This window comes from Orcinus orca, chromosome X (assembly GCF_937001465.1).
Source record: "Orcinus orca chromosome X, mOrcOrc1.1, whole genome shotgun sequence".
Lineage (NCBI taxonomy): Eukaryota > Metazoa > Chordata > Mammalia > Artiodactyla > Delphinidae > Orcinus > Orcinus orca.
In genome coordinates this window covers 93,080,223-93,202,118 of record NC_064580.1, presented here as the reverse complement: position 1 = coordinate 93,202,118, position 121,896 = coordinate 93,080,223, and the positions used below count along the sequence as shown (strand labels likewise).

Below are 121,896 nucleotides of genomic sequence, written 5' to 3'. Positions count from 1 at the left end.
TGCATTTTGCCACTGTGTAACCTTGGGCCCATCCACCCTCCTCTAGGCTTCAGTCCCCACCCCTCCCCGCCCATATACAATTCAGATGCTTGGACAAACGGATCTGAAATGGCCTTTTCATTTTTGACAAGCAAGTATTGTCTCTACGAGGATGCCTTAGTGACCAGAGACAAGGGGTGCAGGACTAAGAGCAGTAGGGCTGAGCTCACCTGACCCACTGCTGTTGTGATGGTTAGTTATAGAGGGATCCCCCACGTAAGGAAGTGGGTTAGTTCCATGCGGATCCGCCACGTAAGTGAGAAGAAAGCACTTAGTGTAATAGAAGGAAAAAGAGGGGGAAAGGAGAGGGGAAACGAGGGTGTGAAGATGCTCTGCTGGTGAAGAGAAGGAAGGAAAATAAGAGACATTTTAAAAATGTGTGATTCTAAAATGGTAAAAAAAAACAAAAGAAAAAGAAAGGGGGTGCTGGAGAAGGGGTCAAGGTGGGGTAAAGAGTTAAGTTTTTAGCTGTACAAAACACTCAGCCACCCCAGGAAGTTCCATGCAACTAATGCTTTGCAACATGCTGGGCACAAGCAGTCCCAACTCTTTTCACCAAATACTGAAGGAAAGGCGAAGGGGGAGAATGTTTGTTTGAATATTCTAGTTGACCAAGAGTGAACCTGAAATCCATTTTGATTTCAACACTTTTACATGGCATGCCTCACGAGGTCCAGCGCTGGTGAATATGACTGAGGTTTATCTGCTCATTGCCCATCTGGCTTATGTGCTCTGAAGAAGCCTCTTTCTGACCTTGCTTCAGCAAGTTACCTGAGATGGGAAGGACGAAGGGTAGTGAATGAGTGGAAGCATTTCCTCTTTCTCTGAGATATTTCTATTCTACGTGGCAATGTTCAGGGTAGCGGAAAGAATAGAAAACCTCTAGCAAAAATGTAAGGCTTTTTTCCCCCCCATGCTGGGCCAGAATGCTGGAGCGTTAGAGTGACCTGCTCTCCAGGGACTCACTGCCTTGAAGATCCGATACACTGACCGTTGCCTTCTTTTCCCCTTCAATGCTGTCAGCCAAGAACCCTCACTTCAACTGTGCATCCCTTAGCTATGGGAGGGGGGCTCCTGGAGCCCAATTTCTGTCCTGATGATGGGCCAGAGCCGTGTCACAAAACGCACTGGTTGCACCTCCTCTATGCCTTCCAGAGGACAGGCACTCTGGTTCACTGGAGGCCCGAGGGTCTGGGAATGACCACCAGTCCACTATGTCCTGATTCCTCAAAGGTGTCCAGTACTTTGAAACTGCAGATTGAGCCTGGGTGGTCAAATTACTTCTTTCACCACAAAAAGAAAACTCTTGGGCATACGCTGTTTCAAGTGAAAAGCACATTTTGCGTTCTTGCAGAAGGGAGGCGCAGGGCGGGGTGCCGCACGCCGCCGACCCCCGGCCCAGCTCTCCAGCTGCCAAGGAGCTGGAGCTGCTGCTGACCGAGGAATGACTGCAGACGCCACAAGGAGCACAGGGCTGGGCGGCACACAGCCTGTGCTAGGAGGTGGGAACGCGCATCTATTTGAAAAGCTCCTGGCGCCTGCCGGATTGGCTAAGCTCGCTTGCCATCGGAGTGGGCGGAACCAGTTGTGTGCCGGGCCTCGGGCCCGCCCAGCGGCAGCCGGAAGTGCTTCAGACCCCGCGCTGTCCGCAGTGGCCGGGTGAGTAGTCGGGTTGGTACGTGGAGTGAAGCTGCTGGGCTGCTGCTCTTCTTGCCGCTGCCAGGCTCAGGGCCGCTGGTCGACCCCCACCCTCCGCGCTCCCCTTGGCCTCGATGTTCTCACCGTACGGGCGGCTCTTTGCAGAAGCACGAGCTCCTCGCCCCGCTCCTCTTGGTTATCCCGCGCCCCCCCTCGTTTGTCTTCCTCCCGGTCCGCAGCAGTCTCCAGGGTTCTTGGACGGTCGGAGCTATGGCGTCCCGACATGCGGCGGGCCGCTGTTTGCCTACTCCTCATCAGGACCCTGCCGTTGGAGGGCGACGACCCCCATCCCAGCTGGAAATTCCACTTTGGCTTCTAACCTCTCCTCGCCTGATGTTCCTGACGTCGTTCTGGACTTCTTTGATTGGTAAGCGTGGTCGCCAGGCTGCCATGAGCTGGGAGGGCGGTGGGTGAGTGGGCGACCTCTTAGAAGGAGACGGCTGGAGCAGACGTGGGCCTGGGCTTTTGATCGGCTGCCCACGCGCGCTGCCTGCTAGCCAGTCCCTAGAGGAGTTGGTGGTGGGGCTGGGCACGTCCAGCTGCGATGGAGCCCCCTTGTTTCAGGCCCTGTGTTGCCGTGGTACCTAATAGCTCTGAAATGGCGGGGGTCGGGGAGCTACCGCCCCAGGGTCCACCCCTCCATCTCCAGGGACTGAGTTCTCCTCAGCCAGGTATACTGACCCCTGTGTGTGAGTGCGCGGGGAGGGGGTGATGGTGCGGTGAGGGCCCAAGTTAGTATTCCGCCGTGCTGAGTAGACGGCTAGTGAAACTGGGAGGGCCTCGAGCGGCCTAATCCCAGATTCTGCTGCCCACTCTGCTCCGCCAGATAGGGTCCTCTAGCAACAACCCTTGTTATTAAATGCACCGGATGCATTCCTGCTTATTATCCCTGAATAGTGTTTCCTTGTCAGCCAGCAGAAGGATTCAAACAAGCCAGTCACATCCTTGCTTAGGCACCCGGGTGTACCTCACCCTCTTAGTACTGCAAAGCCCGCTTCCCACAGACCCTTCTGGTTCACGCTGTTCCAGAATGCAACCCCCACGTGTCCTGCATGGCCTGCGATGTCCTCCTCTCCTGGGCTGCCCAAGAGGTGGGTCAGTGGGCCTCCGAACCTGTCCCCATAACCACCCAGAAGGTCTGGACCACTCATGATTAGATGGAGATAAAACCCACAGCTGTAAATTTGCACTGCTAGAAATCTAAACTATTCTGACAGAATTTGTACAGAGAGTAAAGACAAAATAATGATAATAATAATTCCATGCAGCACAAGTGGCAGCACCATAGCAGAAGATGGCTTCAGTCCACCCACCTCTGGCTTGGGGGCCCAGTAATCTGCTGTGCCATTCTATTGCATATGCTTCTGTTGCAGTAGAAATCCTGATCATCCTAATGATAGGGAAAAGCAACCATGGCACTTTTGGGACGCAGTGATGAAATTAAACGCAACTTAAGCCAGAGTCCTTAAAACTTATTAAGCAACCATTGCCATAGGGGAGGCCCCTAACCCTAATGAAACTGATCTGATGCTCTCTGAAGGAAGAAATCTATAAATATGAGCAGATTAGAGAGGACACTTCACACACACACACACACACACACACACACACACACACACACACACACACAAAGTATATCCAGTGACAAACAAACAAGCAAAAAGAATCAGAGAGAAAGCAATCAGAAAACTTGTACGCAGAGGGAGGAAACAATTTAAGTTGATACAAAGGTCCACAATTTAATCCAGTTGGAAATCTAGAATTTGCTAAAAGAATTTATAGCCTGGTGAGACCTTTGTCCTTGGCAGACAGCTGTCTTCTCACTGTGTCTTCATATGGCCTTTTCTTTGTTCAGTGTGGGGAGAGAGAGAGCTCTGTGGCTTCTGTTCGTCTTCTTATAAGGATACCCCCCTATTGGATTAGAGCTCCAAGCTCATGACCTTGTTTAACCTTGAAGGTCATATCTCCAACTATAGTCACATTGGGGATTAGGGGTTCAACATAGCAATTTGAGGGGAACAGAGTTCAGTGCATAACATCTTTTTTTTTTTTTTTTTACTTTTGGCTGTGTTGGGTCTTCGTTGCTGCGCGTGGGCTTTCTCTAGTTGCGGTGAATGGGGGCTCCTCTTCGTTGAGGTACACGGGCTTCTCACCGCGGTGGCTTCTCTTGTTGTGGGTGCACAGGCTTCAGTAGTTTTGGCCCGCGGGCTCAGTAGTCGTGGTTCGCGGGCTCTAGAACTCAGGCTCAGTAGTTGTGGCACACAGGCTTAGTTGCTCCGCGGCATGTGGCATCTTCCCGGACCAGGGCTCGAACCCGTGTCCCCTGCATTGGCAGACGGGTTCTTAACCACTGCGCCACCAGGGAAGCCCCATTCCATAACATCTTTTTTTTCTTTTTTTAATAACATGTTTATGGGAGTTCAATTGCTTTACACTGGTGTGTTACTTTCTGCTTTATAACAAAGTGAATCAGCTATACATATACATATATCCCCATATCTCTTCCCTCTTGTGTCTCCCTCCCTCCCACCCTCCCTATCCCACCCCTCCAGGTGGTCACAAAGCACCAAGCTGATCTCCCTGTGCTCTGCGGCTCCTTCCCAGTAGCTTTCGGTTTTACATTTGGTAGTGTATATAAGTCCATGCCACTGTCTCATTTTGTCCCAGCTTACCCTTCCCCCTCCCCGTGTCCTCAAGTCCATTCTCTGTTAGGTGTGCGTCGTTATTCCCGTCCTGCCCCTAGGTTCTTTATGACCATTTTGGGTTTTTTCTGTTTTTGAGATTCCATATATATGTGTTAGCATTACGGTATTTGTTTTTCTCTTTCTGACTTACTTCACTCTCTGTGACAGACTCTAGGTCCACCCACCTGACTAGAAATAAGTCAATTTCGTTTCTTTTTATGGCTGAGTAATATTCCATTGTATATATGCCACATCTTCTTTATCTATTCATCTGTCGATGGACGCTTAGGTTTCTTCCATGTCCTGGCTATTGTAAATAGAGCTGCAGTGAACATTGTGGTACATGACTCTTTTTGAATTATGGGTTTCTCAGGGTATATGCCCAGTAGTGGGATTGCTGGGTCGTTTGGTAGTTCTATTTTTGGCTCCTTAAGGAACCTCCATACTGTTCTCCATAGTGGCTGTATCAATTTACATTCCCACCAACAGTGCAGGAGGCTTCCCTTTTCTCCACACCCTCTCCAGCATTTATTGTTTGTAGACTTTTTGATGATGGCCATTCTGTCAGTCCCTAACATCTTGATCTATATTTTGGGTATCTGTGAGGCAAGTGATTCCCAGAGTTCTTTACGTCAAAGGGGACAACATTTAGGCAATGACCCAAGAGTTTATAAAAATGTGAAGATGGGCCCATTTGTTAGCCGGGGCATCGAGTACTAAAATGACTGAAGTTTGGTCAATTGTGCTGACTCTTTGGTCCTGTCCTTTATCATAGGCATCTTGGTTAAGGGGTCGAAAGCAGTAATATGGATGATGGTGACCATACCATAGGTAGTGTACAATGCCCAATATTGCCCACTCAGTTGATTCCAAGGGGCTCCGCAGGTAGCCAAGAAGTCTGGGAGAGGGGTGTCTCCTTCTACCACTATCTCATCTGGCAAGGGACTAAGGACAGCTGAGGCCATGCCCTCTTGCGAGAAAGATATGCCAGAAAGCTATCTGGTATCAAGGAGGCCTCAGTAACCATGCTGAGGTTTTGGGGTGCTGGTTCCATGATCTAAGGCATCCTGGGCACCTGGGTACAGAGGGTCACAGGCCCAGGGTCTGTGAGAACCTCTATTTTGAGGATGGCCCGGTATGTGGCTGACAGTTGCCACTCTAATGGTTTATAATACAGGGCCAAGAAGGGCAGTTTCTTGCCTCAGTACCCCGTGGGCACCTTACAGCCATCATGTGTGGTCCAGAGATGCCATGGGGCATGAACAGAGGTTACTAAAGCCTCAACAATGAAGGAGCCTCTGGAGACACTACTGGGAGTGTCCAGTGATTTAGACTTGGACAGATTCTAGAGTTTTTTGTTGGAAGACGCTTTTAGCGTTTTGTTAATATACATTCTTTTAGTAAATTCTTGATTTCTAATTGGATTAAATTATAAATTGAAACAGAAACAGACATAAAACGAGTTTATATATTGATTGGTTGATGAAAGTGTTGTAACCAGAGGCTCGCAGGAACCTAACCCTGTATTTCCCCTAGGAGCAGTGGTTTAGTAGTCACTGATTCATTACTTGTGGTGACTTTGTAGGACATATAGTGAACACACACACACATTGCAGGAACTGATGTTCCTTGGTCAACGTGTGGGAGTACATTAGGATGACAGTGATGCTCAGGGCCTGGTTCCCATTCCCATGCCCTCTGGGAGGAAAGAGCCCTGCTGAAGGTCTCAGGTGTGTTGGGTGAGCACATCAGAGAGCTTTGGAAAGCCCAGCTGTCTGCAGGGCTCTGGCTGGCTACTTGCGTATACTCAGCCAAGACACCTCCAGGCTGGAAATACATGATTAGTGAGAGAAACGCCAGCTCCCAGAATGAATGTCTTTGAGAAGACAGCCTTGAGGCCTAAGAGTGTGAAATGACTTTGTTGGGCGAGGGCCAGAAGGTTGTCTCTCTGTGTCAAGCCGTATGCCCAGTTCTAAAATCAGAGGTGTACAAGAGCAAGGTTGACATGGGTATGACAAGAAAATGCCCAGATGGGGAAATGTGACTTTGTGCTAGAGGCCGTAGACTTGTTAGCTCAGCTCAGGAGGGCACTGAGGGTGGAAGAGTACTTTTCCTGGGGCAATCAGCTGCCCCTGGAAGGACAGCCACCGACCTGGAGAGCTGTGTCCATTGCTGATTACAAACTGGGGCTCTTTAGGGGGTTGAGGTAATGCATTTTTCTGAGGGCTGCCCCCTGCCTGCTTCCTCTCCTCTCCACTTCCCAGAATGCCTGCCCCCGCTCCCGCAGCCCCTCATCCTGCTTGGTAACGTGGACCCAGTCTTTGTGCCCCATCCTCTGGATAAAAGCTGGGGCGGGGGAGGAGGAGTCTGCCTCACTGCGTGCTTCTGGCTGACTCACCGTGGGGAGAGAAGGGGGTGGGGAGAGAAGGGGGTGGGGGAGAGAACGTGTACCCATACGACTATACATGTCTACATGTGTGCAGGAGAAGGGAAAGCCCTGGAAAGGTGACAGCTGCGCTCTTCTCTGCTGCTTGTCCTCTGGAAAACAATGTGGCCTTTACTGATGACCAGTGACTTCTCTGTTTCAGCAAAAACTATGCAAATGAAAGTGGTCCAGAAGGTTTTGGACAGGATGCTGATGGGATATGGTATCCATCTGACTCCACATATTGGAGGTAAACCGCTTATAGATGTTGAGGGCTTTTTGGTTTTTTTGGTGAAGTATAGTTGATTTACAGTGTTGTGTTAATTTTGGGCACACAGCAAAGTGATTCATATATATATATATATATATATATATATATATACACACACACACACACATATATATATATATATATGTGTGTATATATATCTCCTTTTTCATATTGTTTTCCATGATGGTTTATCACAGGATATTGAATATAGTTCCCTGTTCTATACAGTAGCACTTTGTTGTTTATCCATTGTATATATAACAGTTTGCATGTGCTAGTCCCCAACTCCCAATCCTTCCCTCCCCTACACCACACCCCCCACCACCTTGGCAACCCCAAGTCTGTTCTCTATGTGTGTAAGTCTGTTCCTGTTTTGTAGGTAAATTCATGTGTAGACACCTGGGGTTTTTCTGTTGAGGAGAGCTGAAACACAGGAAGGCAGCCCACCACGTAAGCATACCAGTGGCCCTCTCCCAGGCTCTACACCTTTGCCTCTCGAGATCCCACCTTCCTGACTTGCAGAGACCTGCAGTCGGGGTGCTCCTGGGCTCCCAACCTCCAGGCCTTTTGCTCTGACCCTGGAATTTCTCCCACTTCTCTGGCTTCACATGCACGAGGCCTTCTGCTCGCTCCACACTCCCTTGAGAAGGTCCCACACGTGAAGTACACTCCCTGGTGTGAGTGGAGGAGCACTACCCACAGAATGGGCGTGCAGGCCAGAGGGCGCTATGGTGCTCAAGGTAGAATTTTCTGCTCCATCTGTCAGGCTCTGTGGGGAGGGCAGTTGAGCACACCTTCTGTGCACCCTGGGTACTCACCATATAGAGTTTCTTCAAAACTGAGCATGTGATCTCTGTCTAGTCTACGTCACCTACCCGGGACCCAGGTGCTTGCCCCTCTGTCCCGCAAGCCTTCAACTCCCACCAGGTTGGTTGTATTGGTTCTACCTCTGGAAAACATCCCAAGTCTCTTCTTATCTCTCTGTTGATCATGAGCCACCCCCAGATCAGGCCTTGGGCATCTTCCTACTGAATTTCTGCAACAACTTCCCAGCCTCTCGTCGCCCTAATATTAGTGTTGGTCCCTCTAATCCATTCAGCACACTGCAGTCAGCATGGTCTTTATAAATCAAGCCTGATTATGTCAGGAACATCTGATGACTTCAGCTGTCCAATAAAACCCAAACCCTTTAGACTAGCATTCAGATTTCTAGAGCAGAGGTGAGAACTGGCAAAGAAAGAGAAATAGAAACCACCACGAAGCCAATGAGTCAGTTTCTTTCTGTATTCCCTCCTAGCCTTCCCCTTAGAAAGGGCAGCTAGCCTGGGCCACACAGCTTGAAGTGACAGGAAACCTGCCCTAAGCCCACAGAACAGGAGTAGTATTCTTTGGCCCAGGGGACACCCAGGAACCCTAAGCCAATGACAGAGAAAAGGAAGGGTACATTAATTAGAGGTTCTATGGGAGGTTGAACTAGATACCAACTCTGAGGAGCTAATGAACGCTCATAGTTCATATTTGTGGAAATGAATACAAGCCTTCTGAATATGCGGTGCCTCCACCCTAGAGAGCACACGGCTGTGAGGATTTGGCACTTGGGGGTAGACCAGTGAGGGCACCATTTGCCCTGGGAGCTACCTGGAAAACCAAGGCCATTGCCCTGGGTCCTGAGCTTTGGAGGTGGGTCCCCTGACTGTTGCTTTCCCTTTGCTGCATTGTTCCCTCCAGCGTGTGAGGGGATAAGGTGTAGCGCGCATGTTCCAAGGTGAGTGTGTGTGTACCTAGGGGCTGGGGGGCTGGGGTGGAGAAGGCAGAAAGCAAGCTCCTTCAGTAGCCTTGCGTTAGAAGGACAGCAGTGGCTCTAGGTGGGGACCTTAGGGAGGAGAGCGAGGGCTAGAGGACTGGGTATAGGGGAATTCAGGTGTTAGAGCACAGCCCCTGCCCCTTGTATGATATCGTTTGGGGCAGTGGGCCCAAACACTGGTCGGTGTCAGGGAGTAGCTGCCTCCTTTCCTCCTTTCCATGTTCTCCTATATCTCAGCAGAGACTTAACAACCACAATTTAAAAACACCAAGCACATTCTCCCATTGTTTTAAGCAAGATAGCATCTCAGCAGGCAGCCAGGGCCAGAAGGAGGGAACAGGGCCGAGGGCCAAGCTCTGGGGATTGTCAGGTGTGGAGAATCTGCATTATCTCTGAGGCACCTCATCACCATCTTTCAGACTCTGATCTGTTTACACCTGCTGCCTAAGGTGGGAGGGGGTGGGTTACATTACTTTTTTGGAATGCAAACCTGGGACATATGAGACAAACGAGGTCCCTGGATAGATTTGGCCAAATATTCGATGAAGAGGGGAGTGCAAGAACAACTTTAGACTTTCTTTATACAGAAGGGGGCACCGCAGGTGCTAAGTCTGGGGATGTCGTGTGTGTGTGTATGTCTGTGCACGTGTGTGCACGCACGCGTGTGAGTGTGTGTACTTGGGGAGCAAGGAGGACAGTAGGTGGGGTAGTTGCTCTCTGAATGGAGTGCGTGGCAGGGCTGGGGGAAGCGGAGAACAAAGCCGAACACTTTGGGGCAAGGTGTGTGTCCTAGGAGGTAACTTCCCTGCCTGGCCTGCAACTGCAGCATGCTCTGGAGAGGAAGGAAACTCAGCCCAGGGGGGCAGGAGAAGAGGAAGGTGAGCATCTGCCAGGGGCCCATAGGTACCACGGGAGCAAGGTTAAAGTTGCTGGGGGGTGTCTCGCTGGGAGAAAAGAGCACCTGGATAGAGATTTGCAACTTGATTCTGGAAGAGAGTGAGACTCTAGCAATCAAGGAGTGAACATACCGGCTTACATTTTGAATTGCTTTAATTGAAGGAAGAAAGAGGCAGCAGGAGAATGAGAGCTGACACTGGACAGAGTTGAGTAGAGACGTCAGGACAGAGAGGATGAGGGATGAGGGTCAAGAACAGTGAGGACAGGAAGGAGAACACTGCCTAGAGATAAGTGGTAGTCTCAAGAGCACTCAAAACCCATTCGAACCATTGCCTGCTCCACGGGCAAGTTGAGCCGAGCCCATCCCCAGGTCTGTGAGGTTATCAGCGGCAAGCAGGATCCAGGAGGTGGCACCTACCCTGGGAGAGTCACCTGCCATCACACCTGTTCCTCTTCTCAAGCAGGGCTTCAGGGAGAATGGGCCAAGGGCTTCAGAGTTTAGGGACCCCTAGATCTCCCTGTGAGGCCTCCCACTAGATTGAGTCGAACCTCTCTTTGTGTGTGAGGTGGAGGAGAGCCTCAGGGTTTAACCCGTTCTTCCTCTTCCCCCACAAGTTCGCAAGCAGAAGCCTTGGGAACTTTGTCCTGTTCAGGTTCAAAGAGGAGCTTTATTTTCCCTCAAGAAGGAAGGGGCAGTGAGAAGAGGAGGAGGAGGAGCGAGGGAAAGCTAGCAAAGCAGCTTCCCTCTGGGCAAGAGAACTGGAAGCCACAGTGTTGTGAAAAGCAGCTGCCTGAGGGCGTCGCCCAGCCCAGCACCTCCTATGACACAGGCACTCCCATATCGTGGAGTGAAGGAATAAATGAGACATTTTTTATTCTTCCTCCCTTCGCCTTTCCTTTGAACCCTGAACCTGTGATAGACACTAGGGAGAGAGAGACGTTGGAGCAGTGAAGTTCAAAGAGGAAGGGAAGTGGTTACCCGCACAACTTTTCTTGCCTTCCTGAGCTCATCAGAGAGGACAGTGGTAGGTTATGGAGCTGAGGTCATCACTGCAAAGATGGGATTTAGGCACCTTATCTGGAGGCTTCTTGTCTTAGTTCTGGCCACTATAGCAAATATCCCATAGACTGAGTGGCAACAACAGAAATTTATTTCTTATCTTCTGGAGGCTGGGAAGTCCAAAACCAAGGTGCTGGGCATTTTGGTTTCCGGTGAGAGCGCTCTTCCTGGCTTGCTGATGACTGCCTTCTGGCTGTGTGCTCACACTGTGGAAAGAGAGAGAGTTCTGGCATCTCTTCCTCTTCTTGTAAGGGCACTAATCCCATCATGGGGAGCCCCCCCCCATGACCTCACCTGAGCCTAATTACCTCCCAGATACCATCACACTGTTAGGCTTTCAACATGGATTTTGGAGGGTACACAAACATGCAGTCCGTAACACATGTTTTTTTAATTTATTTTAGTTTTTGGCTGTGTTTGGTCTTCGTTTCCTGCGCGTGGGCTGTCTGCGGTTGTGGCGAACGGGGGCTACTCTCCATTGAGGTGCGCGGGCTTCTCACTGCAGTGGCTTCTCTTGTTGCGGAGCCCGGGCTCTAGGCGCATGGGCTCCGGTAGTTGTGGCACACGGATTCAGTCGTTGTGGCTCGCGGGCTCTAGATCACAGGCTCAGTAGTTGTGGTGCACGGGCTTAGTTGCTCCACGGCATGTGGGACCTTCCCGGACCAGGGCTCAAACCCGTGTCCCCTGCATTGGCAGGCGGATTCGTAACCACTGCACCACCAGGGAAGCCCAGTCCGTAACACTTGGAATTTTCCTGTTAGAGATGTATGGATACTTTAGCTAAGTTTGCACACTGATCACTGCTAGCATATAAGGCGGCCCCTCTGGGCAGATAAGTAGAACAAGTTTCCCTTCTTCTGGGCTGCATTTCTGTGCCAGGACACATGGCTTGATGAGGGGAATGTGGACTGCATTTCAGCTCCCGTTTGCTCTTTTAGCTGGGAGCCCTTGGACAGGGCTCTGTGCTGGCCCTTTAGGGTCCTCAGGATTCCACCGAAAGGGATGGAATTGCCTGAGTGGCACTGAATGGTCTAGAATGAGAAGTACGACCCTGGGATTGGTGGGGTCCCTGGCTCCCCGGCCCTGCTGGGTTTTGTTAACTGTCTTACACAGCTTCCATTCTCTAAAGGCATGTGAGGGGTGCAAAAGGTTGTAATAAAGGACTGTGTTTATAGGAACCCCTGTCCCTACATAGCACATTGCTGGGGCTTGTTCAGAGTAACCCTAAATGCTGGAGTCTGGGATTTGCCCTAACACAGAGACCCATTTACTTCTCAGTTGTCATTCAGACAATTATTCCCAGTAGAACTTTGCTTTCTGAAGCATTAGGCTTGGAGTAACACATTTCTGTCTTTGCAGCTCAGCTTCTGGGCAGTTATCCTTCAGGGAAGCCAGCAGGTTGAATCACAAGAGTCACACAGGTTTCTATAGCAGCAGTGTGATGTAATACACAGAGAATAATATGGCCTAGCTGTAGAGCTGGTTAAAGACAGCTTTGAGCCAATAGAAAATAAAAACTTCTTTGTGCACGGTGCCTTACAGTTCACTATATGGACCTGGGGTTCTGAGAAAAAAGGAACACACTCAAACGCATGCTCACACATTCACTCACACTTACACATTAAATCTGTAACGCATATAAGCATTCTCACACATTCACTTACACAAACACTCACATGCTGACCCATTCACGCACAAATATAGTTACACATGCTCTTAACATTTTCACATCAACATGTTCACACACGTGGACATGCTCACCCATTTTTCACACAGGAACATGCTGGTGCATTCACACGTAGACTCCTACACTCGCATTCACTCACACGTGAACATGCTCGCACACGGACGTACCTGCATAGCTACTGAAACAAATGTGCTAAAACGCATACACACTCACAGATCACTGACACGTGAACAGGTTCACACGTTCACACAAATGAACATGCTCACACGTACGTGCATATTAACTCAGTCACACACAGGAATGTGCTCACACCCTGACAGACACAATGTCATCCACTCACAAACTGATAGTCACTCGCACACAGACATGCTCACGTACACTCATACTCACACATCCACTCACACACATAAAATCATACGTTCATTCACACTTGCACATGAACATACACCTATCGACTCACAGTCATTCCCACACGAACACACACATTCAGTCACCCATAGGAGCACATTCTCACACTCCTTCACACGAATGAGCACAGTCACATTAACATGCGTATATGCGCAAACATGCTCACACATTAACTCACACGTAGATGCACTCATGTCCAATCACAGGACACTCACACTTTCATGCAAACTAAGATGTTAACATTGTCACCAACATGAACGTGTTCTCACACACAAAACTGCTCCTCCATTTACTCACACACGAAAATGTTCATATGTTAATCCACACATGAATACAGTCACACAGTCACATTCTGAATGTACACATATTAACACACATTTCAGTACAATTACACATATACTAACATGTTCATTCCACAGATACCCATATTCACACATTCACTGAATGAACATATTCACACTTTAACATACTCAAACACAGAAAACCTTACACACTTATTGACACAAAGGAAAATGTTCACATAAATGCACATCCTTATATTCGATCACACACACAAAGCTGCTCAGACACTCATGAGCACAAGCAGACATTAACATGATCAAACAAACATATTGACATATTCACTCACATGAACTTGCTCAGAGATTAATTCGCATATACAGACACACCCCACATACACTTACAACTTCACTTAAAATTATACATCGTGCTCACATACATAAACTTGCTTACACATTCAGTTGCACACAGGAAAAATAATTATACATCAATACCTTCACACACACCAGCTTTTTCATACCTTAATTAGTTCATGTGAATATGCTCCCTTACATGCACATGCTCACACACCTAGATATGAATGAGCACACAAATTCATTTAAACACACACAAAAACTTTCACACTTGCACATTAACATGCCCAAAACACAAACGTGTTCAGACTTTCATTTACATATGTTCATGCTCAAACACACAAGTATATTCAGACATTCACCCACACATAAACATACCTAAACATTAACATTCCCAGACACACAAACGTGCTCACGTTATCTCACTAACAAGTGGACACTCCCACTTTCACTCACATTCGCACATAAACACACACACACATTCTCATGGACTTACATACGGACATGACTGCACACTCACACACAGTCACTCCCTACGGGCACTCACACACATTCACACATGGACATGCTTTCACCTTTATTTAAAAAATAACATTCACACATACACATCACTCATGCATGAACAAGTTCACACACATGAACACGTTCACATATTCACACAGCTACGTGCTCATAAACACACATGCTCTCATGTTTATTTAAAAAACAGCATTCACGCACACCCCAAAAACACTCATGCACAGACATGGACATGATCAGACTTTCACATATAGACAGGATCATATTCACACACACAATCTCTCACATTCAAACTCACATACACTCACATACTCACAGTTGCACATAGACATGCTCACATTATCACTTCCACACAAATGAATGCACTTTTAATCACAAACATAATCACATTGACTCACAGAAAAGAATACACACATTAACATGCCCCTACACAAAAGTATGTTTACATATTCATTAACACACACATGTTCCTGTATTCACTTAAACTTGCATTTAATAATATGCCCCATATATATGTGTGTGTGTGTGTGTGTGTGTGTGTGTATATATATATATATATATGCTCATGCATTTACTGACATAAACATTTTTGTACATTTACTCCGACACAAATGTACAAAAAGACAAATACAAAGCATGCATTCACTCACATTCCTGAACATACCTGATATGCTTCTACATTCATTCAAACACGGGAACATGATCACATGTATATACTTACACAGTCATTTGCACACAAACATGAACATGTTCACATATGCACACAGTGAACCTGCTCATAAACTCACAGGTACCCTCATTAACACAGTCATGTACATGCATCTGATCAACATTCTCACATACACATACACTCATGCATTGACTCAGAAATAGATGCACACATTAACAAGCTCACAAAAATGAATACGGTTACACATTCACTCACAGATGAACATGCTACCATCATGCACATGCTTACAAATTCACTCATACACGTGAACACACAGAAACACACATTACCACACTGACATGTGAACAGGCTCCATTCACTCTTAAACACAGACATGATCACATACATCCACAAGTTACACATTCACTCATATGAACGTGCTCACAGACTTACTCCCATTCCTAGATAGACTGACATATGCACACATTCGTTCCAATACAAATATACTCAATTTAACGTGGTTATGCATTCACTCACCCACCTGAATATGCCTCACGTATATGGTGTCACTCATACATTTACTTACGTGCATCAGCCTACTCATCCTTAACATGTTCACACCCTCACATGCACAAACACTAACCTGTTAAAATGTCCAAATTCTTTTTTTCTCTCTCTACTGGTAGGTTTTTTACTATTGCTGACATATTAACTATACAGTTTTTAATGACTCTGCCCCTATTGGCACCAGCCACCTCCAGATGGAAATCAGGGAACAATTCACCCTGTGCAGCAGAGTGCCTCTATATGGGGACATTTTAGTTTTGCTGGCAGTGGTAAAATTAAAAGTATCGGATATGCTTGGACTTAAAGGGTAATTGGGGACTCCAACGTCCTGGAAGGAAAGGGGGGAAGGTCTCAAACTCTAGAAGCTGGGTCTTGAAACTTCATTGAATCGCAGGCATGTCAATCCTCGCCTTTCAGCCAATGAGTTTAGAGCTCCCTATGCGGGGTGGGGGGAGGGATGGGGGGGAAGCAGTTCTCTGTTTACCCTTCGAAGTTGTGGCTCCCGTCAACTGCCTATCAGATTCTTTCCCGCCTTGTCCAACGGCCTCCCAGGCACAGTTATGGTTGGCTGCTCCTCGGGCCCCTCCCCCCGACCCTTCCTGTCACGAGTCCTCCAAAGGCCACCATCACAGACTGTTCCGCTGTCTGCCGCCATCTTCTCTCCTCCCACCACCCCCACCCCCTTCACCCGCCCCGTCCCAGCAGGCTCTGCTGCCAGCAGCGACGCTTAGCTCGGCAGCAGCCATTTTTGCCAACTAGGTCTAGCAGCCGGATCGCTTCTCTGGTTGAGGCACGGACTGGTGCATCTTTCCTGCCATCTCTGCCACAGAAATGCAGGGCTCAGCCACAGGTGGTCAGAACAGAGCAGGCAGTGGCATGGCCAGCATCCCTGGCCCAGTCCCAGGAGGAGCGGTGCGGGAAGAACGGCGTGGCAGGGGTCGCAGTGTCGCCGCCCATAGGGATTTACAGGCGGTAGTGCGAGCCCTTTGGGAAGAGCAGGGCGCCCAGCCCATAGTCCAGGAGGACTGGGGTGTAAAGCTGGTAGAAGAGCAGGAAGAGGCAGAAGAGGAGGAGGAGGAAGTGGAGGAGGCTGAAGAGGACGAGGAGAAGAAAGAAGAGGCGGAGGAGGGAGACAGAGACAAGGAAGAGGACAAGAATTATGTGGACAAAGAGGAGGAGGAGGAGGACGGTGAGGAGGGCGCAGAAGTGGTCGCGGGTATCTGTGAGTTCCCCACCGCGCGGTTTCGGTCCCTTCCCTTCTAGACCCCGTATTCGTTATAAAGGCCGTATCCTGGCCCGGCCGCTCGCCGGCCACGCGGTGGTCAGGCGCTGCACTTGGGAGCCCAGGGAGCCGGGAGAGAGAGGGGACCAGATGCTGGAAGGCGAGTGCCAGGCAGAGGGCAACCCGCCCTGGGAGCCGCGGGAACCTGCAGAGGGGGCGGCATCCTAGAAGGCAGAGGAACCAGCGGCGGCAGCAGTGGAGGCCGAGTTCTGGTTGGGCGAGGTCCTGGCTGATAACTCCGAGTCCTGGGAGGCTGGGGCCTGAGGACCCGACGACGGGGCCGAAGCGGGCGAGGGGCGGCCCAGACCTCAGGCCCTTGCAGCCCCTGCTGGGGCATCGGCCTCAAAGGCAGGCCGTGCTCAGCGTTGGCCTCTGGCGGTTAGGCAGCGGGTCAAAGCTCTCAAAAACCTTCAGGCAAGATATGCACAAGTAGAAGCCCAATTCTCTAAAGACCTTTAGGATCTTGAGAAAAAGTATGCTGCCTTCTACCACCCGAGGGGCAAACAAATGGCATACCTCACTTTTGGCTGACAGGCTTCTAAAAACGTAAAGATTCTCAGTAGGATGACCTGAGAAAATGATGAAATGGCACAGGGGCACTTTTCAGTGGTTGAGGAATCAATGAGCTTCGCCGTAGAATTTGTCTTTAAATCGGGTGAACGTTTTCCAGTGACGTTCTGGCAGAAACATACAAACATGCTCTCAGGATCAGATGATTTCGATCCCTTCTCCAAAGGGCCAGAAGTAATCAGCAGCACAGTGTGTGAGATCTACTGGAAAGAGGGGGAAAATGTTGTGAAAACTGTCAAGCAGCAGAAGTGTGAGGGCCATGGAAGTGTTGTATCAACCAGTAGGAGCATGGCCAGCTATTCTTTTCATTTCTTTATTTATTTTCTGACATATTTGTCTTCTCCAGATCCTCCCGAGGGCAGAGAACTAGATTCTGCTGCTGATGTTAAATCGGGAAATGTTGTCCACCACCTTGTGATGCCAAAGTCCGTATCATTCGACACTAAAGAAGAGAGTGAACATCGGTATGAAAATGCTGATGAAGAGGAAGAGGATGGAAATGAGAAACCAGAAGAAGGACCCAAGCTGGATATGGTCTCAGCAGAGGGCAGCTCTGGAGAATACAGGTATTATTGTATAGTGCAAGCATTCCTGACATATACCTGTTAATAACAGCTTTATGTTTTGTTTTGTTTACATCCTTAATCTACTTTTTGTTTATCTTTTTAACATCTTTACTGGAGTATAATTGCCTTACAGTGGTGTGTTAGTTTCTGCTTTATAACAAAGTGAATCAGCTCTAGTATACCTATATCCCCATTTCTCTTCCCTCTTGCATCTCCCTCCCACCCTCCCTATCCCACCACTCTAGGTGGTCACAGAGGTCCGAGCTGATCTCCCTGTGCTATGCAGCTGCTTCCCACTAGCTATCTATCATGTTTTTAATAATTTTTGTAAAGTAAATAAGAAAAAATTAATGAAATTTAGTTTTGGAAGAACAGTTTAATGTTAATAATGTACTTGTATTCTAGATGGTATAGAAGGAAGTGTGTTCTGAAATGTATTTCATTTACAGCCACAAGTCGTTTGTCCTGTAGCTTTAAGACTACTACAGATGGGAAATTTATCAGACCTGGAAATAGAGACCTATATTTTTTTAGAGGTCTAAAATATAGAGACCTATATTTTTAGAGAGTGGCCACGAGGAGAAGCAGCTAAAGCGAGCAAGCTGTGCACTAGCTGTACCTTCATCACCTGGCCACAGAAATGGAGTCTCTTGGAATAACAATGCCTTTGAGAAGGTGACTGCTTACAAAGTACTAAAAAGTTAAGGATTTCAAATAAGACTGCATTTGATGAGTAATTCACAAATATTACTTCAATTTAGATTTTTTATTCAAAAGAAAAATTAGCCATAGTAAGATTATTGGCTATTACTGAGTTGGTAATTCAGTCTTAGTTTCTCTTTCCTCTACCCATTCATCTTTTCCTTTCTCTCTCTCACCTCTCTCGCTCTCTCGCAATATCACACTCTTTCTTTCTCCCTTTCTTAATTTTTACACCTGCGGATGTTTGATAATAGCCTCCTTCTCACTTTACAGTTACGGATACCAGAGGTCTGGGAATATAAGGGATTTATGATTTGTGTAAGGAGCATAGGCTCTTAAGGTGGAAAGACATTTAAATCACAGAGTGGCCTTTCAAGAACAAAAGCTAGCATTTATAGTGGTGGGCAAGAGAGAGATGAGGTTGGTGTGATGAAATGATGTGCACCCTGACAACCAAGGGGCTGGGTTACAAGAAGAAAACGTTTTGTTTTCTCCTTGGAGAGCCAACAGATGTTCATAGTATTGACTCCTATTTAGAAAGTCCCTGGTGCATGTTATTGGTGTACAATTGTTAATTGACTCTTCTCCCACCCTACAGTTGGAAGGCATAAAAAGAAGTGGACAGCGAAAGAAAAGAAGAATTTGTTCTTCACGGATATTCTAGTTTTCATTAGCCCACAATACAAATGTTGTTTCAAAATTCAACATCCCAAAATGATATTAACTGACATCTGACTTTATTCTTACCGTTGACAGATAAATTTGACAGTATTGTTCACATTGAAAATAAAAGCTTGTTTGACATGAATAAGCTGCAGAGTTGGGTTTTTTTTACATAAATAATACTGACTCCAGTGTATCTTGGTTCTATTTATTTCGGCCCACCTAACTTTCATATAAAGGGATTTCTTTCAACTAGTTGATAAGCCTGTTTGACATCCCTTTATAGCAGCCTCAAATAAATTGAAATATTAGATTATAAACAAGTTGTGTGGCAATAGAGATGGTGGCCCAGCCTCTAGTATATGTTACTGAAAGAAACTGATGGATGACCTAGCTTGCCTGGAGACCAGATGGTGCTAGTGGCCTGCCATGGAGCAGCAGCATCAGCGTCTGCTGGGAACGTGTTTGAAATGCAACTTCTCAGACCCTGCTCCAGACCTGCTGAATTGGATATTCTGAAGGTAGGCTGCTAGCCATCAGGTTTTTACAAGTCCTCCAAGTGCTACTGAAGCACACTAAAGTTTCAGAACTGCTGCTTTAGAGCAATGGGGGAAACGTTTAACTACACCCACAGTAGGACCAGCCTTAATTCACTGACTTGGTACTATTGCAGGTAAACTGAACAGGATGGTAAGATCTGGACTGAGGAAGACACTAGAATTCTCAGGGGCCTGAGACACAAAGACCTCCCGGAGGGATGTGTTAGTTTCCTAGGGTTACCGTAACAAACTACCACAAAGCAGGTGGCTTAAAACAACCGAAATTTATTCTCTCACCGTTCTGGAGGCCAGAAGTCTTATGTCAAGGTGTCGGCAGGGTTGGTTCCTTCTGGAGGCTCAGAGGAAGGATCTGTTCCATGCCTCTCTCCTAGTTGCTGGTGGTAGCTGTCAATCCTTGGCCTCATTTGGCTTGTATATGCACGATTCCACTCTCTTTCTTCATCTTTACATAGTGTTTTCCCCTGTGTCTCTGTTTCTGTGTTCTTTCTCTTCTTATAAGGACACCAGTCATATTGGATTAAGGGCCCACCCTAATCCAGTATGACCTCATCTGATCTTTTATTACACCTGCAAATACCCTCTTTCCAAATAAGGTCACATTTACAGGTTGCGGGGGTCAAGACCTCAACATGTCTTTTGCGGGGACACAATTCAGCTTATAACAAGGGGCAAAGATTCAGTAGTGGAAGGGACGAATTGGTAACGGAGAAACCTAATTCTAAAATGATAAAAGCATTATGATACCATGCACATATGAAGTTTAAAGACATGCAAAATTACTAGGTTGTTTATAGATACATCTATTTGTAGTAAAAGGCATACATAGGAGTAATGCATACATATGTAGTATGCAGAAAGGTGTGTATGAGAACAATAAACTTATTTAAGACACTGGTTAAATCTATAGAAAAAGACGGAGAATTCAGTTGGGGAGAGGTACACTGGGTTTCAATTTTATTTGTAAGCTTATGTTTCTTAAGACGGCTGATGGTTGCATGGGTGTTGCATTTTCAGACCTTTGTCGAGATCTGAAATATGTCCTAATTTAAAGAAAATTAAAAGAGGAAATGGGCCTAGTATCTGGAACCTCTTTAAGGGAAAAATGTGAAGTGGTACTTGAGCAGAGCAGAGGATCAGAGAAGGGGAGGACCAGGGGTTTGAGGGTAGAAGGCCTTATTTCTATAATGTTAAGGCTGCTTGAGAGCTTGCTAGTTAGCATCAATACCGCTTTCTGTTTTCTATGCTAGTTCCTCGCGTATGGAGAGTAGATTAACATTATTTATTTATGCGTGTATCTCCCCAGCTCCCTAAAGTGTGAGCTTCTGACTTGTTCGGAACGTAAAGGCTTTTATTGATTTCTCTCTCCTAAAGCACTGTGTTTTCTTCTTCGTAGATGCTTGATAAAGGTCTGTTAAAGTGAAGTGAGTGTAAGGTATCCACAACCCTTTCCCCTGTCACTGGTGTTGACATTTAAAAATGCGTTATCATGTAGTAACACAGAGTATTCCTCATGGCTAGAACAACAACAACAAAAGGCACAAGGCCTTTTGTCACCATTGTTTAATGAAAGAACAGTCCAAGTAGAAATTTATCCATGTAGGGTCCCTGGAAAGTCGTCAAATTGGTTTGGTTCCTTATGGTTCATGCCATGCCGGCAGGGAGTGTGTGTGTGTATTTCTGTGTTAATATAGTTAGCGTATTAACTATAGTTAATAGTTAATATTAAAGGCCTTTACCTGGGCTGAAGAATTTTCGGAGGCTCACTTTATTTATTTATTATTATTTTTTGGCCACGTCGTGTGGCATGCAGGGTATTAGATCCCCGAACACGGTTGGAACCCATGTCCCCTGCATTGGGAGCAGAGTGTTAACCACTGGACTGCCAGGGAAGTCCCGGGAGGTTCACTTTAGACAAACGCATGCACACCTCTTTTTGAGATAAGCCTGTTTTGGTGCATGCTCGGAGTCCATGTCCCTGGCCCTTACCGAGCTCCAGTTACCTAGGGCCCTGAATTTACTCCCCAGGTGGCCCCATGTCCCAAGCCCCAAGAGACATGTGTGTTCCTCTTCACTGCATCTGTGCTTCTGAGGGCTGAGTGGCACTGTCAGTGTTATACTCTCAGGGCTGAGAGGTATCTACGAGGTGAAGGCTGCGTATCCAGGTAACAGGACAAGTGGGCTACGTTATCCACATGGATGCACCTGAAGCCTCTCATGTTGAGGGAGGAAGCTCAGGCTTGCTGCTCTGAGGGTTTGCTGTAGCTCTAACATATCAGGCTTCTTTGAGTCTCTGACAGACGGTCCCTAAATCAATCAGGGACAAATCCTGCATTTCCTGCTTCTCTGGGTGTCTGTGGGTTTTTCTGTATCCTCATATGTAAAATATGTTTTCAGTGAGTCCTTCTGCCTTGAAAACTTTGTGCTTCTTCTAGGAAAAGACCTGTCTTGTCCCTCTCTGCCTCGTCCAGGAAAGCTTAGGGTATTCTGATATTTTCCTTGGTTATGGCCCCATCTTCTGAAAGGATTTGATCCAAAAACTCTCCTTTTATTCCACTACCTGAGAGGTGACCATTGGGAGAAAAACAGAGGGGTAGGGTGGGTGCCGGAGTTGGAAACAGTGTTCTGTCCCAGTTAGGGATATGCTAATGACACTAAAGTTAGTGATGAAGAATCACTTTTACTCTAAGCCGCCTAGTTTCAGATGCTTATAACTCCAAGGAATACAAATGAGAACCCGTTTACAAGTCTAACAGGGCAGGATTCTCAGACAATGGTGTTTTGTGAAATGTGGTATTATCCAGTCCCGTGAATCACATCATATAGTAGGATCGGCTTTGAGGCATAAAATGTACATTTCTTAGAAGTCTGAGCAATGAATTATGTGTGTTTATAGATAAGGAATTGATTTCATCCCCAAATCTATGAAGAAAATGAGTTTAAAACGTTTCGAAGAGGTACCTAAAAGTTGACTCTTCCCTCTCTCTCCCTGTCTTTCTCTTTCTCTCATCCAATTATTTACTCTGCTGCCTTTCTCTCCGTTTTCTTGCCTTATTTTAGACCTCATCACTTTCTGACAAATTATGAACTCTTTCATGTATACAGAAGATAATTCAGCATGTATGTAAGGTATATCATAATAATATAGAAACCTGTGTACCCAGCACCAAGCTTGCGAACTAGAACACGGCTAATGCCTTGGAAGTCCACCTGTGCCCTTCCAGATTCCTCCCCTCATTCCTTCCCAGAGGTAACCACGATCCTGAACTTTGTTAATAATTCACATTTTTATACATTCACTGCAGAGGAATGTTCCTTTAAATAATGTTATTTCTTGTCCATTTTGGACTTCATGTAGATCTAGTTTTACTAGATGTATTACTTGTCTTACTCTTTCTCTATCCCCCCAATTTTGTGTTTGTGATCTTTATCCATGTTGATGTGTGCAACTGTAGTAATCACTTTTCATTGCTGTATACTTATCCACCATATGAAAATTCCACAGTGTGTCTCTTTCCTGTTGATGGACATGTGGCTTGTTTCCAGGTTTATGCTTTTGCAAATTATTTTGCAACGAACTTTCTCATTATATCCCCGTATGCCCACATACAAGAGTTTCTCTGCTTTCTCAGTTGAGGACAATTTTACGCACTACCCCTCCGCCTCAACCAGGGAGACATTTGATAACCTCTGGAAACCTTTTGGTTGTCGTAACTGAGGGTGTGCTACTGACATATAGTGGGTGGAGGACAAGGATACTGCTAAACATCCTACAATGCACAGGACAGTTCTCTACAACCCAGAATTATCTTTTCCAAAATGTCAACCGTTGAGAAACCCTGATCTACAGTATAGGCCTAAACATGAAATTCCTGGGTCATAGGGTCTGCCCATGTTCAACCTTACTAGGTAACACCAATTATCTTTCAAACCGGTTGTACTAGTTCATATTCCCCACAGCAGAGGATGAGATTTCTATTTGTTCCACATTCTTGCCAACTCTTAGTATCATTACCTTCATTACTTCTTGCCTGAACTTTGCCCTAGTCTCCTAACCTTCTCCTACCTCCATATTTTTCCCCACAGATACATGCTTCATGTACTTGCTAAGTCAACCTTCCTGAAACCCAACTCTGGCCATGCCAAATTCCTGTAAGAAAATTTTTATGTCTCTACTGCTTACACAGTAAACTTGGTATTTAAGACGCACACAAAAGGGCCCACTAGCTCTGTAGACCTAGTAATACCAACTTATTAGGTGGTATTCAAATAAGCCCTGCCCTTTCTCTGCTCTCTGCAGCATGTCTGTTGTTGAAGACTTACCCTTTCTTAAGTCTCTTCTACATTCATTTCTATGTCCATTAATTCAGCCAGTTATTAATTCTTTTTAATTTACTGAGTGTTTGTCTCTCTCTGTCTCACTTAGTTCCCTTAACATAATACCCTCCAAGTCCATCCATGTTGCTGCCAATGGCAAAATTCCTTTTTTATGGCTGATTAGTATTCTATATATACATCACATCTTCTTTCTCCATTCATCTGTTGATGGACACAGATTGCTTCCATACACTGGCAACTATAAACGACACAGCTATGAACATTGGGGTGCATGCATCTTTTTGAATTCGTGTTTTTGTTTTCTACAGATAGATGCCCAGGAGTGGAATTGTTGGGTCGTATGGTAGTTCTAACAACTACAAACTAAAACTATTTTTAGTTTCCTGAGAAATATCCATACTGTTTTCCACAGTGGCTGCAACTCTTTACACTCCTGCGAATCTGTGTGGGATGGTTCCCTTTTCTACACATCCTTGCCAAAATTTGTTACGTGTGTCCTTTTGTGAGGTGATGTCTCATTGTGATTTTGATTTGCATTTCCCTGATGATTAGTGATGTTGAACATGTTTGCATGTGTCTATTGGCCATTTGCATTTCCCCAGAGACTGCAGTGGAGACTTCATTCTTAAGGCTACAAGAAGCCATCAAGGGGCTCTAATTTGGGAAGTAATTTGTGTTTTAGACATGTCACTCTGAAAGCAATGTGAAGAAAGGATCAGAGAGGAGCAAGAATGGAGTGCTCATTAAAGCAGTGATTTATGTGAGAGATGCTGAAGTCCTAGACTAAGGTAGGGGTATTGGAAACACATGAAGAAGTGTATAGAACTGAAAGTCAACAGTTGATTGGCTATGGGTGATAAATGGATGTGGAGATACAGAAGTTGTTATAAGCGTAGATGAATAAGCGGTGGTTGATGTACTGACAACTTAATATGCCTGAGTGTGAGCAGGAAAAGAGGAGAAACCCCAGGGAATTCCCTGGCAGTCCAGTTGTTAGGACTCTGTGCTTTCATTGCCAGGGGTGTGGGTTCAATCCGTGATCAGGGAACTAAGATCCCACCAGCCACGCGCCGTGGCTTGGAAAAAAAAAAAGTTGAGAATTGTTCCCACCTCTTCTTTTGCCCCAGGAATAGCTTATGTAGAATGACTATTGAACTTCCTTCTGTGTCCACATATGATGGAGGAACAAGGACCTATTAGCGTCCTGTTGCTGCTATAAAACACAAGCACAAATTCAGTGGTTTAAAACCACACACATTTATTGTCTCACAGTTCCGGAGGTCACAAGTGTGAAATGGGTTTCTCTGGGATGAAACCAAGGTGTCAGTGGTGGCCATGCCCTTACAGAGGCTCTAGGAAGAATCTGTTTCCTTGTCTTTTCTAGCTCCTAGCGCTACATGTTTTACCTTCCTTTGCTTAGAGCCTCTTCTTCCATCTTTAAAGCCAGCCAGGAAGCATCTTCAAATCTCTATTTCAATCTTCACATCGCCTTCTCTCTTACAAGGACACTTCTGATTACACTGGGCCAACCCAGATATTGCGTGATATCTGCAATATGCCGCAAAATCTCCCCACTCAAGACCCTTAACTTAATCACATCTTTAAAGTCCTTTTCGCATTATAAGGTAATATATTCCCAGATTCTGAGGGTTAGGATGTGGAGATCTTTTGGTGTCTGTAATTCAGCCTACCACAAGTTCCTGTGAAACACCAAAATAATCAGAAAAAAGACTATGAAACAATGATTTTCAACACACTGGACAAAAAGCTACAAAGGACAATGATAAATGAGAGATTGGAATCAAGTCAAAGCTAGCATCATACTTACTACTGAAAGACTGAAAGCTTTCCTCTTAAAAATCGAAAGCAGACAAGGATGCCTGCTCTTTCCACTTCTATTTGATAATGTACTGGGGGTTTTAGTCAGGACAATTAGCCAAGAAAAAGAAATAAAAGGCATGCATATTGAAAAGGAAGAAATAAAACTATTTGTATTTTCACAAGACATGGTCTTACATATATATCTATATCTATACGTATATATCTATATATATAGATACGTGTAGATATATACGTATCTCTCTATATATAGATATATATGAAACACATTTTGCTAAGTAAAACAAGCTAGTGAAAAAGGCCATGTATTGTTTGCTTCATATGATATGAAATAGCCAGAGAAGGAGAATCCATAGAAATGGAATGTAGATTAGTGTTTGCCTGGGTCTGAAGTAGGAAGCAGGGATGGACTGCAAATGGGCCCGGAGGATCTTTTTGAGGTGTTGGAAATTTTCTGAAATTGAATAGAAGTTATAGATTGTGGTGATGGTTGCATAACGTTGTAACTTTAATACAAAAATCACTGAACTTTCCAACTAAAGTATGTAAATTTTATGTTAATTGCATCTCAATAAACATGTTATTTTGTCATTGGTGGTTTTTATCTATCAATGCCTACATTGAGATTAATTTAGAGAGAGTAAGAGAGAATTTTTTTCTTTCACGTTGGTACAAAATATAAAATCAACAATGTTTACAAGAATTTGTACAACGTACATAAAGATGATACCTTGGGGGGCTTCCCTGGTGGCGCAGTGGTTGAGAGTCTGCCTGCCGATACAGGGGACACGGGTTCATGCTTCAGTCCGGGAAGATTCCACATGCCGCGGAGCAGCTGGGCCCATGAGCCATGGCTGCTGGGCCTCTGCGTCTGGAGCCTGTGCTCCACAACGGGAGAGGCCACAACAGTGAGAGGCCCGTGTACCGCAAAGAAAAAAAAAAAGACGATACCTTGGGCTGGGTATAAAGTGAAGAGACCTGATAATTTAAAATTCTCATTTTACACATTTCCCTGCTTTCCTATCTTCAGAGCAGATTCCAAGTACATGAGGTAGTCTATTAAATGAGACTCAAATTATGGTGAATCTATAAAATAGAGAGTTAAGCTTAAAAGAATAACAATTTTTCCTTTCAAAATTGAAATTTGGAAGTTTATAGATCCAAATATTATCTTGTGTGATCACTGATGATGTGTATTTTCTTAAGTTTTAACATCTTTTAAAATTATTTATTGATCAATGGTTTTTTTTATAAATTTATTTTATTTTTATTTAATTTTGGCTGCATTGGGTCTTTATTGCTGTGCGCAGGCTTTCTCTAGTTGTGGCGAGCAGGGGCTATTCTTTGTTGTGGCACGTGGGCTTCTCATTGCGGTGGCTTCTCTTGCTGTGGAACACGGGCTCTAGGCACCTGGGCTTCAGTAGCTGTGGCACACGGGCTCAGTAGTTGTGGCTTGTGGGCTCTAGAGCACAGGCTCAGTATTTGTGGCACACGGGCTTAGTTGCTCCATGGAATGTGGGATCTTTCTGGACCAGGGGTCGAACCCGTGTCCCCTGCATGGGCAGGCCGATTCTTAACCACTGCACCACCAGGGAAGTCCTGATCAATGTTTTTTTAACTAAAATGGATCTGAAAATAGCCAATCCTATTTTATTACACACACACACACACACACACACACGTTTAGGTGAGGATGGAACTTTCCATAGGCTGGAGAGTGCTGCCTCTATATGGGCATGCGTAGTTGTCTGTCTTTCATTTTATTCCTCTTCTATTTGCTTCCTTTGCATATGTCAGTAACCATTTAGAACATGAGTGTTCAGGTGAGCATTTTAGTCCGGATTCAGCTGGGCAGTTTTCCTGATTTTGGCTAGGCTTACTTGCATGCATGTGTGTTGTTTGGCTGTTGACTGATTGGACAGGCCTCACTTCAGAAACTGAGGGTTACTTAACTCTGGTCCACTTGCCTTTTATACTCCATGTTGTCTTGGCATATACTTATGATGATGCCCAAGTACAAGAACCTAAGGCTGAAATGCAAAAGTGCTTTTTCATGCCTCTGATTGTGCCGCCCCCACTAATATTTCATTGGCCCATGCAATCAAATGGACAAACTCAAAGTCAGTGAATGAGAAAATATAGTCCCTCTCTCAGTGGGAACGTCTACTGAGTCCTTAGGCAAAGGGTGTAGATACAGGATCTATACTGAGGGAACCTGCAGCAAGAGGAAGCTATCTCGAACCCCATGAAATGCATAAGAAAAGGTCCAGGATAGACTAGAATTAAACCTGTAGCCAAACTGAATTCATAAAGGGAGCAGTAGCAATCAGACCTCAGACCTCCACGCTCTAGCTACTTCTGTTTTCCAGGGATGCAATATAGTGAGGTGCTTGCACATTTGAGCTTTCCATTAGGATTTAATTACGCAGTATTAATCATACACAGCTTAGCTACTAATTGGGATTGGGACTTTTCACAGGGATTGGAAGTTTCACTATCATAAAGATGTTTGGTTTCCCCAAACTGGTCTGGCGATCGAAACCAAACCAGATCCCAATCCCAGTAGGTTCTGTGTGTGAGTGTGTGTGGAAAGTGATAAACTGATCTGAGTAGTAGCATTATACAATACCAATTTCTGTGATAATGAAAATGTTCTGTATCTGTGCTGCCCAATACAGTAGTCACTATGTGGCTACTGAGCACTTGAAATGTGGCTACAGTGACTGAGAAACTAAATTTTTAATTATTTTAAATTTCAAATTAAGTAGCTACTTGTGATACATGCACCTTACGTTCACAGCAGCACTATTCACAAGAGCCAAGACATTGAAACAGCCTAAATGTCCGTCGACAGATGAATGGATAAAGAAGGTATGGTACATATATACAATGGAATACTACTCAGCCATAAAATAGAACGAAATGATGCCATTTGCAGCAACATGGAAGCAACCAGAGATTATCATACTAAGTGAAGTAAGTCAGACACAGAAAGACAAATAGCATATGATATGACTTGTATGTGGAATCTAAAATATGACACAAATGAACCTATCTGAGAAACTGAAACAGAATCACGGACATAGAGAACAGATTGGTGGTTACCAAGGGGGTGGGGATTGGGAGAGGGATGGCGTGGGAGGTTGGGGTGAGCAGATGTGAGCTTTTATATATAGAATGGATACACAACAAGGTCCTACTCTACAGCATAGAGAACTATATTCAGTATCCTGTGATAAACCATAATGGAAAAGAATATATAAAAAAGAATGCATATATATGTATAACGGTATCACTTTGCAGTACAGCAGTAATTAACACAATATTGTAAATCAACTATACTGCAATAAAAAAAGAAAAAAACCCAAAATACCAACCAAGCAAATAAACAAATAAATAGCTACTCGTGGCAGGTCACCACCGTACTGGACAGTGCAGGTATAGGAAATGCAGAATGGCAAGAATACAAAAGTAATCTTGAAAAAGGAAGACATAGGTTACCACACTTCGAACTTATTATGAAATTCTAGGAATTAAGCCATGGGGTACTGGTCAAGGAGAGACTAATTAACCAATGGAATATTACAGAGAATATAGAATCTATCTATGTATCTATCTATCAATCTATACACATACTGGTTCATCACACAGGGCAAAAAATGTGTGTGTGTGCATATACATATATGATAAGTCACCTGATTTATGACAAATGTGACACTTAAGTACAGTGAGGAGACAATGGTCTTTTTTTGTCAGTTGGATATCCACTTGAAAAAAATGAATCGACCTTTTTTCAAACTAGGAACAAAAATCAATTGAATATGGTTTGCAGATATAAATGTGAAAGGTAAAAAATAATTTAAAGCAAACATAGGGAATGTCTTCATGATTTTGAAGTAGGCAACATTTTCTTTTTAACAGGTCACACCAGAAATAAAATACTAACAATAAAGAAAAAAGACTATGTAAAACTTAAGAGCATTTGTTCATCAAAAGGCACCATTAAGAAAGAGAAAAGGCAGTCCACAGATTGGGACTATTTGTTTGCCATACATGTATCCAACAAAGGAATTGTATCCAGAATACATTAAAAATTCCTACAAATCAAGAAGTAAAGGCAAACAACCCAACAGAAAAAATGGGAAAAGACAAACAGGTACTTCAGAAAAACTGGCTAATACCAATGACTAATAAACAAATGAAGGGGTCTCAACCTCGTAATTCATGAAGGTCAGGGAAATGAACATTGAAGCCATATTGTGATGCTTTTACTTTCACACCTGAATAGGTAAAATGAAAACTGATAGAAACATCATGTCTTTGTGAGGACGTGGAGCAACTGATGCAAGTGAAAACTGGTACATCCACTTTGGAAATTTATTTGCCAACTTCAATATATGTGAATTTATGCATAACCTATGATGCAACAATTTCACTCCTAGCTATTTACCCAAGAGAATTATACACATATGTGCACCAGAACACTTGTATAAGAGTGTTCACAGCAGCACTCTTCACAGTAGGCAAAATGTTTTTTAACTCCCCAAACGCATATGAAAACTAGAGTTGCTAGATAAATGGTGGTATATTCATATCAGAGAATAACATGGAGCAATGAAAATGAACAATCTACAACCACTCACACAAAAAATTAGATGAGTCTTTCAAAAGCAAAAGAAGTCAGTCCCAAAAGAGTGTATAGTAAAAGCCCTTTTGTGTAAAGCTCAAAAACAGGGAAAACTAATCTGTGAGGATAGAAGTCAGATTAGTGTTCACTCTCGGGACATGTAGTGACTTGAAGCAGACACGAGGGGATTTTAGGATGTGGCAATGCGCTGCTTCCTATTCTGAGGGCTATTATATGGGTGTGTTCACGTTGTGAGTGCTCATAAGACTCAAAAGAGACTCTCCCAATTGTGAAGAGCCCTTTGTAGAGTTGTAACAGTAGGAAGATGACACCAAAACCACCCACAGACTTCCAGTTTTTCCCCATATTATACTGCAGAAGCAATATATAATTCCAGGGGGAAAAGTAATCAAAACCTTGATGAGGGACTTAAGGGTAGTAGGGGTCTGAGAGCATCTGTATCTCAAGACTACAGTATTGAGTATCCAGGGGGAAAGGCTAATGAGATCTGGAGACTTATGGTGTAATTATTATTGCCAACTGAATTTAGCTGTTGACACTGTAGCTCTGGCTATTCCAGACCTTGGGCTTAAATGCACAATTACCATGTTGCACCTGGGGGACTCAGATTTTCCTGCTACTTGCCACCAGTGGGTAGGCTGACATATGGAACAAGTCATATGGGCTTAAATGCACAATTACCATGTTGCACCTGGGGGACTCAGATTTTCCTGCTACTTGCCACCAGTGGGTAGGCTGACATATGGAACAAGTCACTCCGTTGATCCTATCATAATGGTAGGCCCCAATAAAGAAGAGTTGGCAATGGTTGTTTGCTCACTTGCATGAAAGCCAAGGGGTGACTCCTTAATCCTGATAAGATATAGAGACCAGCCACTCAAGTCAAATTCTTGAGATCCACGTGGGCTGACCAATCTCCAAGATAGGAAAGGAAGTGTCATTCACTCTATGGCTCACTACTCCCTAAAAAGAAGTCCAGCGCTTAATTTGAGTGTTTGACTATTAAGAGACAATATGTCTCACCTAGACAGTTTGTTGTACCCTACGTCTATGTTGAAGAGAAAATCTAGCAAATGTAGCTTGGTACAGGAGTAGCAGGCAGCTGGGATAGTGCAACAGGCTATCTCAGCAGCCCTACGTTTGATGCCTGTAAAACCCCAAGGGTCCCCTGGAATTGTAGGTGTCTGCTACTGATAACTAGGCTATTTTGAGCTTCTAGCAAGGGAGACCACCTCCACCTGGCAGTGCCTCTTGGAGTCCTGAACTTGATGCCTCCCTGAGAGGGCCATCCACTGCACCCTTTCTGAGCAACAGCTGCTAGCCTGCTACTGGACATTTGTGGAGAATGAGAGCCTTAGTCAGGACTGCCAGGGAACAGCACGTCCAGACATCCCTACCTTGAGTTTGTTCCACTCAGATCCTCACAACAAGGTTGGAAAGGTACAACAATCTTTTCTTATTAAATGAAATGTTGTATTTGAGAGAGGGGCAGGTCTGGTCCTATAGCTGTGTCTTGCTTATTTGAAAAGGCTGTGGCTACCTATTTAGGGGCCATTTCACCTCTGTTTGCTCAACTACAAGGGAAGTCTTTTGCTACCTGGTGACCACACTTCCAAGAAGTCCCCAAGGATGCTTGGTGTTGGCTTACTGGTGTCTTGGCCACAATAAAAGCTTATAGTGTCCCCGGGCTTCAGCACTCCTTTAGCCTCAATGACAATCATAAAGGACCCACTGCAGTGAGGACCAGTCAGCACCATGGGCTGAATTAAAAGCTGCCCTCCTTGCCCTAGACAATGCTCCTAAGGGGCAGGCATGCTGTATTTTCACTGGCTCTTGGGCTCTAGCTAACAGCCTAGTTGTCTCTTGGAGTTCATGGGGGATGATTGATTGTCGGACTGGGCAAGTGGCCCTGCTACCAGAATCGAATGAGCTCAAAAGGCCTCCATCTGGGTTACCTGCCAGCAGGTGACAGGACTTTGAGCTCTGCCATCCGGTGTCTACTTCTGGTGTCAAATAACCTTTGAAACCTATTCTGGCTACGAAGTTGCCATTCCTGTGTGAGCAGCAGATTCTGGCAGCACCAGGGCGACATTTGAATCTAAGTTCCGCCACGCTTTTGGCCACTTGTAATCTTTCAGTGCGAGCCATTCATGATGAAGGAGACTCAAGCAAGACCGCCAGAGCACCCCGGAAGTGCCGTGGTGTGTGCCAATGAAGAATACCTTTCTGGTTCTCACTCCAAACAGAGTACAGCTCTTTTTGACCAACCCGTTATTCTCCGTAATGACTTGAGAGAAGCTGATTCCATGGAGAGAACCAGCAGCCAGACAGAACTGGAGGAGCACAGTTAGAGAGACAAGAGCTGTTCACGATTTACAGCCTTGGTCAACATTCTCAAGAGCATATTGGATGGAAGCAAAACCTCTAGGATAAATCAAATAATAACGGCTGAAATTTCAAGGACTGAAAAAACAGGCAGAGATGGGCATGACACTCATAGGTATTCCACGCCCCTTTTCATGCTCTGGTGGCTGGCATGATCAAGAAGTCGAGTGGATTTTCAAAGCTTTGACTATAAAAGATTGCTGGACAGGCCGTGCTGCCAGAATAATCACTGCCAGACTAGACATCACAGTGAGACTATAGGGTCACTATATGAGGCTGTTCCCAGCAAGGGAATATTGCCTTTCGTTCGTTCTTTCTTCCTTTCTTTTTGTATTTTGGCTGCGCCTTGACGCTTGTGCGATCTTAGTTCCCCAACCAGGGATGGAACCCAGGCCTGGGCAGTGAAAGCGCTGAGTCCTAACCACTGGACTGCCAGGGAATTCCCCAGGAATATTCCCTTTCTAAAGGGAATGGTTGCTTGGGGGATGTCAGGACAGGGAGATCACTTCACTCTATCAGTGATTCCACACCGACAATCCCCAACCATTCCTCTTTCTTTCTTTTTTCTTCCTTCACTGACCTTAGTCAGAGAACGAGGTGAAAGTGACTCCAGCTTATTGCTTCTACTATTACCTGGCTCCAGTCATTGGACATTGTGGGTCACAGATCACAGGGATAGTGATCCACTGGTGGAATCTGTGAAACCTAGATTACCCTTGTGGTGGCTCCCTCAGGCAGCAGTAGGTGATGGTCAATAGACCATTGAAAGTTCTACCATTGTGCCACAGCCTATGTCACTCCTGGAACATCCAGATAGGTCTGGATGCACGTGGGAAATGGCTGGGTCAACGGGAGAAGTACTGACTACTGAATTAGGACAAGCAGACTATGGGGCCATGGAAGGAAAACAACAATCTCAGTATCTGGAGTGGAACTCCTTGTAAGCTGGCAGGTGCAGAGATGGGAATCGGGTTTGTGTCCCCTAAATCCAGCACCACGGCTTGGCAAATATCCCCACGGCCCACTTGAGTCAAGTGGCGGTAGCAGCTGACTGAATTGTCTGAGGTTTGTCCTTCCATCCACATAGATGGGAACAGAAAATCTTCCATGGCCATGGCTATTAAATTCGAACCCCCTCATAGAAACACTCTGACCAGGACAACCTGGTTTCATTATTACTGATACAAGTCCACATGGTTCTCCTGATGCATCCATGGCACCAGAGGCATGTATGGATATTGAAGCTGCATTTATTCAGCAACACTGCCCATGTGGCTTTACCAAACCAATATAAAGGTGATCCAAATCAAGTGTAAGAAGACCCTTTAGGTTATATGCTTGTCTGTGTTGGAGAGTGGGCCACAGAACGTCTTTCCATTGGGAGGAGGGGTAATGTTTTAAATCCTGCACTGTCCCCTGTAGTTATTGGAAGTGACGCAACCCTTTGGAGCACCTTTAGAGACACCAGGCAAAGAGGGCTGTTCTACCTGGGGAGATACCTGGTTCCATAGCCCTGGCATCAGCGTCCAGGCCCTGGAGACAATGGCAGAAACATACCTGTAACTTTAGCTCTCATAGCCAATGAGGTGGCACAAGGTCTGGAAGATAAGAGAATCAGTCTAAACTTCCTTGTACTCTTGTAATGGATGACAGACTGGCCTTCGGGTACATTCAGGCTCAAGGGGGAGGAGTATATCCGATCAACAACATCTCCTTTCTGGTTGGCTTAATTCCACCAGGTGGAGCAGCTCAGCTATTGCAGCAGTGCAGGTACGACACTCTGCATAGTTGGGACACATTCCTCAAGGATCTGGTATATGCACTGAATCAAAAACTGATATTTGACACTATGTCGCCAAATCTACTGTATATGAATCTGGGAACCAAGGAGTGAAAATCAGATTGGCTCACGTAAAAATGAGTCTGATTCCTTTATGATGTTTGAGTGCTGAGGACTTTTAGGACTCAGCCTTCCCTCTACCCCTCCACCCCACAGCTGGGTAAGCTGACACGAAATCCCAGGTAATCTCTTCTTGGAAGCCAGCAGGAGGTTCAAGCCATGCAAGCCCCTACCTCTGCACCAGAACACTCACCCTGGCCCCACCCCTAACTGAAACAAAAACCTGAAATCAGTCTCCTTTCCCACTCTTTCAAGCAGTTTTCAGAGCAGTCTGGGAAGGCTTCCCTGCTCTTCCCTGAAAGCCTTATTATGTAAAGAATAAACCTTGTCCTACCGTCTTAGTATGTGTTATGTTTGGTGTCAGCACTCTTGACATCTGAAGCAAATTTTAGCTGGGAGGATGGGGTCCATCCTTTCTTTCTGGAGTGTCTACAACAGTTCTTCTCACCATCATTCCCTGTAGCACACTTGCAGAATGTGTGCTTCCCATCCCTGAAACTTTAGGGTCTGCCGTATTCAATGTTCTGGATCTCAAGACAGACTGTTTCTGGTAAGGCATACAGGTTGGATTCTACTGAACTTGAAGCTACAGCGACCATCTGGTCACTTCAGTCTCCTCGTGGCAGTGGATCAGCAGGCAAATAAAGCAGATTTCTATATTGGAGGGGGCAAGTTGACCCTGATTACCATGAAGAGATATGAGTTGTTCCTACATAATGGGGACAGGGAGGAGTATGTCTGAACCGAGAGGATTCATCAGGAATTGTTTTGGTGCTTGCCCAGTAACAACAGGAAATGGAATCAGTATAAAAGACCTAATGACTCCTTCATAATTTTAAGAATGGTGTACACTTGAGATCTTGGCTAAGTGGGGCTGAATGCAGCAAAAAGTCTTGGACTGTTGACTCAGAAATCATTCTAGAAAGCCTGCCTTTCCACGGCTATCATGCTTATCTTGGTCCTTTAAAATAAGTCTCACTTTCTTTGTTCATTCTTTGGAGCGTTGAAGTGAATATGTTACTGAACCAAACTTGGGTCTGCTCACCCAACGTGCAGCAAAGCTAATCTGACAGCCAGTTGTGGTTAAGGAATGTACAGCACTTTCTGCAAGGTGCCAAGCAAGGAGTGTGGGCAACTTATGCTCAAAAGTCCCAAACTCCCAAATGGCTTTCAGGGAAGGATTTTTAAAGGCAGGGTGAGGGAGAGGGTAGTGATGATATCCTACATGATATCCTTGTCATTAGTTTGTGATGAGGTAACAGGGTGGTATTTGGGGAATTAACATCATCAATCTGATTTCAACCTGTCTGGGATCTACTCGCTTGTGCTCAGCACACAGTTAACTTCTTCCACCCGGTGGAGGTTTTAGTATCTGCAAAACAATTCAAGGATATGGCTCAGATTATTATCTATAGCCCTTGAGAAGGAACTATGGGTCCATGACTTTGTCATATGGCCAAACTATTATTATTTTGTCTTGCTTGACTGTTTTCCTTTTTTTCTGCATTTTCTCAATTCTCTGATTAAATTTGCTCTTTGGAACTCAGGGAAGGCTTGGGAGGCTATAGCTCTTCTACAAACAAGAGGTGGGGTGGGGAGTGGAAGGGTGTCTGTAACTACAGGGTCCTGTTCCTTTCTAATTTAGCAGCAGTTCATTAAATTCTTTCCAGCTCCTGTTGTTAACACTTCTGCAACTTTCTGTTCTGAGTGCATCCATTTCACCTCACCTTTTTCCTAACTAGCTTTAATAATGTTAAAATGTCCAAATTCTTTTTTTCTCTTTCTTCTGGTAGGTTTTTTACTATTGCTGACATATTAACTATACAGTTTTTAATGACTCTGCCCCTATTGGCACCAGCCATCTCCAGATGGAAATCAGGGAACAATTCACCCTGTGCAGCAGAGTGCCTCTATATGGGGACATTTTAGTTTTGCTGGCAGTGGTAAAATTAAAAGGACCAGATATGCATGGGCTTAAAGGGTAATTGGGGACTCCAAGGTCCTGGAAGGAAAGGGAGGAAGGTCTCAAACTCTAGAAGCTGGGTCTTGAAACTTCATTGAATCGCAGACATGTCAATCCTCGCCTTTCAGCCAATGAGTTTAGAGCTCCCTACGGAGGGGGGGGAGATGGGGGGGTGGGGTGGAAGCAGTTCTCTGTTGACCCTTTGAAGTTCTGGCTCCTGTCAACTGCCTATCAGATTCTTTCCCGCCTTGTCCAACGGCCTCCCAGGCACAGTTATGGTTGGCTGCTCCTCGGGCCCCACCCCCCCACCCTTCCTTTCACAAGTCCTCCAAAGGCCACCATCACAGACTGTTCCGCTGTCTGCCGCCATCTTCGATGCCTCCCACCACCCCCGCCCCCCTCACCCACCCCGTCCCAGCAGGCTCTGCTGCCAGCAGCGAGACTTAGCTCGGCAGCAGCCATTTTTGCCAACTAGGTCTAGCAGCCGGATCGCTTCTCGGGTTGAGGCACTGACTGGTGCGTCTTTCCTGCCATCTCTGCCACAGAAAAGCGGGGCTCAGCCACACGTGGTCAGAACAGAGCAGGCAGTGGGATGGCCAGCATCCCTGGATCAGTCCCAGGAGGAGCGGTGCCGGCAGAACGGGGTCGCAGGGTAGCCGCCCGTAGGGTTCTACTGGCGGAAGTGCGAGCCCTTTGGGAAGAACAGGGCGCCCAGCCCATAGTCCAGGAGGACTGGGGTGTAAAGCTGGTAGAAGAGCAGGAAGAGGCAGAAGAAGAGAAGGAGAAAGTGGAGGAGGCGGAGGAGGCTGAAGAAGACGAGGAGAAGAACGAAGAGGCGGAGGAGGGAGACAGAGACAAGGAAGAGGACGAGAATTATGTGGACAAAGAGGAGGAGGAGGACGGTGAGGAGGGCGCAGAAGTGGTCGCGGTATCTGTGAGTTCCCCACCGCGCGGTTTCGGTCCCTTCCCTTCTAGACCCCGTATTCGTTATAACGACCGAGTCCTGGCCGGCCGCACGCCGGCCACGCGGTGGTTAGGCGCTGCTCTTGGGAGCCCAGGGAGCCGGGAGAGAGAGGGGACCAGATGGTGGAAGGCGAGTACCAGGCAGAGGGCACCCCGCCCTGGAAGCTGCGGGAGCCTGCAGAGGGGGTGGCATCCTAGAAGGCAGAGGAACCAGCGGCGGCAGCGGAGGCCGAGTTCTGGGCGGGCGAGGTCCTGGCTGATGCCTCCGAGTCCCGGGAGGCTGGGGCATGTGGACCCGACGACGGGGCCGAAGCGGGCGAGGGGCGGCCCAGACCTCAGGCCCTTGCAGCCCCTGCTGGGGCATCGGCCTCAAAGGCAGGCCGCGCTCAGCGCTGGCCTCTGGCGGTTAGGCAGCGGGTCAAAGCTCTCAAAAACCTTCAGGCAAGATATGCACAAGTAGAAGCCCAATTCTCTAAAGACCTTTAGGATCTTGAGAAAAAGTATGCTGCCTTCTACCACCCGAGGGGCAAACAAATGGCATACCTCACTTTTGGCTGACAGGCTTCTAAAAACGTAAAGATTCTCAGTAGGATGACCTGAGAAAATGATGAAACGGCACAGGGGCACTTTTCAGTGGTTGAGGAATCAATGAGCTTCGCCGTAGAATTTGTCTTTAAATCGGGCGAACATTTTCCAGTGACGTTCTGGCAGAAACATACAAAAAAGCTCTCAGGATCAGATGATTTCGATCCCTTCTCCAAAGGGCCAGAAGTAATCAGCAGCACAGTGTGTGAGATCTACTGGAAAGAGGGGGAAAATGTTGTGAAAACTGTCAAGCAGCAGAAGTATGAGGGCCATGAAGTGTTGTATCAACCAGTAGAAACATGACCAGCTATTCTTTTTACTTCTTTATTTATTTTCTGACATATTTGTCTTCTCCAGATCCTCCCGAGGGCAGAGAACTAGATTCTGCTGCTGATTTTAAATCGGGAAATGTTGTCCACCACCTTGTGATGCCAAAGTCTGTATCATTCGACACTAAAGAAGAGAGTGAACATCAGTATGAAAACGCTGATGAAGAGAAAGAGGATGGAAATGAGAAACCAGAAGAAGGACCCAAACTGGATATGGTCTCAGCAGAGGGCAGCTCTGGAGAATACAGGTATTATTGTATAGTGCAAGCATTCCTGACATATACCTGTTAATAACAGCTTTATGTTTTGTTTTGTTTACATCCTTAATCTACTTTTTATCTTTTTAACATCTTTATTGGAGTATAATTGCTTTACAGTGGTGTGTTAGTTTCTGCTTTATAACAAAGTGAATCAGCTCTAGTATACCTATATCCCCATTTCTCTTCCCTCTTGCATCTCCCTCCCACCCTCCCTATCCCACCACTCTAGGTGGTCACAGAGGTCCGAGCTGATCTCCCTGTGCTATGCACCTGCTTCTCACTAGCTATCTATCATGTTTTTAATAATTTTTGTAAAGTAAATAAGAAAAAATTGGTGAAGTTTAATTTTGGAAATACAGTTTAATGTACTTGTATTCTTGATGGTATAGAAGGAAGTGTGTTCTGAAATGTGTTTCATTTACAGCCACAAGTCCTTTGTCCTGTAGCCTTAAGACTACTACAGATGGGAAATTTATCAGACCTGGAAATAGAGACCTATATTTTTTTAGAGGTCTAAAATATAGAGACCTATATTTTTAGAGAGTGGCCACGAGGAGAAGCAGCTAAAGCGACCAAGCTGTGCTCTAGCTGTACCTTCATCACGTGGCCACAGAAATGGAGTCTCTTGGAATAACAATGCCTTTGAGAAGGTGAAAGTAAAAAGTCAAGGATTTGACTTACAAAGTAGTAAAAATTTAAGGATTTCAAATAAGACTGCATTTCATGAGTAATTCACAAATATTACTTGAATTTAGATTTTTTATTCAAAAGAAAAGAAAATTAGCCATAGTAAGATTATTGGCTATCACTGAGTTGGTAATTCAATCTAAATTTCTTTTTCCTCTACCCATTCATCTTTTCCTTTCTCTCTCTCATCTCTCTCTCTCTCTCACAGTATCACACTCTTTCTTTCTCCCTTTCTTAATTTTTACACCTGCGGATGTTTGATAACAGCCTCTTTCTCATTTTACAGATACGGAAACCAGAGGTCTGGGAATATAAGGGATTTATGATTTGTGTAAGGAGCATAGGCCCTTAAGGGGAAAGACATTTAAATCACAGAGTGGCCTTTCAAGAACAAAAGCTAGCATTTATAGTGGTGGGCAAGAGAGAGATGAGGTTGGTGTGATGAAATGATGTGCACCCTGACAACCAAGGGTCTGGGTTACAAGAAGAAAACGTTTTGTTTTCTCCTTGGAGAGCCAATAGATGTTCATAGTATTGACTCCTATTTAGAAAGTCCCTGGTGCATGTTATTGGTGTACAGTTGTTAATTGACTCTTCTCCCACCCTACAGTTGGAAGGCATAAAAAGAAGTGGACAGCGAAAGAAAAGAAGAATTTGTTCTTCACGGATATTCTAGTTTTCATTAGCCCACAATACAAATGTTGTTTCAAAGTTCAACATCCCAAAATGATATTAACTGACATCTGACTTTATTCTTACCTTTGACAGATAAATTTGACAGTATTGTTCACATTGAAAATAAAAGCTTGTTTGACATGAATAAGGTGCAGAGTTGGGTTTTTTTTACATAAATAATACAGACTCCAGTGTATCTTGGTTCTATTTATTTCGACCCACCTTACTGTCATTGAAAGGGATTTCTTTCAACTATTTGGTAAGCCTGTTTGACATCCCTTTATAGCAGCCTCAAATAAATTGAAATATTAGATTATAAACAAGTTGTGTGGCAATAGAGATGGTGGCCCAGCCTCTAGTATATGTTACTGAAAGAAACTGATGGATGACCTAGCTTGCCTGGAGACCAGATGGTGCTAGTGGCCTGCCATGGAGCAGCAGCATCAGCGTCTGCTGGGAACGTGTTTGAAATGCAACTTCTCAGACCCTGCTCCAGACCTGCTGAATTGGATATTCTGAAGGTAGGCTGCTAGCCATCAGGTTTTTACAAGTCCTCCAAGTGCTACTGAAGCACACTAAAGTTTCAGAACTGCTGCTTTAGAGCAATGGGGGAAACGTTTAACTACACCCACAGTAGGACCAGCCTTAATTCACTGACTTGGTACTATTGCAGGTAAACTGAACAGGATGGTAAGATCTGGACTGAGGAAGACACTAGAATTCTCAGGGGCCTGAGACACAAAGGCCTCCGGGAGGGATGTGTTAGTTTCCTAGGGTTACCGTAACAAACTACCACAAAGCAGGTGGCTTAAAACAACCGAAATTTATTCTCTCACCGTTCTGGAGGCCAGAAGTCTGAGGTCAAGGTATCGGCAGGGTTGGTTCCTTCTGGAGGCTCGGAGGAAGGATCTGTTCCATGCCTCTCTCCTAGTTGCTGGTGGTTGCTGTCAATCCTTGGCCTCATTTGGCTTGTATATGCACGATTCCACTCTCTTTCTTCATCTTTACATAGTGTTTTCCCCTGTGTCTCTGTTTCTGTGTTCTTTCTCTTCTTATAAGGACACCAGTCATATTGGATTAAGGGCCCACCCTAATCCAGTATGACCTCATCTGATCTTTATTACACCTGCAAATATCCTCTTTCCAAATAAGGTCACATTTACAGGTTGCGGGGGTCAACACCTCAACATGTCTTTTGCGGGGACACAATTCAGCTTATAACAAGGGGCAAAGATTCAGTAGTGGAAGGGATGAATAGATAAAGGAGAAACCTAGTTCCAAAACGATAAAAGCATTATGATACCATGCACATATGAAGTTTAAAGACATGCAAAATTACTAGGTTGATTATAGATACATCTATTTGTAGTAAAAGGCATACATAGGAGTAATGCATACATATGTAGTATGCAGAAAGGTGTGTATGAGAACAATAAACTTATTTAAGACAGTGGTTAAATCTATAGAAAAAGACGGAGAATTCAGTTGGGGAGAGGTACACTGGGTTTCAATTTTATTTGTAAGCTTATGTTTCTTAAGACGGCTGATGGTTGCATGGGTGTAGCATTTTCAGACCTTTGTCGAGATCTGAAATATGTCCTAATTTAAAGAAAATTAAAAGAGGAAATGGGCCTAGTATCTGGAACCTCTTTAAGGGAAAAATGTGAAGTGGTACTTGAGCAGAGCAGAGGATCAGAGAAGGGGAGGACCAGGGGTTTGAGGGTAGAAGGCCTTATTTCTACATTCAGTTAAGGCTGCTTGAGAGCTTGCTAGTTAGCATCAATACCGCTTTCTGTTTTCTATGCTAGTTCCTCGCGTATGGAGAGTAGATTAACATTATTTATTTATGCGTGTATCTCCCCAGCTCCCTAAAGTGTGAGCTTCTGACTTGTTCGGAATGTAAAGGCTTTTATTGATTTCTCTCTCCTAAAGCACTGTGTTTTCTTCTTCGTAGATGCTTGATAAAGGTCTGTTAAAGTGAAGTGAGTGTAAGGTATCCACAACCCTTTCCCCTGTCACTGGTGTTGACATTTAAAAATGCGTTATCATGTAGTAACACAGAGTATTCCTCATGGCTAGAACAACAACAACAAAAGGCACAAGGCCTTTTGTCACCATTGTTTAATGAAAGAACAGTCCAAGTAGAAATTTATCCATGTAGGGTCCCTGGAAAGTCGTCAAATTGGTTTGGTTCCTTATGGTTCATGCCATGCCGGCAGGGAGTGTGTGTGTGTATTTCTGTGTTAATATAGTTAGCGTATTAACTATAGTTAATAGTGAATATTAAAGGCCTTTACCTGGGCTGAAGAATTTTCGGAGGCTCACGTTATTTATTTATTATTATTTTTTGGCCACGTCGTGTGGCATGCAGGGTATTAGATCCCCGAACACGGTTGGAACCCGTGTCCCCTGCATTGGGAGCAGAGTGTTAACCACTGGACTGCCAGGGAAGTCCCGGGAGGTTCACTTTAGACAAACGCATGCACACCTCTTTTTGAGATAAGCCTGTTTTGGTGCATGCTCGGAGTCCATGTCCCTGGCCCTTACCGAGCTCCAGTTACCTAGGGCCCTGAATTTACTCCCCAGGTGGCCCCATGTCCCAAGCCCCAAGAGACATGTGTGTTCCTCTTCACTGCGTCTGTGCTTCTGAGGGCTGAGTGGCACTGTCAGTGTTATACTCTCAGGGCTGAGAGGTATCTACGAGGTGAAGGCTGCGTATCCAGGTAACAGGACAAGTGGGCTACGTTATCCACATGGATGCACCTGAAGCCTCTCATGTTGAGGGAGGAAGCTCAGGCTTGCTGCTCTGAGGGTTTGCTGTAGCTCTAACATATCAGGCTTCTTTGAGTCTCTGACAGACGGTCCCTAAATCAATCAGGACAAATCCTGCATTTCCTGCTTCTCTGGGTGTCTGTGGGTTTTTCTGTATCCTCATATGTAAAATATGTTTTCAGTGAGTCCTTCTGCCTTGAAAACTTTGTGCTTCTTCTAGGAAAAGACCTGTCTTGTCCCTCTCTGCCTCGTCCAGGAAAGCTTAGGGTATTCTGATATTTTCCTTGGTTATGGCCCCATCTTCTGAAAGGATTTGATCCAAAAACTCTCCTTTTATTCCACTACCTGAGAGGTGACCATTGGGAGAAAAACAGAGGGGTAGGGTGGGTGCCGGAGTTGGAAACAGTGTTCTGTCCCAGTTAGGGATATGCTAATGACACTAAAGTTAGTGATGAAGAATCACTTTTACTCTAAGCCGCCTAGTTTCAGATGCTTATAACTCCAAGGAATACAAATGAGAACCCGTTTACAAGTCTAACAGGGCAGGATTCTCAGACAATGGTGTTTTGTGAAATGTGGTATTATCCAGTCCCGTGAATCACATCATATAGTAGGATCGGCTTTGAGGCATAAAATGTACATTTCTTAGAAGTCTGAGCAATGAATTATGTGTGTTTATAGATAAGGAATTGATTTCATCCCCAAATCTATGAAGAAAATGAGTTTAAAACGTTTCGAAGAGGTACCTAAAAGTTGACTCTTCCCTCTCTCTCCCTGTCTTTCTCTTTCTCTCATCCAATTATTTACTCTGCTGCCTTTCTCTCCGTTTTCCTGCCTTATTTTAGACCTCATCACTTTCTGACAAATTATGAACTGTTTCATGTATACAGAAGATAATACAGCATATATGTAAGGTATATCATAATAATATAGAAACCTGTGTACCCAGCACCAAGCTTGCGAACTAGAACACGGCTAATGCCTTGGAAGTCCACCTGTGCCCTTCCAGATTCCTCCCCTCATTCCTTCCCAGAGGTAACCACGATCCTGAACTTTGTTAATAATTCACATTTTTATACATTCACTGCAGAGGAATGTTCCTTTAAATAATGTTATTTCTTGTCCATTTTGGACTTTATGTAGATCTAATTATACTAGATGTATTAGTTGTCTTGCTCTTTCTCTACCTCCCCAGTTTTGTGTTTGTGATCTTTATCCATGTTGATGTGTGCAGCTGTAGTAATCACTTTTCATTGCTGTATACTTATCCACCATATGAAAATTCCACAGTGTGTCTCCTTCCTGTTGATGGACATGTGGCTTGTTTCCATGTTTATGCTTTTGCAAATTATTTTGCGACAAACTTTCTCATTATATCCCCGTATGCCCACATACAAGAGTTTCTCTACTTTCTCAGTTGAGGGCAATTTTACGCACTACCCCTCCGCCCCAACCAGGGAGACATTTGATAACCTCTGGAAACCTTTTGGTTGTCATAACTGAGGGTGTGCTACTGGCATATAGTGGGTGGAGGACAAGGATACTGCTAAACATCCTACAATGCACAGGACAGTTCTCTACAGCCCAGAAGTATCTTTTCCAAAATGTCAACAGTTGAGAAACCCTGATCTACAGTATAGGCCTAAACATGAAATTCCTGGGTCGTAGGGTCTGCCCACGTTCAACCTTACTAGGTAACACCAATTATCTTTCAAAACGGTTGTACTAGTTCATATTCCCCACAGCAGAGGATGAGATTTCTATTTGTTCCACATTCTTGCCAACTCTTAGTATCATTACCTTCATTACTTCTTGCCTGGACTTTGCGCTAGTCTCCTAACCTTCTCCTACCTCCATATTTTTCCCCACAGATACATGCTTCATGTACTTGCTAAGTCAACCTTCCTAAAACCCAACTCTGGCCATGCCAGATTCCTGTAAGAAAATTTTGATGACTCTACTGCATACACAATAAACTTGGCATTTAAGACGCACACAAAAGGGCCCACTAGCTCTGTAGACCTAGTAATACCAACTTATTAGGTGGTATTCAAATAAGCCCTGCCCTTTCTCTGCTCTCTGCAGCATGTCTGTTGTTGAAGACTTACCCTTTCTTAAGTCTCTTCTACATTCATTTCTATGTCCATTAATTCAGCCAGTTATTAATTCTTTTTAATTTACTGAGTATTTGTCTCTCTCTGTCTCACTTAGTTCCCTTAACATAATACCCTCCAAGTCCATCCATGTTGCTGCCAATGGCAAAATTCCTTTTTTATGGCTGATTAGTATTCTATATATACATCACATCTTCTTTCTCCATTCATCTGCTGATGGACACAGATTGCTTCCATACACTGGCAACTGTAAACGGCACAGCTATGAACATTGGGGTGCATGCATCTTTTTGAATTCGTGTTTTTGTTTTCTACAGATAGATGCCCAGGAGTGGAATTGTTGGGTCGTATGGTAGTTCTAACAACTACAAACTAAAACTATTTTTAGTTTCCTGAGAAATATCCATACTGTTTTCCACAGTGGCTGCAACTCTTTACACTCCTGCGAATCTGTGTGGGATGGTTCCCTTTGCTACACATCCTTGCCAAAATTTGTTACGTGTGTCCTTTTGTGAGGTGATGTCTCATTGTGATTTTGATTTGCATTTCCCTGATGATTAGTGATGTTGAACATGTTTGCATGTGTCTATTGGCCATTTGCATTTCCCCAGAGACTGCAGTGGAGACTTCATTCTTAAGGCTACAAGAAGCCATCAAGGGGCTCTAATTTGGGAAGTAATTTGTGTTTTAGACATGTCACTCTGAAAGCAATGTGAAGAAAGGATCAGAGAGGAGCAAGAATGGAGTGCTCATTAAAGCAGTGATTTATGTGAGAGATGCTGAAGTCCTAGACTAAGGTAGGGGTATTGGAAACACATGAAGAAGTGTATAGAACTGAAAGTCAACAGTTGATTGGCTATGGGTGATAACTGGATGTGGAGATACAGAAGGTGTTATAAGCGTAGAAGAATAAGCGGTGGTTGATGTATTGACAACTTAATATGCCTGAGTGTGAGCAGGGAAAGAGGAGAAACCCCAGGGAATTCCCTGGCGGTCCAGTTGTTAGGACTCGGCAGTGGCCGGGAGCCCGGGTTCCATCCCGGGTCGGGGAACTAAGATCCCAGCAAGCTGCGTGGCACGGCCATAAAAAAAAAAAATAGGGAGAAACCCCAAACCAAGTCAATGGTGACAGGAGGGAGAGACAGAAGAGGGAGAGTGCAGATGTGCAGAAAATAGGCCAAGGAATAGGAGGGCTCAGTGAGATAAAAGAGCACATGTAGAGAGTGTAGAAGAATGAGAGAGCAGCATGTCTAGGGGCTTGCAGTCCAACACTGGGATATTTTCATTTTAGATGTGAGAGGTAGAGTAGTTTAGGGAAGAATAAACCAGAGTGTGTCTGTGAGAGAGTTTGGCTAGTATGTTGTACAGATGTTCACTGGAAATGAGAACGTCCAATTGTTGAGTGATTGACATGGAAGTTGGAGTCCTCTGGACGGTGGTAGGTTGGGGCAGAGAGCAGTCGATGGCTAGGGTCAGTGGATGATAGCGTGAGGGAGTTACAGAAGGTGGCGTAGCAGGATAGCTTAAACCTCAAGGATAAATGTTATGACTGTAGGGACTGATAGATACGTTAACAATGAGAGCTGGAGATTTTAACCCACCACTCTCAGAACATGTCCAAGCAAACAGAAATAAGCAGTGATATCAAAGGCCTAAACAGAATAATAAATTTGAGCTATTAGATAATATAAAACTTCATACCCAACAAACAGAGAACATAAATTCTTTTGAGCTATTGACCGTTTACAGAAATAGACCTTAAGAAGAAAAAGGAAGCCTCAATAAACTGCAAAGGATCACTAGTGTGAAATCTAGGCTCTCTGCTCATAATGCTTAACGCAGAGGTTAATAACACAGAGATAGCTTTAAAACACCCAAATGTTTGGAAACAAAATAGCATACTACTAACTAATCCTTGGATTGAAGGAAATCAAGAAATATTTAGAACTGAATAACGGGAATATTCAGTATCCCTCAAAGTTTAAGATATATTTACCCTAGACCCAGTAATACTACCACTAGGCGCTTCGCCTAGAGAACCCCATGCCCATGCAAACCAGATGACAAGGCCAAGGATGCCCAGAGCTGCATTGTTTGTAATAGTCCAAAAGTGGACACAACCCAAGTTCAGAAACTAGTTGGGTAGGTATATGCAGTGATATGTCCATCAGTGGAATGTCATACAGCAAAGGAAACGAACTAACTTGGCTACATACAAGTTGGATGAATCTTATGAATCAAGGTATCAAGCCAAAAAAATAGAAAAGAACAGACACACACAAGAATATATTCTATAGGAGGCCACTTTTACAAAGCACAAAAACAGGCATGCATAAATAAATTACAAGAGCCTACAAAATACCTGGGTGTATGAGGGAAAAGCACGAGAGACTTTTGCACGGGGGGGTGGTCGTGTTTGGTTTAACTCAAGTAGTAGTTATAATTTCCAAAACTGTTTTCCTGAATAATACCACAGAACTGGTACAATCAGGAGGGTGGAACGTGAGGAAGCCATTGGACCACTCTGTTTCTGCTGAGAGCATCACAAATTTTGGCTTTGAGGCTACATTGCCTCCTTCCTCCGTCTATACAAAGTTGATGTCCCATGCCTTGCCTTTTGATACCCACAAAACTAGGAACTGTACCCTGGGACCTCTATTGTTACTGCTGCAGGAGATGCGAAAGTTTCTGAGCCCATGCTCACTGAGAGAAACCAGAAACCCCAGAAGCAGCATAGACTCCACCTTCCTGCTCCTACCAACTCTCATGGGAGTTTATTATCTGCTTGGCAGAGGCTAAGTTATGTGTGCAATCCAGGCCATAAGGGCAGGAGTTCAGGAAATGTAGACTTGGCTTGCAACGTTGATCAAGCCTTACCTGCTGTGATTGGGATTGTAATGGAGTCAAGTGAGCTAATCTATGATATTTGCCACAGGATATAAAACTGGAAGTGGGGAAGCCAATTAGGAGGCTATTGGGTGGTCCACCTGAGAGACGATGGGGACTTGGACCAGAGTGACAAAAGCAAAGGTGTTAGAAAGTGGTTGGATTTATATTTTACTCAGAAAATAGGACTTGTCTATAAATTATGGCCGGGTTGAGGGAAAGACATAAAAGTGTGAAGATTAATACTTCCTTTCACTCCTGCCCCAGACATCCAGTTTTCTTTGCAAACCCTCCAGCCTGGTTCAGGAGCCCCTCTTATGTATATCATGTGTTTTGGAATTCCTTGGCTCATCATCTATATTTCTACTAAAGAGTCGTTTCCCTAGGGGCAGACCGTGTGTGTGGCTCTGCATGGCACAGGACCTGGCATATGGTGCTTTCTCAATAAATACTGTTATCATGAGGACTGGAGGAATACCGCATCACCTTGAGTTCACCAGCTCAGTGACCAGGGGAATATTTCTGTATTAAGGGGCCCTATGACTCCTTGCTTATTTCCAGTGTTGCCAGATGGGGCTACATCTCCCAGTGTGCATTGTGAACACATTTGGGTAGTCAGAAACTGGAATCCAACCCCAAGGGAGGGGCACGGGACTGAGGCTTACTCAAGTCAACACACATTATGTTCCGCTAAACTTCCACTTTGCTCTCCATGGGAGTGATTGCCCTAAGCACACTTATCCCTCATTATAGTAAATCAGAAACACAAAGACATTCTGCATTTTGCCCTGTGCTCCACTGTGAACAAGGCTGTATCCACATGAATATCTGAGACAAAGCTGCTGACGGAAAGGTATAAATGCTGAAGCTGCTCTAGGAGCTACTTGAGAGTCTTAACTGAAAAGTAAAGGGGAAACATTAGTTGGTTTGAAATGGACTAAGAGCTTTGAACAAAGTTATAGTTGAAACCACTTACATTCTGTGATGACAACGGAACACAAAGTCCAGCCATTAGAAGTGATAAGGTAAGGTGATACGGTGGTTCCATGTCACTCAGGGGTTTGACACCCCTACTGGGTGAGCCAGAAACTGCTTCAGGTCTCCCAAAGAAAAACTATGATGAACAGTCAGATGCTTCATCCCTTGCCACTTGTAAATTAAGAGGGTAAAGTAGTACTTTTAAAGTGAATTTATTGTGACTCATTGAGCTTAGTAATTTGTATATTCTTTGGGGTTCTAAACGCTTCCTGGAGCCTGTGTGGGAAAGGGCCTTTTCTCATCTCCGGGATTCCAGGAGCTTCTAGCTGGGGCAGACTCATTTGGGACATATCTTAGGCACTGGCTCCCCCTGGAGTGCAAGGGTTGGAGAACCCTTGTAGACACCTCTCCCTGCCCCTAGTCAGGGTCACACAGCTCATCTCAGGAGCTATGGATAATAAGGCCAGGCTGCGCCCATGACCCATGTTTCTTCTTCTAGTCGGCTTCAGTGATCCATATTTTTCCTTCTCGTTCATCGTATTAAGTGGCCAGAAAATAAATGGCCACGTAACTCTAGAAGAAGAAGAGTTTCCATGTTTTGAGCACTGATTGTATGATTGGCCATAATAATTTAGGTGCTTTCCATGAATTAACTCATTGTAGCCTCTAAAGAAGTCCTATTATTATCTTACTCTAGAGATGAAGAAAGTGAGGCACAGAGCAGCTATGTAAGTTGCTTAAGATTCCACGGCTAGTGAGTGACACAGGTGAAATTCAAACCCAGGCAGTCTGGCTTCAGAGTCTAAGCTCTGACTTCTACTATATCATCTCCCCTCCTGGCTGGAAAACGGGAAGAATAATACCTACCTTACAGAGCTGAAGTGAGGATTAAATTATTATTATTAGTCCTCTGGAGGAGGTTGGCCATTTTCTGATCAGTGGGATGGGGTAGAGAGTACATTTTGTCAATTAAGATCCACACATAATCCTCAAGGTGAAATAAGCGTTTCCATTTATTTTTAGTAAATTCAAAGTGAAGTTGTGTATAAGCAAGGTGCCATAACAGTGCATTTCAGTGGAAAGAAGCTCTCTTCATGTTTGCATTAAATGGAACACAAGAAGGGTCACTCTGACTTCATTTCCATAGCTGACTCCTAAATAGGATCTGCAGGTCCACAGAGAAGCTTTTCCAGACCTAATAGCTCCTGGAATAGGTTCATGCACTTGAAATTCTTCCTTAGCCCAGTCAAGGTGACACATAAAGTTAACCTTCATAATTCCTATGGAGAATACTCACCCCTGTCATAGCCCATGAGATGACATACTTATAGGGTGACGACCTTCCATGTATGACTAAGACAATTTGAACAGCTCCTAGGTGTCAGGGTGCTCTAAGAAATAGATTTGGTAGCAAATGTTTTTTATTAATGAAGGATGGAATGGATAATGTTTATAAAATAGTCTTTCATGCTAAGTCTGAGAAAAAGGTATTCTAAAGACCAGCGTCCAGAGGCCCATGCCCTTGTCTTTATTTCTTCTGCTCCTGCCCAAGGTCAAGATTCATTATCTCTCACTTGGATCCTTAACATAGCCTTCATTCTTTCTGATGTCCTGCACTCTCATGATGATGCGTCTAGAAGTGAATTTCTGTTTTCTATGCTGATGAGAATTCAATGAGCTTCTAGTATCTGTGGATTGGTGCATTTCATCTGCTTGGGAAAATGTTTGGCCATCATCTTCTTTCCCATTTCTCACTCGTGTCCTTCTAGGATTTAAATTAAATGTATATTAGGCTTCTTCACTCTATTCATTGTGTCTCTTATCCTACATTTCTTTTCATAAAATTCACTTCTCCAGGCAGAATTCTGGATGATTTCTTTTGATCTGTCTCCTAATTCAATAATTCTCTCTTAGGTTTATTTCTCTTCATCGCATTTATCATCACCTAATGATTATGTTTAGCGTTGTGTTGAACGCATCCATTGAACCCTCAGTCGTTATATTTTTTTAGTCCTAGATGTCCTATTTGATTCTTTTTCAAATTGGCTATGCCACATTTTAGGATTTTCTGTTCCCTGAAAATATTTTAAAGCTTATTTCTTAATTTTTTGAACTATAGTAGGCCATAGTGATTATAGTCTGGGTCTCATAATTCTGATATCTGAAATATCTGTGAATTTGTTTTCATTGTCTATTTTTTCTTTGGGCTGTCACTTACAATGTATTGTTTTTGCTTATGTGTCCACTTATCTTTGATATCTTTCTCCACTAATCTATGTGCCAATATATTATTGAAAAATTGTTTATCAGACTGATTTCAGGCATGGGAAGACAGAACCTTCCTGCAGAGAGCATTTTCACCTGCTTCTGCTAAATGCCTGGGGTCACTACCTGTCCAAGACCACTTTAATCCAAGATCAGGGCTTGAAGTTCCTCGGATCACTCTGGTGATGGATACCTAGACTGCAAGTCCATGCCAGGGCTTGTTGCTTCTGGTTCACCATTATCCCAAAGGGGTAGCCACTTCTTTGCAGCTTAGAGTGGCTGGAGGGCTTATCAGATCTACTCAATGGGGGTGAGGACTTCAACTTTTGGTCTCTTTTCCCATCAGGCCGCCAAAACCACAGCTCAGTGTCACAATTCTTTCTTCTGGATCCACCTAATGACCTCAGGCAAAAGTGGCTTTGAGTGCTGGGCTTTCCTATTTGGGTTTTTGCTTTCTTCTAGATTTTAGCCTCAGAGTTTCTTAGCACTTAATGAAGATAATTTCTTTTCACATTTCACCCAGTATTTTTTAGTTGTCCTCTTTGCGATGGTGAGTGCAAATGACTTAGCCTGCCATTACTCGGAGCAGAAGTGTGCACCACCCTCCTAACTTCTCTCCTTGTCCCCAGTCTCTCTTTCCTCCAGTTCTTCCTCCAGAAAGTAACTGAAAGTTTCTTCCTGATGGTGTCATTTTCCTGCACAAAGCCTCCAAAAGCTTACTGTTGAATGTAAGATAGAAATCAAATTCCTTACTTTGGACAATCAGATCTAAAACTCTCTTTCTGAGAAACTACTGTATAGCACAGGGAACTCTACTCAGTACTCCGTGGTGACCTAAATGCAAAGGAAATCTAAAAAAGATGGGATATGTGTATACATATAACCGATTCATGTTGCTGTAAAGCAGAAACTAAGACAACATTGTAAAGCAGCTATACTTCAATAAAAATTAACTTAAAAAAAAGAAGAGATGGAAATGAAAAATGGAGTATGTGGAATAGGTTATGGAGAGAAAGGTTGAAGATGAAAAGTTCTCTGCCAGTCAATCAGAAAACTTTGAACTTTTTAAAGTAAGAAAATGATGTGATTTTATTTGGGTTTACACATGGCACATTTTTGGGCAGTATGGAAATTGGGTAGGTGTCCTAAAGAGAATGTTTGCATTCCCCCCAAATCTATGTGTTGAAATCCTAATCCCCAAGATAACGGGATTAGAAGGTGGGGTCTCTGGGAGGTGCCAAGGTCAAAAGGGTGGAACCCTCATGAATGAGATTAGTGCCTTATTTAAGAGGGTCCAGAGAGATACTTTGCCCCTTCCACCATGTGAGGACATCTTGACAAGTTGCCATCTATGATCCAGGAAGTGGCCTTCACCAGACACCAAAGCTGCTGGTGCCTTGATCTTGGACTAACCAGCGTCTAGGACTGTGAAAAATAAATGTTTGCTGTTTATAAGTAAAAAAAAAAATACAGTGAAACTCTCCTTCTTAGCTTCAGTTATTCACCGAGGAGGTATTTTCTGTGCACTGAATGTGTGGCCCACATTAGGCCAGGTGCCACCTATTCTTTTGCTTCTTACCTATTTGGCCTCTTGCCTTACCTCCCAATCCACCTCATACTCTAGACAAACTGGAATATTCGCAGTCATGTGTCAGAGCTGGGTCAGAACACAGATGGGCTAACTCCTAGGTCAGTGACCTGTCCTCTACACCCTGATCCCATATTCATGTTTAATTCCATTCAATGTGGATATTTATGTACATTCTAATAAATGAACTAGACAAAAACTCAACAACTACAAATTGTACTGGCTTTTTCATATTCCTTGCTGCCTTTGGGGCTCTTTGTCATGTGAGTGTGGGACGTAAGCTTTGGAAATAAATTCATTTTTTTTTTTTTTTTTTTTTTTTATCTTCATGTAATATTTTATTTACTGATCTCTCTGAAACATGCCAAAATTCATATGGCTAATGGAACTTTCCATGTTAAAACGGTGGTCAACACAACAAATCCCTAACAAAAAATATTTTAATGTAAGAATCAACATGTGAACATTATATTCAGGTGGTAAAACTCAGGTTACAAATATAAGATAAATATCAAATAATATCATACTTCTGATTTAATGGAGAACAGTTGTGAGAGTCATGCTTAACACCTTGGTTAAGTAATGAGAGAAATGGGTTGGGGTGTCAGAGAGGTATGCAAAAATTTAACAGTTCAAATAATCCTTAGCCCTTCTGAGAAAATATAGATGGCAAATATGTGGCAAATATTCCTGTAATATGGTGGTTTCGATCCATTAGTGAGCATTCTGTTCATGCATTTAAAGTAACAGCAGACGTTTCTAGGCATGAAAATTAGATTCAAAGTTAGTCTTTGCTCAACAAGTTAATGATACTATGAATCCCTTATATTTAAAAATATAGTTTAAATTTGTAAAGTTTAAGGTAAAGCATACTTGTTTTCATAGTTATCTTTAGATATAATTGAGACTACACTACCATATATAATCAGCTATACTGCTGTGCACAGTTAATTCCAGTTACCGTATTTTATATTTGCTGGTCATCAACAGCACAAAATTTATGCTCCAAAAGAAATACATCAATCCAGCAAAATGGTTCCATTTAATTTTTCTTTTAAAGACAGATTAACTAAATTTAAGGAAGAACTGGCTTTTCTTGATATCTCATTTTCAAATTACTGATACAAACTTACCAGAGAGTAATTATTTATTTTGCCTAACATCAAACAATCTGCAAAAAGTTTCCAAGATAGAGCCATTCCTTGTTCCATTTCCAAAAATAAATAAAAGTTTTTTAACCGAAAGCATTTACAGTCCTAGCTCTCTAAAGTAAACATTAAAAAATAAAGTACAAAAAATGATCTCTTGGCTTCTGAATAGCCCACTTAGTTACATAAAGTATTTTCTGTCCCAACACTTTCTCAAATTCAAAAGATATTTACTTCCTAGGAACAAGACAGTCTTCATTTCAAACCATTCAGTCTGTTTCCATGGCAACACTGCGGGATTCCTTGGCCACCATAAGTCGCATTAGTTGACTGTGGAATTTCTCAATCTTCTTTACATCTTGAGCTTGGTCTGTTCTATACACCAAACAAACTAAATCATCTGTTACTTTAATACACAAACTCCCATCAGAATGCCTATATTTGAGAACCACACGTGCCTTCATAGGGTCTGCGAGGTAGAGCTTCTCCGCTGCGCGACTGAACTCCTCCCAGGTCTGGTACTGTGGCATCGTGGGCCCGCGGCAGAACAGGAGAGGGAGGCAAAGCTACGGACCTGAGGCGACGCGACGCGGCCCACCGACCTCCCTACCTCTCGCAGCCACCTACTGCGGCAAAGTCCCAGCCGCTCAACGATGGTGGCCTAAATTCATTTTTGCCATCAAGTTTTTGGCCATCTCCATAGTCACAAGGACGCCTAGGAAAAAAAGAAAAAAACAGAGGCTTCCTTTTCCTGTCAGTTGAGACACTGATTGCAGAATTTGATTCCACGAGTAGGAATAACCTGCTTCCAAACAAAACCATTCCCACATGCCGGTGGCTGCCTGAAATAACAGTCAAAGCTGACTTTCACTGGAAAAACACACTTATCTGGAAGTAGGCCAACCTGGAAATACAGTTCTAGTTTTGCATTTTGCCACTGTGTAACCTTGGGCCCATCCACCCTCCTCTAGGCTTCAGTCCCCACCCCTCCCCGCCCATATACAATTCAGATGCTTGGACAAACGGATCTGAAATGGCCTTTTCATTTTTGACAAGCAAGTATTGTCTCTACGAGGATGCCTTAGTGACCAGAGACAAGGGGTGCAGGACTAAGAGCAGTAGGGCTGAGCTCACCTGACCCACTGCTGTTGTGATGGTTAGTTATAGAGGGATCCCCCACGTAAGGAAGTGGGTTAGTTCCATGCGGATCCGCCACGTAAGTGAGAAGAAAGCACTTAGTGTAATAGAAGGAAAAAGAGGGGGAAAGGAGAGGGGAAACGAGGGTGTGAAGATGCTCTGCTGGTGAAGAGAAGGAAGGAAAATAAGAGACATTTTAAAAATGTGTGATTCTAAAATGGTAAAAAAAAACAAAAGAAAAAGAAAGGGGGTGCTGGAGAAGGGGTCAAGGTGGGGTAAAGAGTTAAGTTTTTAGCTGTACAAAACACTCAGCCACCCCAGGAAGTTCCATGCAACTAATGCTTTGCAACATGCTGGGCACAAGCAGTCCCAACTCTTTTCACCAAATACTGAAGGAAAGGCGAAGGGGGAGAATGTTTGTTTGAATATTCTAGTTGACCAAGAGTGAACCTGAAATCCATTTTGATTTCAACACTTTTACATGGCATGCCTCACGAGGTCCAGCGCTGGTGAATATGACTGAGGTTTATCTGCTCATTGCCCATCTGGCTTATGTGCTCTGAAGAAGCCTCTTTCTGACCTTGCTTCAGCAAGTTACCTGAGATGGGAAGGACGAAGGGTAGTGAATGAGTGGAAGCATTTCCTCTTTCTCTGAGATATTTCTATTCTACGTGGCAATGTTCAGGGTAGCGGAAAGAATAGAAAACCTCTAGCAAAAATGTAAGGCTTTTTTCCCCCCCATGCTGGGCCAGAATGCTGGAGCGTTAGAGTGACCTGCTCTCCAGGGACTCACTGCCTTGAAGATCCGATACACTGACCGTTGCCTTCTTTTCCCCTTCAATGCTGTCAGCCAAGAACCCTCACTTCAACTGTGCATCCCTTAGCTATGGGAGGGGGGCTCCTGGAGCCCAATTTCTGTCCTGATGATGGGCCAGAGCCGTGTCACAAAACGCACTGGTTGCACCTCCTCTATGCCTTCCAGAGGACAGGCACTCTGGTTCACTGGAGGCCCGAGGGTCTGGGAATGACCACCAGTCCACTATGTCCTGATTCCTCAAAGGTGTCCAGTACTTTGAAACTGCAGATTGAGCCTGGGTGGTCAAATTACTTCTTTCACCACAAAAAGAAAACTCTTGGGCATACGCTGTTTCAAGTGAAAAGCACATTTTGCGTTCTTGCAGAAGGGAGGCGCAGGGCGGGGTGCCGCACGCCGCCGACCCCCGGCCCAGCTCTCCAGCTGCCAAGGAGCTGGAGCTGCTGCTGACCGAGGAATGACTGCAGACGCCACAAGGAGCACAGGGCTGGGCGGCACACAGCCTGTGCTAGGAGGTGGGAACGCGCATCTATTTGAAAAGCTCCTGGCGCCTGCCGGATTGGCTAAGCTCGCTTGCCATCGGAGTGGGCGGAACCAGTTGTGTGCCGGGCCTCGGGCCCGCCCAGCGGCAGCCGGAAGTGCTTCAGACCCCGCGCTGTCCGCAGTGGCCGGGTGAGTAGTCGGGTTGGTACGTGGAGTGAAGCTGCTGGGCTGCTGCTCTTCTTGCCGCTGCCAGGCTCAGGGCCGCTGGTCGACCCCCACCCTCCGCGCTCCCCTTGGCCTCGATGTTCTCACCGTACGGGCGGCTCTTTGCAGAAGCACGAGCTCCTCGCCCCGCTCCTCTTGGTTATCCCGCGCCCCCCCTCGTTTGTCTTCCTCCCGGTCCGCAGCAGTCTCCAGGGTTCTTGGACGGTCGGAGCTATGGCGTCCCGACATGCGGCGGGCCGCTGTTTGCCTACTCCTCATCAGGACCCTGCCGTTGGAGGGCGACGACCCCCATCCCAGCTGGAAATTCCACTTTGGCTTCTAACCTCTCCTCGCCTGATGTTCCTGACGTCGTTCTGGACTTCTTTGATTGGTAAGCGTGGTCGCCAGGCTGCCATGAGCTGGGAGGGCGGTGGGTGAGTGGGCGACCTCTTAGAAGGAGACGGCTGGAGCAGACGTGGGCCTGGGCTTTTGATCGGCTGCCCACGCGCGCTGCCTGCTAGCCAGTCCCTAGAGGAGTTGGTGGTGGGGCTGGGCACGTCCAGCTGCGATGGAGCCCCCTTGTTTCAGGCCCTGTGTTGCCGTGGTACCTAATAGCTCTGAAATGGCGGGGGTCGGGGAGCTACCGCCCCAGGGTCCACCCCTCCATCTCCAGGGACTGAGTTCTCCTCAGCCAGGTATACTGACCCCTGTGTGTGAGTGCGCGGGGAGGGGGTGATGGTGCGGTGAGGGCCCAAGTTAGTATTCCGCCGTGCTGAGTAGACGGCTAGTGAAACTGGGAGGGCCTCGAGCGGCCTAATCCCAGATTCTGCTGCCCACTCTGCTCCGCCAGATAGGGTCCTCTAGCAACAACCCTTGTTATTAAATGCACCGGATGCATTCCTGCTTATTATCCCTGAATAGTGTTTCCTTGTCAGCCAGCAGAAGGATTCAAACAAGCCAGTCACATCCTTGCTTAGGCACCCGGGTGTACCTCACCCTCTTAGTACTGCAAAGCCCGCTTCCCACAGACCCTTCTGGTTCACGCTGTTCCAGAATGCAACCCCCACGTGTCCTGCATGGCCTGCGATGTCCTCCTCTCCTGGGCTGCCCAAGAGGTGGGTCAGTGGGCCTCCGAACCTGTCCCCATAACCACCCAGAAGGTCTGGACCACTCATGATTAGATGGAGATAAAACCCACAGCTGTAAATTTGCACTGCTAGAAATCTAAACTATTCTGACAGAATTTGTACAGAGAGTAAAGACAAAATAATGATAATAATAATTCCATGCAGCACAAGTGGCAGCACCATAGCAGAAGATGGCTTCAGTCCACCCACCTCTGGCTTGGGGGCCCAGTAATCTGCTGTGCCATTCTATTGCATATGCTTCTGTTGCAGTAGAAATCCTGATCATCCTAATGATAGGGAAAAGCAACCATGGCACTTTTGGGACGCAGTGATGAAATTAAACGCAACTTAAGCCAGAGTCCTTAAAACTTATTAAGCAACCATTGCCATAGGGGAGGCCCCTAACCCTAATGAAACTGATCTGATGCTCTCTGAAGGAAGAAATCTATAAATATGAGCAGATTAGAGAGGACACTTCACACACACACACACACACACACACACACACACACACACACACACACAAGTATATCCAGTGACAAACAAACAAGCAAAAAGAATCAGAGAGAAAGCAATCAGAAAACTTGTACGCAGAGGGAGGAAACAATTTAAGTTGATACAAAGGTCCACAATTTAATCCAGTTGGAAATCTAGAATTTGCTAAAAGAATTTATAGCCTGGTGAGACCTTTGTCCTTGGCAGACAGCTGTCTTCTCACTGTGTCTTCATATGGCCTTTTCTTTGTTCAGTGTGGGGAGAGAGAGAGCTCTGTGGCTTCTGTTCGTCTTCTTATAAGGATACCCCCCTATTGGATTAGAGCTCCAAGCTCATGACCTTGTTTAACCTTGAAGGTCATATCTCCAACTATAGTCACATTGGGGATTAGGGGTTCAACATAGCAATTTGAGGGGAACAGAGTTCAGTGCATAACATCTTTTTTTTTTTTTTTTTACTTTTGGCTGTGTTGGGTCTTCGTTGCTGCGCGTGGGCTTTCTCTAGTTGCGGTGAATGGGGGCTCCTCTTCGTTGAGGTACACGGGCTTCTCACCGCGGTGGCTTCTCTTGTTGTGGGTGCACAGGCTTCAGTAGTTTTGGCCCGCGGGCTCAGTAGTCGTGGTTCGCGGGCTCTAGAACTCAGGCTCAGTAGTTGTGGCACACAGGCTTAGTTGCTCCGCGGCATGTGGCATCTTCCCGGACCAGGGCTCGAACCCGTGTCCCCTGCATTGGCAGACGGGTTCTTAACCACTGCGCCACCAGGGAAGCCCCATTCCATAACATCTTTTTTTTCTTTTTTTAATAACATGTTTATGGGAGTTCAATTGCTTTACACTGGTGTGTTACTTTCTGCTTTATAACAAAGTGAATCAGCTATACATATACATATATCCCCATATCTCTTCCCTCTTGTGTCTCCCTCCCTCCCACCCTCCCTATCCCACCCCTCCAGGTGGTCACAAAGCACCAAGCTGATCTCCCTGTGCTCTGCGGCTCCTTCCCAGTAGCTTTCGGTTTTACATTTGGTAGTGTATATAAGTCCATGCCACTGTCTCATTTTGTCCCAGCTTACCCTTCCCCCTCCCCGTGTCCTCAAGTCCATTCTCTGTTAGGTGTGCGTCGTTATTCCCGTCCTGCCCCTAGGTTCTTTATGACCATTTTGGGTTTTTTCTGTTTTTGAGATTCCATATATATGTGTTAGCATTACGGTATTTGTTTTTCTCTTTCTGACTTACTTCACTCTCTGTGACAGACTCTAGGTCCACCCACCTGACTAGAAATAAGTCAATTTCGTTTCTTTTTATGGCTGAGTAATATTCCATTGTATATATGCCACATCTTCTTTATCTATTCATCTGTCGATGGACGCTTAGGTTTCTTCCATGTCCTGGCTATTGTAAATAGAGCTGCAGTGAACATTGTGGTACATGACTCTTTTTGAATTATGGGTTTCTCAGGGTATATGCCCAGTAGTGGGATTGCTGGGTCGTTTGGTAGTTCTATTTTTGGCTCCTTAAGGAACCTCCATACTGTTCTCCATAGTGGCTGTATCAATTTACATTCCCACCAACAGTGCAGGAGGCTTCCCTTTTCTCCACACCCTCTCCAGCATTTATTGTTTGTAGACTTTTTGATGATGGCCATTCTGTCAGTCCCTAACATCTTGATCTATATTTTGGGTATCTGTGAGGCAAGTGATTCCCAGAGTTCTTTACGTCAAAGGGGACAACATTTAGGCAATGACCCAAGAGTTTATAAAAATGTGAAGATGGGCCCATTTGTTAGCCGGGGCATCGAGTACTAAAATGACTGAAGTTTGGTCAATTGTGCTGACTCTTTGGTCCTGTCCTTTATCATAGGCATCTTGGTTAAGGGGTCGAAAGCAGTAATATGGATGATGGTGACCATACCATAGGTAGTGTACAATGCCCAATATTGCCCACTCAGTTGATTCCAAGGGGCTCCGCAGGTAGCCAAGAAGTCTGGGAGAGGGGTGTCTCCTTCTACCACTATCTCATCTGGCAAGGGACTAAGGACAGCTGAGGCCATGCCCTCTTGCGAGAAAGATATGCCAGAAAGCTATCTGGTATCAAGGAGGCCTCAGTAACCATGCTGAGGTTTTGGGGTGCTGGTTCCATGATCTAAGGCATCCTGGGCACCTGGGTACAGAGGGTCACAGGCCCAGGGTCTGTGAGAACCTCTATTTTGAGGATGGCCCGGTATGTGGCTGACAGTTGCCACTCTAATGGTTTATAATACAAGGCCAAGAAGGGCAGTTTCTTGCCTCAGTACCCCGTGGGCACCTTACAGCCATCATGTGTGGTCCAGAGATGCCATGGGGCATGAACAGAGGTTACTAAAGCCTCAACAATGAAGGAGCCTCTGGAGACACTACTGGGAGTGTCCAGTGATTTAGACTTGGACAGATTCTAGAGTTTTTTGTTGGAAGACGCTTTTAGCGTTTTGTTAATATACATTCTTTTAGTAAATTCTTGATTTCTAATTGGAATAAATTATAAATTGAAACAGAAACAGACATAAAACGAGTTTATATATTGATTGGTTGATGAAAGTGTTGTAACCAGAGGCTCGCAGGAACCTAACCCTGTATTTCCCCTAGGAGCAGTGGTTTAGTAGTCACTGATTCATTACTTGTGGTGACTTTGTAGGACATATAGTGAACACACACACACATTGCAGGAACTGATGTTCCTTGGTCAACGTGTGGGAGTACATTAGGATGACAGTGATGCTCAGGGCCTGGTTCCCATTCCCATGCCCTCTGGGAGGAAAGAGCCCTGCTGAAGGTCTCAGGTGTGTTGGGTGAGCACATCAGAGAGCTTTGGAAAGCCCAGCTGTCTGCAGGGCTCTGGCTGGCTACTTGCGTATACTCAGCCAAGACACCTCCAGGCTGGAAATACATGATTAGTGAGAGAAACGCCAGCTCCCAGAATGAATGTCTTTGAGAAGACAGCCTTGAGGCCTAAGAGTGTGAAATGACTTTGTTGGGCGAGGGCCAGAAGGTTGTCTCTCTGTGTCAAGCCGTATGCCCAGTTCTAAAATCAGAGGTGTACAAGAGCAAGGTTGACATGGGTATGACAAGAAAATGCCCAGATGGGGAAATGTGACTTTGTGCTAGAGGCCGTAGACTTGTTAGCTCAGCTCAGGAGGGCACTGAGGGTGGAAGAGTACTTTTCCTGGGGCAATCAGCTGCCCCTGGAAGGACAGCCACCGACCTGGAGAGCTGTGTCCATTGCTGATTACAAACTGGGGCTCTTTAGGGGGTTGAGGTAATGCATTTTTCTGAGGGCTGCCCCCTGCCTGCTTCCTCTCCTCTCCACTTCCCAGAATGCCTGCCCCCGCTCCCGCAGCCCCTCATCCTGCTTGGTAACGTGGACCCAGTCTTTGTGCCCCATCCTCTGGATAAAAGCTGGGGCGGGGGAGGAGGAGTCTGCCTCACTGCGTGCTTCTGGCTGACTCACCGTGGGGAGAGAAGGGGGTGGGGAGAGAAGGGGGTGGGGGAGAGAACGTGTACCCATACGACTATACATGTCTACATGTGTGCAGGAGAAGGGAAAGCCCTGGAAAGGTGACAGCTGCGCTCTTCTCTGCTGCTTGTCCTCTGGAAAACAATGTGGCCTTTACTGATGACCAGTGACTTCTCTGTTTCAGCAAAAACTATGCAAATGAAAGTGGTCCAGAAGGTTTTGGACAGGATGCTGATGGGATATGGTATCCATCTGACTCCACATATTGGAGGTAAACCGCTTATAGATGTTGAGGGCTTTTTGGTTTTTTTGGTGAAGTATAGTTGATTTACAGTGTTGTGTTAATTTTGGGCACACAGCAAAGTGATTCATATATATATATATATATATATACACACACACACACACATATATATATATATATATATATGTGTATATATATCTCCTTTTTCATATTGTTTTCCATGATGGTTTATCACAGGATATTGAATATAGTTCCCTGTTCTATACAGTAGCACCTTGTTGTTTATCCATTGTATATATAACAGTTTGCATGTGCTAGTCCCCAACTCCCAATCCTTCCCTCCCCTACACCACACCCCCCACCGCCTTGGCAACCCCAAGTCTGTTCTCTATGTGTGTAAGTCTGTTCCTGTTTTGTAGGTAAATTCATGTGTAGACACCTGGGGTTTTTCTGTTGAGGAGAGCTGAAACACAGGAAGGCAGCCCACCACGTAAGCATACCAGTGGCCCTCTCCCAGGCTCTACACCTTTGCCTCTCGAGATCCCACCTTCCTGACTTGCAGAGACCTGCAGTCGGGGTGCTCCTGGGCTCCCAACCTCCAGGCCTTTTGCTCTGACCCTGGAATTTCTCCCACTTCTCTGGCTTCACATGCACGAGGCCTTCTGCTCGCTCCACACTCCCTTGAGAAGGTCCCACACGTGAAGTACACTCCCTGGTGTGAGTGGAGGAGCACTACCCACAGAATGGGCGTGCAGGCCAGAGGGCGCTATGGTGCTCAAGGTAGAATTTTCTGCTCCATCTGTCAGGCTCTGTGGGGAGAGCAGTTGAGCACACCTTCTGTGCACCCTGGGTACTCACCATATAGAGTTTCTTCAAAACTGAGCATGTGATCTCTGTCTAGTCTACGTCACCTACCCGGGACCCAGGTGCTTGCCCCTCTGTCCCGCAAGCCTTCAACTCCCACCAGGTTGGTTGTATTGGTTCTACCTCCGGAAAACATCCCAAGTCTCTTCTTATCTCTCTGTTGATCATGAGCCACCCCCAGATCAGGCCTTGGGCATCTTCCTACTGAATTTCTGCAACAACTTCCCAGCCTCTCGTCGCCCTAATATTAGTGTTGGTCCCTCTAATCCATTCAGCACACTGCAGTCAGCATGGTCTTTATAAATCAAGCCTGATTATGTCAGGAACATCTGATGACTTCAGCTGTCCAATAAAACCCAAACCCTTTAGACTAGCATTCAGATTTCTAGAGCAGAGGTGAGAACTGGCAAAGAAAGAGAAATAGAAACCACCACGAAGCCAATGAGTCAGTTTCTTTCTGTATTCCCTCCTAGCCTTCCCCTTAGAAAGGGCAGCTAGCCTGGGCCACACAGCTTGAAGTGACAGGAAACCTGCCCTAAGCCCACAGAACAGGAGTAGTATTCTTTGGCCCAGGGGACACCCAGGAACCCTAAGCCAATGACAGAGAAAAGGAAGGGTACATTAATTAGAGGTTCTATGGGAGGTTGAACTAGATACCAACTCTGAGGAGCTAATGAACGCTCATAGTTCATATTTGTGGAAATGAATACAAGCCTTCTGAATATGCGGTGCCTCCACCCTAGAGAGCACACGGCTGTGAGGATTTGGCACTTGGGGGTAGACCAGTGAGGGCACCATTTGCCCTGGGAGCTACCTGGAAAACCAAGGCCATTGCCCTGGGCCCTGAGCTTTGGAGGTGGGTCCCCTGACTGTTGCTTTCCCTTTGCTGCATTGTTCCCTCCAGCGTGTGAGGGGATAAGGTGTAGCGCGCATGTTCCAAGGTGAGTGTGTGTGTACCTAGGGGCTGGGAGGCTGGGGTGGAGAAGGCAGAAAGCAAGCTCCTTCAGTAGCCTTGCGTTAGAAGGACAGCAGTGGCTCTAGGTGGGGACCTTAGGGAGGAGAGCGAGGGCTAGAGGGCTGGGTATAGGGGAATTCAGGTGTTAGAGCACAGCCCCTGCCCCTTGTATGATATCGTTTGGGGCAGTGGGCCCAAACACTGGTCGGTGTCAGGGAGTAGCTGCCTCCTTTCCTCCTTTCCATGTTCTCCTATATCTCAGCAGAGACTTAACAACCACAATTTAAAAACACCGAGCCCATTCTCCCATTGTTTTAAGCAAGATAGCATCTCAGCAGGCAGCCAGGGCCAGAAGGAGGGAACAGGGCCGAGGGCCAAGCTCTGGGGATTGTCAGGTGTGGAGAATCTGCATTATCTCTGAGGCACCTCATCACCATCTTTCAGACTCTGATCTGTTTACACCTGCTGCCTAAGGTGGGAGGGGGTGGGTTACATTACTTTTTTGGAATGCAAACCTGGGACATATGAGACAAACGAGGTCCCTGGATAGATTTGGCCAAATATTCGATGAAGAGGGGAGTGCAAGAACAACTTTAGACTTTCTTTATACAGAAGGGGGCACCGCAGGTGCTAAGTCTGGGGATGTCGTGTGTGTGTGTATGTGTGTGCACGTGTGTGCACGCACGCGTGTGAGTGTGTGTACTTGGGGAGCAAGGAGGACAGTAGGTGGGGTAGTTGCTCTCTGAATGGAGTGCGTGGCAGGGCTGGGGGAAGCGGAGAACAAAGCCGAACACTTTGGGGCAAGGTGTGTGTCCTAGGAGGTAACTTCCCTGCCTGGCCTGCAACTGCAGCATGCTCTGGAGAGGAAGGAAGCTCAGCCCAGGGGGGCAGGAGAAGAGGAAGGTGAGCATCTGCCAGGGGCCCATAGGTACCACGGGAGCAAGGTTAAAGTTGCTGGGGGGTGTCTCGCTGGGAGAAAAGAGCACCTGGATAGAGATTTGCAACTTGATTCTGGAAGAGAGTGAGACTCTAGCAATCAAGGAGTGAACATACCGGCTTACATTTTGAATTGCTTTAATTGAAGGAAGAAAGAGGCAGCAGGAGAATGAGAGCTGACACTGGACAGAGTTGAGTAGAGACGTCAGGACAGAGAGGATGAGGGATGAGGGTCAAGAACAGTGAGGACAGGAAGGAGAACACTGCCTAGAGATAAGTGGTAGTCTCAAGAGCACTCAAAACCCATTCGAACCATTGCCTGCTCCACGGGCAAGTTGAGCCGAGCCCATCCCCAGGTCTGTGAGGTTATCAGCGGCAAGCAGGATCCAGGCGGTGGCACCTACCCTGGGAGAGTCACCTGCCATCACACCTGTTCCTCTTCTCAAGCAGGGCTTCAGGGAGAATGGGCCAAGGGCTTCAGAGTTTAGGGACCCCTAGATCTCCCTGTGAGGCCTCCCACTAGATTGAGTCGAACCTCTCTTTGTGTGTGAGGTGGAGGAGAGCCTCAGGGTTTAACCCGTTCTTCCTCTTCCCCCACAAGTTCGCAAGCAGAAGCCTTGGGAACTTTGTCCTGTTCAGGTTCAAAGAGGAGCTTTATTTTCCCTCAAGAAGGAAGGGGCAGTGAGAAGAGGAGGAGGAGGAGCGAGGGAAAGCTAGCAAAGCAGCTTCCCTCTGGGCAAGAGAACTGGAAGCCACAGTGTTGTGAAAAGCAGCTGCCTGAGGGCGTCGCCCAGCCCAGCACCTCCTATGACACAGGCACTCCCATATCGTGGAGTGAAGGAATAAATGAGACATTTTTTATTCTTCCTCCCTTCGCCTTTCCTTTGAACCCTGAACCTGTGATAGACACTAGGGAGAGAGAGACGTTGGAGCAGTGAAGTTCAAAGAGGAAGGGAAGTGGTTACCCGCACAACTTTTCTTGCCTTCCTGAGCTCATCAGAGAGGACAGTGATAGGTTATGGAGCTGAGGTCATCACTGCAAAGATGGGATTTAGGCACCTTATCTGGAGGCTTCTTGTCTTAGTTCTGGCCACTATAGCAAATATCCCATAGACTGAGTGGCAACAACAGAAATTTATTTCTTATCCTTCTGGAGGCTGGGAAGTCCAAAACCAAGGTGCTGGGCATTTTGGTTTCCGGTGAGAGCGCTCTTCCTGGCTTGCTGATGACTGCCTTCTGGCTGTGTGCTCACACTGTGTAAAGAGAGAGAGTTCTGGCATCTCTTCCTCTTCTTGTAAGGGCACTAATCCCATCATGGGGAGCCCCCCCCATGACCTCACCTGAGCCTAATTACCTCCCAGATACCATCACACTGTTAGGCTTTCAACATGGATTTTGGAGGGTACACAAACATGCAGTCCGTAACACATGTTTTTTTAATTTATTTTAGTTTTTGGCTGTGTTTGGTCTTCGTTTCCTGCGCGTGGGCTGTCTGCGGTTGTGGCGAACGGGGGCTACTCTCCATTGAGGTGCGCGGGCTTCTCACTGCAGTGGCTTCTCTTGTTGCGGAGCCCGGGCTCTAGGCGCATGGGCTCCGGTAGTTGTGGCACACGGATTCAGTCGTTGTGGCTCGCGGGCTCTAGATCACAGGCTCAGTAGTTGTGGCGCACGGGCTTAGTTGCTCCACGGCATGTGGGACCTTCCCGGACCAGGGCTCAAACCCGTGTCCCCTGCATTGGCAGGCGGATTCGTAACCACTGCACCACCAGGGAAGCCCAGTCCGTAACACTTGGAATTTTCCTGTTAGAGATGTATGGATACTTTAGCTAAGTTTGCACACTGATCACTGCTAGCATATAAGGCGGCCCCTCTGGGCAGATAAGTAGAACAAGTTTCCCTTCTTCTGGGCTGCATTTCTGTGCCAGGACACATGGCTTGATGAGGGGAATGTGGACTGCATTTCAGCTCCCGTTTGCTCTTTTAGCTGGGAGCCCTTGGACAGGGCTCTGTGCTGGCCCTTTAGGGTCCTCAGGATTCCACCGAAAGGGATGGAATTGCCTGAGTGGCACTGAATGGTCTAGAATGAGAAGTACGACCCTGGGATTGGTGGGGTCCCTGGCTCCCCGGCCCTGCTGGGTTTTGTTAACTGTCTTACACAGCTTCCATTCTCTAAAGGCATGTGAGGGGTGCAAAAGGTTGTAATAAAGGACTGTGTTTATAGGAACCCCTGTCCCTACATAGCACATTGCTGGGGCTTGTTCAGAGTAACCCTAAATGCTGGAGTCTGGGATTTGCCCTAACACAGAGACCCATTTACTTCTCAGTTGTCATTCAGACAATTATTCCCAGTAGAACTTTGCTTTCTGAAGCATTAGGCTTGGAGTAACACATTTCTGTCTTTGCAGCTCAGCTTCTGGGCAGTTATCCTTCAGGGAAGCCAGCAGGTTGAATCACAAGAGTCACACAGGTTTCTGTAGCAGCAGTGTGATGTAATACACAGAGAATAATATGGCCTAGCTGTAGAGCTGGTTAAAGACAGCTTTGAGCCAATAGAAAATAAAAACTTCTTTGTGCACGGTGCCTTACAGTTCACTATATGGACCTGGGGTTCTGAGAAAAAAGAAACACACTCAAACGCATGCTCACACATTCACTCACACTTACACATTAAATCTGTAACGCATATAAGCATTCTCACACATTCACTTACACAAACACTCACATGCTGACCCATTCACGCACAAATATAGTTACACATGCTCTTAACATTTTCACATCAACATGTTCACACACGTGGACATGCTCACCCATTTTTCACACAGGAACATGCTGGTGCATTCACACGTAGACTCCTACACTCGCATTCACTCACACGTGAACATGCTCGCACACGGACGTACCTGCATAGCTACTGAAACAAATGTGCTAAAACGCATACACACTCACAGATCACTGACACGTGAACAGGTTCACACGTTCACACAAATGAACATGCTCACACGTACGTGCATATTAACTCAGTCACACACAGGAATGTGCTCACACCCTGACAGACACAATGTCATCCACTCACAAACTGATAGTCACTCGCACACAGACATGCTCACGTACACTCATACTCACACATCCACTCACACACATAAAATCATACGTTCATTCACACTTGCACATGAACATACACCTATCGACTCACAGTCATTCCCACACGAACACACACATTCAGTCACCCATAGGAGCACATTCTCACACTCCTTCACACGAATGAGCACAGTCACATTAACATGCGTATATGCGCAAACATGCTCACACATTAACTCACACGTAGATGCACTCATGTCCAATCACAGGACACTCACACTTTCATGCAAACTAAGATGTTAACATTGTCACCAACATGAACGTGTTCTCACACACAAAACTGCTCCTCCATTTACTCACACACGAAAATGTTCATATGTTAATCCACACATGAATACAGTCACACAGTCACATTCTGAATGTACACATATTAACACACATTTCAGTACAATTACACATATACTAACATGTTCATTCCACAGATACCCATATTCACACATTCACTGAATGAACATATTCACACTTTAACATACTCAAACACAGAAAACCTTACACACTTATTGACACAAAGGAAAATGTTCACATAAATGCACATCCTTATATTCGATCACACACACAAAGCTGCTCAGACACTCATGAGCACAAGCAGACATTAACATGATCAAACAAACATATTGACATATTCACTCACATGAACTTGCTCAGAGATTAATTCGCATATACAGACACACCCCACATACACTTACAACTTCACTTAAAATTATACATCGTGCTCACATACATAAACTTGCTTACACATTCAGTTGCACACAGGAAAAATAATTATACATCAATACCTTCACACACACCAGCTTTTTCATACCTTAATTAGTTCATGTGAATATGCTCCCTTACATGCACATGCTCACACACCTAGATATGAATGAGCACACAAATTCATTTAAACACACACAAAAACTTTCACACTTGCACATTAACATGCCCAAAACACAAACGTGTTCAGACTTTCATTTACATATGTTCATGCTCAAACACACAAGTATATTCAGACATTCACCCACACATAAACATACCTAAACATTAACATTCCCAGACACACAAACGTGCTCACGTTATCTCACTAACAAGTGGACACTCCCACTTTCACTCACATTCGCACATAAACACACACACACATTCTCATGGACTTACATACGGACATGACTGCACACTCACACACAGTCACTCCCTACGGGCACTCACACACATTCACACATGGACATGCTTTCACCTTTATTTAAAAAATAACATTCACACATACACATCACTCATGCATGAACAAGTTCACACACATGAACACGTTCACATATTCACACAGCTGCGTGCTCATAAACACACATGCTCTCATGTTTATTTAAAAAACAGCATTCACGCACACCCCAAAAACACTCATGCACAGACATGGACATGATCAGACTTTCACATATAGACAGGATCATATTCACACACACAATCTCTCACATTCAAACTCACATACACTCACATACTCACAGTTGCACATAGACATGCTCACATTATCACTTCCACACAAATGAATGCACTTTTAATCACAAACATAATCACATTGACTCACAGAAAAGAATACACACATTAACATGCCCCTACACAAAAGTATGTTTACATATTCATTAACACACACATGTTCCTGTATTCACTTAAACTTGCATTTAATAATATGCCCCATATATATGTGTGTGTGTGTGTGTGTGTGTGTGTGTGTGTATATATATATATATATATATGCTCATGCATTTACTGACATAAACATTTTTGTACATTTACTCCGACACAAATGTACAAAAAGACAAATACAAAGCATGCATTCACTCACATTCCTGAACATACCTGATATGCTTCTACATTCATTCAAACACGGGAACATGATCACATGTATATACTTACACAGTCATTTGCACACAAACATGAACATGTTCACATATGCACACAGTGAACCTGCTCATAAACTCACAGGTACCCTCATTAACACAGTCATGTACATGCATCTGATCAACATTCTCACATACACATACACTCATGCATTGACTCAGAAATAGATGCACACATTAACAAGCTCACAAAAATGAGTACGGTTACACATTCACTCACAGATGAACATGCTACCATCATGCACATGCTTACAAATTCACTCATACACGTGAACACACAGAAACACACATTACCACACTGACATGTGAACAGGCTCCATTCACTCTTAAACACAGACATGATCACATACATCCACAAGTTACACATTCACTCATATGAACGTGCTCACAGACTTACTCCCATTCCTAGATAGACTGACATATGCACACATTCGTTCCAATACAAATATACTCAATTTAACGTGGTTATGCATTCACTCACCCACCCGAATATGCCTCACGTATATGGTGTCACTCATACATTTACTTACGTGCATCAGCCTACTCATCCTTAACATGTTCACACCCTCACATGCACAAACACTAACCTGTTTAAATGTCCAAATTCTTTTTTTCTCTCTCTACTGGTAGGTTTTTTACTATTGCTGACATATTAACTATACAGTTTTTAATGACTCTGCCCCTATTGGCACCAGCCACCTCCAGACGGAAATCAGGGAACAATTCACCCTGTGCAGCAGAGTGCCTCTATATGGGGACATTTTAGTTTTGCTGGCAGTGGTAAAATTAAAAGTATCGGATATGCTTGGACTTAAAGGGTAATTGGGGACTCAACGTCCTGGAAGGAAAGGGGGGAAGGTCTCAAACTCTAGAAGCTGGGTCTTGAAACTTCATTGAATCGCAGGCATGTCAATCCTCGCCTTTCAGCCAATGAGTTTAGAGCTCCCTATGCGGGGTGGGGGGAGGGATGGGGGGGAAGCAGTTCTCTGTTTACCCTTCGAAGTTGTGGCTCCCGTCAACTGCCTATCAGATTCTTTCCCGCCTTGTCCAACGGCCTCCCAGGCACAGTTATGGTTGGCTGCTCCTCGGGCCCCTCCCCCCGACCCTTCCTGTCACGAGTCCTCCAAAGGCCACCATCACAGACTGTTCCGCTGTCTGCCGCCATCTTCTCTGCCTCCCACCACCCCCACCCCCCTCACCCGCCCCGTCCCGGCAGGCTCTGCTGCCAGCAGCGACGCTTAGCTCGGCAGCAGCCATTTTTGCCAACTAGGTCTAGCAGCCGGATCGCTTCTCTGGTTGAGGCACGGACTGGTGCATCTTTCCTGCCATCTCTGCCACAGAAATGCAGGGCTCAGCCACAGGTGGTCAGAACAGAGCAGGCAGTGGCATGGCCAGCATCCCTGGCCCAGTCCCAGGAGGAGCGGTGCGGGAAGAACGGCGTGGCAGGGGTCGCAGTGTCGCCGCCCATAGGGATTTACAGGCGGTAGTGCGAGCCCTTTGGGAAGAGCAGGGCGCCCAGCCCATAGTCCAGGAGGACTGGGGTGTAAAGCTGGTAGAAGAGCAGGAAGAGGCAGAAGAGGAGGAGGAGGAAGTGGAGGAGGCTGAAGAGGACGAGGAGAAGAAAGAAGAGGCGGAGGAGGGAGACAGAGACAAGGAAGAGGACAAGAATTATGTGGACAAAGAGGAGGAGGAGGAGGACGGTGAGGAGGGCGCAGAAGTGGTCGCGGGTATCTGTGAGTTCCCCACCGCGCGGTTTCGGTCCCTTCCCTTCTAGACCCCGTATTCGTTATAAAGGCCGTATCCTGGCCCGGCCGCTCGCCGGCCACGCGGTGGTCAGGCGCTGCACTTGGGAGCCCAGGGAGCCGGGAGAGAGAGGGGACCAGATGCTGGAAGGCGAGTGCCAGGCAGAGGGCAACCCGCCCTGGGAGCCGCGGGAACCTGCAGAGGGGGCGGCATCCTAGAAGGCAGAGGAACCAGCGGCGGCAGCAGTGGAGGCCGAGTTCTGGTTGGGCGAGGTCCTGGCTGATAACTCCGAGTCCTGGGAGGCTGGGGCCTGAGGACCCGACGACGGGGCCGAAGCGGGCGAGGGGCGGCCCAGACCTCAGGCCCTTGCAGCCCCTGCTGGGGCATCGGCCTCAAAGGCAGGCCGTGCTCAGCGTTGGCCTCTGGCGGTTAGGCAGCGGGTCAAAGCTCTCAAAAACCTTCAGGCAAGATATGCACAAGTAGAAGCCCAATTCTCTAAAGACCTTTAGGATCTTGAGAAAAAGTATGCTGCCTTCTACCACCCGAGGGGCAAACAAATGGCATACCTCACTTTTGGCTGACAGGCTTCTAAAAACGTAAAGATTCTCAGTAGGATGACCTGAGAAAATGATGAAATGGCACAGGGGCACTTTTCAGTGGTTGAGGAATCAATGAGCTTCGCCGTAGAATTTGTCTTTAAATCGGGTGAACGTTTTCCAGTGACGTTCTGGCAGAAACATACAAACATGCTCTCAGGATCAGATGATTTCGATCCCTTCTCCAAAGGGCCAGAAGTAATCAGCAGCACAGTGTGTGAGATCTACTGGAAAGAGGGGGAAAATGTTGTGAAAACTGTCAAGCAGCAGAAGTGTGAGGGCCATGGAAGTGTTGTATCAACCAGTAGGAGCATGGCCAGCTATTCTTTTCATTTCTTTATTTATTTTCTGACATATTTGTCTTCTCCAGATCCTCCCGAGGGCAGAGAACTAGATTCTGCTGCTGATGTTAAATCGGGAAATGTTGTCCACCACCTTGTGATGCCAAAGTCCGTATCATTCGACACTAAAGAAGAGAGTGAACATCGGTATGAAAATGCTGATGAAGAGGAAGAGGATGGAAATGAGAAACCAGAAGAAGGACCCAAGCTGGATATGGTCTCAGCAGAGGGCAGCTCTGGAGAATACAGGTATTATTGAATAGTGCAAGCATTCCTGACATATACCTGTTAATAACAGCTTTATGTTTTGTTTTGTTTACATCCTTAATCTACTTTTTGTTTATCTTTTTAACATCTTTACTGGAGTATAATTGCTTTACAGTGGTGTGTTAGTTTCTGCTTTATAACAAAGTGAATCAGCTCTAGTATACCTATATCCCCATTTCTCTTCCCTCTTGCATCTCCCTCCCACCCTCCCTATCCCACCACTCTAGGTGGTCACAGAGGTCCGAGCTGATCTCCCTGTGCTATGCAGCTGCTTCCCACTAGCTATCTATCATGTTTTTAATAATTTTTGTAAAGTAAATAAGAAAAAATTGATGAAATTTAGTTTTGGAAGAACAGTTTAATGTTAATAATGTACTTGTATTCTAGATGGTATAGAAGGCAGTGTGTTCTGAAATGTATTTCATTTACAGCCACAAGTCGTTTGTCCTGTAGCTTTAAGACTACTACAGATGGGAAATTTATCAGACCTGGAAATAGAGACCTATATTTTTTTAGAGGTCTAAAATATAGAGACCTATATTTTTAGAGAGTGGCCACGAGGAGAAGCAGCTAAAGCGACCAAGCTGTGCACTAGCTGTACCTTCATCACCTGGCCACAGAAATGGAGTCTCTTGGAATAACAATGCCTTTGAGAAGGTGACTGCTTACAAAGTACTAAAAAGTTAAGGATTTCAAATAAGACTGCATTTGATGAGTAATTCACAAATATTACTTCAATTTAGATTTTTTATTCAAAAGAAAAATTAGCCATAGTAAGATTATTGGCTATTACTGAGTTGGTAATTCAGTCTTAGTTTCTCTTTCCTCTACCCATTCATCTTTTCCTTTCTCTCTCTCACCTCTCTCGCAATATCACACTCTTTCTTTCTCCCTTTCTTAATTTTTACACCTGCGGATGTTTGATAATAGCCTCCTTCTCACTTTACAGTTACGGATACCAGAGGTCTGGGAATATAAGGGATTTATGATTTGTGTAAGGAGCATAGGCTCTTAAGGTGGAAAGACATTTAAATCACAGAGTGGCCTTTCAAGAACAAAAGCTAGCATTTATAGTGGTGGGCAAGAGAGAGATGAGGTTGGTGTGATGAAATGATGTGCACCATGACAACCAAGGGTCTGGGTTACAAGAAGAAAACGTTTTGTTTTCTCCTTGGAGAGCCAACAGATGTTCATAGTATTGACTCCTATTTAGAAAGTCCCTGGTGCATGTTATTGGTGTACAATTGTTAATTGACTCTTCTCCCACCCTACAGTTGGAAGGCATAAAAAGAAGTGGACAGCGAAAGAAAAGAAGAATTTGTTCTTCACGGATATTCTAGTTTTCATTAGCCCACAATACAAATGTTGTTTCAAAATTCAACATCCCAAAATGATATTAACTGACATCTGACTTTATTCTTACCGTTGACAGATAAATTTGACAGTATTGTTCACATTGAAAATAAAAGCTTGTTTGACATGAATAAGCTGCAGAGTTGGGTTTTTTTTACATAAATAATACTGACTCCAGTGTATCTTGGTTCTATTTATTTCGGCCCACCTAACTTTCATATAAAGGGATTTCTTTCAACTAGTTGATAAGCCTGTTTGACATCCTTTATAGCAGCCTCAAATAAATTGAAATATTAGATTATAAACAAGTTGTGTGGCAATAGTGATGGTGGCCCAGCCTCTAGTATATGTTACTGAAAGAAACTGATGGATGACCTAGCTTGCCTGGAGACCAGATGGTGCTAGTGGCCTGCCATGGAGCAGCAGCATCAGCGTCTGCTGGGAACGTGTTTGAAATGCAAATTCTCAGACCCTGCTCCAGACCTGCTGAATTGGATATTCTGAAGGTAGGCTGCTAGCCATCAGGTTTTCACAAGTCCTCCAAGTGCTACTGAAGCACACTAAAGTTTCAGAACTGCTGCTTTAGAGCAATGGGGGAAACGTTTAACTACACCCACAGTAGGACCAGCCTTAATTCACTGACTTGGTACTATTGCAGGTAAACTGAACAGGATGGTAAGATCTGGACTGAGGAAGACACTAGAATTCTCAGGGTCCTGAGACACAAAGACCTCCCGGAGGGATGTGTTAGTTTCCTAGGGTTACCGTAACAAACTACCACAAAGCAGGTGGCTTAAAACAACCGAAATTTATTCTCTCACCGTTCTGGAGGACAGAAGTCTTATGTCAAGGTGTCAGCAGGGTTGGTTCCTTCTGGAGGCTCAGAGGAAGGATCTGTTCCATGCCTCTCTCCTAGTTGCTGGTGGTTGCTGTCAATCCTTGGCATCATTTGGCTTGTATATGCACGATTCCACGCTCTTTCTTCATCTTTACGTAGTGTTTTCCCCTGTGTCTCTGTTTCTGTGTTCTTTCTCTTCTTATAAGGACACCAGTCATATTGGATTAAGGGCCCACCCTAATCCAGTATGACCTCATCTGATCTTTTATTACACCTGCAAATACCCTCTTTCCAAATAAGGTCACATTTACAGGTTGCAGGGGTCAAGACCTCAACATGTCTTTTGCGGGGACACAATTCAGCTTATAACAAGGGGCAAAGATTCAGTAGTGGAAGGGACGAATTGGTAAAGGAGAAACCTAATTCTAAAATGATAAAAGCGTTATGATACCATGCACATATGAAGTTTAAAGACATGCAAAATTACTAGGTTGTTTATAGATACATCTATTTGTAGTAAAAGGCATACATAGGAGTAATGCATACATATGTAGTATGCAGAAAGGTGTGTATGAGAAAAATAAACTTATTTAAGACACTGGTTAAATCTATAGAAAAAGACGGAGAATTCAGTTGGGGAGAGGTACACTGGGTTTCAATTTTATTTGTAAGCTTATGTTTCTTAAGACGGCTGATGGTTGCATGGGTGTCGCATTTTCAGACCTTTGTCGAGATCTGAAATATGTCCTAATTTAAAGAAAATTAAAAGAGGAAATGGGCCTAGTATCTGGAACCTCTTTAAGGGAAAAATGTGAAGTGGTACTTGAGCAGAGCAGAGGATCAGAGAAGGGGAGGACCAGGGGTTTGAGGGTAGAAGGCCTTATTTCTACATTCAGTTAAGGCTGCTTGAGAGCTTGCTAGTTAGCATCAATACCGCTTTCTGTTTTCTATGGTAGTTCCTCGCGTATGGAGAGTAGATTAACATTATTTATTTATGCGTGTATCTCCCCAGCTCCCTAAAGTGTGAGCTTCTGACTTGTTCGGAACGTAAAGGCTTTTATTGATTTCTCTCTCCTAAAGCACTGTGTTTTCTTCTTCGTAGATGCTTGATAAAGGTCTGTTAAAGTGAAGTGAGTGTAAGGTATCCACAACCCTTTCCCCTGTCACTGGTGTTGACATTTAAAAATGCGTTATCATGTAGTAACACAGAGTATTCCTCATGGCTAGAACAACAACAACAAAAGGCACAAGGCCTTTTGTCACCATTGTTTAATGAAAGAACAGTCCAAGTAGAAATTTATCCATGTAGGGTCCCTGGAAAGTCGTCAAATTGGTTTGGTTCCTTATGGTTCATGCCATGCCGGCAGGGAGTGTGTGTGTGTATTTCTGTGTTAATATAGTTAGCGTATTAACTATAGTTAATAGTGAATATTAAAGGTCTTTACCTGGGCTGAAGAATTTTCGGAGGCTCACGTTATTTATTTATTATTATTTTTTGGCCACGTCGTGTGGCATGCAGGGTATTAGATCCCCGAACACGGTTGGAACCCGTGTCCCCTGCATTGGGAGCAGAGTGTTAACCACTGGACTGCCAGGGAAGTCCCGGGAGGTTCACTTTAGACAAACGCATGCACACCTCTTTTTGAGATAAGCCTGTTTTGGTGCATGCTCGGAGTCCATGTCCCTGGCCCTTACCGAGCTCCAGTTACCTAGGGCCCTGAATTTACTCCCCAGGTGGCCCCATGTCCCAAGCCCCAAGAGACATGTGTGTTCCTCTTCACTGCGTCTGTGCTTCTGAGGGCTGAGTGGCACTGTCAGTGTTATACTCTCAGGGCTGAGAGGTATCTACGAGGTGAAGGCTGCGTATCCAGGTAACAGGACAAGTGGGCTACGTTATCCACATGGATGCACCTGAAGCCTCTCATGTTGAGGGAGGAAGCTCAGGCTTGCTGCTCTGAGGGTTTGCTGTAGCTCTAACATATCAGGCTTCTTTGAGTCTCTGACAGACGGTCCCTAAATCAATCAGGACAAATCCTGCATTTCCTGCTTCTCTGGGTGTTTGTGGGTTTTTCTGTATCCTCATATGTAAAATATGTTTTCAGTGAGTCCTTCTGCCTTGAAAACTTTGTGCTGCTTCTAGGAAAAGATCTGTCTTGTCCCTCTCTGCCTCGTCCAGGAAAGCTTAGGGTATTCTGATATTTTCCTTGGTTATGGCCCCATCTTCTGAAAGGATTTGATCCAAAAACTCTCCTTTTATTCCACTACCTGAGAGGTGACCATTGGGAGAAAAACAGAGGGGTAGGGTGGGTGCCGGAGTTGGAAACAGTGTTCTGTCCCAGTTAGGGATATGCTAATGACACTAAAGTTAGTGATGAAGAATCACTTTTACTCTAAGCCGCCTAGTTTCAGATGCTTATAACTCCAAGGAATACAAATGAGAACCCGTTTACAAGTCTAACAGGGCAGGATTCTCAGACAATGGTGTTTTGTGAAATGTGGTATTATCCAGTCCCGTGAATCACATCATATAGTAGGATCGGCTTTGAGGCATAAAATGTACATTTCTTAGAAGTCTGAGCAATGAATTATGTGTGTTTATAGATAAGGAATTGATTTCATCCCCAAATCTATGAAGAAAATGAGTTTAAAACGTTTCGAAGAGGTACCTAAAAGTTGACTCTTCCCTCTCTCTCCCTGTCTTTCTCTTTCTCTCATCCAATTATTTACTCTGCTGCCTTTCTCTCCGTTTTCCTGCCTTATTTTAGACCTCATCACTTCCTGACAAATTATGAACTGTTTCATGTATACAGAAGATAATTCAGCATGTATGTAAGGTATATCATAATAATATAGAAACCTGTGTACCCAGCACCAAGCTTGCGAACTAGAACACGGCTAATGCCTTGGAAGTCCACCTGTGCCCTTCCAGATTCCTCCCCTCATTCCTTCCCAGAGGTAACCATGATCCTGAACTTTGTTAATAATTCACATTTTTATACATTCACTGCAGAGGAATGTTCCTTTAAATAATGTTATTTCTTGTCCATTTTGGACTTTATGTAGATCTAATTATACTAGATGTATTACTTGTCTTGCTCTTTCTCTACCTCCCCAGTTTTGTGTTTGTGATCTTTATCCATGTTGATGTGTGCAGCTGTAGTAATCACTTTTCATTGCTGTATACTTATCCACCATATGAAAATTCCACAGTGTGTCTCCTTCCTGTTGATGGACATGTGGCTTGTTTCCATGTTTATGCTTTTGCAAATTATTTTGCGACAAACTTTCTCATTATATCCCCGTATGCCCACATACAAGAGTTTCTCTACTTTCTCAGTTGAGGGCAATTTTACGCACTACCCCTCCGCCCCAACCAGGGAGACATTTGATAACCTCTGGAAACCTTTTGGTTGTCATAACTGAGGGTGTGCTACTGGCATATAGTGGGTGGAGGACAAGGATACTGCTAAACATCCTACAATGCACAGGACAGTTCTCTACAACCCAGAATTATCTTTTCCAAAATGTCAACAGTTGAGAAACCCTGATCTACAGTATAGGCCTAAACATGAAATTCCTGGGTCGTAGGGTCTGCCCACGTTCAACCTTACTAGGTAACACCAATTATCTTTCAAAACGGTTGTACTAGTTCATATTCCCCACAGCAGAGGATGAGATTTCTATTTGTTCCACATTCTTGCCAACTCTTAGTATCATTACCTTCATTACTTCTTGCCTGAACTTTGCGCTAGTCTCCTAACCTTCTCCTACCTCCATATTTTTCCCCACAGATACATGCTTCATGTACTTGCTAAGTCAACCTTCCTAAAACCCAACTCTGGCCATGCCAGATTCCTGTAAGAAAATTTTGATGACTCTACTGCATACACAATAAACTTGGCATTTAAGACGCACACAGAAGGGCCCACTAGCTCTGTAGACCTAGTAATACCAACTTATTAGGTGGTATTCAAATAAGCCCTGCCCTTTCTCTGCTCTCTGCAGCATGTCTGTTGTTGAAGACTTACCCTTTCTTAAGTCTCTTCTACATTCATTTCTATGTCCATTAATTCAGCCAGTTATTAATTCTTTTTAATTTACTGAGTATTTGTCTCTCTCTGTCTCACTTAGTTCCCTTAACATAATACCCTCCAAGTCCATCCATGTTGCTGCCAATGGCAAAATTCCTTTTTTATGGCTGATTAGTATTCTATATATACATCACATCTTCTTTCTCCATTCATCTGCTGATGGACACAGATTGCTTCCATACACTGGCAACTGTAAACGGCACAGCTATGAACATTGGGGTGCATGCATCTTTTTGAATTCGTGTTTTTGTTTTCTACAGATAGATGCCCAGGAGTGGAATTGTTGGGTCGTATGGTAGTTCTAACAACTACAAACTAAAACTATTTTTAGTTTCCTGAGAAATATCCATACTGTTTTCCACAGTGGCTGCAACTCTTTACACTCCTGCGAATCTGTGTGGGATGGTTCCCTTTTCTACACATCCTTGCCAAAATTTGTTACGTGTGTCCTTTTGTGAGGTGATGTCTCATTGTGATTTTGATTTGCATTTCCCTGATGATTAGTGATGTTGAACATGTTTGCATGTGTCTATTGGCCATTTGCATTTCCCCAGAGACTGCAGTGGAGACTTCATTCTTAAGGCTACAAGAAGCCATCAAGGGGCTCTAATTTGGGAAGTAATTTGTGTTTTAGACATGTCACTCTGAAAGCAATGTGAAGAAAGGATCAGAGAGGAGCAAGAATGGAGTGCTCATTATAGCAGTGATTTATGTGAGAGATGCTGAAGTCCTAGACTAAGGTAGGGGTATTGGAAACACATGAAGAAGTGTATAGAACTGAAAGTCAACAGTTGATTGGCTATGGGTGATAACTGGATGTGGAGATACAGAAGGTGTTATAAGCGTAGATGAATAAGCGGTGATAGATGTACTGACCACTAAGTATGCCTGAGTGTGAGCAGGAGAAGAAGGAAAAGAGGAGAAACCCCAGGGAATTCCCTGGCGGTCCAGTGGTTAGGATTCGGCAGTGGCCGGGAGCCCGGGTTCCATCCCGGGTCGGGGAACTAAGATCCCAGCAAGCTGCCTGGCACGGCCATAAAAAAAAAAAATAGGGAGAAACCCCAAACCAAATCAATGGTGACAGGAGGGAGAGACAGAAGAGGGAGAGTGCAGATGTGCAGAAAATAGAGAGGCCAAGGAATAGGAGGGCTCAGTGAGATAAAAGAGCACGTGTAGAGAGAATAGAAGAATGAGAGAGCAGCATGTCTAGGGGCTTGCAGTCCAACACTGGGATATTTTCATTTTAGATGTGAGAGGTAGAGTAGTTTAGGGAAGAATAAACCAGAGTGTGTCTGTGAGAGAGTTTGGCTAGTATGTTGTACAGATGTTCACTGGAAATGAGAACGTCCAATTGTTGAGTGATTGACATGGAAGTTGGAGTCCTCTGGACGGTGGTAGGTTGGGGCAGAGAGCAGTCGATGGCTAGGGTCAGTGGATGATAGCGTGAGGGAGTTACAGAAGGTGGCGTAGCAGGATAGCTTAAACCTCAAGGATAAATGTTATGACTGTAGGGACTGATAGATACGTTAACAATGAGAGCTGGAGATTTTAACCCACCACTCTCAGAACATGTCCAAGCAAACAGAAATAAGCAGTGATATCAAAGGCCTAAACAGAATAATAAATTTGAGCTATTAGATAATATAAAACTTCATACCCAACAAACAGAGAACATAAATTCTTTTGAGCTATTGACCGTTTACAGAAATAGACCTTAAGAAGAAAAAGGAAGCCTCAATAAACTGCAAAGGATCACTAGTGTGAAATCTAGGCTCTCTGCTCATAATGCTTAACGCAGAGGTTAATAACACAGAGATAGCTTTAAAACACCCAAATGTTTGGAAACAAAATAGCATACTACTAACTAATCCTTGGTTTGAAGGAAATCAAGAAATATTTAGAACTGAATAACGGGAATATTCAGTATCCCTCAAAGTTTAAGATATATTTACCCTAGACCCAGTAATACTACCACTAGGCGCTTCGCCTAGAGAACCCCATGCCCATGCAAACCAGATGACAAGGCCAAGGATGCCCAGAGCTGCATTGTTTGTAATAGTCCAAAAGTGGACACAACCCAAGTTCAGAAACTAGTTGGGTAGGTATATGCAGTGATATGTCCATCAGTGGAATGTCATACAGCAAAGGAAACGAACTAACTTGGCTACATACAAGTTGGATGAATCTTATGAATCAAGGTATCAAGCCAAAAAAATAGAAAAGAACAGACACACACAAGAATATATTCTATAGGAGGCCACTTTTACAAAGCACAAAAACAGGCATGCATAAATAAATTACAAGAGCCTACAAAATACCTGGGTGTATGAGGGAAAAGCACGAGAGACTTTTGCACGGGGGGGTGGTCGTGTTTGGTTTAACTCAAGTAGTAGTTATAATTTCCAAAACTGTTTTCCTGAATAATACCACAGAACTGGTACAATCAGGAGGGTGGAACGTGAGGAAGCCATTGGACCACTCTGTTTCTGCTGAGAGCATCACAAATTTTGGCTTTGAAGCTACATTGCCTCCTTCCTCCGTCTATACAAAGTTGATGTCCCATGCCTTGCCTTTTGATACCCACAAAACTAGGAACTGTACCCTGGGACCTCTATTGTTACTGCTGCAGGAGATGCGAAAGTTTCTGAGCCCATGCTCACTGAGAGAAACCAGAAACCCCAGAAGCAGCATAGACTCCACCTTCCTGCTCCTACCAACTCTCATGGGGGTTTATTATCTGCTTGGCAGAGGCTAAGTTATGTGTGCAATCCAGGCCATAAGGGCGGGAGTTCAGGAAATGTAGACTTGGCTTGCAACGTTGATCAAGCCTTACCTGCTGTGATTGGGATTGTAATGGAGTCAAGTGAGCTAATCTATGATATTTGCCACAGGATATAAAACTGGAAGTGGGGAAGCCAATTAGGAGGCTATTGGGTGGTCCACCTGAGAGACGATGGGGACTTGGACCAGAGTGACAAAAGCAAAGGTGTTAGAAAGTGGTTGGATTTATATTTTACTCAGAAAATAGGACTTGTCTATAAATTATGGCCGGGTTGAGGGAAAGACATAAAAGTGTGAAGATTAATACTTCCTTTCACTCCTGCCCCAGACATCCAGTTTTCTTTGCAAACCCTCCAGCCTGGTTCAGGAGCCCCTCTTATGTATATCATGTGTTTTGGAATTCCTTGGCTCATCATCTATATTTCTACTAAAGAGTCGTTTCCCTAGGGGCAGACCGTGTGTGTGGCTCTGCATGGCACAGGACCTGGCATATGGTGCTTTCTCAATAAATACTGTTATCATGAGGACTGGAGGAATACCGCATCACCTTGAGTTCACCAGCTCAGTGACCAGGGGAATATTTCTGTATTAAGGGGCCCTATGACTCCTTGCTTATTTCCAGTGTTGCCAGATGGGGCTACATCTCCCAGTGTGCATTGTGAACACATTTGGGTAGTCAGAAACTGGAATCCAACCCCAAGGGAGGGGCACGGGACTGAGGCTTACTCAAGTCAACACACATTATGTTCCGCTAAACTTCCACTTTGCTCTCCATGGGAGTGATTGCCCTAAGCACACTTATCCCTCATTATAGTAAATCAGAAACACAAAGACATTCTGCATTTTGCCCTGTGCTCCACTGTGAACAAGGCTGTATCCACATGAATATCTGAGACAAAGCTGCTGACGGAAAGGTATAAATGCTGAAGCTGCTCTAGGAGCTACTTGAGAGTCTTAACTGAAAAGTAAAGGGGAAACATTAGTTGGTTTGAAATGGACTAAGAGCTTTGAACAAAGTTATAGTTGAAACCACTTACATTCTGTGATGACAACGGAACACAAAGTCCAGCCATTAGAAGTGATAAGGTAAGGTGATACGGTGGTTCCACGTCACTCAGGGGTTTGACACCCCTACTGGGTGAGCCAGAAACTGCTTCAGGTCTCCCAAAGAAAAACTATGATGAACAGTCAGATGCTTCATCCCTTGCCACTTGTAAATTAAGAGGGTAAAGTAGTACTTTTAAAGTGAATTTATTGTGACTCATTGAGCTTAGTAATTTGTATATTCTTTGGGGTTCTAAACGCTTCCTGGAGCCTGTGTGGGAAAGGGCCTTTTCTCATCTCCGGGATTCCAGGAGCTTCTAGCTGGGGCAGACTCATTTGGGACATATCTTAGGCACTGGCTCCCCCTGGAGTGCAAGGGTTGGAGAACTCTTGTAGACACCTCTCCCTGCCCCTAGTCAGGGTCACACAGCTCATCTCAGGAGCTATGGATAATAAGGCCAGGCTGCGCCCATGACCCATGTTTCTTCTTCTAGTCGGCTTCAGTGATCCATATTTTTCCTTCTCGTTCGTCGTATTAAGTGGCCAGAAAATAAATGGCCACGTAACTCTAGAAGAAGAAGAGTTTCCATGTTTTGAGCACTGATTGTATGATTGGCCATAATAATTTAGGTGCTTTCCATGAATTAACTCATTGTAGCCTCTAAAGAAGTCCTATTATTATCTTACTCTAGAGATGAAGAAAGTGAGGCACAGAGCAGCTATGTAAGTTGCTTAAGATTCCACGGCTAGTGAGTGACACAGGTGAAATTCAAACCCAGGCAGTCTGGCTTCAGAGTCTAAGCTCTGACTTCTACTATATCATCTCCCCTCCTGGCTGGAAAACGGGAAGAATAATACCTACCTTACAGAGCTGAAGTGAGGATTAAATTATTATTATTAGTCCTCTGGAGGAGGTTGGCCGTTTTCTGATCAGTGGGATGGGGTAGAGAGTACATTTTGTCAATTAAGATCCACACATAATCCTCAAGGTGAAATAAGCGTTTCCATTTACTTTTAATAAATTCAAAGTGAAGTTGTGTATAAGCAAGGTGCCATAACAGTGCATTTCAGTGGAAAGAAGCTCTCTTCATGTTTGCATTAAATGGAACACAAGAAGGGTCACTCTGACTTCATTTCCATAGCTGACTCCTAAATAGGATCTGCAGGTCCACAGAGAAGCTTTTCCAGACCTAATAGCTCCTGGAATAGGTTCATGCACTTGAAATTCTTCCTTAGCCCAGTCAAGGTGACACATAAAGTTAACCTTCATAATTCCTATGGAGAATACTCACCCCTGTCATAGCCCATGAGATGACATACTTATAGGGTGACGACCTTCCATGTATGACTAAGACAATTTGAACAGCTCCTAGGTGTCAGGGTGCTCTAAGAAATAGATTTGGTAGCAAATGTTTTTTATTAATGAAGGATGGAATGGATAATGTTTATAAAATAGTCTTTCATGCTAAGTCTGAGAGAAAGGTATTCTAAAGACCAGCGTCCAGAGGCCCATGCCCTTGTCTTTATTTCTTCTGCTCCTGCCCAAGGTCAAGATTCATTATCTCTCACTTGGATCCTTAACATAGCCTTCATTCTTTCTGATGTCCTGCACTCTCATGATGATGCGTCTAGAAGTGAATTTCTGTTTTCTATGCTGATGAGAATTCAATGAGCTTCTAGTATCTGTGGATTGGTGCATTTCATCTGCTCGGGAAAATGTTTGGCCATCATCTTCTTTCCCATTTCTCACTCGTGTCCTTCTAGGATTTAAATTAAATGTATATTAGACTTCTTCACTCTATTCATTGCGTCTCTTATCCTACATTTCTTTTCATAAAATTCACTTCTCCAGGCAGAATTCTGGATGATTTCTTTTGATCTGTCTTCTAATTCAATAATTCTCTCTTAGGTTTATTTCTCTTCATCGCATTTATCATCATCTAATGATTATGTGTAGCGTTGTGTTGAATGCATCCATTGAACCCTCAGTCGTTATACTTTTTTAGTCCTAGATGTCCTATTTGATTCTTTTTCAATTGGCTATGCCACATTTTAGGATTTTCTGTTCCCTGAAAATATTTTAAAGCTTATTTCTTAATTTTTTGAACTATAGTAGGCCATAGTGATTATAGTCTGGGTCTCATAATTCTGATATCTGAAATATCTGTGAATTTGTTTTCATTGTCTATTTTTTCTTTGGGCTGTCACTTACAATGTATTTTTTTTCCTTATGTGTCCACTTATCTTTGACTATGTGCCAATATATTATTGAAAAATTATTTATCAGACTGATTTCAGGCATGGGAAGACAGAACCTTCCTGCAGAGAGCATTTTCACCTGCTTCTGCTAAATGCCTGGGGTCACTACCTGTCCAAGACCACTTTAATCCAAGTTCAGGGCTTGAAGTTCCTCGGATCACTCTGGTGATGGATACGTAGACTGCAAGTCCATGCCAGGGCTTGTTGCTTCTGGTTCACCATTATCCCAAAGGGGTAGCCACTTCTTTGCAGCTTAGAGTGGCTGGAGGGCTTATCAGATCTACTCAATGGGGGTGAGGACTTCAACTTTTGGTCTCTTTTCCCATCAGGCCGCCAAAACCACAGCTCAGTGTCACACTTCTTCCTTCTGGATCCACCTAATGCCCTCAGGCAAAAGTGGCTTTGAGTGCTGAGCTTTCCTATTTGGGTTTTTGCTTTCTTCTAGATTTTAGCCTCAGAGTTTCTTAGCGCTTAATGAAGATAATTTCTTTTCACATTTCACCCAGTATTTTTTAGTTGTCCTCATTGCGATGGTGAGTGCAAATGACTTAGCCTGCCATTACTCGGAGCAGAAGTGTGCACCACCCTTCTAACTTCTCTCCTTGTCCCCAGTCTCTCTTTCTTCCAGTTCTTCCTCCAGAAAGTTTCTTCCTGATGGTGTCATTTTCCTGCACAAAGCCTCCAAAAGCTTACTGTTGAATGTAAGATAGAAATCAAATTCCTTACTTTGGACAATCAGATCTAAAACTCTCTTTCTGAGAAACTACTGTATAGCACAGGGAACTCTACTCAGTACTCCGTGGTGACCTAAATGCAAAGGAAATCTAAAAAAGATGGGATATGTGTATACATATAACCGATTCATGTTGCTGTAAAGCAGAAACTAAGACAACATTGTAAAGGAACTATACTGCAATAAAAGTTAACTTAAAAAAAAGAAGAGATGGAAATGAAAAATGGAGTATGTGGAATAGGTTATGGAGAGAAAGGTTGAAGATGAAAAGTTCTCTGCCAGTCAATCAGAAGACTTTGAACTTTGTAAAGTAAGAAAATGATGTGATTTTATTTGGGTTTACACATGGCACATTTTTGGGCAGTATGGAAATTGGGTAGGTGTCCTAAAGAGAATGTTTGCATTCCCCCCAAATCTATGTGTTGAAATCCTAATCCCCAAGATAACGGGATTAGAAGGTGGGGTCTCTGGGAGGTGCCAAGGTCAAAAGGGTGGAACCCTCATGAATGAGATTAGTGCCTTATTTAAGAGGGTCCAGAGAGATACTTTGCCCCTTCCACCATGTGAGGACATCTTGACAAGTTGCCATCTATGATCCAGGAAGTGGCCTTCACCAGACACCAAAGCTGCTGGTGCCTTGATCTTGGACTAACCAGCGTCTAGGACTGTGAAAAATAAATGTTTGCTGTTTATAAGTAAAAAAAAAAATACAGTGAAACTCTCCTTCTTAGCTTCAGTTATTCACCGAGGAGGTATTTTCTGTGCACTGAATGTGTGGCCCACATTAGGCCAGGTGCCACCTATTCTTTTGCTTCTTACCTATTTGGCCTCTTGCCTTACCTCCCAATCCACCTCATACTCTAGACAAACTGGAATATTCGCAGTCATGTGTCAGAGCTGGGTCAGAACACAGATGGGCTAACTCCTAGGTCAGTGACCTGTCCTCTACACCCTGATCCCATATTCATGTTTAATACCATTCAATGTGGATATTTATGTACACTCTAATAAAGGAACTAGACAAAAACTCAACAACTACAAATTGTACTGGCTTTTTCATATTCCTTGCTGCCTTTGGGGCTCTTTGTCATGTGAGTGTGGGACGTAAGCTTTGGAAATAAATTCATTTTTGCCATCAAGTTTTTGGCCATCTCCATAGTCACAAGGACGCCTAGGAAAAAAAAAAAACTTGAGGCTTGCTTTCCCTGTCAGTAGAGACACTGATTGCAGAATTTGATTCCAGGAATAGGAATAACCTGCTTCGAAACAAAACAATTCCCACATGCCAGTGGCTGCATGAGATAACAGTCAAAGCTGACTTTCACTGGAAAAACACACTTTTCTGGAAGTAGGCCAACCTGGAGATAGGGTTCTAGTTTTGAATTTTGCCACTGTGTAACCTTGGTCCCATCCACCCTCCTCTAGGCTTCAGTCCCCACCCCTCCCCGCCCATATACAATTCAGATGCTTGGACAAACGGATCTGAAATGGCCTTTTCATTTTTTTTTTTTAAATTTTATTTTATTTTTTTTGTGGTACGCAGGCCTCTGACTGCTGTGGCCCCTCCCGTTGCGGAGCACAGGCTCCGGACGTGCAGGCTCAGCGGCCATGGCTCATGGGCCCAGCCGCTCCGCGGCATGTGGGATCTTCCCGGACAGGGGAACGAACCCACGTCCCCTGCATCGGCAGGCGGACTCTCAACCACTGCCCCACCAGGGAAGCCCGGCCTTTTCATTTTTGACAAGCAAGTATTGTCTCTACGAGGATGCCTTAGTGACCAGAGACAAGGGGTGCAGGACTAAGAGCAGTAGGGCTGAGCCCACCTGACCCACTGCTGTTGTGATGGTTAGTTATAGAGGGATCCCCCACGTAAGGAAGTGGGTTAGTTCCATGCGGATCTGCCACGTAAGTGAGAAGAAAGCACTTACTGTAATAGAAGGAAAAAGAGGGGGAAAGGAGAGGGGAAACGAAGGTGTGAAGATGCTCTGCTGGTGAAGAGAAGGAAGGAAAATAAGAGACATTTTTAAAATGTGTGATTCTAAAATGGTAAAAAAAAAACAAAAGAAAAAGAAAGGGGGTGCTGGAGAAGGGGTCAAGGTGGGGTAAAGAGTTAAATTTTTAGCTGTACAAAACACTCAGCCACCCCAGGAAGTTCCATGCAACTAATGCTTTGCAACATGCTGGGCACAAGCAGTCCCAACACTTTTCACCAAATACTGAAGGAAAGGCGAAGGGGGAGAATGTTTGTTTGAATATTCTAGTTCACTAAGAGTGAACCTGAAATCCATTTTGATTTCAACACTTTTACATGGCATGCCTCACGAGGTCCAGCACTGGTGAATATGACTGAGGTTTATCTGCTCATTGCCCATCTGGCTTATGTGCTCTGAAGAAGCCTCTTTCTGACCTTGCTTCAGCAAGGTACCTGAGATGGGAAGGACGAAGGGTAGTGAATGAGTGGAAGCATTTCCTCTTTCCCTGAGATATTTCTATTCTACGTGGCAATGTTCAGGGTAGCGGAAAGAATAGAAAACCTCTAGCAAAAATGTAAGGCTTTTTCCCCCCCATGCTGGGCCAGAATGCTGGAGCGTTAGAGTGACCTGCTCTCCAGGGACTCACTGCCTTGAAGATCCGATACACTGACCGTTGCCTTCTTTTCCCCTTCAATGCTGTCAGCCAAGAACCCTCACTTCAACTGTGCATCCCTTAGCTATGGGAGGGGGGCTCCTGGAGCCCAATTTCTGTCCTGATGATGGGCCAGAGCCGTGTCACAAAACGCACTGGTTGCACCTCCTCTATGCCTTCCAGAGGACAGGCACTCTGGTTCACTGGAGGCCCGAGGGTCTGGGAATGACCACCAGTCAACTATGTCCTGATTCCTCAAAGGTGTCCAGTACTTTCAAACTGCACATAGAGCCTGGGTCGTCAAATTACTTCTTTCACCACAAAAAGCAAACTCATGGGCATATGCTGTTTGAAGTGAAAAGCATATTTTGCATATTTGCAGAGGGGAGGCGCAGGGCGGGGTGCCCCACGCCGCCGACCCCCGGCCCAGCTCTCCAGCTGCCAAGGAGCTGGAGCTGCTGCTGAGGGAGGAACGACTACAGACGCCAGAAGAGCACAGGGCTGGGCGGCACACAGCCTATGCTAGGAGGCGGGACCACTCATCTATTTGAAAAGCTCCTGGCGCCTGCCGGATTGGCTAAGCTCGCTTGCCATCAGAGTGGGCGGAGTCAGTTGTGCGCCGGGCCTCGGGCCCGCCCAGCGGCAGCCGGAAGTGCTTCAGACCCCGCGCTGTCCGCAGCGGCCGGGTGAGTGGTCGGGTTGGTACGTGGAGTGAAGCTGCTGGGCTGCTGCTCTTCTTGCCGCTGCCAGGCTCAGGGCCGCTAGTCGACCCCCACCCTCCGCGCTCCCCTTGGCCTCGATGTTCTCACCTTACAGGCGGCTCTTTGCAGAAGCACGAGCTCCTCGCCCCGCTCCTCTTGGTTATCCCGCGCCCCCCCTCGTCTCTCTTCCTGGTCCGCAGCGGTCTCCAGGGTTCTTGGACGGTCGGAGCTATGGCGTCCCGACATGCAGCGGGCCGCTGTTTGCCTACTCCTCATCAGGACCCTGCCCTTGGAGGGCGACGACCCCCATCCCAGCCGGAAATTCCACTTTGGCTTCTAACCTCTCCTCGCCTGATGTTCCTGACGTCGTTCTGGACTTCTTTGATTGGTAAGCGTGGTCGCCAGGCTGCCATGAGCTGGGAGGGCGGTGGGTGAGTGGGCGACCTCTTAGAAGGAGACGGCTGGAGCAGACGTGGGCCTGGGCTTTTGAACGGCTGCCCACGCGCGCTGCCTGCTGGCCAGTCCCTAGAGGAGTTGGTGGTGGGGCTGGGCACGTCCAGCTGCGATGGAGCCCCCTTGTTTCAGGCCCTGTGTTGCCGTGGTACCTAATAGCGCTGAAATGGCGGGGTCGGGGAGCTACCGCCCCAGGGTCCACCCCTCCATCTCCAGGGACTGAGTTCTCCTCAGCCAGGTGTGCTGACCCCTGTGTGTGAGTGCCCGGGGAGGGGGTGATGGTGCGGTGAGGGCCCAAGTTAGTATTCCGCCATGCTGAGTAGACGGCTGGTGAAACTGGGAGGGCCTCGAGCGGCCTAATCCCAGATTCTGCTGCCCACTCTGCTCCGCCAGATAGGGTCCTCTAGCAACAACCCTTGTTATTAAATGCACCGGATGCATTCCTGCTTATTATCCCTGAATAGTGTTTCCTTGTCAGCCAGCAGAAGGATTCAAACAAGCCAGTCACATCCTTGCTTAGGCACCCGGGTGTACCTCACCCTCTTAGTACTGCAAAGCCCGCTTCCCACAGACCCTTCTGGTTCACGCTGTTCCAGAATGCAACCCCCACGTGTCCTGCATGGCCTGCGATGTCCTCCTCTCCTGGGCTGCCCAGGAGGTGGGTCAGTGGGCCTCCGAACCTGTCCCCATAACCACCCAGAAGGTCTGGACCACTCATGATTAGATGGAGATAAAACCCACAGCTGTAAATTTGCACTGCTAGAAATCTAAACTATTCTGACAGAATTTGTACAGAGAGTAAAGACAAAATAATGATAATAATAATTCCATGCAGCACAAGTGGCAGCACCATAGCAGAAGATGGCTTCAGTCCACCCACCTCTGGCTTGGGGGCCCAGTAATCTGCTGTGCCATTCTATTGCATATGCTTCTGTTGCAGTAGAAATCCTGATCATCCTAATGATAGGGAAAAGCAACCATGGCACTTTTGGGACGCAGTGATGAAATTAAATGCAACTTAAGCCAGAGTCCTTAAAACTTATTAAGCAACCATTGCCATAGGGGAGGCCCCTAACCCTAATGAAACTGATCTGATGCTCTCTGAAGGAAGAAATCTATAAATATGAGCAGATTAGAGAGGACACTGCCCGCACACACACACACACACACACACACACACACACACACAAAGTATATCCAGTGACAAACAAACAAGCAAAAAGAATCAGAGAGAAAGCAATCAGAAAACTTGTACGCAGAGGGAGGAAACAATTTAAGTTGATACAAAGGTCCACAATTTAATCCAGTTGGAAATCTAGAATTTGCTAAAAGAATTTATAGCCTGGTGAGACCTTTGTCCTTGGCAGACAGCTGTCTTCTCACTGTGTCTTCATATGGCCTTTTCTTTGTTCAGTGTGGGGAGAGAGAGAGCTCTGTGGCTTCTGTTCGTCTTATAAGGATACCCTACTATTGGATTAGAGCTCCAAGCTCATGACCTTGTTTAACCTTGAAGGTCATATCTCCAACTATAGTCACATTGGGGGTTAGGGGTTCAACATAGCAATTTGAGGGGAACAGAGTTCAGTGCATAACATCTTTTTTTTTTTTTTTTACTTTTGGCTCTGTTGGGTCTTCGTTGCTGCGCGTGGGCTTTCTCTAGTTGCGGTGAATGGGGGCTCCTCTTCGTTGAGGTACACAGGCTTCTCACCACAGTGGCTTCTCTTGTTGTGGGTGCGCGGGCTTCAGTAGTTCTGGCCCGCGGGCTCAGTAGTCGTGGTTCACGGGCTCTAGAACTCAGGCTCAGTAGTTGTGGCACACAGGCTTAGTTGCTCCGCGGCATGTGGCATCTTCCCGGACCAGGGCTCGAACCCATGTCCCCTGCATTGGCAGACGGGTTCTTAACCACTGCGCCACCAGGGAAGCCCCATTCCATAACATCTTTTTTTTCTTTTTTTATAACATGTTTATGGGAGTTTAATTGCTTTACACTGGTGTGTTACTTTCTGCTTTATAACAAAGTGAATCAGCTATACATATACATATATCCCCATATCTCTTCCCTCTTGTGTCTCCCTCCCTCCCACCCTCCCTATCCCACCCCTCCAGGTGGTCACAAAGCACCAAGCTGATCTCCCTGTGCTCTGCGGCTCCTTCCCAGTAGCTTTCGGTTTTACATTTGGTAGTGTATATAAGTCCATGCCACTGTCTCATTTTGTCCCAGCTTACCCTTCCCCCTCCCCGTGTCCTCAAGTCCATTCTCTGTTAGGTGTGCGTCGTTATTCCCGTCCTGCCCCTAGGTTCTTTATGACCATTTTGGGTATTTTCTGTTTTTGAGATTCCATATATATGTGTTAGCATTACGGTATTTGTTTTTCTCTTTCTGACTTACTTCACTCTCTGTGACAGACTCTAGGTCCACCCACCTGACTAGAAATAAGTCAATTTCGTCTCTTTTTATGGCTGAGTAATATTCCATTGTATATATATGCCACATCTTCTTTATCTATTCATCTGTCGATGGACGCTTAGGTTTGTTCCATGTCCTGTCTGTTGTAAATAGAGCTGCAGTGAACATTGTGGTACATGACTCTTTTTGAATTATGGGTTTCTCAGGGTATATGCCCAGTAGTGGGATTGCTGGGTCATTTGGTAGTTCTATTTTTAGCTCCTTGAGGAACCTCCATACTGTTCTCCATAGTGGCTGTATCAATTTACATTCCCACCAACAGTGCAGGAGGCTTCCCTTTTCTCCACACCCTCTCCAGCATTTATTGTTTGCAGACTTTTTGATGATGGCCATTCTGTCAGTCCCTAACATCTTGATCTATATTTTGGGTATCTGTGAGGCAAGTGATTCCCAGAGTTCTAGAGGGCTGGGTATAGGGGAATTCAGGTGTTAGAGCACAGCCCCTGCCCCTTGTATGATATCGTTTGGGTCAGTGGGCCCAAACACTGGTCGGTGTCAGGGAGTAGCTGCCTCCTTTCCTCCTTTCCATGTTCTCCTATATCTCAGCAGAGACTTAACAACCACAATTTAAAAACACCAAGCACATTCTCCCATTGTTTTAAGCAAGATAGCATCTCAGCAGGCATCCAGGGCCAGAAGGAGGGAACAGGGCCGAGGGCCAAGCTCTGGGGATTGTCAGGTGTGGAGAATCTGCATTATCTCTGAGGCACCTCATCACCATCTTTCAGACTCTGATCTGTTTACACCTGCTGCCTAAGGTGGGAGGGGGTGGGTTACATTACTTTTTTGGAATGCAAACCTGGGACATATGAGACGAACGAGGTCCCTGGATAGATTTGGCCAAATATTCGATGAAGAGGGGAGTGCAAGAACAACTTTAGACTTTCTTTATACAGAAGGGGGCACCGCAGGTGCTAAGTCTGGGGATGTCGTGTGTGTGTGTGTGTGTGTGCACGTGTGTGCGTGCACGCGTGTGAGTGTGTGTACTTGGGAAGCAGGGAGGACAGTAGGTGGGGTAGTTGCTCTCTGAATGGAGTGCGTGGCAGGGCTGGGGGAAGAGGAGAACAAAGGGGCAAGGTGTGTGTCCTAGGAGGTAACTTCCCTGCCTGTCCTGCAACTGCAGCATGCTCTGGAGAGGAAGGAAGCTCAGCCCAGGGGGGCAGGAGAAGAGGAAGGTGAGCATCTGCCAGGGGCCCATAGATACCACGGGAGCAAGGTTAAAGTTGCTGGGGGTGTCTCGCTGGGAGAAAAGAGCACCTGGATAGAGATTTGCAACTTGATTCTGGAAGAGAGTGAGACTCTAGCAATCAAGGAGTGAACATACCGGCTTACATTTTGAATTGCTTTAATTGAAGGAAGAAAGAGGCAGCAGGAGAATGAGAGCTGACACTGGACAGAGTTGAGTAGAGACGTCAGGACAGAGAGGATGAGGGATGAGGGTCAAGAACAGTGAGGACAGGAAGGAGAACACTGCCTAGAGATAAGTGGTAGTCTCAAGAGCACTCAAAACCCATTCGAACCATTGCCTGCTCCACGGGCAAGTTGAGCCGAGCCCATCCCCAGGTCTGTGAGGTTATCAGCGGCAAGCAGGATCCAGGCGGTGGCACCTACCCTGGGAGAGTCACCTGCCATCACACCTGTTCCTCTTCTCAAGCAGGGCTTCGGGGAGAATGGGCCAAGGGCTTCAGAGTTTAGGGACCCCTAGATCTCCCTGTGAGGCCTCCCACTAGATTGAGTCGAACCTCTCTTTGTGTGTGAGGTGGAGGAGAGCCTCAGGGTTTAACCTGTTCTTCCTCTTCCCCCACAAGTTCGCAAGCAGAAGCCTTGGGAACTTTGTCCTGTTCAGGTTCAAAGAGGAGCTTTATTTTCCCTCGAGAAGGAAGGGGCAGTGAGAAGAGGAGGAGGAGGAGCCAGGGAGAGCTAGCAAAGCGGCTTCCCTCTGGGCAAGAGAACTGGAAGCCACAGTGTTGTGAAAAGCAGCTGCCTGAGGGCTTCGACCAGCCCAGCACCTCCTATGACACAGGCACTCCCATATCGTGGAGTGAAGGAATAAATGAGACATTTTTAATTCTTCCTCCCTTCGCCTTTCCTTTGAACCCTGAACCTGTGATAGACACTAGGGAGAGAGAGACGTTGGAGCAGTGAAGTTCAAAGAGGAAGGGAAGTGGTTACCTGCACAACTTTTCTTGCCTTCCTGAGCTCATCAGAGAGGACAGTGATAGGTTATGGAGCTGAGGTCATCACTGCAAAGATGGGATTTAGGCACCTTATCTGGAGGCTTCTTGTCTTAGTTCTGGCCACTATAGCAAATATCCCATAGACTGAGTGGCAACAACAGACATTTATTTCTTATCCTTCTGGAGGCTGGGAAGTCCAAAACCAAGGTGCTGGGCATTTTGGTTTCCGGTGAGAGCGCTCTTCCTGGCTTGCTGATGACTGCCTTCTGGCTGTGTGCTCACACTGTGGAAAGAGAGTTCTGGCATCTCTTCCTCTTCTTGTAAGGGCACGAATCCCATCATGGGGATCCCCCCCCCCGCCATGACCTCACCTGAGCCTAATTACCTCCCAGATACCATCACACTGTTAGGCTTTCAACATGGATTTTGGAGGGTACACAAACATGCAGTCCGTAACACTTGTTTTTTTAATTTATTTTAGTTTTTGGCTGTGTTGGGTCTTCGTTTGCTGCATGCGGGCTATCTGCAGTTGCGGAGAACGGGGGCTACTCTCCGTTGAGGTGCGCGGGCTTCTCATTGCAGTGGCTTCTCTTGTTGCGGAGCCCGGGCTCTAGGCGCATGGGCTCCGGTAGTTGTGGCACACGGATTCAGTCGTTGTGGCTCGCGGGCTCTAGATCACAGGCTCAGTAGTTGTGGCGCACGGGCTTAGTTGCTCCACGGCATGTGGGACCTTCCCGGACCAGGGCTCAAACCCATGTCCCCTGCATTGGCAGGCGGATTCGTAACCACTGCACCACCAGGGAAGCCCAGTCCGTAACACTTGGAATTTTCCTGTTAGAGATGTATGGATACTTTAGCTAAGTTCGCACACTGATCACTGCTAGCATATAAGGCGGCCCCTCTGGGCAGATAAGTAGAACAAGTTTCCCTTCTTCTGGGCTGCATTTCTGTGCCAGGACACATGGCTTGATGAGGGGAATGTGGACTGCATTTCAGCTCCCGTTTGCTCTTTTAGCTGGGAGCCCTTGGACAGGGCTCTGTGCTGGCCCTTTAGGGTCCTCAGGATTCCACCAAAAGGGATGGAATTGCCTGAGTGGCACTGAATGGTCTAGAATGAGAAGTACGACCCTGGGATTGGTGGGGTCCCTGGCTCCCCGGCCCTGCTGGGTTTTGTTAACTGTCTTACACAGCTTCCATTCTCTAAAGGCATGTGAGGGGTGCAAAAGGTTGTAATAAAGGACTGTGTATAGGAAACCCTGTCCCTACATAGCACATTGCTGGGGCTTGTTCAGAGTAACCCTAAATGCTGGAGTCTGGGATTTGCCCTAACACAGAAACCCATTTACTTCTCAGTTGTCATTCAGACAATTATTCCCAGTAGAACTTTGCTTTCTGAAGCATTAGGCTTGGAGTAACACATTTCTGTCTTTGCAGCTCAGCTTCTGGGCAGTTATCCTTCAGGGAAGCCAGCAGGTTGAATCACAAGAGTCACACAGGTTTCTATAGCAGCAGTGTGATGTAATACACAGAGAATAATATGGCCTAGCTGTAGAGCTGGTTAAAGACAGCTTTGAGCCAATAGAAAATAAAAACTTCTTTGTGCACAGTGCCTTACAGTTCACTATATGGACCTGGGGTTCTGAAAACAAAGAAACACACTCAAACGCATGCTCACACATTCACTCACACTTACACATTAAATCTGTAACGCATATAAGCATTCTCACACATTCACTTACACAAACACTCACATGCTGACCCATTCACGCACAAATATAGTTACACATGCTCTTAACATTTTCACATCAACATGTTCACACACGTGGACATGCTCACCCATTTTTCACACAGGAACATGCTGGTGCATTCACACGTAGACTCCTACACTCGCAGTCACTCACACGTGAACATGCTCGCACACGGACGTACCTGCATATGTACTGAAACAAATGTGCTAAAACGCATACACACTCACAGATCACTGACACGTGAACAGGTTCACACGTTCACACAAATGAACATGCTCACATGTACGTGCATATTAACTCAGTCACACACAAGAACGTGCTCACACCCTGACAGACACAATAACATCCACTCACAAACTGATAGTCACTCGCACACAGACATGCTCACGTACACTCATACTCACACATCCACTCACACACATGATCACAGTGATGCTGTCTCACACACATAAAATCATACATTCATTCACAATTGCACTTGAACATACACCTATCGACTCACAGTCATTCCCACACGAACACACTCACACATTCAGTCACCCATAGGAGCACATTCTCACATTCCTTCACACGAATGAGCACACTCACATTAACATGCGTATATGCGCAAACATGCTCACACATTCACTCACACATAGATGCACTCATGTTCAATCACGGGACACTCACACAGTCATGCAAACTAAGGTGTTAACATTGTCACAAACGTGAACGTGTTTTCACACACTAAACTGCTCCTCCATTTACTCACACATGAACATGTTCATATGTTAATCCACACATGAATACAGTCACATAGTCACATTCATGAATGTACACATATTAACACACATTTCAATACAATTACTCATATACTAACATGTTCATTCACACAGATACCCATATTCACACATTCACTGAATGAACATATTCACACTTTAACATACTCAAACAGAAAAACCTTACACCCTTATTGACACAAAGGAAAATGTTCACATAAATGCACATCCTTATATTCGATCACACACACAAAGCTGCTCAGATACTCATGAGCACAAGCAGACATTAACATGATCAAACAAACATATTGACATATTCACTCACATGAACTTGCTCACAGATCAATTCGCATGTACAGACACACCCCACATACACTTACAACTTCACTTAAAATTATACATCGTGCTCACATACATAAACTTGCTTACACATTCAGTTGCACACAGGAAAAATAATTATACATTAATACCTTCACACACACCAGCTTTTTCATACATTAATTAGTACATGTGAACATGCTCCCTTACATGCACATGCTCACACACCTAGATATGAATGAATACACAAATTCATTTAAACACACACAAAACCTTTCACACTTGCACATTAACATGCCCAAACCACAAACGTGTTCAAACTTTCATTTACATATGTTCATGCTCAAACACACAAGTATATTCATTCACCCACACATGAATATACTTAAACATTAACATTCCCAGACACACAAACGTGCTCACGTTATCTCACTAACAAGTGGACACTCCCACTTTCACTCACATTCGCACATAAACACTCACACACACACATTCTCATGGACTTACATACAGACGTGACTGTACACTCACACACTTACTCCCTACCTCCACTCACACACATTCACACATGGACATGCTTTCACATTTATTTAAAAAATAACGTGCACACACACACATCACTCATGCATGAACAAGTTCACACACATGAACACGTTCACATATTCACACAGCCTACGTGCTCATAAACCCACATGCTCTCACGTTTATTTAAAAAACAGCATTCACGCACACCCCAAAACACTCATGCACAGACATGGACACAATCACACTTTCACATATAGACAGGATCATATTCACTCACACAATTTCTCACACGCAAACTCACATACACTCACACACTCACAGTTGCACATAGACATGCTCACATTATCACTTCCACACAAATGAACACACTTTTAATCACAAACATAATCGCATTGACTCACAGAAACGAACACACGCGTTATCATGCCCCTACACACCAGTATGTTTACATATTCATTAACACACACATGTTCCTGTATTCACTTAAACTTGCATTTTAATAATATTCACCCGTATATATGTGTGTGTGTGTATATATATTTATATGCTCCTGCATTTACTGACATAAACATTTTTGCACATTTACTCAGACACAAATGTACAAAAAGACAAATACAAAGCATGCATTCACTCACATTCATGAACACACCTGATATGCTTCCACATTCATTCAAATATGGGAACATGATCACATGTATATACTTACACAGTCATTTGCACACAAACATGAACATGTTCACATATGCACACAGTGAACCTGCTCATAAACTCACAGGTACCCTCATTAACACAGTCATGTACATGCATCTGATCAACATTCTCACATGCACTCATGCGTTCACTCAGAAATAGGTGCACACATGAACAAGCTCACAAAAATGAATATGGTTACATGTTCACTCACAGATGAAAATGCTACCATCATGCACATACCTACAAATTCACTCATACACGTGAACACACAGAAACACAAACACACATTACCACACTGATGTGTGAACAGGCTCCATTCACTCTTACACACAGACATGATCACATAATCCACAGGTTACACATTCACTCATATGAACATGCTCACAGACTTACTCCCATTCATAGACAGACTGACACATGCACACATTCGTTCCAATAAAAATATACTCAATTTAACATGGTGATGCATTCACTCACCCACCCGAATATGCCTCACGTATACGGTGTCACTCATACATTTACTTACGTGCATCAGCCTACTCATCCTTAACATGTTCACACCCTCACATGCACACTCAGTCGCACACACAAACACGGTTGCAAATTCCTTCACCCACATAGACATCCTTACATATAATCATTTGCACACACACATGAACATGCTCACATATACAAGTGTGATCACTATTCACTCACACCCACAGCGTATTCTTCACATGAACACATTCACAAATTCACTGAGATATAAGAAATGCTCACATACTTGCACACAGCCAAAAATTCTCTAACATTGGAGCATATTCACTGACTCACGAGCATACTCACAAATTTCCTCACGTGCATAGACACACTCATATATGATCATACCCACATTCACTCACACAGAATCCTCGCCTGTCCACTAACCTGTGAACATGTTTACAGATTCATTCACATACAGACATTCATATATGCTGACAACAGTACACTCAGTTTCACTTATACGTGCACAGGAACGTGCTCGCAAACAGCAACACTTTGATGCAGTCACTTGAACACAGATTTTCTCCAGTCATCACAAAGCTCACACCTTCACACACAGATACACTCAAACTCACAAGCATATTCTCATATATTCACGAAAATGCACTCACACATTAAGAAGCTTACACAAATGAACAGTTACACATTGACTCACTCATGAAAACGTGCTTACACATGCATTCCCTCAAACTTGCTCCCACATTCACTCACACACACTCATATATGCTCACAGTTGCATACTCACATTTCCCCACACACAGCACATTTACAAACAGCATCATACTCATACTCTGACAAGTGCATATGCTCACACTTACCATGAAGTTCACACATTTTACTCACACACATAGGGATGCTCAGGTATACCCACACACACACACCTGCACGTTAACTCACAGAAATCTACTCCACTTTCACATGCTCACAAACACACTCACTCACAGACACACACACGTACGAGTATGCTAACATCCATGCACATGCTCACGAATTCACTCATACATATGAAAAGTCCCATTTACTTCAACACACAAACTCATATTTTAAAAGGCTCCCACGTTCGCTCTCACACCTGTGCTTATATACATGCGCAAGGTCCCATTCACTTGCACAAACATGCTCACACACTCCTTTGCTTACAATAACTGCTCACATTTCACTAGAATGTGCTGACACACTGAGTCACAGTCACTTACACTTACATACTTACACTCATTCCCTCACATACAGAGCTACATGCTCCCAACTAGGAATGTGCTCACCCTCACCAAGAGCCTCACACATTCACTCACATACACTCACACATTCATTCATTCAAATACACTAGTGTAGTTGACCCTTGAACGACACAGGGGTTAGGGGTGCTGACCCTCCACGTGCAGTTGAATACGTATAACGTATAGTCCGCCCTGTGTATATGAGGTTCCTCTGAATCCAGGGTTCTGCATCTGCTGATTCAACTAATCGCATATCGTGTAGTACGGTAGTATTTGCTATTGAAAACATCTGCATATACGTGGATCTGTGCTATTCAATCCCCTGTTGTTTAAGGGTCAGATGTATTTTTCAGATGTCAGACGGTAATTCCCTGGCGGTGTAGTGGTTAGGACTCAGCACTTTCACTGCCGTGGTCTGGGGTCAGTCCCTGGACGGGGAACTGACATCCTGCAAGCCGTGCAGCATGGCCCCCCTAAAAAAAATCAGGCAAATAAACATGCTTACATTTTCACTCACACCCACAAACATGCTCATATCCATGCACATGGTCACCTGTTCTCTCATGCATATGAAGATGCACAAACATTTACTTAATCACACAAATAAATTCCTATTAACACACTCATACTGTACTTGAAAAGGCTCACCCATTCATTCTCCAACACGGACATTGTTGTGTAAAGGAGCCAAAGTTGTCCTCTCTTTCCTTCTTCACAGCAGGCTGGAACCCATTAGCTCAAAAGCCCGGCCACACCAAACTCAAGTTTTACACATTCATTTGCTTTGAATATATTCCAAGTAAGTAGATTTTAATCCATTCAGAGCTTGCGTGCTTTGTATGCCATGCAAAACTGCAGCCAACACCTGTTAGCTATAGATAAGATGAAGCCTGTAGTTATAAAAGACCCCACAGCACTGCTGCCCTCTGGTACTCTCCGACCCAGAGGCTCCCCATCATGCTACTGAGTGGTGTCACCTAAACACACTAGTCCTCTCTCTGAACCTGCTCTTCCCTGGCATTTCCCTTGCTCTTCTTTCCTGAGTGGTGCTCCCACACAGTAGCCTCTGGAAGTTCTCCTGTTATTAAGACACTTCCCGTGCATGCAAAGCTGTGAAAGCGTCCTCCAGATAAAGGTCATCTTGTGCTACTGCCACTTTCTGGTGATACTTTAGTCTTTGATCAGCCCCTAAATCCCTCGCACTCATTACTCGTGTTGATGAGGAAAGTGGAGGATTTGGGTGATAATCAAGAAATCAATATAGGGTCCACCCAGTCAGGAGGAGTATCCATTGGCAAAACAATCCTGGACAGTCTTAAGTGGTTGGGACTCAAAATGTGGAACTCCCCCATGTCAGTTTGGCATGGCATTGCTCTGTGCTGTATTACACTTTATCTGTATGTATGGTGTCTCCCTGTGTGTCATTAGCCTGGTCAAGCAGCAGCAGCAGTATTTGAGCCAACCCATGCCACTGTAACTGAGTTTTGGGGATCAGAGGCACTGGGCTCCCCAAGAAAGATCCGCCCAGCCACCTGGGTCCCTCACTAGGCAGGTACTAGACGTTGTAAGACCTGTGGGCCCAAATAGGAAAAGGGGAGGAGTGCGGGCCTCTGGACCAAGAGTGGGCTACCTCTGATCCCATAACAGGCTCCCTGTAGCTGGGCTGGTGATCTGGGGTGCTCTGAGGTGAGAGGACATCCTCATGGCCGGGGCGCGGCTATGGCAGGTAAATGAGTCAATAAGGCAGAGGTGTCAGGCCGAGGCTGGTCTCTTAGGACATCTTTGTGAACAGCTAGCCTGTCTCTGCTGCTGTCTCACTCTGACCTGCTGTTGCAGATGGCATCTTTCTAGTCCCTCCCCCAAAGGATGTGGGCTAAAAAAAGCATTACTTAGAATGACTGAATGCACGGAAGTGAATATTCCTGCTGCTCCCAGGACTTGAAGGAGGTGGCTGTCTTTTTTGTTTTTTGTTCTTTTTGGCTGCACGGCACGTGGGATATCAGTTCCCTGACCAGGGATCGAAGCCGTGCCCACTGCAGTGGAAGCGCAGAGTCTTAACCACTGGACCGCCAGGGAAGTCCTGGAGGTGGCTGTCTTAATGAACACATGCTCCAAACCACAAGACGTGTCGGGCTCTGTTCACTGTTGTTTTTGCTTGGAGCCTTAACTCCTTTGGAAGTCGAGACAAATTGGAGAACCCTGGGAAGAGAGGTCTGGTGCCCTCTAGAAGAAAAGGCAGTGCAATACCATCCTGACAGTTATTTATCCTCTGTTTTGCTGGTAACCACTCACAAAGTAATAAAGACAGAAAAGACAAAGTAGGAGGGCTAAGGAGGTGAGGTGTGCTCTCATTTGGAGGAGGAAACGTATCCTTTCTCTCACCCATCCCTGAGACCCAGTCTCTCCTTAGGGACGTAGCCGAAGAGCCAAATGAAAAAAGGGCTCTCTGGCTGTATAGAATCTGGGGGACAGTGAGCTCCACCTAGCAGGGAATGTAATTAATCAATTGACTGCCATACTATGGGATGGGAAAATGGTGTCCCTACTGAAGTATCTCACGCAATTAGTGCAGAAGCTAGGAATGGTCCCGGAGGAGGCCTTGGAGATAGATAGATAGATAGACAGATAGATGATAGATAGATAGATAGATAGATAGATAGATAAGTAGGTAGAGACGTTGTTGATGTAGATTTTTATTTCTTAGAATGCTGCCCACCCTACGTTAGGCCTCATAGTGATCCTGGGCAACCTCTTAAAGGAAAACATTAGCCTCCAACAGCTGGGGATGTTGGGATGGGCTTATCAGGCGACAGATGGCATGCAGCCTGGTGATTTGCCAAGTCTCGAGGAGGCTGAATTTTGTCCTGAGTCCACCAAGTTGTTTCTCAGGGGGTGCTCCTGAAAAGTGTAAGTCCTCTTTCCTGACAGTGATGGCTCATCCTGAGACAGTTCAAGAGGACATAGCTGCCCTGGATTTAACAGAAACTCACGAAAGACAAATTCAAAGTCAAGTGCTGCCTGTTAACAATACCCCACCTGGCCTAAATCAAAATTATTCTCCATAGAGCGATTGCCCCCTTCCTCGGCCAAATAAACCACTTAAAACCAGGCCCCCTCTTAAGCGTGAACCCTGAAATGAACTAGAGACATTGCTTGTATTGGACCCTAAGGGACAAGGAGCCCAGAGATATTAGATGATCTCTGGTAAATCTGTGGAGCAATTAAAATATTTACTAAAGTCAGACTCCAACCTGGCCAGGCTTTTCCTTCAGAGACAGCCTTACCTTCCATGTCTGCCCCTGACCTCTGCCAGTGGCAAGGACCTGCTCCCACATCAGGACCCATTGGTCTCAAAGCAGGCCTCTTCTGGCCGACAGTAGCCCTTTTACCACGTGAACTGTAAACTATTAACAACACTGGCTGGCTCTGGTGGACACAGGTGTCAAAGCTCCCTAATCCCAGGAAGCACTCATACTTTAAAGCGCCACCCCCCTCCCCGTGCCAGGAGATGCCGGGCTTTGGAGGAGAATTAATTGAAGCCATCATTATCTGCTTAGGGTTTTTTTTAACTTTCTGTGTGGCGTGCGGGCTTTTAGTTCTCCAACCAGTGATCGAACCCACGCCCCCTGCAGTGGACGTGCGGAGTCGACCGCTGGACCGCCAGGGAAGTCCCATCTGCTTAGCTTTTAATATGGGCTTAGTTTTACTAAAAGATGCTTCTGCGCTGGTTGTTCTCTGAGACTCTTTTCCCATTACTGGAATGGACTTCCTCAGTCAGCAGGTAACCTCATGAAACAAGCCTAAGGTTTCGATGCCACTGGTGGGCGCTGGCCAGCGGGAACCAGTTCACCTTCCTCTACCCGTGTAAGAGGTACTGAGTAAAAGGAAAGCACTGAAGGATTGTGGCCTGTCCTAGCTGACTTAGTTAAAGAAAGGAATGCATTCCCACCTTTCAGTTCTCTGGTATGGCCTGTGCTTAAAGCCACTTCTAATGAGTACAGGCTGTCTGTAGACTAGAGAGAGTTAAACAAGGCTGCTCCCTGTATTAGAGCCCCTCTACCATGAATTGTTCCCTTAATGAATGACAATCAGAATAACACTGGTGAATGGTTCAGTCATAGACTGGGCTAACATGTTCTCTTTGTTAAATATCACACTTTGCCTTCCCCTTGGAGGATCAACAGTACACCTTTTTCCCAGTGACCTGTGGGGTACATGAATGCCCCCGTGATTGCCCGTGGGATTTGCATTCGGGACCTAGATGCTTGCTCGGCGCCAGCCACCTCCTGCAGAGACTCAGCTCTGGCATTGTATCGATGATATCCTGGTCACTGGACCTGGCCAAGACTCTGTGTCACACACCATCACAGCTGTGAGTGAACACCTCCCTGAGAGGGGATGGGCAATTGCCTGCCATAAGGTACAAGGCACCTCCTAGGTTGTTAAATCTCCGGGCTATGTTTGAAACTCAGAAGGGTAAACTAGTCGCAGTTGGGTGAAAGAAAAGCTCCTAGTGCTCCAGCCAACCTCCCAGATTGGTAAAGAAGGCCCAACATTTGGTAGGCATGTTTGCATTCTGGTGCCAACCTCAAATATTTGCTGGCCCCCATCTACGGAGTCACCCATTGGCCCTCCACTTTTCCGTGGGGACCTGAGCCACAGCAGGCACTAGATAAACTAAAGAAGGCTACCATTTCAGCTCTCCCACTAGTGCTCTGAGGGCAGGACTTACAATTGGAAGTTTCGGCCACCCTAACGTTCACTTATGGGAGCCGCTGGACCAAATGTCCGTGGGCCTTTGGCATAAGTGACTCCCAGACTCAGTCCAAAGGTATTGGCCAGTGGAGAGGCAGCTTCTGGAGGTACACTGAGCCCTTATTGAAACTGAAGGCTTTACTGGAGCAGAGCCAGTTGTCCTGTGGTTTGAGATTCCTGTTATGTCCTGGGTAATGGCAGAAGCTCCCCGTAGAGCAACAAAGGCCTCTGCTCAAATGATAATGGGATCTACTGGACTGAGCTAAAGCTGGCCCTACTAGAGTGCTGCAGCTCCATGAGAAAATCACCACATACCCTGCCACTGCAGTTAATTTACCATAACCTCCCGGCCTTCTATACAGGCCTTCCATTAGTGTATCCATGCAAGGCACAGGCCTCTCCTCATATTATTGAGGGCTTGACAGAATAGCTTTTACAGCCCTTGGGGCTGCCGCACAAGTTATCCCGTCAGACCAAAGTTCCCACATCCCTGTAAAGCAAACCAGCAATGGGCATTACAAGAAAACATTGCTTGGGGTTGTCACCTATCCTATCATCTTCCAGTAGCAGGGATCTGGAAAGACATAATGGACTTTTAACGCAAGGGCTGTTGAGAGAACTTGGAGGGCAGTGGCCCTTCAAGTGCTCAAAAATACTGCCCACGGTCCAGATTATATTAAGTTCATGCCCCTGTGGCATAACTACACCATATTTAAATTCACAACAAATGACGAGACGCCCAACAGAGACATTTCTATCTCTGCCGGTGTACACATCCACAGCAGACACGACCCGGTTGTCAGTTTTCACAGACATGGGAGCCCAGGCACTGCCATGCACAGAAAAGAAACTTTCACCAGGTACTTTCATCTTTCCTTTCTCCCTCATAGAAAACCCGGAGCTTAGCCACTTCCTTCGTGATCCTGATGAGAACCTGACGTGGACCAGTGATTCTGAAAGCATCCTTAGCCTGTGTTTGTTCGTCATCCAGTATAAGCCAAGCAAACTACCCACCACTTTCTGGAGAAAGAGGTGTCCTTATCTGCCATCCATGTACTTTGCTCCACTAAAGGCACTGTGGAACCCAGGGGGTGGAACGAAACCTCTCCCAGACCAGGTAACCCCATGTGAACAATACCCAGGGACAATCAGGTCCCCTACTGATGGCTACAGGTGACCTCCAACCTTAATCCCTACCCTGTTAGTATGCCCCTTCTTACCTGAGGAGTTACTGCCCTTGCCATTGTTGACTATCTGTCTATTTGCGGTTCACCCAGCCTTAGTAATCCACACACTTCTGTTGACAGGGTGTGTTGGAAACAGTATACCACATGCACACAACAGGGACTCTTACAACATAGGTCAGACTGGGGACAATGAGAGCCATGCTGTTGGCTATTCAGGTTGGTCAATCCTACCGACATGACCACAGATACCAATGCTGAGGCTAGCGACCTTCTCCTGTCTCTTCTACTACTAGCAACACCCATTCTGGCTAAGCCAGGCTCTTCGGGTAACACTTAATGACTCATAGATGCCTTCTAAACCCTCAGGGCCAACTTTCACCTCAAATCAGATGAGACCCAGTGTTATGAAGTAGTGCCATTAAGCAAATAGAGCCACTACCTCTTGAGTCTTATTTAAGGCATGCCCAGGGAGAGTATGCACCCGGTAGTACAGCCAGCATGCTTGTGATCAGTGTAATCATATTAAAAATGCTGTAATGAAGAGCCATACCGACAAACTCTATGGGGTTACAATTAGATAAAATTATAGCTCTTACTAATGCCTGGCATAATGATGAATGTAAACGCTGCCCAAAACGTATACCTTAACAACTATTGGTCTCTTTTCTTAGTAGTTATAACGATTTCTCTCTCTCTAGCACAAGTCCCATTTATTGAAGCTTGCGCTAAAAAAAATTACACTAAGTGACCAAGGGCAACTTATCATGAATTTCCCCCGGGTTGGTAGGTCATATTTTATATATAAATACACACACACACACACACACACACACACACTATATATATATATATATATATATACACACACACACACACACACACACACACACACACAATATATATATACACACACACACACTATATGTATATATATATATACACACACACAGACACACAGACACACAGACACACACACACACACACACACACACACACACACGGAAAGGAATGTATACAACATAATACCCAGGACAAGGCATTTCTAAAATGTCAGGAGCTTCATCCAGTTTGGGAATTCTTTCCTAACCTAACGTTCTTACAATACCACCTTCAAGATTTACATCACACTCAGTGGGACTGGGTTCTTCAACAGCTGCAGCACTTACTGCCCACAGTAAACAATCACAGCTTTTGGGTGTGACAGCAAAGACAGTTCTCATGAAAACATATTTGATCCCATGGAGAAATCTAACCAGTCTCTGCATGGGATTTTTTGTTGTTGTTGTTGTTTTGCGGTACACTGGCCTCTCACTGTTGTGGCCTCTCCCATTGCGGAGCACAGGCTCCGGACGCTAAGGATCAGCGGCCATGGCTCACAGGCCCAGCCGCTTCATGGCATGTGGGATCTTCCCAGACCGGGGCACGAACCCGTGTCCCCTGCATCGGCAGGCGGACTCTCAACCACTGCGCCACCAGGGAAGCCCTACGTGGGAGTTTTTCCATCCAAATTGACAGCTACTTGGTTACAACGTTTACAAAATTTGTCAGGCTTACCAAGACCATCATTAATAAGCCCTTGGGAAAGACTTGAGGGAAATTGCAGCCCAATGTTACTCTTCTGGGGGATCTTAAAACATATACATCCCATCTTACAGAATAAAAATGAAAAGCCCAGTGGCAAAGGTAATGTGGGAGGAAATCTATTGGTATCGTTACATGACCAGCTCCCAAGAGGCCACGTCTGAGGCTGTTAAAGCTATACAAATAGCTGCCCAAGGAAAATTTCCCCTAGAATGGAAGCAGTGGAACAGGTAGCCCTGCACTGAAATTCAGCAGCCTTGTGATAAACAGGGACAGAAATGGGACAAATGTACAGTCTGTTTTTGCAATCACTTGGCCCACCCAGCTGTTTGTTACTGGTAGTTGGCAGGAAACTCAAGCAACAATCGCACCACTCTGAGCAAGAAAGAACATACATACAATTGCCCACCAAAACAAACCTGCATGTTGCCTTAGTCACAGCAATGTATAAGATGGCAAATTTAAGCACATTCTGCTTACACAGTCATTTATTCACACAAACTTGGTCACATATTCACTCAATAAAATGAAGATGCCCACGGATTCACTCACACACACAAACACACACACTCAAGTATGCTCACATGTAAAACTCACACATTCACTCACATGCACACATTAACACAGTCACAAACAGGCATGCTCACATATTCACTTACCCACAAACATACTCACACACCATGAAGTTCACACCTTCACTCATGCATATGGATACACTCAGATAAATTCATACACACTCACATGTTCACTCATTCAAATGTAATCAAACATTAACAAGCTTACACGATCAAACACACTTAAAGATTCACATGCACATGTTCACACACTCACTCACAGGTTTACTAGCACTTGTAGATACCCTGGTTTACGAACATGTATCTACATATTCAGACACCCAGATATATTTGAAATACCATGTTCACGTACATGACAGTGCTTACGAATTCATTGCACACGTGAATATGATCGCATATGCAAGATCACTCACGTTCCTTCACACACATCAACACACTGACACGTTCACTCCCACACAGTGGTGTGCTTGGTGTTAATGGGCTCACACAATCAACAATCTCATGCACACAAACATGCTCACAAATTCATTCACATACATAGTGACTCTCCCATAAATTCACTTTCACACATATCCATTCTCCCTCTCCCATTAATGTGCTCACATATACAAACATGCTCACTATTTACTCACACAATAAGATACTCAAGAATTCATACAAACACAGACTCACATATATGCACACGTTCACACATTCACTCAGTCACATGAGTTTGCTCACAAATTCACTTACACACTGGCACACTTGTATTTGCTTACATGGACACAGCCACGTATTCACTTATGCACATGCATTAGCCTGCTCACAAACTAAAATACTCACATATTCAGTCACACACAGATATACTCTCACTTTATCATGCTGCTTGCACCGTCACTCACGTGTAGACGTATCTTTACACGTTTATTCACCTACAAACACACTCAATCCCTCACACACATGAACATGCTCACAGTCACCCACAGATGAACACTCTCAAAGAAGGGCGTGCGTATATATTTATTCACTGTTAACATCAAACAAAGTTACTCTCACACAGAGACAAACTCACGTATACTCACAAACACGTGCTGATGCTCATCAACAGTCACACGTATGAACTTGATCACACATGCAGTCATACTCAATATGTAAATATACTTACATGTTAAGTCCCCAGAGTGCCTGCTCCACATATGAACATGCTCCCACATTCCCGACAGAAATTATTATCCCACATATTACACACTCACACGTTTACTTGCATACAAATTCACTCACGTAGTCAAATACACCCACACGTTAACTGTCTGACAGACAAATAACATTCATATATTCATTCACTGGCATGAACACACTTATATGTATGCTCAGTGACACTCATAAAATATGTTGACACGTTTATTCACTCAAACTGGCTCACCCAGTCACTTAAATGAACATGGTTACAGTATCACTCATGCACAAGACATTCATATGTGTCTCATGTACATACACATTCCCTCACAGGTTGTGCATGTAAACACAAACAGGGACATGCTTACACATTCACTTGCAAATGAACATGCTTCCAAACGCACACTCACACTTTCACTCCCAGAAATATATTCTTCCATTAAGAAGCTCACATACATAAACACACTTGCAACATTCACTCACACACCCCAAAATGCCCAAACATCCATTCCCTCATACAACCATGTTCACAAATTTATTCCAACCTAAAGACATACTAATTTAGGCTTATGTGCACAGATCCTGCACATTGTACACTCTCAAACTCTTTGCACGTGCAAATGAACACAAATAGGAGCACACTTACCCATTCAATTGCAAATAAACATTTTCACGCTCATCATGAAACTCACATGTTCAGACACCCACAGATGTACATATACACTCACAAGTAGATGCTCACATATTCACTCATAAGTTTACTCATCCATTAGCAACCCCATGCAAACTAGTATGCTTACAGATTAACTCGCACACGTGAGCAAGCTAACCTCCATGAACAAATTCACGTATTTACTCATACACGTGAATAGGTACAAATATGTGTTAAATACACAAATATACTCACACCAACACACTTATGCCTGAATAGGCTCACACATCAATCTCGTACATGCACACACATTTATTCCCTGACATGATCACGCTCAGAGGTTTACTCACACTGGTGGAGACGCTTATGTACTCACCGATACATGCTCATTCACTCACTCAGACGAACAACTATTACTCAAACCAACATGGCTACACACATGAAATGCTCACACCTTCACTCACTCGTGAAAATATGCTCATATAACCATATATTCATTCACTCATGTATCAACACTCATATATTTACTGATGTACTTTAATTTAGGCTCACATGCATTGACATGTTCACTTACAAACACAAACATGGTTTAAAATTGGCTTGCACACGTAGGGATTCACAAATAATCACTTGCACATATTCTCACACCCAGTCACAGATGCATATCAACATATTAAGTATAAAACTTGATTACCATTCACTCATATATATGTTCAAACACACAAATAAACTTGTGAATTTACTCAGACACAAAAATTGATAATATACATGCACACATACACATTGTTACTTATAATAACATGCTCACAATTCACTCCAAAGGGCACAGTGACAGTTTAACTCACAGTCACACTCCTGTACTCACGAACAGTCTTACACATTCTGTCACTTGCACAAACATGTGTGAACATTCAGTCACATGAGCATGATAATACATGTATTCACTCACGTGAACACGCTCACAAAATCATTCACACACTAGACAGACTCATTTGCACTTATATGTACATACACTGTTTTCTAAAGATTTTCTTTTGATGTGGACATTTTTTTTATAGTCTTTATTGAATTTGTTACAATATTGCTTCTGTTTTCTGTTTTGATTTTCTGGCCATGTGGGATCTCAGCTCCCCGACCAGGGATTGAACCTGCACCCCGTGCATTGGAAGGCAAAGTCTTAGCCACTGGACTGCCAGGGAAGTCCCTGTATATACACTTTAACTTCCATAAAATAACATGATCACAAAAGGAGCATGCTCATGTCTTTATTTGTCCATGAACATGCTCATACTTACAAACACTTACACAATCGTCCCTACACTGTGATTTATTTATTTATTTATTTTTGGCTACTGTTGGGTCTTCGTTGCTGCATGCGGTCTTTCTCTAGTTGCGGTGACTGCGGGCTACTCTTCGTTGCAGTGTGCGGGCTTCTCATTGCGGTGGCCTCTCTTGTTGTGGAGCACAGGCTCTAGGCACGCGAGCTTCAGTAATTGTTGCACATGGGCTCTAGAGCGCAGGCTCAGTATTTGTGGCCCATGGGCTTAGTTGGTCCGCGGCATGTTGGATCTTCCCGGACCAGGGCTCGAACCTGTGTCCCCTGCATTGTCGGGTGGATTCTTAACCACTGCTCCACCAGGGGAGGCCCTACTCTGTGATTTCTTAATGTTAAATCAACGTTACATTCCTGGGATAAAAATCCTTTGGTCATGGCATACAATCTTTGTGTATGTTATTGGACTGGTACAGGCATTATGCCCAAGGAGTCTTGGTCTTTTTCAGGGAGAGTCCAAAACAGGTTCAGTCAGGCAAGAAACTCATACAACATGGAAGACTCTCTTCTGTCGTTATACACAATCATGCATGAAGTGAATCTTTTTTTAGAATGAGAAGAAAGTTCATAATGAAAAAAGATAACAACTACCATGAACAAAAATTAGAAAATATCACACACACACAATGCCACATATGGCATGATTCCATTTCTATGAAATGTCCAGATTAGGCAAATCCATAGTGGCAGAAAAGAGATTAGTGGTTGCCAGTGTTTGAGGATAGGAGGGAATGGGGTATGACCGCTTCCTGGGTATAGGATTTCTTTTTTTTTTTTTTTTTTTTTGCGGTACGCGGGCCTCTCACTGTTGTGGCCTCTCCCGTTGCAGAGCACAGGCTGCGGATGCGCAGGCCCAGCGGCCATGGCTCACGGGCCCAGCTGCTCCATGGCATGTGGGATCTTCCCGGACCGGGGCACGAACCCATGTCCCCTGCATCGGCAGGCTGACTCTCAACCACTGCGCCACCAGCAAAGCCCCAGGGTTTCTTTTTGAGTTGATGAAATGCTCTGAAACTAGATAGCGGTGATGGTTGCACAGCATCGTGAATGTACTAAAAGAACTGATTGGTACATTTTATTTTTAAAACTTTTTATTTGATTTGTCCATTTTAAATGGACTGAAATCATTAATTTCATGTTATTTTATTTTCACTTTAGTTAAAAAATAACAAAGAAAGAAACGTGCAACCCGGTCTTAACAGAGAAGAGGCTTCTTGTAAAAAAAAAAGCCTGAGTTGGGACGGAAAGGATGATTAGGGCTTAGAACGTCAGTGGGGGCCAAAGCTATGTATAAGGTCTAGTTAGGGGAATGAAGATGGGCAAAGATCCATTAGAAGAAAGAGAACATAGCATATTTGAAGGATTAAAAGATGATCTGTGCAGCTACAGCAGTGAGCATGGAATGTGTTCATTTTGTGATGTGCCCAGACATTAATTTGCACTTACTCTGTGCCAAGCTCTACATCAAGTAAGCCCTGGTAAAGTATTAGCTCATTAAATCTGTACAGCAATCCGATGAGGTTGGGACTATTTTTCACCTCGTTTACTGATGGAGAAATTGAGAATTATTATATAAGACAGGATTTGAGATATTAAGTCCTGAGCCCAAGATCTCACAGCCTGTAAGTGAGCTGGAACTTTTATCCAGGCAGTCTGGTTTGAGAGCTCACACTCTTTAACTGCCACAGCTGCCCAAAGATACCAGGTCCTGCCTCTGCAGGGCAGCTCATCTCATGAGTTTAAAGACACAGGGGATTGGAAAGTGTTTCCGTGTAGAGTTTATGTTTACAGTTTGCCTAAAGTTCAACTGAAATAATCTTTACCCATACACTCACACACACCCGCCCAGCCCTCCAGATACGTTTCTGAGTCATAGAAGGTTTTTGCCTCTACGTAGTGTTTGCACAGATTTTACCTTTAGATCTCCCAATTCTTCCAAAATCTTAAGGGTATTTTGAAATCCTTCAGGTAGAAAAACTGCCTCACCTGGGAGTGGTGTTCCATCAGGGGCTCAGGCAGAGGTGTTGAGTGTACCTGAGGCTGGAATATTAAAGAATCATATGGGGAAGGAAGCTTTTTTCCTAATCTCTGAGTTTCCTAGGTGGCCATGGGAGAAAGAAGAGAAGTCACTATGCACATGAACTTTTTTTCTACATCAAAATTAATGACACATGTAAATTTCATTAAAATCTGTCAACGGTTCCCTATTTACCATATAAACATAAGTACACTTCCTAACAAAGGTCTTAAATTTTGTTCTTGTGTTTTTGGAAGTGGGTGTTGCTGATGTTATAGTCACTTCTGTGTTTATTTTGTCTCAGAAGGCATACTGTTTGCATTCTTTGTCAGGATATATAAGAGGAAGTAGATGCGAGGTAAGTAAAAGTTGTTTAATATCTGAGCTCAAAATTCTATAACCTGTTCTAAGTTTCTGGGTCTCTGCCAACCCTATTTTGCCTTTCCAGCTGGCTCACTATTAAGCTGTGCCTGTAGAGATTTCCTGAGAGAGACAAGAAGTCTGAAGGAAGGAGAATCTACTATGTCTTGTCTCTGTTCCTGTTCCTCTCCAGATCACCCCTTGTAAAGGTAAGAACAGTCTTTCAAATAAATTTTATTTATTTATTTATTTTGCTTTTATTTATTTATTATTTTTGGCTGCGTTGGGTCTTTGTTGCTGCGCACGGACTTCCTGTAGTTGCGGCGAGCGGGGATTACTCTTCGTTGCTGTGCGCGGGCTTCTCATTGCGGTGGCTTCTCTTGTTGTGCAGCACGGCCTCTAGATGTGCGGGCTTCAGTAGTTGTTGCACGTGGGCTCAGTAGTTGCAGCTCACAGGCTCTAGAGCGCAGGCTCAGTAGTTGTGGCTCATGGGCTTAGTTGCTCCGCAGCGTGTGGGATCTTCCCGGACCAGGGCTCGAACCCACGTCCCCTGTGTTGGCAGGTGGATTCTTAACCACTGCACCATCAGGGAAGCCCTCAGGTGAATTTTTAAGAAGAATTCTTTTATATGTCTTTTATATGTATATGATATGTTCTTTATCCTTTCATCTGCTCAAAACACTTAGGTTGTCTCCATTCTTTGGCTATTGTGGATAATGCTGCAATGAGAATAAGACAGCAGAGCAGAAATCACCTCCTTTGGATCTGTTTTCAGGAGTGGGATTGCTGGCTGATCTGATAGTTCTACTTTCAATCTTTTGAGGAACCTCCATACAGTTGTCCATAGTGGGTGCACCATTTTACTTTCCCACCAACAGGGCATGAGGGTTCCCTTTTTACCACACTCTTGCCAACACTTGCTATCTCTTGTCCTTTTGATAATAGCCATCCTAATAGGTGTGATGTCTTAATTGCAGCTTTGATTTGCATTTCCCTGATGGTTAGTGATGCTGAACACCTTTTCATATACCTATTGGCCAGTTGTATGTCTTCTTTGGAAAAACGTATATTTGGACCGTGTGTCCTTTTATTAATTATTTGTCGGTTTTGGATTTTTTTTGTTGTTTGATGTTGAGGTGATTGAATTCCTTATATATTTTGCATATTATCCCCACAACAGATAACATGATTTGCAAATATTTTCTTCTGCTTCACAGGTCAGTTGCCTTTTCATTGTGTTGATTGTTTCCTTTGCTGTGCAGAAGCTTTTTAGTTTGATGTAGTCCACTTGTTTATTTTTGTTTTTGTTGCCTTTGTTTTGGTGTCATTTCACAAAAAAATCATTGCTATAACCTATGTCAAGGAGCTTACCCCTGTGTTTTCCTCTAGGAGTTTTACAGATTCAGGCCTTATGTTTAAGTCTTCAATCCATTTTGAGTTCATTTTGGGGTATGGTGTAAGATAAGGGTCCAACATAGTATCTTTGCCCGTGGATATCCAGTTTTCCCAGCCCCATTTATTGAAGAGACTATCCTGTCCTCATGATGTGTTCTTGGAGTTCTTGTCAAATAGTTGAGCATGTATGTGTGGGTTTATTTCTGGGCTCTATATTTTGATACATTGGTCTTTGTATATATCTGTTCTTATGCCAATACCATACTGTTTTGATTACTATACCTTTGTAATATAATGAAATCAGGAACCATGATGCCTCCAGGTTTGTTATTTGTGGGGTGGTTCATCAAAAGGTACAAATGATCAGTTATAAGATGAATACATTCTATGGATCTAATGCACAGCATGCTATTTTAATTTAAGATATTGTATGGTATGATGGAGACTTGCTGAGAGAGTAGATCTTAGTTTTATCCCACACACCACCCCCAAGAAACCTTTAGCTATGTGTATTAATCAGTGTGACAGTGGTAATCATTTAACAATGTATACATACATCAGGCATCACACTGTTCACCTTGAATATACAAATTTTATTTGTAAATTATACTTCCATAAAGTTGGAGGGGATGGGAGGAATGTGTGTCCTGTTCACATGGAAAAAATTAATTACTATAAACTGTCAGAGGTAAAGCACAGGATTTGGGTTACTAGAAAAAATATTCTTAGTCCACTGTCTTCAATAAACTCAATTAGCAAAAGGAAACAATGATCAAAGAACTAGCAAACAATGAGAAAGATGTATCCCAAAGAGATAGAAATTATAAATAGGGACAAAATAAAAGTTCTTCAGCTGAAAAGCACAGTAAATGAAATGAGAAATTAATAAAAGATGTCCAACAGCAAATTTGACCAGGAGAAAAAGAATCAGTGAATTTTAAAAGGTTAGTTGAAATATCCAGTCTCTGAAAAGGAAAAGAGGAGCAGGAAAAGCAAAGAACGAAGAATAATGAGCAAAGCCTATGAGACTCATGTGCATCAGCAAGCTTATCAATGTACACATAATGACAGTTGCAGAGGCAGAGGAAGGAGAGAAAGGGGCAGGAAATCTTTGAAGAAATGATGCCTGAAAACCTCCAAAATCGGAGGAAAGACATGAATCTACACACCCAATAAGTTCTACAAACTCCAAGCAGGATAAAATCAGAGATCCCCACCTAGGCACATCATGATCAAATTATCAAAAGTCAAAGACAAAGAGTGAACCTTGAAAACAGCAATAGAAACCACTCCCCATATACAAGTAATCCTCAGTAATATTTGTGCCCATTTCTCTACAGAAACCATAGAGGACAGATGGCATTGGAATGAAATATTAAAAGCGTAGAACAATTGAACAGAAAATACAGTAATTGAGGAGTGAAGGAACAAAAAAAGACTGACATGTGGAAAATAAATAGGAAAATGTCAGGAAAAGTCTTTCCTTGTCAGTAATCAATACAATAACCATAGATAAAACTGTTCAACGAAAAGACAGCACAAGTGAGTGAACTTCAGGCAGTCACCTTAGCGCTGGATGCTCTGGCCAACAGTTAGCACCATCTGCACGTTTTCATAGACAATCAGGCCATTGTCGTCCGTCTGGCTGTCTGGTCTGGCCCATGGCAGCAACGACGTTTCCTTGTGTAAAACTGTCCCCTTTGGGGTAAAGAGCCCTGGGAATCTCTTGGCCCACAGACTCCCAAATTATAAATCCAGGTCACACGTGTCTCTACGTATACTAAAGCCACTATGCAGGGCTTTGCCAAGACCCTCCTTATCGGCTTCGGAGTTCCGGGCCTTATTGATGGTGACCGAGGCATGCATTCTACTTCTCAGGATACACGACGCTGGGCTCTTGAACGGCCTTCAGTAGACCTTTTGCCTCCCTACCTGGCCTTAGGCTGCAGGACTCAGAGTTCCAGAGTGGCTTACTTCCACAAGTTCAAATTCCATTACACGAAAGTGGCACATTTCAGTCGCCAGTCACACGCCAGAGGTGAATTGTAGTATAGGGTCTGACTGCATCCTGTGATGTTTGACTGCTGAGGGCTTTTAAACGTCAACCCTCCCTCTTCCCCAACGCCCTACACTCCACTCTCTCCTTTGGCACGGTTGTAGGGTGGAGGGCAGGAGGAGTGGGCGTCAAACTACACTAGCTACTGCCAGCACAAGGGAACTGTCATGCTGGCCCCATCCACTAATCACAGTAGAACTCCCAAAGCAATTTCTTCCTTTCCTGACTCTCTGAAGTCTTTTTTGGAGCAGCTTGAAAAGGCTGCCCTGCTCTCCCCCCAGAAGCCTCCTCATGTAAGGAATACACTTTGCATCGCGTCTCGGTAGTGTGTGTGTGGGTGGTGTCACCAGTCTTGATTGACCTTTGAACCCAACTTGGGGTAGGGGTCCATACTGACTCAGGGTGGCAACAACAGCTCTTCTCGCCAACCTTCCCGGGAGCGCTCTGCAGAATGTGTGCTTCCCATCTGTGAAACGTTAGGGTCTGTCAAATTAGGTGTCCTGGATCCCAAGGCGGTGTGCTTACTGGAAGTAAGGGACATAGCTTATGTTCTCCTGAACGTGAAGTTACAGCTAACACCCAGTCTTGCTTCTGTGCCCAGCGACAGTAGTAAATGGGATTAGCATAAAATAGTTGTCGATTTCTTCCTCGTTTTCAGCATTCGTTACCCTTGACCACTCGGCTAAGTGGGGCTGAGTACAACAAAAAGTCTCGGACTGTTGAGCGAGAAATGATTCTAGGAAGCCTGTCCTGTTAACGTCTGCCATGCTGTATTAGTCTGCTCAGGCTGCCCTAATAAAATGCCTTAGGCTGGGCAGCTTAAACAAGACATTTATTTATTTCCTACAGTTCTGGAGGCTAAGAAGCCCAAGGTCAGGGTGCCAGCATGGTGGAGTTCTTGGTGAGGGCCCTCGTTTTGGCTTGAAAATAGCCGCCTTATTCCTGTGGCTTCACGTTGGGGTGGTGGGCGGAGAGCACCATCTATGGTCTCTTCCTGTAAGGGCAGTAATCCCAATGTGTGGACCCCAGCCTCCTGACCTTACCAAAACTGAATGACCTACCAAAGACCCGGTCTCCAAATACCATCTCCTGAGGACGGGGGCGGGGGGGGATGGGCTTCATCGTATGAATTTGGGAGGCAGGGAGTGTACACAATCCAGTGCAGAGAAGGTGCTCAGCCCAGTCTTTAAAACAAGTATCTCTGTGTGTGTGTGTGTGTCTGTCTCTGTGTGTCTCTGTCTCTCTTCCCTCTCTCTCTCTGTCTTCATTTCTTGGAGGCTGCAAGTGAATTGGGGAACCCTGATGAAACACTGTCCAGCTCCTGTCTTTACTGCTTCTTCCACTCTCCATTCTCACTGCATCCATATCGACTTTGTATGTCCTTTTCTAAGTAGCCTTAACAGCATTAAAACCTCCAAATTCTCTTGCTCTCTGTTGTGGGAGGTTTTAAGCGTTGCTGAGATTTGATCTATACACCTTCTCTCTCTCTCGTTTTTGAACTAAGTGCGTCTCTATCAGCGTGAGCTGCCCCAGGGTGGCAATTGGGGAACACATGCAGGTTCCCATACCCCAGGGCGCCGCCCTTTAGGGACATTGTAGTTTTGCGCTTGCAGTGGTGGAATGAAAAGGAAGGGATTCCCGTGCGCTCACAGAGGCTCAGGGTGAGCTGGGCCTTTAAGGCCTCCAGGGAAGCTGAAGACCTTGATCACTCATTGGACGGTGGTGTTGTCAATCCTAGACTGCTGTCAAATGAGCTTAGAGCCGGCGCTGGAGGAAGTGGCCCTTCGTTGACCCTTCTAAAGTCCGCCTCCCGTCGCCAGCCAGTCAGGCTCTTTCCCGCCTTGTGGCCCTGTGCGCAGCGGCCTCGTCCCAGTCTCGCTGGGGTCCTCCGCGGGCAGGCCGTCTGCCCTTCCCGTAGCGGGGCCCCCAGAGGCATCTTCGCCGAATCCTGTCCCCTATGTAGCCGGCTTCTCTGCAGCCCCCACCCCGTCCCGGAGGCCCCGCCGCCAACAGCGTCCTCTCCCTCAGCGACACTCATCCCGGCGGTCGCCATCTTCCCCGCGGTCCTCACTGCAGCCCGATCCGTGTCTGGCGTGTCCCTCCTGCCATGTCTGCCACAGAGGAGCACGGGCTAATCCCAGGTGGCCAGGACGGAGCTGGTGGTGGGACGGGTGGCGACCCCAGTCCCCTCGGGGTCCGTGCATCCCCTTCGGGAGGGATGGATGGAGTCGAGCGGGTCGCGGCCCTGCTGGCCTCCCTGAGGCTCTCCAGAGCCCTTGGCGGGGAGGATGGTGGGCAGGAGGCCACCCAGGCCGCAGTGGAAGAAGACTGGGATGCAGAGCTCGTGGAGGCGGAGGAGGAGGAGGAGGAGGGGGAGGTGGAGGAGGAGGAGGAGGAGGGGGAGGAGGAAGAGTTTGAATTAGACATTGAGGACCAGGAGGAGGATGAGTACCAGTCAGAAGAGGGGGACGAAACTGAGGAGGAGGAGGAGGAAGAGACAGAGGAGGAGGAGGAAGAGTTTGAATTAGACATCGAGGACCAGGAGGAGGATGAGTACCAGTCAGAAGAGGGGGACGAAACTGAGGAGGAGGAGGAGGAAGAGACAGAGGAGGAGGAGGAAGAGACGGAAGAGGAGGAGGAGGAGATGCAGGTGGAGGAAGACATGAAAGAAGAGATGGAGGGGATGGAGAAGACGGAGGAGGAGGAGGAGGAAAAGTTTAAATTAGACATCGAGGACCAGGAGGAGGATGTGTATCAGTCAGAAGAGGGGGACGAAACTGCGGAGGAGGTTGAGGAGGACAGAGAGACAGAAGAGGAGGACGATAATGGGCAGGAGGGCGCGGGAGTGGTCACGGGCCATGGGGCCTCTGCGACGCATTCTAAGTCCCTGCTCCGGGATGTGGTCCATTGCCATCCGCAGCCCAGGCACTACAACTACCGTGTCCTGTTCGGGCCCCGCAGCGGCTGCGTGATGGTCAGGCGCTGCTGCCGATGGCCCATGGACCCTGCAGAGGATGGCGTGCCTCCTCAGGGGCAGGAAGACCTGGGAGAGGCAGGTGAGGTCTGGCGGAGCAAGTACCAGGCTGAGCGGGGCATCGGCCTCAAAGGCAGGCCGCGCTCAGCGCTGGCCTCTGGCGGTTAGGCAGCGGGTCAAAGCTCTCAAAAACCGTCAGGCACGTTATGCACAAGTTGAAGCCCAATTCTCTAAAGACCTTTAGGATCTTGAGAAAAAGTATGCTGCCTTCTACCACCCGAGGGGCAAACAAATGGCATACCTCACTTTTGGCTGACGGGCTTCTAAAAACGTAAAGATTCTCAGTAGGATGACCTGAGAAAATGATGAAATGGCACAGGGGCACTTTTCAGTGGTTGAGGAATCAATGAGCTTTGCGGTAGAATTTGTCTTTAAATCGGGTGAACGTTTTCCAGTGACGTTCTGGCAAAAACATACAAACATGCTCTCAGGATCAGATGATTTCGATCCCTTCTCCAAAGGGCCAGAAGTAATCAGCAGCACAGTGTGTGAGATCTACTGGAAAGAGGGGGAAAATGTGAAAACTGTCAAGCAGCAGAAGTGTGCGGGCCATGGAAGTGTTGTATCAACCAGTAGGAGCATGGCCAGCTATTCTTTTTACTTATTTATTTCTTTTCTGACATATTTCTCTTCTCCAGATCCTCCCGAGGGCAGAGAACTAGATTCTGCTGCTGATTTTAAATCGGGAAATGTTATCCACCACCTTGTGATGCCAAAGTCCGTATCATTCGACACTAAAGAAGAGAGTGAACATCAGTATGAAAACGCTGATGAAGAGAAAGAGGATGGAAATGAGAAACAAGAAGAAGGACCCAAACTGGATATGGTCTCAGCAGAGGGCAGCTCTGGAGAATACAGGTATTATTGTATAGTGCAAGCATTCCTGACATATACCTGTTACTAACAGCTTTATGTTTTGTTTTGTTTACATCCTTAATCTACTTTTTATCTTTTTAACATCTTTACTGGAGTATAATTGCCTTACAGTGGTGTGTTAGTTTCTGCTTTATAACAAAGTGAGTCAGCTATAGTATACCTATATCCCCATTTCTCTTCCCTCTTGCATCTCCCTCCCACCCTCCCTATCCCACCCCTCTAGATGGTCACAGAGGTCCGAGCTGATCTCCCTGTGCTATGCAGCTGCTTCCCACTAGCTATCTATCATGTTTTTAATAATTTTTGTAAAGTAAATAAGAAAAAATTGGTGAAGTTTAATTTTGGAAATACAGTTTAATGTACTTGTATTCTTGATGGTATAGAAGGAAGTGTGTTCTGAAATGTATTTCATTTACAGCCACAAGTCCTTTGTCCTGTAGCCTTAAGACTACTACAGATGGGAAATTTATCAGACCTGGAAATAGAGACCGATATTTTTTTAGAGGTCTAAAATATAGAGACCTATATTTTTAGAGAGTGGCCACGAGCAGAAGCAGCTAAAGCGACCAGGCTATGCACTAGCTGTACCTTCATCACCTGGCCACAGAAATGGAGTCTCTTGGAATAACAATGCCTTTGAGAAGGTGACTCCTTACAAAGTGGTAAAAATTTAACAATTTCAAATAAGGCTGGATTTCATGAGTAATTCACAAATATTACTTTAATTTAGATTTTTTTTTAAAACAAAAGAAAATTAGCCATAGTAAGATTATTTGCTATCACTGAGTTGGTAATTCAATCTTAGTTTCTCTTTCCTCTACCCATTCATCTTTTCTTTTCTCTCTCTCATCTCTCTCTCTCTCGCAGTATCACACTCTTTCTTTCTCCCTTTCTTAATTTTTACACCTGCGGATGTTT

General features: G+C 45.1%; 4 protein-coding genes across 22 annotated transcripts in view; 3 read left to right on the top strand and 1 right to left on the bottom strand.

Moving 5' to 3' along the window:
• Positions 1-1,613: 1,613 nt before the first annotated feature.
• Positions 1,614-94,535, top strand: LOC117198559 (cilia- and flagella-associated protein 251-like). Of its 17 annotated transcripts, XM_049704435.1 has the most exons (7): positions 1,614-1,698; positions 1,917-2,104; positions 7,010-7,096; positions 7,497-7,567; positions 10,434-16,529; positions 17,539-17,758; positions 19,059-19,271. In XM_049704435.1, exons 5-7 carry the CDS (start codon positions 16,172-16,174, stop codon positions 19,069-19,071), a joined length of 591 nt encoding a protein of 196 aa, XP_049560392.1. In that variant the 5' UTR covers positions 1,614-1,698; positions 1,917-2,104; positions 7,010-7,096; positions 7,497-7,567; positions 10,434-16,171; the 3' UTR covers positions 19,072-19,271. The 17 variants fall into 17 exon arrangements, 16 of the variants coding, with proteins under 16 accessions (XP_049560392.1, XP_049560400.1, XP_049560394.1 ...); XR_007474702.1 differs by lacking the exons at positions 1,614-1,698; positions 10,434-16,529; positions 17,539-17,758; positions 19,059-19,271 and adding exons at positions 2,302-2,408; positions 93,261-94,535 and having other exon boundaries at positions 1,705-2,104; positions 7,497-9,840; XM_049704443.1 differs by lacking the exons at positions 1,614-1,698; positions 10,434-16,529; positions 17,539-17,758; positions 19,059-19,271 and adding exons at positions 2,302-2,408; positions 93,853-94,535 and having other exon boundaries at positions 1,705-2,104.
• On the bottom strand, positions 53,278-54,658 carry LOC101283862 (signal recognition particle 9 kDa protein). Its single transcript, XM_049704448.1, has 2 exons — positions 54,238-54,658; positions 53,278-53,614 (listed from the first exon to the last, which is right to left on the bottom strand). The coding sequence occupies exon 1, from the start codon at positions 54,531-54,533 to the stop codon at positions 54,273-54,275; it is 261 nt and encodes an 86-aa protein (XP_049560405.1). The 5' UTR covers positions 54,534-54,658; the 3' UTR covers positions 53,278-53,614; positions 54,238-54,272.
• LOC125962942 (uncharacterized) lies at positions 55,205-74,186 on the top strand. Its single transcript, XM_049704527.1, has 7 exons — positions 55,205-55,219; positions 56,540-56,626; positions 56,845-57,032; positions 57,230-57,336; positions 61,935-62,021; positions 72,462-72,681; positions 73,974-74,186. Exons 1-7 carry the CDS (start codon positions 55,205-55,207, stop codon positions 73,984-73,986), a joined length of 717 nt encoding a protein of 238 aa, XP_049560484.1. The 3' UTR covers positions 73,987-74,186.
• Positions 94,536-106,920: 12,385 nt separating the features above from the next.
• The window catches only part of LOC125962884 (cilia- and flagella-associated protein 251-like), a 15,527-nt gene continuing 551 nt past the window's right edge, over positions 106,921-121,896 (top strand). The window contains exons 1-3 of one of the 3 annotated variants that reach the window (XR_007474701.1): positions 108,208-113,615; positions 113,706-113,826; positions 120,741-120,877. Coding sequence is in view for 1 of the 3 variants with exons in the window: in XM_049704432.1 (XP_049560389.1) it covers positions 119,176-120,124; positions 120,741-120,960 (1,169 nt within the window). In the remaining 2 variants the exon portion in view is untranslated. Of the gene's footprint in view, positions 113,827-118,179; positions 120,125-120,740; positions 120,961-121,896 lie in introns of those variants that run through there. The other 2 variants (XR_007474700.1, XM_049704432.1) reach the window with 2 other exon arrangements.

Bases quoted from the DNA above. Each gene is read 5' to 3' on its own strand.
- LOC117198559 (XM_049704434.1), top strand. From the start codon at position 1,812: ATGTTCTCACCGTACGGGCGGCTCTTTGCAGAAGCACGAGCTCCTCGC. The intron at 2,105-2,301 runs GTAAGCGTGGTC...CCCTTGTTTCAG, and splicing joins GTTCTGGACTTCTTTGATTG to GCCCTGTGTTGCCGTGGTAC. The intron at 2,409-7,009 runs GTATACTGACCC...TCTCTGTTTCAG, and splicing joins ACTGAGTTCTCCTCAGCCAG to CAAAAACTATGCAAATGAAA.
- LOC101283862 (XM_049704448.1), bottom strand. From the start codon at position 54,533: ATGCCACAGTACCAGACCTGGGAGGAGTTCAGTCGCGCAGCGGAGAAG.
- LOC125962942 (XM_049704527.1), top strand. The intron at 56,627-56,844 runs GTGAGTAGTCGG...CCCGGTCCGCAG, and splicing joins GCGCTGTCCGCAGTGGCCGG to CAGTCTCCAGGGTTCTTGGA. The intron at 62,022-72,461 runs GTAAACCGCTTA...TGTCTTCTCCAG, and splicing joins TCTGACTCCACATATTGGAG to ATCCTCCCGAGGGCAGAGAA.